Source organism: Scaptodrosophila lebanonensis, unplaced genomic scaffold (genome assembly GCF_003285725.1).
Source record: "Scaptodrosophila lebanonensis strain 11010-0011.00,11010-0021.00 unplaced genomic scaffold, SlebRS2 tig00000072-arrow-pilon, whole genome shotgun sequence".
Lineage (NCBI taxonomy): Eukaryota > Metazoa > Arthropoda > Insecta > Diptera > Drosophilidae > Scaptodrosophila > Scaptodrosophila lebanonensis.
In genome coordinates this window covers 5,231,815-5,338,485 of record NW_022060558.1, presented here as the reverse complement: position 1 = coordinate 5,338,485, position 106,671 = coordinate 5,231,815, and the positions used below count along the sequence as shown (strand labels likewise).

General features: G+C 39.0%; 13 protein-coding genes across 24 annotated transcripts; 8 read left to right on the top strand and 5 right to left on the bottom strand.

Annotated features, from left to right (window-relative positions):
- Nucleotides 1–11,586: 11,586 nt before the first annotated feature.
- Nucleotides 11,587–13,037, top strand: LOC115625461 (odorant receptor 85f-like). The gene is made up of 4 exons (XM_030520508.1): nt 11,587–12,383; nt 12,444–12,645; nt 12,711–12,866; nt 12,930–13,037. The coding sequence occupies exons 1-4, from the start codon at nt 11,587–11,589 to the stop codon at nt 13,035–13,037; spliced, it is 1,263 nt and encodes a 420-aa protein (XP_030376368.1).
- Nucleotides 13,038–16,583: 3,546 nt separating this feature from the next.
- Nucleotides 16,584–17,979, top strand: LOC115625460 (odorant receptor 85f-like). The gene is made up of 4 exons (XM_030520507.1): nt 16,584–17,380; nt 17,441–17,642; nt 17,707–17,862; nt 17,926–17,979. The coding sequence occupies exons 1-4, from the start codon at nt 16,584–16,586 to the stop codon at nt 17,977–17,979; spliced, it is 1,209 nt and encodes a 402-aa protein (XP_030376367.1).
- On the bottom strand, nt 17,880–18,546 carry LOC115625110 (protein FMC1 homolog). The gene is made up of 2 exons (XM_030520016.1): nt 18,438–18,546; nt 17,880–18,379 (listed from the first exon to the last, which is right to left on the bottom strand). Exon 2 carries the CDS (start codon nt 18,376–18,378, stop codon nt 18,073–18,075), a length of 306 nt encoding a protein of 101 aa, XP_030375876.1. The 5' UTR covers nt 18,379; nt 18,438–18,546; the 3' UTR covers nt 17,880–18,072.
- A 352-nt stretch (nt 18,547–18,898) lies between these two features.
- On the top strand, nt 18,899–20,831 carry LOC115625109 (suppressor of fused homolog). Its single transcript, XM_030520015.1, has one exon. The coding sequence runs from the start codon at nt 19,216–19,218 to the stop codon at nt 20,593–20,595; it is 1,380 nt and encodes a 459-aa protein (XP_030375875.1). The 5' UTR covers nt 18,899–19,215; the 3' UTR covers nt 20,596–20,831.
- A 215-nt stretch (nt 20,832–21,046) lies between these two features.
- LOC115625520 (omega-amidase NIT2) lies at nt 21,047–22,128 on the top strand. Its single transcript, XM_030520584.1, has 2 exons — nt 21,047–21,145; nt 21,201–22,128. The coding sequence occupies exons 1-2, from the start codon at nt 21,127–21,129 to the stop codon at nt 22,031–22,033; spliced, it is 852 nt and encodes a 283-aa protein (XP_030376444.1). The 5' UTR covers nt 21,047–21,126; the 3' UTR covers nt 22,034–22,128.
- LOC115625519 (golgin-45) lies at nt 22,034–23,731 on the bottom strand. The gene is made up of 3 exons (XM_030520583.1): nt 23,525–23,731; nt 22,388–23,446; nt 22,034–22,303 (listed from the first exon to the last, which is right to left on the bottom strand). The coding sequence occupies exons 1-3, from the start codon at nt 23,636–23,638 to the stop codon at nt 22,163–22,165; spliced, it is 1,314 nt and encodes a 437-aa protein (XP_030376443.1). The 5' UTR covers nt 23,639–23,731; the 3' UTR covers nt 22,034–22,162.
- Nucleotides 23,732–25,511: 1,780 nt separating this feature from the next.
- LOC115625521 (BBSome-interacting protein 1) lies at nt 25,512–26,064 on the top strand. Its single transcript, XM_030520586.1, has one exon. The coding sequence runs from the start codon at nt 25,775–25,777 to the stop codon at nt 26,024–26,026; it is 252 nt and encodes an 83-aa protein (XP_030376446.1). The 5' UTR covers nt 25,512–25,774; the 3' UTR covers nt 26,027–26,064.
- A 25-nt stretch (nt 26,065–26,089) lies between these two features.
- Nucleotides 26,090–28,568, top strand: LOC115625517 (LMBR1 domain-containing protein 2 homolog). The gene is made up of 3 exons (XM_030520581.1): nt 26,090–26,291; nt 26,348–27,670; nt 27,784–28,568. The coding sequence occupies exons 1-3, from the start codon at nt 26,121–26,123 to the stop codon at nt 28,393–28,395; spliced, it is 2,106 nt and encodes a 701-aa protein (XP_030376441.1). The 5' UTR covers nt 26,090–26,120; the 3' UTR covers nt 28,396–28,568.
- Nucleotides 28,569–31,317: 2,749 nt separating this feature from the next.
- Nucleotides 31,318–33,174, bottom strand: LOC115625518 (tubulin beta-2 chain). Its single transcript, XM_030520582.1, has 2 exons — nt 32,652–33,174; nt 31,318–32,582 (listed from the first exon to the last, which is right to left on the bottom strand). The coding sequence occupies exons 1-2, from the start codon at nt 33,042–33,044 to the stop codon at nt 31,635–31,637; spliced, it is 1,341 nt and encodes a 446-aa protein (XP_030376442.1). The 5' UTR covers nt 33,045–33,174; the 3' UTR covers nt 31,318–31,634.
- Nucleotides 33,175–33,426: 252 nt separating this feature from the next.
- Nucleotides 33,427–35,643, bottom strand: LOC115625285 (two pore potassium channel protein sup-9). Its single transcript, XM_030520295.1, has 4 exons — nt 35,185–35,643; nt 34,654–34,871; nt 34,192–34,592; nt 33,427–34,027 (listed from the first exon to the last, which is right to left on the bottom strand). The coding sequence occupies exons 1-4, from the start codon at nt 35,363–35,365 to the stop codon at nt 33,757–33,759; spliced, it is 1,071 nt and encodes a 356-aa protein (XP_030376155.1). The 5' UTR covers nt 35,366–35,643; the 3' UTR covers nt 33,427–33,756.
- A 429-nt stretch (nt 35,644–36,072) lies between these two features.
- Nucleotides 36,073–40,730, top strand: LOC115625356 (alpha-mannosidase 2). 2 transcript variants are annotated; one of them, XM_030520391.1, is made up of 6 exons: nt 36,073–36,270; nt 36,368–36,556; nt 36,720–37,039; nt 37,102–38,562; nt 38,633–39,692; nt 40,054–40,730. In XM_030520391.1, the coding sequence occupies exons 1-6, from the start codon at nt 36,157–36,159 to the stop codon at nt 40,222–40,224; spliced, it is 3,315 nt and encodes a 1,104-aa protein (XP_030376251.1). In that variant the 5' UTR covers nt 36,073–36,156; the 3' UTR covers nt 40,225–40,730. The 2 variants fall into 2 exon arrangements, with proteins under 2 accessions (XP_030376251.1, XP_030376250.1); XM_030520390.1 differs by having other exon boundaries at nt 36,335–36,556.
- Nucleotides 40,731–46,080: 5,350 nt separating this feature from the next.
- LOC115625216 (RNA-binding protein Nova-2) lies at nt 46,081–97,491 on the top strand. 11 transcript variants are annotated; one of them, XM_030520188.1, is made up of 8 exons: nt 46,081–46,540; nt 65,294–66,183; nt 76,944–77,426; nt 78,774–79,744; nt 85,442–85,585; nt 85,829–86,472; nt 86,995–87,535; nt 88,862–97,491. In XM_030520188.1, exons 4-8 carry the CDS (start codon nt 79,015–79,017, stop codon nt 89,080–89,082), a joined length of 2,280 nt encoding a protein of 759 aa, XP_030376048.1. In that variant the 5' UTR covers nt 46,081–46,540; nt 65,294–66,183; nt 76,944–77,426; nt 78,774–79,014; the 3' UTR covers nt 89,083–97,491. The 11 variants fall into 11 exon arrangements, with proteins under 11 accessions (XP_030376048.1, XP_030376049.1, XP_030376047.1 ...); XM_030520189.1 differs by lacking the exon at nt 46,081–46,540 and adding an exon at nt 46,800–46,892; XM_030520187.1 differs by lacking the exon at nt 46,081–46,540 and adding an exon at nt 59,946–60,117.
- Nucleotides 97,492–99,563: 2,072 nt separating this feature from the next.
- LOC115625076 (probable maleylacetoacetate isomerase 2) lies at nt 99,564–100,960 on the bottom strand. Its single transcript, XM_030519964.1, has 3 exons — nt 100,417–100,960; nt 100,026–100,356; nt 99,564–99,969 (listed from the first exon to the last, which is right to left on the bottom strand). The coding sequence occupies exons 1-3, from the start codon at nt 100,748–100,750 to the stop codon at nt 99,840–99,842; spliced, it is 795 nt and encodes a 264-aa protein (XP_030375824.1). The 5' UTR covers nt 100,751–100,960; the 3' UTR covers nt 99,564–99,839.
- Between the last annotated feature and the right edge of the window lie 5,711 nt (nt 100,961–106,671).

The following is a 106,671-nucleotide window of genomic DNA, read 5'->3' as shown; positions in this document are numbered from 1 at the left end:
TTATACGTGCGTACAGTGCTGGCCACAACTGTAGACATTACATTTATTTATCATACAAAGTTAAAACTTTGCGCCTGCGCTTTCTTGCAAATAGTATACAGTGTATACATTTGTGTATATTTTTGTACATTGTGTATATTTTTCTGGACATAGTCCAATTATACATTTATACACTTTTAGTCGTGTGCAAACATTTAAAGACTCGCTACAAACATGCCATCAAAACGCAGCAAGCAAACTTACGGCAAGCTGTCGGATGATTTGGAGTCGAGCAAGTTCGATGCATTATTGCAATCACACAACAATGTTGTCAGAGATATAGAACGCATTAAAGATTCCGTGCAAAATGCCACTAAGCCCATTGAGTCTGTTGAAATGGAGTGCCGGTTGAAAATTTTAACCAGATATATTGACAGAGCGTTCAATCTGCAGGAAGAGTTGGATCAAATCGATCCGGCCTTAGCCTCAAGAGCAGATTTAGAAAATTTGTGCGTCACGACAGAAACGCTGCTCATGAGTAAAGGTGTTCGGCCTAAGCCTCATAGGGATAGCCTGGCAAACTCTACAATGTTTGGATCAGGTTGCCATAGCAAGCAGCTGCCGTCGATGAAACTCCCAAAATTCAGTGGCGATTATTCGGAGTACAAAAATTTCATTGGTCTGTTCGAAAACTTGGTTGACCATGACGCATCTCTGACGAACATAGAGAAATTTAATCACTTGCTTTCTTGTTTGGACAAAGAAGCGCTTGGCACAGTCAAAGCTTATCAAGTGACTGATGCCAATTATCCAAAGGCGCTAGCAGCATTAAAACGAGTGTATGACAATAGTTGCCTAATCGTTTTCGACAGCGTGTCCAAGCTGTTCGACTTGCCCAAAATGCAAGGGCCGTCTGCTTCATCTTTGCGTTCCCTAATAGATAATGTAAGGGCAATTTATGAATCGCTGTTGTCATTGGGTGATGAGAAGCAAATAGCGAACGTCATTCTCATACATTTGGTTATGGGTAAAGTTGACTCCATCACTCGATCCAAATGGGAAGAGGGCCTTGACTACAGTCAACTTCCATCTTGGGAAGAATGCGAGGACACTCTTAATAAACGCTACCAGCATCTGTCTGCTGAGGAGGCATCGTCTGGCCGGCCTAAGAAGCCAAGTTCCGATGGGTCAAAAAGGAATGGTAAAACGGCGTTGGCAGTAGCACAGCCAAGTCAGCCATTGACCCCTAAGTGTCCGTTTTGTCAGTCGAATGACCACTACATACAAGTATGTCCTCAATTTTCAGCGATCGCTAGAGATGAGCGTTTTAAATTTGTGAAACGGGTCCAGTTGTGCATAAACTGTTTGCGAAAGGGTCATACGACTAAATCCTGCAAGTCTGGTTGTTGCAGAGTCTGTTCGAAGCCGCATCACACGCTCTTGCACAAGTACGAATGTAGTTCGAACATTTCGCAAGCTGCGGCTTCTAGTCACACGTTGGTAGCACAATCGGCAGTACCAACGCAAACGTCGGCGGTAAACCACGCCACGACAGTGACTGACCAAGTAATCTTAGCAACAGCAATTGTTAAGGTAATGGACCAGTCAGGTTCCTACCAATTAGCCAGGGCACTTTTAGACTCTGGTTCGCAGGTCAATTTTATGACCGAGGACTTGGCCAGAGTCCTAAAGCTTAAGAGGGAGCGCAAAGACATTTGTTTATTAGGCATAGGCAAACGAAAGTCTGAAGTACGTCATATCGTTCAAACTTCTATAGCTTCTCGAATTGACAAATTTGAGCTGACGGCAGAATTCGCAGTGTTAAATAACATTTCTTCGTACCAGCCTGAAAAACTGGTAGTAGACGTTGACGTGCCTAACGGTTGTGAATTGGCAGATCCGCAATTCCATCGGCCGCAACGCATAGATCTGCTACTTGGGGCAGATGCATTTTTTGATTTGCTACGATCAGGGCAAATAAAGGGTACCAGTGACTCGCCGGCTTTGCAATTTACGGCACTTGGCTGGATTGTAGCTGGCCGTTGCCGTTCTGCGGGGTCAACTGAGCTGCCGTCAACATCGCTCGTGAGCTTAAATCAAAGCTCTTCGTCAAATCCAGAATGTCAGGAACTAGATAGTCTCATCCGTAAATTCTGGGAGTTGGAAGAAGTTCCAAATTTGTCCGATCAGAGTTTGTACACCCCAGAACAAGTGCTTTGCGAGAAAACATTTCTCGAATCGGTCAATCGCTTACCCTCGGGCAGGCTGACTGTTTCGTTGCCATTCAAATCCAGTCCCAAAAGTCTCGGAAATTCGTATGAGACAGCCTTAAGGCGGTTTTTGGCTCTGGAAAGAAGAATGGCAAAGCAGCCTGATACACAGTCGATGTACGTTACCTTTATGAAAGAGTACATTTCGTTGGGCCATATGAGTGCCATTGAGAACAGTGTACCGAGAGAGCCGCATTATTTTATACCGTACCAATGCGTGCTCAGGCCACAAAGCACATCAACAAAGTTGAGAGTCGTTTTCGACGCGTCTAGCAAGACGTCGTCACAATTGTCTTTAAATGACATCCTGATGGTTGGTCCAACCATACAGCCATGTCTATACTCAACATTGTTGCGATTTCGACTGCATCCATTCGCCCTGTCGGCAGACATTGCAAAAATGTACCGACAAGTCGAAATCAACGAATCGCATCGCAATTTCCAACTTATTATTTGGAGAAGCAACTCCACTGAACCACTCCAATTGTATCGTTTAAACACGGTAACATACGGTACTGCTTCGGCACCTTTTTTGGCAATTCGTTGCTTAAAGTACCTGAGTGAGCTACATGCGGTTTCCCATCCATTGGCATCAAAGTCGCTGGCTAGCGATTTCTATGTAGATGATCTGCTATCTGGAGCAGACACAGTGGAAGAATTGCGAATGTTACGGAATGAGCTAGTTTCAGTGCTCGAATCATTCGGTTTCACCTTAACGAAATGGGCATCAAATTGTGAAACATTTAAAGCGTCGCCTTCTGACGAAATGGTGATCGGCCATCAGGAGGATACGAAGACGTTGGGGCTCATTTGGAGCCCGCGTGAAGACGCTTTTAAATATTCGATGTCGAACATGTCGGTAGACATTGCCCCCACCAAGCGCTCGATTTTATCGTTTATATCCAGGTTATACGACCCTCTTGGTTTACTTTGTCCGATTATCACTCGCCCAAAAATTCTGATGCAAGAAATTTGGCTTCAAAAATCCGCCTGGGATGACCAAATTCCCGACCATTTACTGTCCGACTTGCAGTCAATTGCGCAGTCATTTTATTAGATTGAAGCTATACGCATTCCCCGGTATGTCGGCGTCACCAAAGGCACAAAGTGTCAGGTTCATGGCTTTGCCGACGCATCGACAAGGGCTTATGGGTGCTGTATTTACCTGCGAATTGAGCGAGAGCACACAGTAACTGTGAATTTGCTGACTGCAAAGTCGAAGGTAGCGCCTCTGAAGACAAAGTCGGTGCCGCGCTTAGAATTGTGCGCAGCACAGTTGCTAGCAAATTTGTGGGAGAAAGCTCGGCATCTTCTCCATGTGCCTGTTGACCAAATCGTATTTTGGTCTGATTCAGAGGTAGTCCTGCATTGGTTGCAAACTCATCCTTCACATTTGAATACATTTGTCGCCAATAGAGTTGCTACCATACAGGAATTGACATCAGACGCCACTTGGCGCCATGTACCGACTGCAGAAAATCCAGCTGACTTAACTTCGCGTGGTTGTACCACTGCAGAATTGATTGATTCACATTGGTTTGGTGGTCCAAAGTTTTTACAGAATGACCAGAACCTTTGGCCAACTAATTCTCACATTAAGTTGACCAAAGAGCAATCAGTGCTGGAAAAGCGGAAGAATGCGACGGTTCTCATCGCGGCCGATAATGCTTCAAATCCAATTTTGGATTTAATTGAAAGGTCGTCGTCGTACTTAAAAATTCTCCGCATAGTGTCGTACATGTTTCGATTTATAAACGGAAAGGGGTCAGGACACATATCGCTTGTGCCAACTTCGACTGAATTGCACTTCGCCTTTTTAGCTATTGTGCACGTGATCCAGCACACTGCTCTCGCAGCCGAAATAGTCAAATTAGACAAGTCGGTGATCCTGCAACCGTCGTACCAAAAGCTTAATCCATTTCTGAGTCCGTATCAGTATGGAAAGCGTACTTTGATGTTGGTACGAGTTGGCGGCCGTTTACTCAAAGCGCCGTTGCCCCACAATGCGAGATTCCCATTACTCATGCCAAAGGGATGGCGATTTGTTAATTTATATCTGCGATACTTGCACCTTACCAATTGCCATGCAGGCCCTCGTGCGCTCTTGGCTATTCTTCGCCAGAATACTTGGCTGGTAAACGCTAAGCAAGCGTGCAACGCAGTGGTTCGGCAGTGTGTGCATTGTTTTCGATACAAGCCAATACTAGCCAACCAAATAATGGGAAATTTACCTGCTGATCGGCTACATGGATGTAGGCCGTTTGAAGTCAGCGGAGTGGACTTTTGTGGTCCAATTCCTGTCACGCTGGGGATACGTGGCAGAGCGCCAGTTAAGATGTACGTTGCCGTCTTTGTTGTTTTACGTCCAAAGCTGTGCACATTGATATCGTTTCTGACTTGACTGCTAATTCCTTTATAATGTGTTTATCCAGGTTTGTGGGTCGCCGTGGAGCAGTCAAGCGGCTATATTGCGACAATGCCACCAATTTTGTGGGTGCAGCGCGCTTGCTGGAGGAGTTTCGGGCCACTTTCATCAGCAACCAGGATGCCATCAGGTCGTATGCTGCCACCAAGGGAATAACGTTCCAGTTTATTCCCCCTCGAGCGCCGCATTTCGGCGGCCTATGGGAAGCGGCGGTAAAGTCGGCAAAGGGGCTCCTCCTCAAGGCAATAGGAAGCGCCAAGCTGCGGCAGGACGAGCTAGCAACCGTACTGGTAGAGGTGGAGGCCATCCTCAACTCGCGGCCAATCGTGGTGGACGGAGCCAATCCCAACGACGGCGAGGCGATAACTCCAGCTCACCTACTCGTAGGCGGAACGCTCGTGCCGCTTCCAACCGGGTCAGGGCAGCCCGTGAGAGACGACAGGCTGACCTACTTGCAACGCTGGCAGCTGATCTCAGGCATCAAGCAGCGGTTTTGGGCAGACTGGTCAAAAGACTACCTGCTGAGCCTGCAGCAGCGCCAAAAGTGGGCAGTGGGTCGGCCAGATCTGGAAAACGGAACGATCGTACTCGTCCACGAGGACAACGCGCCGCCTCAGCAGTGGATGCTGGGAGTCGTCCAAGAGGCGATAAAAGGCGCAGATGGAAAAGTGCGCGTGGCGATAGTACGGACGAAGGCAGGAGAATTTAAGAGGGCAATTCATCGCTTGGCGCCTCTGCCAGTCGAGCTGTTTTGAAGCGAATCGCTTCAACGCGGCCGATGTATGGGCATTTCATGCCTATATACTTAAGTATAGATTTAAGTTTGTTGAAATAATCTGAATTGTAGATATAAGTTGTTTGAATTATCATTGAATTGTAGACTTAAGCCGTAAATATAAGTCATAAATGTTAATTTGTAATAACAGCTGTTTATGTTAGTCTCTTGGTCGCTGTTAAGTTAATGTCCACATTATGTTATGCGTATGCTAAGCCTTGCATGGCTAGCAATAAAGCACTTGAAAATTGGAAGTCGATTGGTGCAGTTTACTTTCTTTCGTTTCGGTGCTCTTCAGTGTACATAAGCCAGTGCGTTCGTGCATATAAGTACAAGTGTACTTATATACATATATCTTTGAGTTGATCGTCGCGACGAGGGACCCCTTCACTTTGCCTACCGGCAACTTTGCATGATCTGAGCGATCAAACTGTTTATCATGATGTGAACGCGATTTTCCCTACTATTAATTACGAATAGGTGTACGTAGATTACTACAAGTATATTCGTACTAGTACGTGTACGTGTATATATATGTATGTATCATGCTCCTTGACAGCTGCACTTTTTTCTACCCTCAAACAAACCCTCGAAGCACCCGCAACAAAGCTTCTGAATTGTAGCCGAAACAAAACAAAGCAAAACAAAACAATGATAAATGGAATGCAGAAACCCCGGACTGCTATGCTACTGTTACCCTCCCCTGCATTAAGAAACAGTTGCACGCCCCGACTGCACCCCCTCTGCGCTGTTGACCATGGCAACGGTAAATGCATTTTCGCATCAACTGCAGCCGAGCCAATAAATTCATTAATAAATGGAAAGTGAAAAGTGCGCCCGCTTCGCAGCCATAGTCCTTTGTTATCCCTGTGCTCTGGACACAAAGCAGCGCATAATGCAAATGTTGTGCCAGCAAGCAGCAGAAAAGTTGCGCAATTGCCAATGTACCGTTTCGGACCCCATCAGCCCCATACGAGTATGAGTTCGTAATGTACTTGTATATTGAAAACTGCAATCGAATGGAGGGAAACAACCAGCCAGGATGATGCTGCTGCTTGTACGTGCCCATTAATGGTCCCATGTTGCAGCCAACTGCCGGCCATTGATTTGATTGCCATTGGACCAGTCTGGACATAAGACATGGGACAGGGACACCGGGAGACAGACAGGCAGCCTGTTGCCCAGTCAGACGGTGTCTGGACGGCCTTTGTTTTTCTATCCATTCATACATACGATTGTGTATGTTCTTTTGGGTTTTAGGATGTTTGCTATTGTCTGTAAGTCCCGTATTGTGTTTATTTTAGCTAGAACCCACACATACTGCGTCCCAGTCTCATAAACTATTTACCATTGGTTGTGCGGCGACGGCGTCAACGATGCCCCATATTTTACGGCCACCGCACCTGTGTATGTGTTTTCCTTGATCACTACACATTTTTCTTCGTTTTGCTAACTATATAGTATGTTTGTACCCTGTACATGTATTTACCCATTACTGTGACTAACTATAAAAACTTTGTTCAGGGCTTGTGAACTATAAATCCTGCTGTATATGGATGTCTCCTAACTTTTCGTTATGAAGTATTATTCACTTTTTTGCATATTTTTTACTTACTTTACAATGGACACCATTCTGGATCCTCAAACTGTTCTAATATATTTAAAAATAAAACAATATAGTGTTTCATACTCTTTCTTGTTCATGAGTATAGTATGTACATATGCTTGTATGACACCTGCGTGTATATGATACAGTGATCTGATCGATCAAATCAGATAGATAATCCAATAATCGTACTGATATAGTACACATATAACATCTGGTCTACCATTTTTCCATCTTATCAGTATCAGATCAAACGCAAAAAGGGAAATTAGCGAGACAGCAGAAAATAAGTTATGGCAGCTATAGTAATTAAGAAATGAACTCTGTAGACAAAAATACGAATAAATAATATCTTGATTTCGAATTTTGCCTGTGTTGGCTGTGTTTGCATAAACTAAGCAAAAGTCACTCAACCAACAGTTTGAAATACTTTCACTTGGTTGCACCCGGCGTGTTCTAAAATTCACGTCTAATTTTAGTGCCCAGAAATTTGTGTCGTCGCCGTTTCGCGACATAAGACTCTGAAGAAGTGCAGGGGACCTGACGTCGCTCGGTTGTTGAAAATGGATATAAGAACACGCCGATGGCGCCGTTTAGATGCACGGAATGGAGAATTGGAGAGTTATGAAGCAACTAATTGGCACACTTGTAGTGCAAAGTCTTCAGATGCTCATGAATGTAGTTTTTCTTCAATTGAAGCCAATGAATAAATTATTCTTATGGAAGTATGTGGCTTGCTGGAATTGACGAGAGAAAAGTTCAAAGCAAGCTGAACTCATTTCTTATACTGTCTCCAACCGACTGTCCCCATCCAATGATCGTACCCTCTACACAGTGGTACCCTGCCTCATTGTTTTTTTTACACTTTTGATTGATATGGTACAGTCATCGCACAATGCACACTAAGCAGAACAATAACGACAAACTGCACCCGAGCTGTGCAATAATGCTATTATTGAAATAATAATATTGAAATCAAACTAAAACTAACTAACTAAGAATTACTGAAAAATTACCTGTTACAGAGCTCATGACCGTTTTTTAAAGGGATTCAATACAGTAAATTATTTTATCTGTGGTGTCACGGAAAGCTCTAGAAATGTTAACCATAACAAAAAGTTTCAAAGTGTAATACCATCATATCCACTATTGTACTTTTCGAATTCAATAATAATTACATCCACTAAGATGAAAAAAATAAAAACTAAAAGGAAATACTTTTTTTTTTGTAAAAGTATCTTAAATCTTAAAATTATTCTTATATTCCCTATGACCATTCTATCGATAAAATGGTTCTTATTTGAAAAATGCAATGTCCTTGTGGTGTATAGACCTGAAACTTTAAAGACATACTGGAGATTTGAAATTGATAGATAGATAGATAATATAATAAAGGAAATAGGCTTAAAAGCAATAATAAAACAAATAAAATGATTATAGGCAAAATAAATAAGAATGGTATACAAGATATGCTGGAAGAATTGAATTGGTTGTTATTGTTGAATTGTAAAACAGAACCTGCAAAGATTCTAGTAAATCGACACCTCATACGCACAGATAGGCAGATGGACAGACGAACAGACGGACGGTCAGTCAGACAAGCAAGTAAATATAAAATTGTCTCCTGCATATGGATTATATGAAGATCATGCTAATGGAAATAATAAGTGAAAAGAATTTCATAAAAATATTGTTTAAGTGAACATAAGTAGTCTCCGGAAATACTTAAAGCTTATAGTGAAGGAAGCTCAGATATGGGCTGCAAGTTGAAGGCTAACAAGATGGAATATTGCAGCTGAGCACGCCCGATATTTCAATACGGTGTCCAGACTGCATAGTGACTCAGATAGTCCCTAGAAAACCCGAAAGTGCGTTTCTACAGAATTTCTTAAATACTGTCCACTGTACTATATTCTGTATTTACAAGTACTTCCCTATTTTTTACAAGTCCAAAAATTTGGAATGTTTTGGAATAAATGAGTGCTAGGCGTGGTTATTAATTTGACATCTGGTTGGCTTAATGAGGGAATGCGTTTGCACTTCATCCATAAGTGCCCCAGTTACCCAAAGCTGTTAAATCTTTTCAGATGATGTGCACGTTTGGTTACAGATCAGCAGAATTCCATTCACTTGCCTTTGCTTCGGCCACTTCAAGTTCTCCATTGAGAGGCGAGGAAATAAGGCAAACAAAAGCGCACCAAGGAGTTGGCTGCTTAGCATTCCAGTCAGATAGATCCAGCGGCCGACACCAATGCCAATTTGTTGTTGTGTGCAGGAATTTCTTTTATGTAAGCACTAGCAACAACAACTACAGCAACAATGACAAAGCCAACAAAGCAACGGTAAAAGACGCCCAAGAACACCAGAGCCAGCGGCCCAGCCACAACAAGTGCGGCGTTGCATTTATGGAAATTACGCGTAGACAGGCGTCGAGCAACTGAGTTTTGTTGTACATGTATGCTCAACTATTTTTATGAGCGTGGATGCATGTGACCCTAAGTAGTCTAGGTACAGAGGGAACCTCACATACCCACATACTATATGCATTTTAAATTAAAATGCTCGCCTCTTCTTCTTCAGAACAAGAGCATGAGCAAAACGCTGACAGTTTGTGTATCCTGTTTTGAAAGGGTAAAGGGTACTAGTTAAGTGGAATGCTTGCATGATCATTGTGCATAAGTATAAGAACTGGTATCAATAAGCTTGGTATATGCTCTCCCAAAGACTAAGCGATGTGTGCGATTTTTTTTGTAAATGCACCCCATTTGCCCGCCATTATTTTCCATAGCTCCTGTATTTCTTGGAATTAATACTCAAATCTCATGTCAAGGTCACTTTAAAAGGAAGAATCGTATTAAGGGATTTGTGCCTGCAGATGTTGTTATTGCTGCTGCGGTTAAACTTTGTATGGCCCACATAGACAAAAACTCTATGAAAATTCATTCTTTTGAAACTGTATATAACTTATGTCTTTACGTAACTATTTGCATTTAATTTGTTAGGTTAGCGGTGGACCGCCGTTGGCAGTCCTACGTAGAACGAGTTGGTCCTTATAGTCGCCAGAAATTGGAGATCACGGGCACGTACTAAACCTAGTGTCCTGTGAGTGGGCCTGTTTTGAGTCTGCATTCCTCTCTCTGGGGTTGCAGCGGGACTCTACCCCTGCTCATTGTACTATACATAAGGGTATTCCACTGCTCAATAGCTTCTAACCAAGCTACTTGCTATGCATAGGTAAAAACAATTCAAAAGTTATAATAAAGCCCTATAAGCTAAAAATCGTAATAGGACAAATCTAACCAAATTACAATTATATCTAATAAACTTCACATTTCACAGCCATGTGGGAGGCTTTTAAAGAGGAAAGTATCAGACGTGCGTGTATTAAGGATAGAAGGACGATAATTTGCATACAGAGTAGTAAAATGGGAATATAATTACGTCTATATAGGTAATTGATCAACATTCGTATCACCATACCGGGGAAGATATGCTTACAAGCGCACGCTTCGAATACTTTTAAATGTAGTCTGCCCTACATCTTCCTTCCTTTTACAAATATGTATTATGAATTTGTTATTATTATAATTTTTATCTTTAAGCCCGATTTCTGTATATGTGAAGCGTCAGTTACCCCGATTGTGTCCTTGGCAAGTGCAGTGGAATTCGAATTATAAAATAAATTTTTAATGATTGAGAGGTCCTTGATTGTTAGGAATCTAGATTTAGGTACAAGCAAGACATTGTTATTGTGAGAGCATAACTCTCATTGATTTATTAAAATACCGCTACCTGCAATGGCGTAGGGCATGGAGAATGGGCATTATTTGTGTTCCTGTTTCCTTTAGCCGTTTTGGATAAAATGTAAATAGGGACAGGAAGCACTATCTATTAAAATTTAATAAGGTTAAGTATTTAGAGAATAATTGGCTATGGAATTTCCTTTCACACCATGCGTTCCAATACACAAGTACATAATTTATATAGATATAATTAATCGTGTTACACTACGCAGAAAAGTTTTATTACTGGTTAAACCGGAAGCATAAAATGGAAGCCATTTGCGAGAAATTAGTTAATTGTCAAATTTCTTTATGCCCAGCACCCAACAATCAAACGTGCAGTCACACCCTTCACGTGAGTTTGTTTCCCAAAGATGGTATCATTGATCAAAACTTTTCATTTTTAATAGAATTTCGTTTAAAGTTTTTATTTCAGTTTTCATTTTTTTTTTTTTAATTTATATGAATATTCTACACTGGGTTCAAAGGGTTTTAATGTCGGGACGCCCGACATTAACATTTTCACTAGTGTTTCTCTGATATATGTATGATCATTTATTCGTATCGATGAATTATATTATTAGCAGCATAGACGTATACGTTACGGCATGAATGGAAATCCTGTTGTCTGGTGTATAATAATCAGACTAATTACAAAGCTGTTAGCCAGACCACATGAAAGCGCAAACCTTCCGCTACCTTGCTTAAAAGGTCATTCAACGCCTGTTCTTGGAACATATCGCTTAGGGATGGCGCCTGTGCTGTATTCCTTCGACGACTTCTTCTGGATGCCAGAGACGGCCTTTCGTCTAATGGGCTACGATGCACTGCGACGATCGAAGTCAGCTTGGCTAGAACTGCTGATGTGGGTCTTCTATATCTTCTGTGGTGTCATTCACACTTTCTTCAACTGCATTATGATTTATCGCCTCTACGAAATGGACTTCAAAGAGACTCACATATCTCTTATCATGAGATATGCAACTGAAATAACATTTGTTATTAACTCAGACACCAAATTTGTAACATATTTGTGGCATCGGTCCAGCATTCAGCGCGTACATGCAAGACTTGCGGAACTGTATCCTCAAACGACACCCATGCGCCTGCAGTACCAGGTCGAGAAATACTACTGGTCCCGTGCCTTACGGATTCTAATTGCTCTCTACTTTGGCGCCAGTGCCCTGATGGTAGAAGGTCCCTTACTGGAATCGATGTATATGTATGTGCGCGATTGGCTGCATATGGGTCGTCAGCATGCCCAGTTCAGCTATCTTCATTACTATCCGTTCATAAGCCTGGACGCGGAGAAGCCCTCACTTGTGGGATATATTGGTACTTACCTAGGAGAAAATTTACACAGTCTTGTGATGGTTAATTCCAATATGGGAATGGATTTGTGGATGGTTTGCTTTGTGGGGCAGCTTTGTATGCATTTTGATTACATCGGACGTACTCTTCAAGCATATCAGCCTGACAGGCAGCACGATGTTGCAGATTGCGAGTTCTTAGCACATTTAGTTGTAAAGCATCAAAGGCTAATGGAGTGAGTGGAGCCACAGAACACTGATTGGGTAACAATATCAACAGTTTTTTCCCATTGCAGAATACAAAAGGAGATTAACAGCATCTTTGGCGGGTCACTGATTTTAAATTTAATTACCACTGCAGGGGTGTTTTGCACTGTTGGAGTTTATATTTTATTGCAGGGTTTGGATCTGGAAGGTGTTTCATATTTGATTTTTATATTCACGGCTATTGCTCAGCTGTATTTGATCTGTTATTATGGAGAACTTATAACCTCGCTGGTAAGAAACATAGTTGTATGTTAAATTCATACATATCTTCATATGTATCCAATATTATTATTCAGAGTACCTATGTGGGTCAAGCTGCTTACAGCCATACCTGGCATAATGCCTCGCAGGCCTACAAAAAACTGCTCCTTTTGATAATGTTGCGTTCTCAACGACCTGCTGAGCTCAGCGCTATGGGATTTTTGGCCCTTTCGGTAGACACATTTAAACAGGTAAGGAACATTGTAAATAATATATAAATCGTGCATACCCATTTATTTAAATATACTTGACAGCTCATGAGTGTGTCTTATGTTTGCCTTGATGAGGACTATGATACAATAGAATACTATGTATATTACAACAAGAATGAAAAGCTCGAGTTGAGTGGGCTCGACCCTTAAATACCCTGTACCGAATCCCATATAAGCAAAAGCAAATATTTTTTAGTTGATTTTTTTAAGATTAAACTAATTAAATAAAATTAATAAAATCAAAACTACATAACACGTACATACAGTTTTAAAAGAATACATTGTGTCTATGTCTATCTATGCGTGGCAATATGTTCGTGTAAATGTTCAGTACAGATGTGTACAATTGCACAAAACTTATATACGCTTTTACTCCTTAGGTACAGGGTATAAAAAGTAAAAAAGCTAAAGTCGGGTGTCCCGATTTTGAAATACTCTGTACATATGTTTAGAATAATTATAGAAATTAAAAAAGTAAGAGAATTAAAAAAAAAAAAAATTGGATCGATTTTACCTCTTTTGGTATTCGAACTCACGTAAAGGGTGTATAATTGCACATATACAAAGCAATTGCGTCTATGTGAGTGTATGAATGTTTATGCGCATCTATTCGTGTCTGTGTAAACATGTTAGCAGTTAACCAAACAGCAACATCAACAACTGAGATCCAGCTGTTCATACGGACGGACAGACAGACAGACAGGGCTAGATCGACTCGTCTCGTCATGCTGATAAAGAATATATATACTTTGTGGGGTCTGCCACGCCTCCTTCTGCCTGTTACATTTTTCAGCTCGCGCAAACCTAATATACTTCTGAACATTTCATGTACAGAGTATAAAAAGAACATGGTTTCACTGTTGATTAGTTGGTAGCTTGAAGCCCCCCAAATGCACTCTTTAAATACGTAAGATATGTCTGGCCCAGAAAGGCGGCTACACACAATTGCAGTCAAGCTGTCTTGAACATTTTAAATTCCGTCAGAATGTAACGTGCCGCTAACGAGTCCTTAATGCATCCGTTTGCCACTGTGTAATTAATAGGTTAACAGGTTGTGCAGGAAGCAGGAGACATTAAAATTTCATAAGGTTGAATATATAGAGAATAATTGGCTTTGAATTTAAAATTCACAACATGCGTTCTAATATACATAGTTTATGTACATATGTAGATAAAAGATTTGCGCTTGATACTTATTTATTACTTAATCATATTACACTAGGCGGAACAAGATCGTTTCTGGTTTAACCGGATTAGTGGCAGTGCCACATGCAACGCAAAGTACCATGTGTTTTTTTTAATTTGACAACAAATTCATTTTAATTTACGTGCGAAAACTTCTTTTTTTTTGGGATCAGCTTTTAAAGGCCAAATAGGAACAAAGTGCATAAATGCTTACTCCAACGAAAAGTGTAGATGTATTTTCCATATATGTTCATTTATTTTTCACATTTTAAAATGAGGATGCAAAACAAGGATTAACTAGATATAATGTGGCAGATGTGCAAGACTGACAGTAAAATACCCTTTTCTTGAACAAACTTTCGTCACTGTATTAGATGCGTGCCAATCATTTATTTATTTATTTATTTAGTACATCAACAATAGTTCCGTCGAATATAATTATTAAAATAACAATTTATGTATATTAAAATAAACAAATTTAAATATATATGATACAATTAATGTAACATTATAATCTCAACTTGAAAGATAAGAAAGCCTAAGCAAAAGCTGTACAATAACGTTTATTAATGCCTCCGACACGTTGGGGGAATTTTATTTGCCAGTTGGCCAGCTATGCCCCGATTCACAGCCATATGTGGTCAGAGACATTATAGACCTAGCAAACTAAACCTAAAGTAAGTAGAGAAGGAAATTTATTCTATTGTTGGTCTACAAGGAACTGAAAGGCGACCTAAGAGGGCAGAGGAGTCAACCTCACCGATAACCAACTTGTGGAACCGTCCTACGATTTACTAAGGAAGGAAGGTTTATAAGCATCATTCTACTAAAGTACGATGGCAAGCAGAGATCGGGATCCCAGCTTAAACCACGTAGAGCAAAAATAAGGAATTGCTTCTGAACAAACTCAATACTTTCCTGATGCTTTCTATACTGCGAAGACCAAGCGCATGAGCAGTATTCAAGCACAGTGCGTACTAGAGCAGTGTAGAGAAGCTTAGTGGTATAAGGGTCATTAAATTCCTTGGACCAACGTTTAATTAATCAAAAAGAACCCCAAGGTCTTCAACAGTCGAAATACGCTCCAATGGCACATTGTCAATCGTATAAGTGACTAAATGAGGCATTTAGAGCAATTGAGATGCAAGTGGTTAGCTAACCATCAAGATTGCTTGCAGTTCAGATCATCCTGCAGGCGATGAAAATGAGAAGGTTCTTTGTAAGTCAGAATAAGTTTCACATCATCACCATATGAGAGTGTGACAAGATAGAGGTGAGGTATTAATAAATAATGTAAAAAGTAAGGGGTCCAGATGGTTACATTGAGGCACACCTGATGATGCAAACACGGGCTTAGAAATGTGCGACCTAAGCAAGATCCGTTGGGACCTGGTAAGGTAATTATTATAACTTCATGAATTAAGAAACCATAACAACAAGAGAAGAGGGAATTTGATACTGCAGTTTGTGGGCGTAATAAACATTAGGACAAAATTTGTTTCGCTCATAACTTAAGCAATTAGGGTTAAATTTGTAACAAAAATAAAAAGAAATTAAAATTCTGTAGAGGAGGAAGGGGGGGGGGAGGGGGGGCTCCTCTTTTGCCTAGGTGCTAGGAGAGTTTGATCAATGTGGGCTCACTTCTTTCCTAAATCAAAACGTTCATCCAGATAGATAGACGTACGGATTGACTAACGAACATGTTTAGATACAGACAGGCGGACATGTCTTTTTCAATCAGCAGATGCGAGTAGTGCTTGGTGAGAGATTATATAACTATAAGTTCCTTGTAAATCGGCCTATCATGATCAAACAATACGAACACATAACCACTAATTGCAGGTATTTGCCAAATTTGAGTGCAGAATTCCAATTCCGTAATACATATTTTCGGCGTATTCACATAAGCATCTAAAAACTCAAATTTGGTGTCCTCTTATAGTGTCCGAGATATAGATGATTATACGAAAGGTGTTACGGAAAACCCCCTCTATCGGAGGAGTAGGGGGCAAAATTAAACGAATGAAATTTTAATAATAGTGTTTGTGCAAAATTTGGTGTATCTACTCTTGTACATTTCATGTACTATAATCTGTATAGACAGATCTAAAACAAAGAAATTTGTGTTCTGAAATTTTTACCGATATGGAACGGTTTGAATATATGAAGCCCCGAATGCTAAAACGAGTTTGTGACAATGCGAAACTTTTCCGTTTTTATTAAATATTTAAAATTATATTCTTGAATATTCTTGAATATTTATTAATGCCATACTATACATCTTTAGTAACATAGATGACCACAGAAATCCTGTTATCTAGTGTGCGGCTTTACACATTAGTACATACACATACATATGTATGTATGTAAGATAATTTCCAAACAGACTAATTAGAAAGGTGTTAGCCAAACCACATGAAAGCGACAAATTGATCAAAACCGCAAATTTTCCGCACGGTTTATTGCTTAAAATACTATTCAACGCCTGTTCTTGGAACATATCGCTTAGGGATGGCGCCTGTGCTGTATTCCTTCGACGACTTCTTCTGGATGCCAGAGACGGCCTTTCGTCTAATGGGCTACGATGCACTGAGACGATCGAAGTCAGCTTGGCTAGAACTGCTGATGTGGGTCTTCTATATCTTCTGTGGTGTCATTCACACTTTCTTCAACTGCATTATGATTTATCGCCTCTACGAAATGGACTTCAAAGAGACTCACATATCTCTTATCATGAGATATGCAACTGAAATAACATTTGTTATTAACTCAGACACCAAATTTGTAACTTATTTGTGGCATCGGTCCAGCATTCAGCGCGTACATGCAAGACTTGCGGAACTGTATCCTCAAACGACACCCATGCGTCTGCAGTACCAGGTCGAGAAATACTACTGGTCCCGAGCCTTACGGATTCTAATTGCTCTCTACTTTGGCGCCAGTGCCCTGATGGTAGAAGGTCCCTTACTGGAATCGATGTATATGTATGTTCGCGATTGGCTGCATATGGGTCGTCAGCATGCCCAGTTCAGCTATCTTCATTACTATCCGTTCATAAGCCTGGACGCGGAGAAGCCCTCACTTGTGGGATATATTGGTACTTACCTAGGAGAAAATTTACACACTCTTGTGATGGTTAATTCCAATATGGGACTGGATTTGTGGATGGTTTGCTTTGTGGGGCAGCTTTGTATGCATTTTGATTACATCGGACGTACTCTTCAAGCATATCAGCCTGACAGGCAGCACGATGTTGCAGATTGCGAGTTCTTAGCACATTTAGTTGTAAAGCATCAAAGGCTAATGGAGTGAGTGGAGCCACAGAACACTGATTGGATAACAATATCAACAGTTTTTTTCCATTGCAGAATACAAAAGGAGATTAACAGCATCTTTGGCGAGTCACTGATTTTAAATTTAATTACCACTGCAGGGGTGTTTTGCACTGTTGGAGTTTATATTTTATTGCAGGGTTTGGATCTGGAAGGTGTTTCATATTTGATTTTTATATTCACGGCTATTGCTCAGCTGTATTTGATCTGTTATTATGGAGAACTTATAACCTCGCTGGTAAGAAACATATTTGTGCGTTCAATTTAAACATATCTTCATATGTAACTAATAATTTTTTCAGAGTACCTATGTGGGTCAAGCTGCATACAGCCATACCTGGTACAATGCCTCGCAGGCCTACAAAAAACAACTCCTTTTGATAATGTTGCGTTCTCAAAGACCCGCTGAGCTCAGCGCTATGGGTTTTTTGGCCCTTTCGGTAGACACATTTAAACAGGTAAGGAACAGTATAAATAATATATAAAACGTGCATACACATTTATTTATTTATACTTGACAGCTCATGAGTGTGTCTTATCGTGTGTTTGCCTTGATAAGGACTATGATACAATAGAATGCTGCACGTTAAACTTTACAACCATAACTATTCACCGCTAATCACTAATAAAACTATGCAAAAATATCCATATATCCATGAAACGTTGTTTCACTTTGGATCCGTTGGTAGTTTGAAGCCCACCAAATCCGCTGTTTCCTTCACCGAACGTTCGCCACGTCCATGGTATTCCTTGTGTAGCTCATTGTAATTACGAGTGCTCGTCAAATATGTAAGATATGTCTGGCCCAGAAAGACCGCTTCGTTACGGGCTTTGCACAGTTGCTGATCGGTTGTCTTAAACTTTTTAAATTGTGCTAAAATGTAACGTGCCGCTAACGAATCCTTGATGCATCCATTTGGCGCTGCCTGACGCAGCTCATGCAGCAAAGATCGAAGGACAGTGGTTGCAGACATCCTGAACACCAAAAATTACATTCATTTGCGTTTTTTCTTTATAGATTTGAAAAACTTACGTGATCAAATTATCATCAACAATGTACACCAAATGTGCACAGCTGACACTCAGCGCTGCCACTTTTTGTACCCAACGCCACGCTGCCACTCTTTATTCCAACCCGTAATTTAGGAAAGGAACCACTTTGGGATGTATATCGATATTAAGATGCAAAGCTTTATGCATCGAGTTTTACTACGATATATCGGAAAATAAATATTCTCATATTTTACCGGCTTTTATCTGGTGGAGCTTGTTTTTTTGCGTATGTTAAGCAAAAATGTATTTTGGAAAATGTATGTAGATATTTATATATTTATTGATCATTTTTCGAGCCAAGAAGAAGAATTTAGATAATTCTGCAACGTCTGTATGCATCACACCGTCCACGTACCCGCTACAGAATTTAGGAAATTAAATCCTATGGACGGAAACGATGAATGTGATCCCAGATCCCAGACCTGCCAATCCACATGCAACTCGGCCCTAGAATGCACCTATTTGTGTTGTACAGCACTTGCGATAGACAGCACTTGTCTTCTCCGATCGAGAACGAGTGCTTTTATCGGTGACCGTCCCCCTATCAAATAATACAACTTGACTATTTAAAATTGTTTACATGTTGTTTGTGTTTTCATTGCACAAAATAAAGTAAAATAAAAGGAACCGTCGGATGGACTTAAAAGGCCATGAAACAATTAATGAATAAAGGAAAATAAATAAATAATATATGTAAACAAAAAAGGCCTGGACTCAACTACAAAAAAACATACATACAAACACAAGCACCACCTGCTATGGCTTCAGCAGCCGTCAGCGATCAACAAAATGCAGTTGGAGAAGGACTGAAAGCGTTAATCCAACATCTGCAACAGTTATATCCGGACCAGCCAAATCCTCTACAAGTAACTACGCTTCTAAAGTATTGGCTCGGAGGCCAGGATCCATTGGACTACATCAGTATGTATAACAACAACGGCGACGCAGATAGAAAAGTCCCGCCCCACTGGCACTACGTAAGTTTTGGACTAAGTGACCTACATGGAGATTCACGTGTGCATGTGCGAGATGCCGGCGAACAGTCTACACGCTCCGGTATGGGCTTCGAACTCACGTTTCGGCTGCAAAAGAGCGAAACTGAGTTGCGACAGGAGTTGGAGTGCCCAGAAAAACCTGTCAGGCCTCCAACATGGCCGGCAAATCTGCTACAAGCCATTGCTTTCTACTGCTTTCAAACTGGAAACGGCCTGTGCTTCGGAGACAACATTCCTTGGCGCAAGAGCCTGGATGGTAGCGCGAACACGCTCCTACAGAATCTGCTAGTTGCACAAGACCCGCAGTTGGCATGCATCGAAACACCATTTGGCACGGTGGACTTTTGTCAAATTGTTGGTGTTACCGAGGAGGAGCTGGAGCAAGCTTCACGTTGGAATGGACGAGGAGTCCTAAACTTTTTGCGGCAAGATGTACAGACAGGCGGAGAGTGGTTAGTGACTAATATGCGACGTGCGCGGAGCGTTTTTGAATTGTTCCCAGAAACACTGCTGAACCTTCAGGACGATTTAGAGAAGCAGGGTTCTGACCTGGCAGGCGTCAATGCTGAGTTTACATTTAGGGAACGTCAGACGCAAGTTAAGCAAGAGATTGTGGACTTCCATACGCTCAACGAGCGCTATGTCACCGACGAAAATAATCGCGATTCTGTGACACTTGTGAAACGGGAAGTGACACGATTTCCACAATCGATGTCTCTAAGCAGCAACTCTCTGCACAAATCATGTCCCTTAGACTTTCAGATGCCGGCTCCAGACTGTATTTCCTTGTCGAGTATTGAGATAACATTAGCCCCTTATGCGGCAAAATATTTGCTGTTGGCTATTAAAGATCGAATACGCCATGGAAGGCACTTTACTTTTAAATCCCAGAATCTAGCGATGACATTAGTTGCGGAAACTGTTACGGGAGCGGCTGTTAGCAAAAATGATCCCTACTCAATACTCGGGTACTGGATTCAAGTGCTGATTCCTGACGATTTAGTACCGCGCATGATGGAAGCTTTTTCCAACGCGAATCTTGATGGTAATAAAGCACCGACTCAGCGGCTGGAGTTTGAATGGCCAGACAAGAATCTCAAACTGATTGTAGACCATCCCATCCAAACGCTGCCCATCAACTAAACAGTGCGTTAAATATTAAATGTTTGAAATTTTATTTAAACACTAATCTTTATAATCATTATATAAGTTAGGAATAATTTTACATATTTTGCTTGCAAATCATCAAATATTCTACATATTTAAAATAATTTGAATTCCACTTCGCGAACTACAAGATTACTAATAAACGGCCGAGTCGAATCGCATTTGTTTCGGCTGAAAAAAAAACTATATTTGGCCAAAATTTCAGTTTCCTACATTTTAAATTGGTTTTTGTCATTCCAGTTTTGACTGTGACTGTCGTACAAATATAAAATAAAAGAAGTATCAATGTTTTTCCTTCTTATTTAATATTTGTATTTTAATGGTTGTGCATACCAATGGAAGTCAAATTGTCTGTAGAATTATTTTTCATACTTCGAAGCCAGTTGGTGATGCCAGACTGTTTCAAATGGAAACACCTGTGGTTAGTTTGCTTTGTTGTTATCAAAGCGTATCCCACAAGCACGTAAACCAAAAGATAAGAGTTTTGTTTAATTGCAGTGACGTACCATGAACAAGTCAAACAGTAGTAAGTCGTTTATTTATTTGAACGTGATACAATTAAATAATTGCTTAAATGACAGTCATGCGCCTGGCTCTTCTTCAGCTTAAGGGGTCAAAGGACAAAACTGCTAATGTGCAAAATGCCATAAGTAAGATCGAGGCAGCTGTGAAAGAGCACAAGCCTCGTCTAATAACTTTACCCGAATGTTTCAACTGCCCCTATGGCACGAAATACTTTCGTGAATATTCGGAGCGTATACCAGACGGCTACACGTCGCAACAATTATCCGGAATAGCCAAGAAACATAACATTTACATCATCGGCGGCACCATACCAGAGCTGGGCGAGAACGATGCCATCTACAACACCTGTACGGTGTGGGATCCTAGTGGCCAATTGATTGGCAAACATCGCAAGATGCATTTGTTTGATATTGATGTAAAGGGCGGCGTACGATTCAAAGAGTCAGAAACTTTGTCATCGGGCGACGATTTCTGTGTAATTAATATTGATGGACGTAAAATAGGGGTTGGCATATGCTATGACATTCGATTCGAGGAGATGGCGCGATTGTATCGTAATGAAGGATGCGAAATGATTGTCTATCCAGCTGCATTTAATATGACCACAGGTCCCTTGCATTGGGAACTGCTGCAACGGTCGCGTGCCAATGACAATCAACTATTTGTTGTAACTACTTCCCCAGCACGCGATACCAGCGCTGACTACGTTGCCTACGGGCATTCCATGATTGTTGATCCATGGGCAAAGGTCTTGAAAAGTGCTGGAGTGGATGAAGAAACACTTGTAGCCGATGTGGATTTCTCGCTGGTGGAACAAGTTCGTCAACAAATTCCTATATTCACACAACGAAGGCTGGACCTTTACGGCACTCAAAGGAGAGCCAAGTGATAAAATATTTGGCTACATTTATTGCATTTCTGTCTTTTGAATTTCTTAATAGAAAAATGTAAAACATTAAAATATGCAGAACATTTACAAAGACATTTTTAATACTTAACTAATATTGCTAATGATCCCTCACTTTTCCTGTTCACTGCTGGCACTTGGATTGTCGATCTCTGCCTTGGGAAGCACAAACTGTGTGCGTTGTGCCTGACCAAATAATGCACGTATGGCATCGTCAGTTGCCATTAGCGGCTGACTAATGAATTGTAAGGCCTAGTGGTAATGAAAAGTTAATGGTTTTGTAATCGTATGTGGAGAGTGTGGAGACTTGTTAACAGTTCAGCTTTAGAAACTTACTTTTACGGCGTACTTTTCTGCTTCACACAGCGGACTTGTGCTAGCGCTGGAAAGTTTCAAATTGGCCTCAGGCATACCTACACCAGAGTGCAGCACCATTTGCTGTAGTATATTCAAGTTTTCGGCACTTAGGCTGATCACATCCGTGGCGGGCAAGTTTAAATATCGTATCTTTGCCAAGAACTTCAAATTCTTTAACATTTCCAGTTGAATTTCACGTATTTGATGGGTTGCGTTTAGAAGCTGCTTTGTTGATTCGTTAAGCATTTGATTCTTTTGCGTGAGATCAGCCTTCCAGCGCGCCAGCTCCTCCACCATAACGCTACTTGCCAAAAACTTTGAACGCCACACTTCGCATTGGCCGGCTAGAAACTCTATTTGTTCCGTGTGCGTCGTCAGATTGTTGGCTGTATCAAGTAGTGCTCTTGCCAGCTGCAGTTTGTCTTCAGTCAAAAGATTGACGCGTGTCTGCAAATCCTCGCCCACGGAAGCGACAAGTAAACTTTTAAGTTCACTGTTCACCTGAGTCTGGAATTTGTATTGGGCTAGGAAATGATCACGTTCTTCGCGAATTTTTGTCAATTCCTCCTTCAATCGCTCTAATTCCTCATTACTGTCCGCCTTCTCTTCACTGCCTTTGGCCAGTGGATCGAGTTCCTGGGTCCGCAGCGTTGACACTTGATCCACCAGCACGCCTATGTCCAGATTATTCTTGTTTACCCTTTGTGGCTTATGCCTAACTGACTGCGGATCCATCGGATTCACAGCGCCTGGATAGGGCTCGTATGGTACAAATTTCGGAGGTTTCGATTTTTTATGTTCTGGCAAAATTTCGCTGGCATGCACCAATCTTGGTTTCAGCTGTACCAGCTCGCCCTTTGGCATGGCTGGCGCAATGCTGCGGGTCACGACATCTGGTCGTCTGTACAGTGTGTGCAGTCCTGGTAAGGGCAGCCCGGACGTGCTACTTGATGAGGATTTGCGACCAACGGCCTCTTCCTGCATCACTGTGCTGTCCTTACGCGACAGTTGTGGGCGTTTGGTCTTCTTTGCATCGGGCTGTTCGATATAGTAAAAAAAAGTAACTTCGGCACAAGGAACTTATGTATATTTATACATAAACATTTATGTTAATACCTGCTGCTGTTGAGTCTGTTCTACTTTTATTGTTGCTGTCGACGTTTCTTCCATGCCGTCGCCGCTGGTGCGGCAGTCGTGCGCTTTTTCCACATCGATATGTACTGCATCCATTGCTTGACAGTTTTCTCAAACTAGGTTCCCAGATATATTTTAAATCCTTGCTAATTACTCCAATGTTGACTGCTCTGCAAAACCCAAAATGTAGTTTCACCTACTTTGTCTTTCTGCCAACAAAACAATAACAATAAGCTGCCAACTGATTGTATTTAGTGTAAGGGCGTTGCCAGACTGCTCCATCCAGAATTCTAATACTGGACCGATGGTAGATGGTACTTTTGTTTGAACTGCTGTTTACTGTACCTGCAAATTATTTATGTATATCTTTAAAATAAATATATTTAACTGCTGCAAGAGCATGGGCATTACATTTATGGCTAGAGTTGGGTGAACAGTTTCAAAAATTACAGGAGCTCTACAAAAATATCACTAAAAGGAGAGACATCTCTTCATAGACTGAAATCATGTTTAGTTTTTCGACGGAATATTTTTTAAGATCCTCCACTTGCCATACTCGTCTGCAATTAATATATGCTTTCTGAAGTAGCAGTTCCTTTTGTATATTATATATTCTGTAAGCGCAATCAGGCAAAGTTCTATAAGTGTAGAGAAAGTAGCGACAAGGAGTACATTTGCACAACTATTGCAAAGAGGAGCATGTCGCTACCCATAGTAGTTGCATAGCGAGCAGAAAGAAAAATGCTATTCAAAAATTAGACCCTGAATATGTTAGGGACAAAGCCTACGCGAAACTATTATTACGACTTAAGCGAAGAGTCGACCAAGAAAATCCACTTTCTAACACCTCTCGCTAGAATATTAAAAAACAAGTAGAATTGTAAAGTTGAAATCCTGTACACACCTCTGTCTCTCCACAACAGTCGACTAATTTAACCTTGTTGCTAAAGTTTCTATTCATCTACGCCATGATACATAGGATATACATTTGTACATTAGAACATAGTCCATTGATTTCGATGAAACTTTACAAAAATCTAATAAATGCATCATTGATTAGAAATCGAGAATATAAGAAATGCAATTGCAAACAAAGAAGAACTGAAAGAAATAATAATGGTACTTTTGGCTGTCCTACTTATATAAGAGTTTATTATAATACTTGTATAAGAGTTTATTATAATAAATGATAAGAAAATAGTGAGTAACACAAAATATACTATTGTTACTTTTAAAATATAATTAAGAATTACATTTATGGATATAAAAAATTATTCACAGTGGAACAGTGGTAGGGGCATCTGGAAAAATAGCCAAACTTATTCTGCTAATGGCTTAGGTAAATATCTAAATACAAATTTGATTATTACATCCCTTATACCTTTAAAAAAATTGCATTCAAGGTATAAGAGCAATTGCAAAGAAATACTGAATAATGCTCCGCGAATAAAAAAAACCAAAATAAAAAACCAAAAGCCCAAATTTTACAAGAATAAAAAGTAAACAAACTAACCGGCAATTATAGACGGTAGCCAAATTAAATGTTACTAACAACAGCATTTCATGTGTTGGAAAACACGTAATTTTCAGATTACTCCATTATTATTCCATTTCACCTTGGCCTATCAACATTGTCCAACTCTACATAACACATTCGTAACTTTTTCTCAATAATAACGATTAATTCATGAGTACTAAAGACTAATTGGTGATGGAAATATCATAGTCGTAATAGTAGGTGGCCAAAAAAATATTCGCACTAAACGGTGCTAAACGGCAAAAGCAAAAACATTACAATATTAAAAATCAGGCTGTTGTATTGTTTTGTATTTAGTCCAAACTACTATTAACAGCATTGCAACAGATTCCGAATTTGATGAAAGTTACACAGAATTAGCTCGTCTGACCGAGTCTTAAAAGTTCCACTCAATGGTGACTGGCTGTTTTAGTGACTGTTCAATTGTAGTTGAATAATAAAAAACCAATATTTAACTAAATAAAACAAATAAAATTTATAAGTAACTGTGTGCGTGTGTGTGTCACACTTAAACCATATCACTTGTTTTAACACACACTATAGGGAATTTGCGGCCGTTCTTTAAGGCTGCGTGGCCGCCTGCTTTTATGTTCTTTGACGAATCGATCGAAAAACACTAATTACGCGTTAACATACCTATTTGTTGAAATTGGACTGTACAGACTCTTTTTGATGAGTAGCCGGCAAATGCGAGCATGTCGGCAGTAGAGCAGGAGCTACTGGGAAAAGTGAAAGAGCGAATCGATCTTATCGAGCCAACAACAGGAAAACTCTTTTTTGAACACAAGGACGAACTTGTCTTCTGCAAACCGCACTTACTGCCATTAAAGTCGCAAGCTCTGGAACGCCTCGAGGCGATGCACCGCGAGACTGCGCGACATTTGCAAAAGAAGCGGACAACGCGAAACAGCACCGACAACACCAACAAAGCTGGTGGTTCGGAATAGGCCGCCGCTTAGGCTGCGGCCGTGACATCATTACCTGGGAGTTGAACTGCACATATAACCCCGCACACATCAACCACACAGTAGTAGCATAGGAATGGCATACTTGCTAACTTTTGGCATCATTGCCTCATTATTCCTCGCAAGCATCTCACTGTATCGATATGGCAACATACAACGTCAGCACATCTTAGTCACGATCTCTGTTCTGACAGCATGGTGTTTCTCATTTCTTATTGTTTTCACCATACCTTTAGACGTTACCTCGGTGAGTATTCATACCTAAGTTAACATATGGATGGCAAAGAACTGCTTATTCCGCAGACGCTGTACCGTCAATGCCTGGCGGAGCATTTGGTACCTAAAAATGGCAGCATAAATATATCGACATCAACACTTTCCACTGAACAAGAATGCCAGGCGCCTTGGGGCATGGTTCCCGAGACAGTGTTTCCCAATCTATGGCGCATCATATACTGGAGCTCCCAGTTCCTCACCTGGTTGATCATGCCTCTAATGCAATCTTACCTAAAGGCCGGCGACTTCAACATCAAGGGCAAGCTTAAATCGGCGCTCATCGAAAACGCCATCTACTACGGGTCCTACTTATTCATTTGTGGTGTCCTGCTCATTTACATAGCCGCCAAAGGCGTCTCGCTTGACTGGCAAAAGCTAAAGGCAATAGCCTCGTCGGCGTCTAACACATGGGGCCTATTTCTTCTCGTGCTGCTTCTTGGTTACGCGTTAGTGGAGGTGCCTCGCTCTCTCTGGAACAATGCCAAGCCGGGCTACACACTGCAATATGCCTATTTTAAGGCCGCCAAGCTGAGCACTGACAAGGCGGAAGCGGAGGAACATGTGGACGATGTACTTGAGTCGTTGCAATGCATCAGCCGCGCCGTGCCTAACAATCACGAGCTACGACCGTGCGTAGAGACCATTTTGCGCAAGGTGCCAATCGAGCTACAGGAACGTGCTAGTCGAAATTATGCGCGTAGCGGTGGTAACGGCCTCGGGGGCACCAGCTCGACTATCGTGCCTTCGGAAAAGGCGCTGGTTCGAATACACAAGCAAGTCATAAAGTCTTTGCAAACATTGCAACGCACCGAAGCGCTGTGGAGCGTGCAGGTGGAAAAAGTTATGCATTTGGAGGATGTAGCGCGTAATATCCACTCAGCGGAGCACCGCTTCAAAACCGAGTTTAGTCGTCAGCGTTCCCAGCTGGACCGTATATGCTACAGTCCCACGGTGCAATGGTATTGGGAGTGTCTGTTGAGGGCGCCTTTTCTTAAGACGCTATGTGTTCTCAGCGCTGTTATGTCGGCCATGGTCGTTTGGAGTGAACTTACGTTCTTCAGCCGTCATCCTGTCTTATCCATATTCGCAAATGTTATTAATGTGGCTAAGTCCAGCTACGACTTTTTTACCATTGAGCTGTTCTCCATGATCGTGCTTTGCTATTTCTTCTATTGCACCTATTCAACCATTTTACGCATACGGTTCCTCAACCTCTACTACCTGGCACCCCATCATCAGACGAACGAACACAGTCTGATCTTCAGCGGTATGCTTCTCTGTCGCCTAACGCCGCCTATGTGCTTGAACTTTTTGGGTCTGATACACATGGATTCGCACATAATACAAAAGGTGAGTAGCCCTTACACTTGATGAAAAGAGGTGAAATATTTGTTAGAAAACTTAAAAGCGAAAGCAAAATAAGCACCGAATAATAATTGACCAAATTTCCGACGTTCTTGCAGCGGATCATGGAAACTTATTATACCCAAATTATGGGTCACATGGACGTTATTGGAATCATTGCTAATGGCTTTAACATTTACTTTCCCATGTGTATGCTTGCATTCTGTTTGGCCACGTGGTTTAGTGTGGGAAGCCGTGCGTTGAACGCGCTGGGTTTTCAGCAGTTTTTACAGAATGAGACCCTTGCTACGGAACTGGTCCAGGAGGGCAAGGATCTTATAGCGCGTGAAAAACGCAGACGCCAAAGAGCTGAAGAGGCCATGGCCAGACGCCGTGATTTTAGCCGTGGCGGTGACCCCTTGACCAATGCCTCCAAATATCGCAGCTTGGGCGGCGCCCCCGTTGGTGTTGATCAACTATCTGGTAGTCGTACGCCAGCCGACGGATTGCTGCGAGATGGTGAGGGCTATGATTATGCCGCTGTGGCTTCCTCCTCTGCCCTGGGCGTGCCACGCTCGCTTTCCGAGGAAATTAACGAACGGTTTGGTGTAAGCACCCATGTGCAAGTAGGCTTCAAAGGCACCACTAACGAGCAGCAGCCGCTCGATGAGTACGAGCATGAGAGCCGCATTGTAGGACCTCCGCCGCGAGGACTTTTCGATGATGTTTAAGCTCAAAATTATTGTATTATTTAATTGCGCTTGTATATTTTCAGTTAGCTAATTAATATGTACACATATATGTATGTTTAAGGCTCTACTGTTCCTGTCACAAATATTCACTCAACCTATGTCAACTTAATTTCCTCTCATTAGTTCGTAAAATATATTTGCAGCTGCCCAGAGACCATTTATTTTGTCAATTTTGAGTATTAATTCATGGTGTTGCGGGAGCTTCTTGTATGCCTTATAGTACTTGAGTTCCTATTCTGCTCGGTAGATTCATCGCTATGGTACACCAATGAATCGCTATGAGTTTCACACTGCGTCTCGTCCTCCGGTATGGGTGTTTTAAAATCTGATGTCGGCTTAAGCAACTGGGCTAGCGGGTGTTGTCGAATGAGTTTTCGACTGCGCAAGCAGCTAGATCTCGAGGAACATGGCGTAATAGCTGGATACATTTCTGATTTGCCTTTTTCCTCAAGGGACTTTTTAACTGTCAAATAGAAGCATTGACAGGATTGCCATTCGTCGCATTTAAAGACTTATCGGCAGATTTTTACTTACTAAATTCAAATTGGACTAGTCGATTTTTTAATGAATAAGAATGGCTGATTGTCTGTCGACGTACATGAAATGTACAAGAGTACCTAATTCTGTTTTTAAACGGTTTTGATTAAACACGGCTAGAAAATTAAACATTTTATATGTTTACTATATGGTTGCACGACTTTATTCTATTTAGCACGATTCAGAATAACATATCAATTACTATTTTACACGACTTTTTCTGGAACCAATCTACTGTGTAACAAGTAGAGAAGCTAAAGTCGGGTGTCCGGACATTGAAATACTCTGTACATACATATGCGTACAATAATTATGCGTGTCTGTGTGTGTTTGTGATTATACGAATTATAATTTAATGACAGAAGTTGTACGCCAGTCATGAGCAAATCAATCCTTAAACTTCAAAAGAATTGTATGACGTTTTAGGCTATTGCAACACAGATATGTATTGCTGTAGGATAATTGTTTTTAGTGCTTTTAACCATTACCGAAAAACTCGCACCACAGCACATGTTCTACATCAAGAAAGATGTTCAAACTTCTAAAAGTTCGTATAGCAAGATTAGGTTAGGTTAGGTTGACCCGTTGGGCTGCCGATGGCAAGATTTTACAAATGGATAATTTGGATCCCCGTAGGGGATCTGTAGATATCCAGCTCAAACTGCGGTATCAAAACGATACAACAATATCTGAAGAAACTGTCGCCGGTCGTTTGCTTGAGGCTCGGGTCCATCGGCGAAACTTACGCATCAATCAAACGGTGACAATTACGAAAAGGCTTGGACTTTATGGTGGAAAATAAATGCGAACCAAAAAGTAGTAAAACTTAATCCAAAACGTCTTAACTCTGGTCAAGTATGGCTTAATAGATATTTGAGTGTTTCTCATAGAATGGAGTTGGCCTCATATTCCGCATCGAGAGAATTCTGACAAGGGAGAAGTAAGTGGATGTATTGATAACATAAACGAATAAAGTCGGGTGTCCCGTCTTTGAAATACTCTGTACATATGTTTACAATAATTATAGAAAATAAAAAAATTAAGAAAATAAAAAAAAAAATTTGATCGATTTTACCTCTCTCGGTATTCGAACTCACGTATAATTGCACATTTACATAGCAATTGCGTCTGTGTGAGTGTATGTATGCCTATGCGCATCAACTCGTGTATGTGTAAGCATTTTCACAGTCAACCAAACAGCAACATCAACAACAGCCGCGGGCAGCGCTGCATCAGAAAATATATTTATGGCTATAACTTCTTGTTAAATCGGTCTATCATAATGAAATTTGGCATACGGACACATAATAACCAACTGGGGGTATTTCCAAAATTTTAGTACGAAATTCCAAGAATTACGGGAGTAACGATTTGCGGGGTAGAGGGGGGAGGGAGGGGAATTCCAAAATATACATTTTCTGCGTATTCACATAAGGCATCTGGGATTAAAATTTGGTGTTCCTAGGTCTTATAGTCTCCGAGATATAGGCGATTATACGAATGGAAAATCGGGAAAACCCCCATAGGGGTGAAGTGGGGGGGAAAATCAAAAAAATAAAACAAACTCGTATAGAATACACACATAACGCATCTTTGTGCAAAATTTGGTGTCTCTATCTCTTATAGTCTCTGAGATCCAGGTGTTCATACGGACGGACAGACGGACAGACAGACAGACAGACAGGGCTAGATCGACTCGTCTCGTCATGCTGATCAAGAATATATATACTTTGTGGGGTCTGCCACGCCTCCTTCGGCCTGTTACATTTTTCAGCTCCCGCAAAACCTAATATACTCTTGTACATTTCATGTACAGAGTATAAAACAAGTTCACTCCTTGCTTGACGGAAATAATAAATATAAAAGTAACAAGAAAGGAATGCTAAAGTCGAGCAGGCTCAACTCTTAAATACCCTGTACCACCCCACAGGGTATAAAAATTATTGCTCAGCAAAACAAAAGGAATTTAGATACATTATTCGAAGAAATCAAGAAAGCATGGTTGACAGGGGTGTAGCACCTTGTTTAGTCAATTAAGTGTCGATGCAGCGCTGTTTTTAAAACAGAAAGGCTTTCCTACGAAATATTAAAGATATTTGCATTAGTAGACTTTGTTTTTTGTTAATACTGTTGGCATTTTTCCTTTTCTGTTATGTACAGGGGAGTGGGAGGGGCATCAGAAAGAAAAACACAATCTCGCCCTCTCGACCTAGGATAATCTGAATATCAAGATTGGTAATTCTAGCTCTTCTACTTTGTACCCTTTGGGTACAGGGTATAAAAATCGGAGATACTAACCTTGAAAGTCGAAAAAATAACAAAAATGTAATGTATGTAGAAAAGATATTGTGCGGAACATTCACCTCAAGTATTCACAATTTGTCCGTTTTATTACCATATCAGAGAGAACAACACCACATGTGTTGAGTGTATGATTGTGTAGAAATATGTACAATCGGCAGGAGTCTTAAATATAATAATTAGCTTAGATAACAACGTATAAGCGCTTGTGTAGTTTTAAGTTGGTCTGTCGGTCGTTTGCTTCTTCATTGGTTTCTTTGTGACGGTTATGTTAGGTGGCAATGTTATTGGCTTAAGTGGCTTGTAATGTGTTAAAGAGAGAGGACAATATGTAGGACAATCGCTCAAAGTCTGTGTTAGGGTAATGTAGTAGAATCAACCTATTCGTCGCCACCACCTTCTTCATCTTCATCGAACTCTCCTTCCTCGTCAGCAGTAGCCTCCTGGTACTGCTGATACTCTGAGACCAGATCGTTCATGTTGCTCTCCGCCTCGGTGAACTCCATTTCATCCATGCCTTCGCCCGTATACCAATGCAAAAACGCCTTGCGCCGGAACATGGCAGTAAATTGCTCGGAGACACGCTTAAAGAGCTCCTGGATAGCAGTGGAGTTCCCAATGAACGTGGCTGACATCTTAAGACCACGTGGCGGAATATCGCAAACAGCGGTCTTGCAATTGTTCGGTATCCACTCCACAAAGAAGCTACTGTTCTTATTCTGTATATTCAGCATCTGTTCGTCGACCTCTTTCATTGACATGCGGCCTCGGAATATCGCTGCAACGGTCAGATAGCGACCATGGCGCGGATCACAAGCAGCCATCATGTTCTTGGCATCGAACATCTGCTGAGTTAACTCCGGCACGGTAAGGGCCCTGTATTGTTGCGAGCCACGTGATGTCAATGGCGCAAATCCTGGCATGAAGAAGTGCAGACGTGGGAACGGAACCATGTTGACTGCAAGTTTGCGCAGATCAGCATTTAGTTGACCGGGAAAGCGCAAGCAAGTGGTCACTCCCGACATGGTAGCAGAGACCAGATGGTTTAGATCACCGTACGTTGGTGTTGTTAGCTTCAGTGTACGGAAGCAAATGTCGTAAAGTGCCTCGTTGTCGATGCAGTACGTCTCATCCGTGTTCTCTACCAACTGATGTACGCTGAGTGTTGCGTTGTAGGGCTCCACCACTGTGTCTGACACCTTGGGTGAGGGCACCACAGAAAATGTGTTCATAATGCGGTCCGGATACTCTTCACGGATCTTGGATATTAGCAATGTGCCCATGCCTGATCCTGTACCACCACCCAGTGAGTGCGTCAACTGAAATCCCTGTAGAAGGCCAAAGATTTAATTCAGTCTGCCTTTAAAGCAGCTTCCCTAGCGTCTCCTGTCACTTACTTGAAGGCAATCACAGCCTTCAGACTCTTTGCGCACCACATCCAGCACCGAGTCTACCAGCTCCGCGCCTTCTGTGTAGTGTCCTTTCGCCCAGTTATTGCCCGCTCCAGACTGACCGAAGACAAAATTGTCCGGTCGAAAGATCTGGCCAAAGGCACCTGAGCGCACAGAGTCCATAGTTCCGGGCTCTAGGTCAACGAGTATGGCTCGTGGCACATACTTGGCACCGGTGGCCTCGTTGTAGTACACATTAATGCGCTCCAGCTGCAAGTCACTATCGCCATAATACGTCCCCGTCGCATCGATGCAGTGCTCGTCCGAAATGACCTCCCAAAATTTTCCACCTATCTGGTTGCCGCATTGGCCCGCTTGAATGTGGACGATCTCACGCATAGTCACTCGCGACTTCCAAAGACCGCGAGCTTCGACAGATGCGAGAAATGATTGGGATTATTTTGTCGAAACTACGAAAAAACTGATCGAGCAGGGGCACACGTTCAATTTTTTTTTTTTTCAGAATATTTTTCTTTACTTTTTAGGCGATGTGTGTATACTAGCTGATTCGGATGCGGAATGAGTACAGCATACTAAAAAGCTGTGAAGTCTCCACCACAGCAACTGTGATAAATACTTTTTATACAAAAATCTAAGCAAAACATTGCTATTTCGTTACATACCCTATATGTACAAGTATGGACATACTAATACATATTACTATACAAATGAGCAGACAGTTTTAATTTAATACATTTGAAACCTTACTATAAAATGGTTATTTTTCTATATTCAAGCGCCACTTCCTTTATGTGTCCATTAAAAGACTTTCTTGGTGTGTCTACTATTTAAGTTTTGGAAACTTGAGTAATTAAGTTTCAATTTGATTTGTATGACTATTTACAAAACATTATTTGTAGATTTGATTATATGTAAATGGGAAGTCCAGCTAACAACCGACGAGTAGAGCTAATGGTTGGGTTTTCTATGTGGGTACATTTGCCTCAATTGGGCGGCAGCAGCAATCTCTCTGCTTAATCACTTGCACTGTAATGTTTTATGGATAAGGCTTTTAGTCCAGATCATCTGACGATGTCCGCAACCGACTATATCAGACAGACGCCCGCTTCAATGACAAAGTGCTCTCAATGATGTCCGTTGGCTGAAAGTCGGGATCCATAAACTGCTCGTGGTTCAAGCAGCGTGTTCCTCCTATGCAAGTGCATGAGCACAAGGATGCCGTTTCGTCGTATTCGGTCATGTAGTTGGCGTGGTCCAATAGCTTACCATTCATATTGTACTCGTCCTCGAAGGTAACTGGCTGGTTTACGGCAGCCAAGTTCTGTGCATCCTGCTCGTCCCGCTTAGCGTCCTCAGCTTGCCTAAAGGATGAAAATTCAATTATGAATGTATTGTCAGGCAATATTTTTAAAATCCCACCAGAAATTTTGGTGAACTGTACTCATTTAAAATTAGTTATTTAAATGAGAAAAATAGATGTGCAGAGCAATTTTAAAGAATCTTTGGTATTCTCGATTGTACTCACATGGTCATGAAACGCAGCACCAATAAATTAATGCTAGCAGCTACCACAGCTAGTCCAAACAATATAAAGACGAGACTGAGCGCCACGTAGCCTGGCTTATTGGTTAATGCCTGGTCGTTCTGAAGCGCCACATAGTCTCCAAATCCTATAGTCGTTAGCGTGACGAAGCAGTAGTAAAAGCTATCAAAATAACTCCAGCCCTCGTATCGAGAGAAGACTGCAGCGCCGGTTGTAATGATGATAGAGGATAGCATGCCCGTTGCCAGCATAAGATTCATCTCAGTGGCCTCCGTGTGGGAGCAGTTCATATATCTCTTGGCACGTCGAATGATTACCGAGGCGAATTTGTTTAGACGCTCACCGATAGACTGGAACATGACTAGCCCGAGTGGGATTCCAACCTGAAAATAGTTGCTTCATTCAATGAATATTGATTATATTGAAAGTTCGGGGTTTTCATACCATTGCATATCCCATGCAAAATGCCTTTCCTCCTATAGTTACTGGCGTAGAATGTCCATAACCAATCATAGCCAGAACCACGGTAGCAAAATAAAAGGCACCGGCGAACTTCCACTGAGGACCGGCCTTGTGTGGCCGATTCTCAATTATGACTATTTCGAGCATCCGATAATCTTCTGCTGTGACATTATATTTCTTCAAAAAGTTCGACTTAACAGCTGAAAGAGTTAATATGATAAGAAATCATTGTAAGTAGTAGCGTACTATTGGATTTTGAAATGCTAGTTCATTGCTTTAAGGACATTTTATTTGAAAGCTACGCTTTCATCTTCTACATTTCCGTAAGGGATGAATGGAACGAATATGTATGTACATACATATATAGTAAAAATATGTATGCATCCTTGAATATAATTGATGCACAAATGCATACTAGTTTAAAACTACATTTACATTTACATTATTGTTGACTATTCACTAATATAACTTTTTATTTGCGTGACTTTTCAATATAATTATACAAACACCTACACTGTAGGAACTCCCAACGTTTCGCCTCTGTATGTGATTCCAGCGAATCAAAGACTGCTGCACCGATCAACAAATACGTAAATGTGCAGACTACGAGCGAAAGTGTACGCACATTCTGACGCTTCATGGTGCAGTGGACAAAAAACTCTAAAACTGTTTCGCGATAAGATTCAATTAGCATCTATGTATGTATGTGTGTGTTTTGTAGGACCGCAATAATTCTAATTAGTTCCTTCTATGTTGCGTGGGTGGCGATGGTGCGTTGCTCTCTGAAGAAATCGATTGAGCTATGAAAAACAAACACAGCATCCAAAGGACTCGGAACCACACGGTTTCTCACTCGACGCCTTATGTTACTGCAATGGCGCACAAGAAATTGTAGCTACACATGTCAAAACATTATCCCATCTTTAAATGGAATAATGGAATATAAATTTTGTAAATCGTATTTGATTTTCGTTACAACAGCGGCTGTTATCAATTGGAAGAAGACCAATATTTACGCGCCAGTGATTTAGTCCCGAATATTACTTTTAACACATAAGAGCTGAGCAAAAATATCAAAGTATAAAAATAAAATTGCCGGACTTATCAAATACGCAGCTGTGACATTGAAAATCCAATTATTGAAAATTAATTTATCTATAACCAATATAATTTGGTAAACATAAATGTTAGAGATTTTCATAAGAAAAATATTCTTCTTTACAAAAATAAAATCCCAGTGTCGTTCAACCCTCTTATCAGTCACTATGCTTTGATAGCGTTGCCACTGCAATTATTCGTACTGAATCAATATGGTATTGTTATGCTGCTATTGCCGTATCGATGGAATAAGTTTCGAGAATTGTTTATGCAAAAAAAACCACGCAAGTAGTCAGAAAAAGTTGTAACTTAACCGTTTTGCTTAGTTTTCGTCGTTTATTGACTGTTGGCTATTGGTATCCATGTTCATTTAAATTATACGCTGCAATGCTGCGCATTCGCCGAAGATTTGCGCTGGTTATTTCATGCGGCTGTCTATTCGTTTTTCTGAGTCTTTATGTTTTGCTGAACTACGCTGCGCCGGCTGCAAACGCAAAAAAGGTACATTTGATTCAAATTAGTGCTATCAGATCAGATGTTTTGCTAATTCCGTGCACATTCCCAGCCAAATTTTGTTGCAATCGAAAGCAAATTGCAGAAGCTGGAGAATGGATTGAACGAACATGGCGAGGAAATGCGAAATCTACGGGCACGTCTGACCAATAACCATAATCTTCCAAGAAATGAACCGATGCAGCCACAGCCACAGGCTGAAGCCATGGCTGTTGAGGCTATAGGCGGGGATTGCGCCGATGTAATGCAGCAGGTGCCCGACGTGGATGTACAGGTAAGTGAAAATATTTGTCGATCTTTCTTGTATTTCGTAGATACTAACATATAGCTATATTCAAATGCAGATCATTTATAAACATAAAATATCTACAAAAATAATTGAACGCACGTTCTAATGTGAACTTCTACTAAAACATTTCAAATGTAATTCTTTGTAGATGCTAGAGCTGTATGAACAAATGGACTTTGCTGACATTGATGGAGGGGCTTGGAAGCAGGGCTGGAATATCAAATATGACCCTTTACGATACAACAGCCATCACAAATTAAAGGTGTTCGTCGTTCCGCACTCGCACAATGACCCTGGTTGGCTGGAAACGTTTGAGGAATACTATCAGCGTGAAACGAAACATATTCTTTCAAATGCGTTGAGGCATTTGGATGAGAATCCTGACATGAAATTTATTTGGGCTGAGATTTCATACTTTGCGCGATTCTTCGATGAATTGGGCGAAAACAAAAAACAATTGATGAAAAAGTAAGCACAAAAATGATAATATTAATTCAGCTTAGGCTTATATGTAAAATTTGTACTTAAAGAATCATTCAGAACCGTCAACTGGAATTCGTCACGGGCGGCTGGGTAATGCCTGACGAAGCGAATTCACACTGGCGTAATGTGTTGCTGCAGCTAACCGAAGGGCAGACGTGGCTTAAAACTCACGTTAACGTAACTCCCACATCTTCCTGGTCCATTGATCCGTTTGGGCACAGCCCCACTTTGCCGTATATATTGCAGAAGAGTGGATTCCAAAATCTGCTGATACAGCGCACGCATTATTCGGTGAAGAAGGAGCTAGCCATGCATCGCAATCTCGAGTTCTTTTGGCGTCAATTGTGGGATCTTGAAGGCGACACGGGTCTCTTTACACACATGATGCCCTTCTACTCGTACGACATACCACATACTTGTGGACCGGATCCAAAAATATGCTGCCAATTCGATTTTAAAAGGCTGGCTCAATTTGGACTGAGCTGTCCATGGCATGTGCCACCAAAACAAATTGATGAGAACAATGTTGCCGCACGGTCTGCGATGATCGTTGATCAATGGAAGAAAAAGGCCGAACTTTACCGCACAAATGCACTACTCGTGCCTTTAGGCGATGATTTTCGTTACAAACAGTCCACCGAGTGGGATGTGCAGCGCATCAATTACGAAAAACTCTTTGAGCACATCAACAGCGAGTCGCACTTTAATGTGGAAGCCAAGTTTGGTACGCTGCAGGAGTATTTTGATGAAGTGCATCGGGAGCCGACTCAAAAGTTTCCCTCGCTTAGTGGCGACTTCTTTACGTATGCCGATCGCGTCGATCATTATTGGAGTGGCTATTACACGTCGCGTCCGTATCACAAGCGCATGGACCGTGTACTGATGCACTACGTGCGGGCAGCCGAGATGCTATATGCCTGGAACGAATGGGAAGATGCAGCTGGCCTCGCCCGCAAGTTGGAACAGGCACGTCGTGATCTTTCGCTTTTTCAGCATCATGACGGCATTACCGGCACTGAAAAAACCCATGTAGTGCTGGACTACGAGAAGAGACTGTTTGAGGCGATCAGAGCTTGTCAATTTGTCATGCAGCAGGCAGTTTACCGACTGCTAACTAAACCATCCATATATAGCCCGGACTTTAAATTTCATTATTTCACACTCGATGATTCACGTTGGCCGGGGTCTGGTGTAAACGATAGTCGTACCACAATCATACTGGGCGAGGAGCTGCCAACCAAGCACGTAGTCATACACAATACGTTACCACGGTGGCGCAAGCAGTTGGTTGATTTCTACGTTTCTACACCTTTTGTGAGTGTCAGCGACTTGGCAGGCAATTCTGTGCAGGCGCAAGTTTCACCTGTATGGAGCTGGTATCGAGATAGGATTACCCAAACCATACATCCTCAGGGTTCGACCACAAAGTACCGCGTTATTTTTAAAGCGCGGGTGCCACCAATGGGACTTTCTACATATGTTTTGACACTCACTGCTTCAAAATCTCCGTAAGTTTTAATATTCCCCAAATCTACTCCAAATTATAATAATTATATCATACTTATTTGATTCTTGCAGAGACACTTCCTATGCCTCAAATCTCTTGCTAAGAAGCAAGCCCATTTCCGTTAACCTGGGTGATTATCCAGAGGCCGTAAAATTCGGAGATCATAGAGAACTTTCACTACGAGTTGGCAACGGTCCCAAAGTTGCCTTCAGCGATCGCGGCCTACTTAAGTCAATACAAATCTCTCCAGATACTGAACACGTGCCTGTACATTTAAAATTTGTGAAATATGGCACCAGAAGTCATGGTGATCGATCTGGAGCCTATCTATTTCTGCCTGACGGACCCGCCTCCACTATTTCGACAATGTCGCCGGTGGTGTTGGTCACCGAGGGTCAGTTGGAGTCCTCCGTCAGCGTAGGACTGCCTTTTGTAGTGCATCAGACAATACTCGGCGGTGATGCTCCCGAAATACGTAATCTCGTGGACATTGGGGACGCTGACAATACTGAGATTGTCATGCGTTTGCAGACCCGCATCAATAGCGGTGATGTCTTCTACACTGATCTAAATGGTTTGCAGCACATTAAGCGCAGACGTTTCAGCAAGCTGCCGCTTCAGGCGAACTACTACCCCGTACCATCAGCCATTTTTATAGAAGATGCTAACACACGTTTAACATTCCTCACGGCCCAGCCATTGGGCGGCTCTTCATTAGCCGTAGGCGAGATTGAAATTATGCAGGATCGTCGCTTGGCCAGCGATGACGATCGCGGTTTAGGCCAGGGAGTGCTGGACAACAAACCAGTGATGCATATATTCCGTTTGGTCGTTGAGGAAATCAGTAGATGTGCTCGACCCTCAGAGGCACATGCTGCTGGATATCTTACTAGTGCATCATTGAAGGCATCGCAAGCTTTGCTGGATCCTCTGGATAAATTCATATTCGCCGAGAATGGCTGGACGGGCGCTTTGCCGCAATTCGGTAGCAGTCATCCGTCCGCTAATGAGGATCTGGATGTTGTTGTAATGAGACGCCTGAGCAAAGCCACAGCAAAATCACAGCGCATAGGCTTTGTCCTACATCGTACACAGGTGCAGCAATGTGGAGTCGAGCCCAAAGCAAAGAAGGTAACAAAGAAAACCACTAAAGTTGTCTGGGGAATATGAAAGGGTACACTAAAGACTAAACAATTTAGCTAAGTCTGGCCATCCGTCCGTATGAAATCTGTATCTCAGAGAGCTATGTTATTTATATCATTACAAAATTTGGTCTTTATATAATTTTTGCAACACCCAACTACTGAAGTTGCATGTTTTAATGCAACGATTGGTAGAATCGACATGTCTTATCAGGGAAAAAGTTTCTCTCATGGATTGCTTAGAATATATATACTATATTCTAAATTATGTATAAATTATTTTACCTCAAAATGTATAATTACACTAAATTCCAATTCCTAATAATGTTTTCAAATTCATTTGCTTGCAGTTTGATGTTTGCAGTTTGCTGGAAACCGGGGATCAGCGCATTATAAGCTGTGACCGTAGCACTCTTACTTTTTTGCAGAAACTGCAGCAGTATGAGCCGAAGAAAGCGCCTGCATTGTGTCCTATGGAAACTGCAGCTTATGTAGTTACGTACCCAAGCAATGAGAGTTGACTTGCTTCCTTCAAAAAGGACCAACAGCAATGGCCACAACACTAACTAATGAATCTCTGCTGGGTGCCCCAGGCACGCTAATTCTTTGAATTTTATTTAGACGCATATTTATTAAGCCATTCTACAAAAGCACTGACACAACATAAAACTTTACGTAAACGAACAATTACGTATTTAAAATATATTATATGAAGTAGAAATCTCAACTCACTAAAAGGCACAGGCATCAGATTTGTGTTCGATTCAGGTCTATTCACTTATTTTAATTGTACACTTGTATACTTTAAATTTGGTTTTCTGTGTGATATTTTTAAAACGTGTTGCGTTTTAAAACAAACAATATCTAACTTAACACTACAGCATAATTAACAACAATAATTACTGTTACATAAAGGAAGTGTAGTCAGGGAAGACGTAATCGCAATATATTTATAATACATTTAATACTGTATCACTGTACACGACGTCACCAAATTGGTTTTTAACTCGAATTAAATGAATCTCAATAGAGGTTAGAAACAATAAAATGTACGTTTCAGTTAATTACGTTAATTATGAACCTCAATAATTTAATTAACAAGGCATCGAATCTATACATTTATTTTACATATTTAGCGACACAATTAAGTTGGCGCTAGATTTATAAAAGTAACGGTGCATCAACAAATTGTAAAGCAAACTTTCTTCATGACTCGATTTATTGTTTGAATATTAAGTTTAACGGATAAATCGATTAGCTTAGGTAATAAATGAGAATCTTATATTTAAAATAAGATCTGCATGTTTTTTGTATTTATTTTGATAAGTCGTATAGCGAAAGCAACATGAGCTGCAAAGAATAATCTTGATATATGTACATTATGTGTGCAAGAAATATGGCTTGGCTTCCCGATTTCATGTCAAACTAACAGACTTGTAATTTATAAACAACTGAAGCAAATAATTAAAATTAGGAGTTAATGTTGAACATCTCGTTATACTAAGCGGAGTCGACCTACATTCTCGTTTCTCTACATTAGTACTTAAATGACGATAGTCCAACCAACAACAAAGGTGAGTTATAATCGGTAATACCGTTTACTCACGCTTGGTATATATTTCCAGCAACAATAGTTATATTGACAGTTTTTCGTTTACGACCTAATAAAAAGATAAATATGATTATAGGTGGGGTTTGTATCCAAAATGAAAACGAAAAATAAGTGGAGAAGCTAAAGTCGGGTTTCCCGACATTGAAAAACTCTATACATATGTTTAGCATAATTATAGAAATTAAAATAATTAAGAAAATTTTTGATAAAATTTACCTCCGTTGGTATTCGAACTCGAAGCGGTATAAATGCATACTAACATACGATTTGCAAATATGCGTGTCTATGCATGTTTCAATGAAAAATTACAAAAAATACAGGAGTTACGAAAAATCAGTTCCAAAATATACGTTTTCTGCGTATTCAATTAAGGCATCTGGGATTTGTGTCCCTAGGTCTTATAGTCTCCGAGATATAAGTGGTTATGAGAACGGAAATACGGAAAACCCCCTTTTAAGAGGATGTGGGGGGGGGGGGGGGGTGTCAAAAAAACAAACTTGCACGCGTGCACACATAAGGCATCTTTGTGCAAAGTTTGGTGTCTCTAGCTCTTATAGATCCAGGTGTTCATACGGACGGACGGACAGACAACAGACATAGATCGACTCGTCTTTTCATGCTGATCAAGCATATTTATACTTTGTGAGGTTTGCCACGCTTCTTTCTGCCTGTTACATTTTTCAGCTCGCGCAAATATAATATACTCTTGTACATTTCATGTACTTACTAGTTTAGAGAGTGCGTATATGAACATGCTTATATTGTAAAATCACCACATACTGAATTTGATCAAAAACCAGGAAAGTATTGGAAAATAGTGCTATCATTTATATGGCAGCTACATACATATATGATATATTAGTGTAATGTATAAATTCGACTATATTTTGTAAAATTATATAAAGCAGCCACATATAAAATTCAGTTGATAGTCGCTGTGGAGGTTTATGACTGCCAATATTGCAATTTTTTTTTTGGAAAATAATCGGTAATAATTGAGATTTAAGCCAAATTAAGTGTGCCTGTAAATAAATAATTATACATCGAAGAGTTAATACACCCTATATTAGGTAAAACAAGCCTGGTCCGATTTCCCCTTATTAGTGCTTTTTTCACACTTAGTGAATCCAAATTTTTAATCACACCCAACTCTATTCGTATAGTACTTAAGATTTATGTATTGATTATTTCGAATTATTAAATTATTGCTATTTGAGATATTTATCTTCTATTTATTATATTCAATTATTAAATTCTCGCCAATTGTAAAGAGTCAACAAGAGGAAACATTTAGCAAACGGCCAGGAAGGCATTTTGAACCGATGCGCTTCCTCGCGCAATCTGCCAGCTTCTACGGTATGACCTATTCGAGTTTTCACAGTCATACTCGTGTAGGATATGCGACAGTGGGACAAGGCACGAACACGAGTACGAGCGCGTGTTTTGTGTGCGCTTGGAAAATCATATTGAATCCAAATTGAGCGTAAAGTGGTTGTTTTCAAAAAAAGGCAGAGAGAGCGCGTGAGAGAGAGAGAGAGAGAGAGGGAGGGGGAATTTAAAAAGAGAGCGTCCACTAATCTGAGAGTGGGCATGTGCTCTTCCAATTGGAAGTGGAAAACGAAAGCAAAACTGAATCTGAATCGGTGAGTGAGCAGCACGCTCACCAACACATGGACGACCCATAGACACATAGATACAAGACACTCGTTCTCGTGGTCTCAAATGTGTGCAACCACTGACTAACCCACCATCGGAATTTTGAATTCTGTACAGAAATCGTAGCATCGACGAGAGAGGAGAGTGCCTAGTCCATGAAACGAGCGAACGAAGCGGAGCCAACGCGCTTGCTTCAGATTTTCAGTTCGGCCTCAGTTCAGTGTTCAATTCAGAGTTGATTCAGACAGTCCAGAGTGCCAGTGAGTTTTGTTTATATGGTACTTATATATGTAATTCATACATAACTATATAAGCACAGTGCTCTATAAAATAGTTCTGAGTACTGCGGTTGCAGCACAGAAACGAGAACAAAAACAAAAGAAACTACATACATATGTATGCATATCAGAAATGCGAATTGGATTGGACTAATAACCATACATATAACTGAATTATAGCCATTGGTGGCAGCGTAAATAACTTCGAAGCTCATTATAAGACGCCTCTAATGGCTTAGAAAGAGAAGTCGCATCTGAGACTGAGAGCCAGTCCCAAGTATAATGAAATACGAAAATATCAATGTGGCTATTGTTTTTGTTGTTGGATTTAATTCTAATGAACAATATTAAATTAAATGAACACGCGTACGCTATTCACATGTGTATGGATGCTTGGATGTGTGGTTCGGTGGTTGTGCTTATGTACATGTGAGTGTATGTATCTCTCTAAGCTTATTTGTATCTGTGAGTGTGTGAGTTTGTTCGTGTTTATGCGTCGCACGTTAGTTTCTTCGACGTTCTTTGCGCCGTCTTCTAAGTTTTGTCGCTCGTGCGTCTGTATTTGTGCTTGCATGAGCGCGTGTGTGTAAATGTGCGTGTATGTAGTGTGTGCTTTTTTGAACTACGTTTTGTTTCAATGCCAAAAAGTATCTGTATCTATGTCTCGGTATGTGCGCGCCTCTGCTCGCTCACTTGCCATGCTGGTTACATAAATACTCACAAACACAGATACAGACACACACACACACACACACATAGGGACAGAGTAAAAAGAAAAAAAAACAGAAATTGTAACGCGCTACATTTGAAGTGCTGAAACAAAATCTAATTAACACTTAAAATCTAATCGCTGGAACTGTCTGAGGTAGAGAAATAACAATAAAGCATTCCAATACGGACCAGCAGATGGCTTATTGGAAGCGTGCAATAACAAAGACTGAATCAACAGCAATAACAACAATAACAGCTAGTTTTGTATTAATTACAATTTACTGATGCTGTTGCCACTGCTTTTTATCTGATGAGGCATCAAGCAAACATAATCTAAAAATCCAGCAACGAATAGTATGTTAAATAATAAGGAACCCCTCATTCCAATGGTCAAATGTCATGCAGAGTAACACAGAAACGAAAAAAGGGAACGCAAAAGCATAAACGAGCAATCGAAAGAACGAACAAACGGGAGACCGCATACAAAAAACACGCGCCAAATCTGATTAGGGACACCGAAGACATTATTCTCTACAATGTCAGTCATACATACATACATAGATCGCCCAATCAGCTGTAAGGACTGAACTATCAAGCAACTGGGCTTTTGAATGCAAGCGCAACTAATGTACATATATGTGCGTTAAGAAACTCAATTCTGGCTAGAACATGTTTCTGATGTGAATTATAATTACATTAGTCAGGTAGATTCTTATTGGCCCCATTCTCTTCAGGGTATCAGAAAAAATGAGCGAACCAACGAAATTAAAATCAACGACGTCATATAAAAGTGTGTCAAATCGACACCAGAAAAGAGCGAACACTCACCACGGCACACAAGGCTGTACGACCGCGCGAGAGTATGTGTGAGCGCCTTTGCAAAGCTTTTTAACAGTTTTCCTCTCACGCTGATAGCAAAACGCTTGGCTGATAAAACACAGTGGGCTTCAAACTGCTGCTTGCGCCCACAGCGCGTATACATAATATGCATATTTTAATCGAATTTTGTAACAAGTTTTTCTTGTTATTGTCGAGAGCGTCTTGAATGCACCGACTCCAGTATGTGTATAACAGCCTTGTCTCTTAATTGGTTGGTGTGACTCGAACTGATCGATGTCTCTCTTCGCCTTTTCGTCTCTTTATTTTATTATGTCATAAACAATTTGGTCTGCAATGCAATTAACATTCAGCTCAAGGCGAGATTAGGCACATTGCTCATACGCAACGTGTTTCAACTGCAATTCATTGAACAGTCGTTGCAACGGGAGAAGAGGAAGAAGCACTACTAGCCTCACAGGAAATGCAAAATGTTGTCCTAACACTGCTCTCTTCCGCTTCTTTCTAGCATATACATATGTATGGATATTCATATATATATGTGTGTGTCTGTGTGTGGGTTTGTGCAGCACTTTTCTTTGCAAGAAAACCTAGTGCCCTAATAAGCGGCACAGCCACAACATAATAACACTTAGGCACGCACTCTCGATACCTTCGGAGCTCTCAGTCGCGACTCGCGACGTTGCCAAGCACTGAGAGTCTGCGTGAGAACATTAGAAGAGCACCAAGTGGCCGCGAAAGCTCCAGAGAGCAAAGTCAGAGAGTGAGTTGCGACAAAATGAATCGCAAAATGTAATTGAAAAATACATTTTAAAACAAACAGCTGGCACGAAGCGATTCGATGCTAAATTTGAGTGTGCAGGCGACAAAGCGTTAACTGTATGTACATATTCATATACATACATACATATATCTATGTGTGTATGTAAACACATACATATGTATGTATGTACACTTATAAAAATCAATGTACAAAATGTACCACACAAATGCAAACAAAGTAAACAGCAGTGGCACGTGTACGTGGCACACAGATACAAATAAGAAAGCAATGCTGGAAGAGACCATAAACACGCGAGAGAGAGAGAGGGAGAGAGAGAGGGAAAGAGAGAATGAAGAGAGTAAGCTGCCGGAGCACGTCAGAAACTTTTCGATAGCTTGAGCTTTGCTGCTGTTTGCTTTTCCCAGCTGCTGCGACTGCGGCACTTTTTCTGCTGTCCGAGTTAGAATTAAACGAGAGACGAGCACGCAAACACGTAAAGTAGAAGACGCAACGCGTACGTGAAAAGCAACGGCAAAGGCATATTGCACAAACATATGTACATATGTGTATATATACAAACATACATACACACATACAGTGTGTTCATATATTCAACAGCAGTTCGAGATAACGTTGCTGCTGATATAGTTTCAAAAAATTTGTGCAAGTTGATGAATACGGACTGGATAGCTGGCAAGCCAAATTTCTTACATACAAACAAATAAACATTTACTTATACTCGTACATACACACATATGCATATGTTGAGAAGTTTGTTTGCGCGTTGGAATTAGCGGGAATTTGCGTCGGTGTACTTGTGTGTGCGTGTGTATGTACATTTGTATGTATGTATGTATGTATGTATGCGAGTGCGCTTTACATAACCAATGAAAAAGGTTGAGTTTGAATTCGTTAAATTAATTTCGTTAATCGTGCGCACGCAACAAGAATAATAACAACAATAACGACTGAAACTAACTGTAAGTTGAACTTCAAATAAAAACAAAAGTTATACTAAACGAAAAGAAGAAGAAGAATATCAAGAATCAATCTACTCGCAACTGATATGCATATGTATATGTATGTTTTCGTTGGAAAAATCCTATAATTAATTATATAGTTTCAATAAAGCAAGCAATAGCAACGCCAGCAATATAGTCCTATATACCTGCATATGTACGTTCATATATGAAGTATATACATACGTATATATATGTATATACCAAATAGTATATGTGTATATGTGTGTATATAGTATTCAGCAAAAAGTAGCCCTTTCATATATAGGCCACTGAAATAATTGCAGTTCTATGCACGACTCCTTGCAAAAAGGTGAATATATCTAGTTATAATATCGCTTAGAATTTAACATTTTCTTAAATAGCTTAGTGTATTTATTTTCCTTTTTAGTGATAACTATAGTTGCTGTTATTCATGTACAGTGAAAACTCTACAAATGGGCAGCTCCAATATTACGGAATCGATATTGTTACACTATATTATCGATACCCATGTATGTGTGAATTGATGCCAACAATTCCTATTATTGCTGGATTGTCCGTCGCAAACAGTTTTCACTGTACTATAATCTTACTATTTTTCTATATCTTCCATATGCGCAGCATTTCAGGCTCCGCTTCATTTTCTCTCTTGCTCTTCCTCTATTTTTCTGATTCTCTGCGATTCAGCAGCTGTTAAAATATGTTACTTATATTTACATATGTATGTATTTACATACATAGTGACACTATGTATGTGTGTATGTATGTATGTATGTTCTGGTAGTTTTTCCCCATTTTGTACGTTTTCAACATTTTTGTACAATTTAATGAAATTATATGCCAACCAGTCCCAATTCCCCATTCCAGCCCCTGTTGAGCCATCTCTAATCAAAGTTAGTTGCGGCCCGCGATGCAAACTAATCTCGCTATAATAATCTCCTCAGCCAGCTGTTTAAGTTGTGGACTATCCTGCCCGCCCCCTCTGCCATGGCCCTTGTTTGGGTATCTTCTCATAAATTCTCTCGTCTCTCCTCTCTCACTAGCCTCGTTCTCTCATCGTTGCCGCATTTTCTAGTTTGTTGTAAAATGCAAATAGGCATTAAATTGTCTCTTGTCGCTTTACATGCACATGCTGCTCTTCACCCTCCCTCATCCCGCCCACTCCCTAGCACCCGTTGCGCAATTTACAGGTCGACTTTGTCAGCAGAGACATACATTCATATGTACATGTCTGTATGTCTGTTCAAACATACATATGTATGTATGTACGAGTACAAGTACATAGATGGCTGTTGGGTGCGATCGCAAACAAAACATGCCAAGGTTTATGCAAACACCAGAAACGAAAACAACTTTTTGTGCAAAAGGCACGAAATGGCTGTTAACCTATTTGGCATAATGGGCAGCGACAGTTTTTTATTTTTTTATTGTTATTTTAGTTGGTATGAAGTTCTCAGTTTATTAGGCAAAAGGTGTGCTGCTTTGTGAGGAAAATTACTAAAACGACAGGATATGTCTATACATACTATATGTACATACAAGTAGGTATTTATAGTAGCCCATCTAATTCAATTCGTTGGTTTTGACAAAAAAAAAACTCAGAAATACCCTTCAATATAAAAGCTGAGCCAAACCATCACCATAGAATTTCGCCATCGTGCTTACTTGTGTGTTGGTACTCTATTGAGCATTCAATCAAAATATAATAATTGTAAAGATAGTAAATTAACCTATGTATATACATAGTCGTAGAATTGAATCAGGAATCAGTTTTTGCAGTTGCCAACTATCTAGTGTTGCGAGGAATCCTCTATTTAATAATTGCAGAAGTCTTTATACTTTTGTTGACAGACAATAACATTAAGTGAGGAAGCCATTATAAATTCTTGGCTCTGCTATCGTACGTTATTTATTTGTAATCGAATCAGTGGTGCAGGTTATTTTTTGAATAATTCGAGTCCTTCGTGCTTTAACTACAGCAATACCTGCGAAGTCCCTCTTTCAAAACTTTTCAAGTTCAAAGTCTTTAAGTAAGGAACACATTATGTTGCTATATGTACGCACATGTATGTATGTATACATATGTACATCCATACAAACATATGTACTGACATTAGTATGTACATATGTATGTACAGCAAACTAAATGAATTGCATTTTAGTTATTTCATAGATAGAACATGCATACTGACTGGCATATGTATGTATATGTACTATATGTGTATTGTTTTTATTAATTTATTAACTTTGCTGTTTTGCTCATTTTGTTGTCGTAAGCATTGTTGTTGTATCTACATATGTACTTGTCATCGTCGTTGATTCAATTGAAGCGCCGTTAATGAATTGAAATGCCTGCGACTATGACGTAACAATGAACACAGTCAGCAACGGGCGACAAATAAAATGGGAATATTTAATAAGCAGCAACAGCAACAAGAAAAATGACAACAAAGCAAAGTCAAAAGCGCGCTAAAGCAAAAAACAATAAGCATTAAAAAAGGCATAAGAACTGACGGCATACAAAATAATAACAATAATGAGAGCGGTCGCGGGGCTGGCATTCGCGCTATGTGATCATGGCGCCTCTGGTGGTTGAGGAGGGGGTTGCAACTTGCAAGCTGCAACTGCGGTTGCGACTGCGGCTGTGCGGCAAGTACGTTGTGCATACCTCGAAGCGAAAAAACAGTTGCTGGCTGCCACAGTGGTAGCAACGAAAATAGTTGCATAGAGGGGGAAGAGGAAACGAAAAAAGTGCAGCCAACGACGTGCCAAAAATGAAATGGTAATGGTGCCTTGGGGGCTCGAAAACACATTCTTACATATGTACATACATGTGAAGAATACACATGCTTACATACATATGTACTTCTATGAACAAGTATATACCTACATATGTATGTATCTATGTACATACTATGTACATTTGTATACAATGTGAATGTCGCCGCTGGCGCTGCCAATGGCAGTCGCTGCCAGCATTGATTCTCAAAAATTGGGTCTCCTCTCTCACACACGCTCTCGGCTTGATGCCCAATCTCACTTGTCCCGCACACTTATCGCACGGCCCAGCCGACAAGTGGCATATTGGCGACTGTCCCCGGTTGAATGGTGCGGAGTGGCGGGAGTGGTGGGAGTGGAGGGGGAAGCAGAAACTGGGGCAAATTTTAATTAAAATGCCAAAAATATGGTCGCACATATAAAAACTATTTGTTTCATTGTCGCGACCGACGGCTTTATTTTTAATTATTATACCAGTGTCATTTAATTTATTCACTTAATTACTCTCGCAAGTATCTAGTTGGTGCAGCAATGTTGCTGAAACATGTTGCCTTCTGGCTGCTCCATAATGTTGCAATACTCGTACAGGCATAAACTTTTCGATTAGAATAAGAAAGGCCGCTTCTGCCCACGCTATCTGTGTGCCTAATTATGCGGAGTTCCTAATGCTGCCAGACAACAAAAAGTCAGTGGGTCGAGCATTGTGTCCAAAGTGGAATACGGAATTGAAGCTTGCGTTTTAAAATCTAGTTTGCTGTTTCTAACTCCTTAGACAACCCATGAAGACGCCAAATATAGACATCACCACCATATTTCTATACATATGTATGTATTTTCCATACTTCGTAGATTTACATGTCTTTTTTTGTCCATTTGAATTTGAAATATAGGGACCAGTCTTTCTGAAAATTGCTATTAAATTAGTGGAAATTAAACTGTATGGAGAATTGAGTGCAAGTAAGAAGCAATCAGTTCCGCAACTGCATTAACACCAATTTCGATCCCATAATAGAACATATTATCTTTCGATGCAAGTTGCAAGGCTCAAACCCAACTGAAAGTTTTTTAAAATATTAAAAATACTGAAAAATACTAATAAAAATATAAATTATATAAAATGTCTAAACATAATAAAACTTAAAATTTATTAAAGCCACGTAGATTCATGTTTAAATAACAATTGCGTACATATTTTCGAAATAAATCTATGGATACTTTTGATTTTTTTATTGATCCTTGTACTCGATTAACTACAAGTATGTACATTTGTTGTATATGACTATCGTTCACCTAATCAACACTATTTATTGAATTTTTGTTGGCATGCAAATCTGCCATCACTTTTGGGCATATTGCTCAATACAATTACAGTTTGTTCGATTAGGGGGCAACTGCTGTAGCGGCCCAACCGTTAACTGTTTACTTTGACTTGGAGAATCCATGTCTTCCCCGTTTTTCTTCGTTTCGTTTCTTGTGCTTTGTTGCTATTTTGTTGGGGTTTTTTGTTTATGGGTAATTCATAGACGCACCTTTTCTATTTTCCCCATTGGACTGGGCAGTTGAGCACCTCAGCACCTGTGATTGGACGCCCACTCTGCAACAACAACAATAACAACAGAAGGCGCGCACACGAGTAACAGAAACCCAGCGACATAGTTTTGCAATTCGTGTGTGTGTGCTTCGTGAGCTCGCCCGCAACTTGCCACAGTAATTTGCATAAAACACACATTGCTACATGCACACACACACACAAACAAACATAGAAATACACATGCATAGGCATACATACGTATCTGCACATATGTATGCATGTCTGGTCGACCTGTTTGTTTGTATGTACGTGCACTATACTGTACAGTGCTGTTCTCTTCTCTTCTCCGTTCTCTTCTGTTCTGTTATTTGCCGTCTCTGTGCTCGTTTGGCCTAATTGTGCGCTTTTGATTTTGTTTTCATGATGCCCAGCAAAGCCCCATCGTTGCATCCCCCTTTATGAACAACAACGTGCCCAACTGTAGGTGTCAGCAAGCACCTCTCTCACACTCACGCTCTCGCTCTCCCTCTTTGACCCCCCTCTGTCGGTGTCACGATGTCTCTTTCGTTCGCATTATTCTGTTTAGTTCAGCGCATTTGTTCTTTTTGCTTGGCGACTGCATATTTTCTTGTACCTTGAAAATATTTAAACCATGTGCGCCCCACTGGCCACTCTTGATAATGGCCAGCAACGTTCAATTTAGTTGGCCATAAAGTTGCGTTGCTCTTTTTTGGCTTTAATACATACTGTTGTTGTTGTTGTTGTTGTTCTCGTTGTTGCTTACATAGTTGTAGTCGTCGTTCGTTTCTTGTATTTATTTTTGGCATATTACGTCGGCAACCTTCACCCATAAACGAACATTTTTATGCACACACCAACGAAACTAAAAAACAAAAACAAAATATAAAAACTTTGACTTCGACAGTTTTTCAATGCACACACACATGTCTACATACTTACATGTGTGATGTGAAAAACGCAGTGTCTAAATTTGTACATACTTATGTACCTTTGCGTGAATGTGCCTGTGTGTGCGCATACATATGTTTCTCCATATTTTTAGCCGCCCATTAACGAGCACATTACGTATACGCCAGGTGGTGGGCCGATGTTGTTTTTTACACACACGGTCCATATTTGCTTTTTTTATTATGCAACACATAATCAGCTAAGCTAATGAGAATTTCTAATTTAATTTCATGTAATTTTTGACTCATTAATAATTAGAATTTGTGACGGCAATGACGCTTTTCACTCACATCGCATCCTACCCAGTCATAACGCGCCACCTTTTGTGCACACACATCCTATACGTACGATATGCTTATGCATGTATTTGTGTATATATGTATAGTCGTCTGTGTGCGTGTTTCTGTGTCCTTTTTAGTGGGGCTCTTTGTCGACTCGGCACAAATAGGCGCCATAAGGAAGCGGCTGAAATACATATTATATTTATAATAAACGCATACCCACATGCACACACATGCATGTTTGTCTGCCTCTGTTTGTGTGTGTGACTGCGTGTTTATAATTTGGCGCATTAAGTCACGCTGCCTACCGCCAGCGTGCCACCATGACTGCCACATTTGAAACAAAAGACATGAGACGAGTCAACGAAATCTAAAGCTAAAATCTACACACACATGTGAAAATCAGGAGACGTAAAGCAGCTTACTTCAGTGGTTATTTTTGTGTTGCCAGCAGCGGCAGCAAAAAATAAAATAGAACATAAAGAATGAAAAAGAAACAAACAACAGACGAAATATGACAAACAGTCAGTCAGCCCGTCCGTCCGACTTTGTCGTTGAAGGCTTCATGCCGGGGATCGTGGTTGAGGGGGCGTTAGGTGTCCCACTGAAACGAGCATAAATTATGCGCATAAAAGCATGCCCAAGTTACATGTTTCCACACTTATGGCACACACGTTGCTCTTCGTGCCAGCCCACTCCAGGCAATGAGGAGTAGCGATGAAAGGGGTACCTGGAAGATCCTGCAGATCCGAAAGCCCCACGACCGGCATTCGTTTTCGTTGCTCACATCCTCAGGCAAACACTCGAGCACTTATCTTGCTTAAATAGACGCGCTGATGCTTTTTCAACTCTCGTGCAAATATTTGCTAGACATAGCAGAACCCTTCCTGCTGCCACAGAAGCAGCCACAGTTGCCAAGCAGAAGACTTAGAGAGGAGTGCGTGATGTGCTGCTACTTAGCATCAAGACAAATGACTACATCACATCATCATCATAAATATGATGCTCAATCGTAAAAAATTATACTTACTATGTACATATATGGAGTTTGTCCAAACTGTAGTACCCACTGTGGGCAGGCGCCACACGTAACAATTACAGTTGAGCTACCGTCAAAGAACAAAAAGGCACTTTAAAGCTGGACTATAAAATTATAGCTAACATAATCACTTCAATAGGCCTAGAAATGCAAATGGATTCAGCAACTATTAGCTTTTGAAATTAGCTGAGATGCTACTTACATCTGCAAAACGCACAACTGTGAGGCAGCTGTTTTGAAGAGTATGTATGATTAGGCATTACTGTTCACAATCATTTGAGATATTTTATTTTTCCTACTTCTACTATGATTAAAACTACGATTAACAAAATAGTTAACAAACTATTGTTTTAACAAACAGCAACGAAAATTACCTGTTGTTAAAGGTCCAATGACTTACCGCCCATTTGTCAAGTTTGAGGCTCTTAAATATGTTGTATATTTTTCCTCGATATATCAGTCTTCATAATTCTACTGTCAATTCTTCCTGCAAAAGATACTATATATGTACTTAAATAATATTTTTTATTAGGTATAGTATATTAACAAGCAAATCATAAAGAAATGACAACAAATTCAAGTATAACAATTTAAAAGAAATGTTCCAAAATTTCATTAATTCGTTTTAAATTTTAGTATAGTAGAGTTTCATTTGTTGGGGTCTTATTTGCGCCAATTGATTCAATAATAATAATACGTCTAATAGTCAAAAAACTCAAATTAGAGCTTTCTAATTAATATTAGTATTTTGTAGCAAAACCTGCAACACATCGCTTTGGCATGGACAAGATTTTGACATCTTTGGGGAGGAATGGAACTCCAAGAATGTCTAACTGCTTCCCAAAGTTGTTCAAAATTGGTTGGTTGACCATTCTAGTACATTGATTCTGTTCCCTTAGAACCATTGTTTGGCAACATTACTTGTGTGCTTCGCGACATCGTCCTGCAGAAATACCCAAATCAGTTGAATTTCATCACTGGCATATGGCAGTGATTATGGCATAGTCTGCTGCATTTTATGCACAGACAGGTGCCGATGTATACTCGTGTATGTAATAAGAATTAGTGACAATCCAACAATATTAATAAACAGAGTTGCCTTTGAAAAGTTATTAGTATCTAAATTATGAAATTTTCAAATATTTCACTTTCGGTCGTAATTCGAAAATGTAGGACGAGTATTTTTAGCCTATTAGTAGTATGTACATAGAAATATTGTGAGCAAAAAAATCAAATAGAGGCAGTTGATGTAAACGATTCTGACCACGCCCTGAATTCTCAAAACAAAGTTTTCTGGATTTCTGTTATTCGTAAGTTCATCAAATCCTCAGCTTCTATAGGAGGATTGCAATACAAAAAATCTTCCACGAACATTATAAAATCGAATCCCAAATATTAAGCAATCAACATGATTTCATATAAACAATTTTCTTTTATTTTAACATTTTGAAATATTCATATTTTTGTACATTTCAAAACGTATGTATATGCCAAAAAAAAAAAGAGCTGCCGGTTTCTGTCTAATTGATATCCAAGAGTATTGTGATTTAATTTTTAGGCCAGCTAGTAATTCATTTATTTGTGATGTCTTTTTATTGTATATGACACATAGGCTCAGCACTACTATGTTTGTGCTCTTAGGACTCCTTTCGCACTTTTAATTCCCGGTAATTTACTAAAGTACGCATAAAATGTAGAACATGGGAAGGTCCCGAAATAAATACCAATAGAAATTCGAATAAATAATTGATTATTGTGTGGATAACTGAGGTGACAAACAAAAAAGGTGATCTCTGGATTACAGACTCGACAATGCGAATGGAAGACAAATTGTAATAACTACTGAGATTGTACTGTGTATATTTAGGTACTCTGCAGTACGTGAAAGGGAAAGTGTTTGTTTCCAACGTACATCCCCACTCCTCCCTAATAAATCGATAGCTTATTGTTTTTTCTTTTCGTATTCAGCACAAAAGGGCTTAGCTATAGTGTTCGGAAGATATTTGTACTCGAGAAAGTGTCGGAGTTGACAAAGTTCACTAGTTTTTTGTTGTTCGAAGAGTGTTTACCCACCCATCATCGGTAGGAGTCGCAGCTGGTTCTCCATATATTTATATACATATGTATGTACGTATTTATTTTGGTGGGGAACCAACCCTGCAAAAAAATGACTTTGGGTCAGTGGGTGGCAATTTCGCATCGCGTGCTTCCGTTTATTGATTTTTGCTTTAATTTTTCATGTAACATGCGAGGTAAGAGGAACAAAATAAACGGCACCCAATATGACTGTCATTCTTACTTATGGCCCAGCCAGAGGACTGTCTAGTAAACATGTGAGACACTCAAACAAAATTATATACATATGTATGTACATATGTACATACAAACGTTCATACATATCTACATTCATAAGTATGTATGTATGTATATAAATCATAGTGCTGTCTATGCAAAAATTTTCATTTGCCAGCCACAAGAATCTCAGGTCTGGGCACACAAGACGACAAGCTGCTGGCATTGCCGAAAGCCGAGGAGCATGTAGGGAACGAGTGAGAGAGGAATTGGGAATGGGAAACGAGAAACGTGCCGCCAAAGTCAACGAGGTCGCTCGGTTTTCGTTTCGCATTAACTTTAGCTCATTCATATTTGCGACTTTCCTACATACACACACATATATACATATGTATGTACATATATATACATACATATGTACCTATGTAAGAACATATTTACTTTAGCTGCTTGCCTAAACACACGAAAGTTCACACCAAAGTCCTAACTGCAGGCTCAAGAGGCCTTTCCTTACTTTGCTCTTTAAAGCTCGGAGGCATAAAAAACAAAAAACATGGCCGCATGCTAAACACTTATAAAATATAAAGCTAAAGCGGCACAAGATATCCTGCGGATTAGTTGGTTGAAGGGAGCTGCGCAGGTTAGGTCATGAAACCGCATGACATTTGCGCCATTGTTGTGTAAGAATGTTTGTGCATGCCGACTATACATAAGTACTCGTATGTATGTATGTGTGTGTGTATTTGCATTCGTGTCGATGTCGCCGTTATCGTGTTTATTTTACTGCTCCATGCGGCCTTTTGTTAACTTCCGCTAATGACTCCCTCACTACCTCTCGACACACCCCTCATCCCACTCAGTCGGCAGGCAGACAAAGCTCAGTGATTTCGCTACTGCTGCCAGCTATCAACTGCTGACCATAGAGGGTTCCCCCAATTGCGGTGCCCCTCGTTTGATTCTGTCTTAATTCAACTACGTTGATTTTTTGCCCCATTTTCAGATGTTTTTGTTGTTATTATTACTATGTATATGCCTGGCTTTTGTTATTGTTATTGTTGTTGTTGCTGCTGTTGTTTTTGTGTTTGTAGCATTTGCCATGCTGCAATTATGAATTTAGGGCAATTGTTTGGAGTCTGGTTTGCTGAGCATTTATGGGGTCTTTGAAATTGTCGGCCCACAGTGCGAATGACTTTCAGTTCTGTTTGAATGGGAAGCGGATGGCAGGAGGTTGTGGAGGACATAATGGAGGAGGATAGCTTTGAATGAAGTATGATGATAGCCGAGTTGGAAACGAGTAGAATGTTAACGTAGCGCTCGCCCGACCTTTGCATATCCTTCTCTCCTCACAGTCATCAAACATAAACTTAAATGTTATAAGAAATCAAAATATACTTCGGTCCACAATTTACTTGAAATAACGATGATTACAGTAATTGCAGAGTTGCATTGGGAAACAAGCAAATAAGCAAGTGGTCAGTTCTAGTTCGTTTTTATTTTGTAGCCCTGGAAGTTTTTCGATTTGCAGTATTATCTGATAGTGCTATGAAGAAAAGATAAATATTTGTTTTTCTTGTCTTATTATATAATTGCATATGGAAAGAATCAAGTGACTTTCAACGATTAATAAAATAAAAAAACCTCTACAAATTAATATTATTCTCATATAATTTTGTACATATTTATAGTTACTTATATTTCGGGATGCATTCATGCACAGCATTATTACTACTGTTACGACGTTCAGATAGTTAGGGAAAAATTATACAAATTTGTATGTATTTGTATTTCTCTATATATTTGAGTATACTTGGAATTAAATCGTCTGTTTTATTGACTTTCAATGCATTAGTCATATTTTGGTTGGGATGTGAGTGTCTTTGTTGCCTTTTATAAAGACAGTTAATGCTATTGACAAGAAAAAACCATTACAAAAGCGTTTTTCAGATTAGCGTCGTCGGTACTTGGGTGATAAATTGCCAGCAGGCAGCGCTCAGTAGCAGCCAGCCTGTCTATCTACACGTCTGTCAAGCGTCCGTATTTGAAGATGTGCTCATATGTACATACATACATACATATGTACATATGTATGGATGTGGTCGAGATACACCCACACACAGGCACATATATGCATGTACGTACACCGCACACAAGCCTGTGTGCCTGAGCGTCCTTTATTAAAATGTTTGCGATATGACAAACAAAAAGGCAAGGAAATCTATCGTACATGATATTTGTCAAAATGTAAAGATAATGCGGCCTTCTCAAAGATACACACACTCATTGATAGATACGACAATTGTCAGCAGATTTCGTCGAGCATATGAAAAGGCGATAAATGATACCAAATGGGCAAACAAAGGCAGACGGCTAATAAATGAGCAGAGAGTGTTGAGTTTCTAGTGTGAGATTGTTTGGCTTTAATCTGCTTTTAATGTGACAATTTCAAGATACATGACTTGTCGAAGTATTCCGACCCATTTGTCTTCACTAAGGTAATGCTATTGTAGTAGACAGAAATAATACATATACATATGTTGTATGTATGTCCAAACAAACATACGCGTATAGTAATATTTCTTAGTATTTGTATATTTGTGACGTACTTTACTGCCAAAGGAATGCAACTTTTAATATAGTTTAAGATGTTAAGATATCAAATCTTTGATATGCTTTTAGTACAGACATTACAGAATTGATCTAATACAAAAATTATGAATAACAAATACCAAATACATTTTCACAAATGTTAGAATTCCAAATGATGAAGAAGGCAATAGATCATAGGGATTCATAATAGCAATTCACAAGTTTTAAGCTTAACTCTAATAAACTTGTTATGCATGCAAGGACTTGCACTTAACTGTATTGAATATCCTATAAATGACTCAATAGAAATAGCATATGCGCAATATTCTACTACAGCAACTTGTCTTTTAATTGGTGATATCCGATATCCAAATAAAAAGCCTAAAACGCAATTTATTTATATGTATATAAAGAAATACGGCTATAACAGTAAAAAGTAAAACGTCTAAATAATAATCTATTGACACAGATACAGGTCCAACATATTAAAGCTAACAATAAAACATTTAAGATGTAAATAAGAATTTAAAAAAAAGGATATAAAGCAAGGCAAATAGAAAGTGTTTGAACAATTTGGTGTTTCTCAGAATCGTCGATCATCATTTTTAGATAGTGATCAGATATGTGCATAGTTGGCAATCGCAATAAAACCATACTATAGTTATGTGAATGAAATTTATGCGGTGTTAAAGCTTCTATCATCGAAGCATACAGTGATATTTAGAAAGAATAATAGTTTATTTTTACGCATATAATCTATCAAGTGATTCTATCACAACGTAAAAGAATTCTATGTATTGTCATGATACACATATGTACATATGTATGTATATATAAACATATGTATGTATATCGCAAGGTTTCCTGTGTCACATGATTGTTTTGTCTGGGCTCTGCTCAGATTGTGACTTCTTCTATTTACGTCTTATAATTTCAGTCAGTAGGCCTCTTACTGGTAGCTCCTCACTGTTTGCCAAAATCTTGGCTAATATCATATATTTGTGCTCGGTTTATCACCACGACAAAACGTCTGCAACCAAATGGCAACGAAAAACATGAAAAACAAACCCAAAACCGTGCCAATAAAGAACTAGGTGGTTCTGTCTGTCAGCCGGCCAGGCAAAGTGCAGTGGACGCCCCCAAACATACTCGTACATATGTATGTATGTACATATGTAAGTATTTACGCGTACATGCGGTCATAAATCATACGTGCACATGCAAAGAATATACGTAAAAGTCAAAGGTTTATATATATATATATATATATATATATATATATATATATATATATATATATATAGCATAAACTATCTGTTTACTGATAAGAAAGTCAATACTTACACACAGCTACACACACTGACATATTCAGGCTGTAGTGAGGGCTGTGGGCTGTGTGTTGCTCGTTGGTGGCGCGGGCTCCTTGAAAGAGAGAGTTCCGCAGAGGGAGAGAGAGGAAGAGTGCAAAACGGCTGAGCAAACTCCCGCAGCAAACCTCGTCAGTCAGTCAGTGGGCTAGCAACAGTCGCGTCTCGCTGGCAGATAAGTTATCTACCAGATACTCTGGGTACACTGCTAGTTTGCTCTCATGCTAGTTGTTCTCTCGCTAGTCGCGCTCTCGCCTCTCTTTCTCTCTCTTGCTTTTTCACACTGCTGCTAGTGCTGCCAGTACTGCAGGCGCGGGATAACAAGTGCTTCAAACTCATACACATATACTGTTCATATCCGCTTGTGTGTGTGCGGCCTCTGCCTTCGACTCTGCAGGCTGCGTCGCTGACGCTGTTGCCGCTGTCGGCGTCTACGTTAACGTCGCCACTCAAATTCATTTCGTTTTTAATTGTTTTGAGTTTTCGATTTTAGTTGTATTTGATTTTCACGTACTCGCGCACTGTCTGCCGTCTCGACGCTATCGCACATCATTCGTGGATCGTTTAAGATTTGAGGTTCGAGATTCCGTCATTAGCAGTGCGTTTGCTCGTTCTGTTTGATTTGCGCCCAACTCCGTCATCGGCAGAGAATCTTGCAGGAAGTGCTGCTTAAAGAATACCTCATCAAAAAAGCAAAAAAACCAATTCATTATGTGAGTGTTGTGTTAAAAAATCATTTCCTGCTCATTTCGGTTGCTGCACTTGAATATTTTCATTGCCTATTTATGCTATTAGAACGAGATGTTAGGCAAAACAAAAACAATAACAACAACAACAACAAGAATCTCGTTAATTGAAATACTTAATAGATTGCAACAATAACAAAAAATATGTACAGAATATGGTGTGTGTGTGTGTGTGCATATGGGACGAACTTTAACTTTAAGTACTGAAATCGATGCCATGTCTGCGGGCTGTCAAATTCCAATTGGATGTGGAAAATTGTGTCGCATGTCAACCGAACCCGCACTTGCAACGTAGGTCTCTGCTCCCCAGCCCCAAACTCAGGCCGCTCGATTGCAAAGCTACAATTTCTGAAATTTGTTTTGTAAATACACATATTCTCGTACTATACATAACGAACAGAATTGTATTTTGAGGCGCCTTTCGTTTCTCATTGCTTAGTTGCTGCCTTATCGCCAATGCCTTATCGTCTCCGCTCGAGTGATAAGGGCGCCGACGAGATAAGTCATTCCGACATACATACATATACAGTATATGTATGCTTGAGCAAGAAGCATACATATGTATGTACATACACATGAGTTTTGTACTCATAAGTACTTGGGTGGATGTGTACAACACAAATATATGGACATGTTTGTACGCTGATTGTTGCCTTGTGATATCAACAAAATATGCCGGACAAAAATAATGCCTATCATTTTGTTATTTGCACAGACAGGCAGAACTATTGGTAACTTGAAAACTTGCTGTGAAAATCAGCTTTCTTATGGACGGTATTTTTATTGCCGATCGTGTTCTAATGATATTTCTATAAGTATATATTACTGTGCACCTTTTATATTAGTTTTTCTATATATTTGTATACAAGTTTAGTTCATCGAAGCCTTGATTCGCTTGTCCACTCGGAACAAATATTTTTGATGTCAAAAAGCAAACCGTTTTGATATCAAATGTAACTTGTTCTATTGCGACCACCACACCTTCATTATTTATTATTCTAATAGTTGTTGTTCTCTTTTATATTTTCAAACATCTTAAAATATACTTATTTAGAGAGACTTAAGGAAATTAACAAAATTATTGTAAATGATCACTTGAACATAGAAAAATATCAAGCACTGATATTTAAACCAGTTAACTTATTTCTCTAGTAATGTGCTTACTAATGTGGAAGTAAAAAGTGCTTGGTCTAGTATAAATGGAATTTTCCTACATTGGTAAATATGTATGTTTTATATTTATTAATAGATATATGTAAATATGTCTGACAACATATGCGATACATTCCCAGAAAAATAAATAGTTCTAGAAGTTTCCGATGAAGAGCGAATCATAGCTGGGATGGGGTATATAGTAGAATTTTTTTTTGTTCGTGTGTTTAATAGTTGCTTATAAAAAGGCAATATCGTTTTGTACATGATAAATGAAATTTTGAAACGCCTTAATGTTGGTAAGATGTTCTCAATTCTTTTTTATTCCTCTTTAAAATTTAAATATACATACTTATATGTGTAAAAATGGTGTATTTTGTGTATTTTGTAAAAATGGGTTTTGAACCACTTTGAAAAAAAAAAAAATTATACAGTGGTATTTATTATTCACGACTAATACTGAGATTGTACATCTGTATATTACCAACTAGGTCAAAGTTTTGGTTTCGAAAAAGTGATATAAGAAGCAAATTGTTGTAAAGCAAATTCAAGGCAAATGGAACGCTTTGAAGATTTAGGTCGTGATCGCAATTGATCAATAATGCGAAATTCAACGGCGCTTTTCGTTTGCTTGCCATTCTTGACTGTCGACGCGTAAAAGTCCTCGTGCTGATTGAAAAGTGCATTTAGTTCGTTTGTTATGCAAAGCCTCCGTCCACAGCTGCTTCAGATTCATCATCATTAACACATTTTCGGCTTGAATGCACCAATGACGACGACTGCAGCAGCAGCAGCAACAGCAACGTTAACGTCAACGTCAGAGTCTCGCGTTCATCTAATCAAGCTGCCAGCCTGCTTGCCCACATAGCGCAATATTCTCAGCTGCTGTTCTCTTACTTATGTATTATTTCTGTTGTTGTTTGAGTACATACTATGTACAATATGTACATATGTAATAATATATTCTTCTATTATTTCTGTGCATACATTTCAAGGACACATCAAACACGTACATATGTACATACATACATATGTATTTACATATACATTTACAAAGGCTAAGCACTTTGCGTGCTTTAGAAGCGGCAGCTAAGAGAGAAAAAGAAAAAGGAGAAGGCGGCACGAAAAGCAAAATGCAGGCCCAGGCCCAAATCGGGCGCTGCAAGTTTTAGGGGCCAGTCCAGCCATTCACACACACACACACAAAACACATACACACTCACTCACCTTAAAAATATAAATTCGTTGCATGTGGCAAGTATTTTCACATTTTTTTCTTTATTATTTGGCCTGGCGAATGTGGCAGTTGCAGTTTTATTGCCAAGTTTGCATTGCTGGCTGGCTTTATATCGAACGTTGTGCGCCATTTTGCTTCTGGCCCCTAGACAATGGTGATGATAAGGGGCTGGGCGGGGATTTTCCCCTTCGTTGAGAAATTAATTAATCGAAATAATGAAATTCTAAGCGCGCAAAACTGACTGGTTCTGAAACAGAAAACCCGTTCTGAGGCATCTGCTAAAATTGATTTTAGTTTTCTTCTTATTGTTGTTCATATTGTTGTTGTCGTTGCTTACTAAATATTTTTAAGTAAATGCAAATTTGTGCGGTTTACCTGTTTTTTTGTTTTGTTCTTGCTTTTGGTTTTTCGTGACAGGTGCCATAAAATATATATAAATACATACACAAATATAGATACACGTATGTACATATGTATGTTCGAATACTCATGCCGGGGGGAGATACTTGAAAAACGTATCTTATGGGACAGTAGTATAGTATACTATGTATGGTAGATGCGGAGAAGACTGCGTTAAAGTGTTAGCATTGAATTATGTCTTCTTTGGTGCTTCTGTTGTCGTTGTTGCCTTTGTTGCTATTGCTTTTTGATATTTTCGCTGCTTCTTCCATTTATTGCTCATTTTGCTTTACACTCGCCGCCGCTGCCGCTGCTGCTTTCGAAAAAATTTGTTTAATGGTCAAGGTCGCTTGCAGTCGAATCAAACACAGACACACACACACACACACACACACACAATCACAAACACATTCGAGTGCATATATAGCGGGCTATAATCAAGTGTATGCCAACCACTACAGCGACAGCAACAACGACCAAAATATTTGTATAATTAAACGCCATTTTAAACAAATAAATGCGCGACGCTATCGTAGCCGTCGCCGTCGTCTTTGCTATTGTTTTTGTTGTTGTTGCTACTGTTGCTGCTGCTGCACTGCTGTTGTTGTTTTCTGTCTTGACGCATTTTTAATTAGCAATGAAATCATAATAAAAATTAAAAAAAAACCAGCTCGTGCATAAATGAAATGCAAGTTATAATTTTGATTTTCATTGCCGCGTGCACTGAACAAAACATACTTACAAGTGTATCTATTATGGATCTCTCACCTCTTCAAATACTTAGAGGATTGTGGGGTTTTTAAGCTCTTTCGAGAAATATCGGGAACATATTCTGTAATAAAGCTTTAGTATCAATTCGTCTTCCATTTTAACAAGTTATGCCATAAATGTACAACTTTTATGAATAAATGATTAATTTTAGTTACCGACTAGTATGAATTCAATTATAGTAAATATATTTTCCTCTGAATGATGCCCACATATCCACTAGAAGTCAGAACTAATTAGAACAACACAAGGTATACAACAATTTTTAATCTCTGTTTACGTCTGTCTTGTCTGTCATTAGATCCCATCCAGAAATGGATGCCTTTGGAACAAATACACAAACGGAATATACAGTCCTATTTCCGTTCTCGCACAATCCGAAATAGTGATTTTTTGCAATTATTGCGTTCACAGCGGATTGGTGCTTTGGTCAATAAAATTAATAGGAATGCTTTGATTTAAACATCTTTACAAATTACTATAATGTCGAATAGCATGGGATTTAACATATTTAAAAGTGAAGGAATCTCTTTAAAATCAAATTACTCTCTAAAATGGGACTGAAACATTTTGAAAACTTGTCTTTCTTATTCTGTTTTTCAATTCCGTTAAATTAATAAGGAATTGGAAACAGGTTGAACAAAACACATGAAAAATGTATATAATACAATTATTATTCCATTGGAAAAAAATTGAGAATATTTTATTTAATGATATAATTATTTCTTATATAAAATTAAGAGAATCGATTTGGTTCTGTCTGTCTGGTCGGAACGATCTTTGAAGCACATTTAAGCATAACTCTGAAACTTGTTTGGTTCAATTGTTTTCGGAATTCTGTTAGTGTTGAATGATTTCAGGATGTCTTAATCTTAATTAGATATGTTAATTAGATGTGGACAAGAGTACGGATGCCTATCGAATATCGGCATTTGTACGGCTTTCACTGTGAAACTTCTAAGGCTATTGACTATATCAGCCTTCATGAAGCTATTCGCATTGGGGAGGGGCTACATTTTCCACATATGTATGTTTTGCTTACCCCCCGCTTTGCTTCTCATATTTCAATTGCTATGTGTACATAAAAATGTGCCCTCTTGTAAAGTCTCCCTTGTTGTTATGTTTCATCTGCTGCACTGATAGCTTTTTGAGAATGACTAAGTATTGCTGCCCCTCCCCCTCCTTCTTCACATCCACCACGCCAAACACCAACAGTCCAAGCAATGTATAGCGCTATTTGAAATCTCTCATCTTGTATATATGTACATGTGTAGTATTTAATATTTTGCATACTAGTATCTATATAATGTAAATACAATTTAATACTTGAAATGCATTTCAATAATATACGAAATATATAATTATACATATATATTGTATTCCTAAATGTTTACTGTATGTATTTATTATTGCTGCATAATTCACTCATAAATATTTTTTTCCTTTTCTTTTTTTCATACAAACAAAAAATCGCACATTCCACCACAAAACCACCAACAACAAAAAATAAACTAAATAAATAAATGAAAATAAAAAACAAACGTAATCTAAAATCCAAATCCAAAAACCGTATGCCAAATTACGTAGAAGGACTAATACGAAGAGCCAATACCTAGCTTTAGCCTAGGGGAACGTTGCGTGTGTGTTTCATTTTGTAAAGCCTGAAGCGAAACAGAGAGATCACAGATTACAGAATTCAGATCACAGATCATAAATAAATTAGTGTCTCTGTGTGCAAAAACGCATAAACCATAAAACAAGCCAGCTTAAGCTTGAGCGACAAATCAAATCAGCAGCAGCAGCTACTCATCCACTCATTACTACTGACACTCGCAGGACGACGAGACCGGCTCCGCTTCATCACCAAGTAGCCCAAAGTACGCGCACTCCAACTCATCCAACAATCAATACAATCAATTTTTCAGATGCGATTTGAAGAACTCTGAAACATAGACATAATTAAAAGCATATGCCAAACTCTGCGCCGTATCAGATCGTTCGTTCTGTCTCGCTCACTAGCTCGTCTCGCACCATTCTAAGAAACCAAAAACAACCAATACAGCCGCCTCATTATTACAACACACGAGCGTTTCGTTTTGCAAAAGACTTGCCAAAAGGAACCAAAACCCAAACAAACCTAAACTACAAAACAATTCAGCTACAACAACTAAATCGCATGATAGATCAACAACAATAGTAACAGCAACAACGACAACAACCAATTTAGATCATAACAATTTGATCGAATTGAAAGACCCAAACAAAACAAAAACAAAAACAAAATACCAAAAAGCCAAGGCAGCTAAATCTAAATCTAATTCAATTCAATCCATCAAAAACCAGCAACATTCACTTAAAAATGGCCGAAGACGCTGCTATGGAGACATGCCCGAGCCCTGAAATGGGGGACTCACGCAAAAGGCCCCTCGATTCCGATCCGGAAAATGAACAATCTAAACGCTCACATTTCAGTTCCGGTAAGTTTTGCAAATCAAATCCAAAGCCCATTCAAGATATCATCACAAAAAAAAAAAACAGCAAAAAGAAAAATGAAATTAAACCAAAAGAAATTTAAACAATATTCGTCACTCTTACATGCATTTTTCGTGCTCTCTCTCTCTCTCTCTCTCTCTATCGAACTGTCTCGCTCTCCTCCTCTGTCGCTCTCTCCCAGTCTCTCTTTTTATCTTAATGGTGCGTAAAAATAACTCATTGAATTTGTGTTCTGCCTAACTAATCGTGCCAATCGTGTTGCATATTTTCTAGTTATGTTTTCGACTCTGTACAAGCCACAGACACCCCTCAACTTCATTCACCCCCTCCCCTAACACTTGTCGCCTAATTCTAGCTTCCCATTGCTGTACGCCAAAGCTCCCGATGAACATTTTCAAGTTTTTTTTGTTTGAGCTCTTCATTTTCTTTCTGTGTTCGGTTTCAATTAACAAAAAAAAAAAAAAAAATACAAAACGTCAGCTCAATGTACGAATTCTTTCGCAAACATACATACATACATACATACACACACACATACACACAGTTGCCATTCACAGTAATTAAGTGCAAAAGGCAATCAGATTGCGCATACGCCCCATGAGCCCTCAAAAACATGAGCCCAGTGCTGGGCAACGTCAAAAGTGCATAAGTAGTAAATAGTGCACATGTTCGAAATTGTGACAGTCCGACATCCTTCCCTTGTCCTCTCCTCTCCACTCCATTGCCATCATGTATACATCTACTAGATACACATGCCCCAACTAACAGACAGAACGTGAGGCAGGCAGGCAGGCAGGCAGACGAACAGACAAACGCCGCACTAATTGTTTCACCCTACACTTCCTGGCCTAGTTCGACCCATTTTCCGTATGACCTCAGCCCCGGCGTTAGCCTGGGCAAGCATTTCAATTTCGTTTACAAACATTCGCCGCCATTATCTGCGCAATTAGTAAGTAAGTTGCAGCAGCTGCAATTAAAAGCGCGCCAAACGCAATTTGCACTTCCATTTCGCACATGCATACAAAGTGTACTTGGCCACTAATGTCGTTGCTGCTCCTGCTACTGTTGCTGTTGTTGTTTTTGCTGCTGCTGCCATCACTATTAGCGCAGCAAAGATATACATATATTGAAGGGGGCTACTTACTATACAGAAACTAAGTAGAATCTTTAGAGTATATTTCAAGCACTAGATCCGCATTCGTCAATAAGGATTGTCGAGCATTATACTTAATTGTCGTTTAGTGTCTAACACACTAAATAAATAAGTATCCGATTAGTAATTATATACGCAAAGTTAATGTGCATCCCACAGTTGAGAAAATTGTAGTATTTTATTCCTTATTTAATGTGCTATTATTGAGCACAATAATCGGCGTTGATTATCAAATTCGAAAACAACAACAATTTTAGTTTATGATGTGAGTTTATATGTGTAACCGATGATCTGTTTTATGAAACAGACTACACATGTACATGTCTATACTTAATGACAGATTTTCTCAATCCTTAATGTTGGCATGTTCCCCTAAATTCTATCATTTTGTTGCGGCTAAATAAACATATTTTTTTGAGAATCTATGCCTTATCAAATATTTTCATGAGTGCCTACACACTAACCCCCCGCTTATGTCACTGATTGCTAATGTTGGCCGTGAACTGTGCGATGCGCCATATTGTTGTATACTCGAGAGGCTGAAAAGCGCATAATGAGGGGGGCATTCGAATCCAAGCAGCCAAGATGCTGGGCAGTATCGCTCTCTGGGTCACTCATTCATCCATTCATATGCAAAGTCCAAGATTAGCACGCTTTGTGTGTTAGCTATGGGGCTCCCATTACCAAACTATACACAATAGTGTTTGACCACGACTTGGACACGCACACAGCTGTAGATATCTACCAATCACCCCTCCCCCTCTCCCCCCAACCATCTTAGCCAACCCTGGACGACTATTAACTAATACAGAAACTTTTCATGATTTGTGAGCCGCTGACGCTGCCATCGACTCGAAACCAGCTGCCTTCAAGGTGAGCTGGCGACGCGTTGCGTTGCCGCTGAGTTAAGTCGAACTATCGGACTAAAGCGTAAACGGCTATAGCTCGTCCGACGAAGCTTTGTGTAAAGTACCTGTCGTGGTGTGTTGTCGCGTCTCATCATAGTCATAAAAATAGCAAATGTGGAAATATTAGAAAAATGTTTCTCTGTTTTGTGCCGCTGCTCGCCCCCGCTTGGACAAATGCGATATATTAATCTCATGATATTCAGAAAGATACTTTGAAACAACGTCTGTGCCGTTGTTGCTGTCATGTTTGTACACTGGCTCGTGAACAAACGTGTTTTGTTTTGGCTTAACACTTGTGGAATGTCTTAATTGTATAACGTCGTCTTCTGGTTTTGGTGTGACGATTATTTTATTTATATATATTAAATAATACGTTGCATAATTAGAAGAAACAAGCTAAAATGAAGAAACGCCATATGAGATCCAGGCGAACTGTTTGAACTTTTTGTATATGAGGTTTGCATGTGCACTTTTGAAATCTTTTAACTTCACAAGTTAGGCTTGAATTTTCCAGAAACTTTTAGGAATATCAATAATTCTTAATATCATATTAAGTTTAAGATTAACTATAGCATTCCTATTATACTCGTATTCTCTGTGCTTTAAGCTTTTTAGATGGTCTTGATGTACTCCTATTCTAAGAGTTTTTAAAGACACAGAAAGTAATTCAAAGTTAAGGGATGACACTCCAATAGAAACTATAGTTCAAGCTGAATTATTTAAATGCATACAAATATAAAGCTGTTGGAAAACAAATTTGTGGCTCTGGCTCTCAAGCTTTTGTTTATTGTTCGGTCAAGTATTTAATTGGGTGAGAATCACGGTTTAGAAACGGGCTTCATACTTGTAGTTACATTGTTATTGGATTGGGTTGGCTTAGTACTAATCAAGACAAAGATTTACGTGAGAGTATACCTCGAACTGAAAAGGGAAAACAATACATAGTTCTAGTGTTCAAGAAACAACTGTTTCGTTTTATTCAATAGCTTACCTGGTGTGTATTTTTAGTTAACTGCATATTGTTTTTCTTTTCAATTTTAAATAAATATAACTGGTTAGAAATGAGCTAGGATTGAACACACAATAGGAACAGAAGTAAACAAATATACATATAAGTATGTATGTGCTTGTCATCGTTGTTGGCATTGCTATTAATTAACTTACTATTGATATTGCTTTTTGTTATTGATGTTGTTGTTGTCATTGGGCCCATAGAGAACAGGTCCAGAGCGTACATACATACTATACATACGTACATGTACATGTATATGAGTATAATACATATGCATGTAAGTTTCTTTCTCAAAAGTAGTCACACACGCACATGCGGCCATTTTGTTGTACACACATGCATAACTTCTAAAGTACATATGTGTGTACATACAAGTAGTTGTTTATTAGTTTTCAAACAATTTATTTGTGTAGCTGTCTTGATTGTCGTCTGCGCTATTTACTTACTCGTGTATTTATTTATTCGCTATTTATTGTTATTTTCGATGGGCTGCCGATACGATTGAAGGCGCTCGATGTGACATGCGATAGTTTTGGGTAACATGATGAAGAGGTCGCTTTAAAGAGTGCCAACATTGCGCGGTTGGGGCAGGTGGACGAAATGCGTCAATGGCTGCTGCTCTTGGATGTTGTTGTCGTCGTCTGCAAGGAAATGCAGTAAAAAGTATAAAGCGAGCAGCTGCTGCTGTTGCTGCCGCAGAACAGCGAGCAGCGTTCCCCGAAAAAAGGGGGCGGGTCAATGTGTCGAGCTTATATAATCAACATTCTGACAGCGCTCGCGACACGACGACGATGACGACGGCAACACACACAGCTGCAAATATCGCCCTGGAAGTTTCTGTGACAACCCCTACTGTGTGTGTTTTTTTTTTTTTTGTGGGTGGCGAGGGCAACACTGAATGCTGTCTGCAAACAGCAGCCGCGAGCGAGAGGGAGAGAGCAAGAGACAGAGAGACGAAGTGAGTGACGCGTGAGCGTGCTGCGTGCGATTTAGTCGCTATGCTGTCGTTGCAGGCCCATCGGCGTCCAGTGCTGTTGACCTAGTTTGCTTTTGCTTTGTGTGAGTGTGTCTCTAGCTTGTGTGAATGTATCTGTGAGCAGCCATGGAGTCCTGCGCAGGAGCCGAGCCAGGCAAGCTGTACTTCGGTTTTCACTGCAGTAATGGGCGCCATTGCAGCTGCAGCAGCAGCATCAGCCTTTAAACCATGAAACGTCCTTCAGCCAATGCACACACACACACACACACACACAAACGCACACATGCAACTGCATAGATGTGTAGCAAATAAAATAGGTTGCGCCTTGGCCAGTCGGTGCTGTACAGACTGGCGACTTGAAGTGCGTTTCTTGCCTTCGGGCAGGCTGAAATCGCAGCTTTATATACTCGCACGAGTATATGCTGCTATGTACAGTGCGTTTTGAGTGAGTGAGTGTGTTTGTGTGTTTTTAGGTTACCTTATTCTTATGCACATTCCTTTGTTGTTGCTCAAGTGGCCAAGCGAGCTACCGTTGTCGTGTCGTTGGCGCCATGCACTTGTAGAGCATCTCCGCACGCCCTCAAGTGGCCTACTAATAACTCAAGAGGTGGCTCAGTTGTGTTGTTTAGTGGGTTTGTCCGTACTGTGCCCTGGCTCTGGCTGACTTTTGTCGCACGAACTGAATGCCTGAATGCGCTCGCTGCAGGACCGCCCTTATGCATTTTACTTTCTGCCTATTACTTTGGCCGCAGCGTTCGCTCTGTTGACCTCAAAACGCGCTTGCCAACTTGGCCGATTCGGGTCTATCAGGCAGACAGGGCATACCTACATACATACGTGCATGTACAGTGTGCAGTCAGAATAACGAAACCATTCGATATTTTTCAAATGTTTCAACCGGTAATATTAGATGATTCATTAAAAAAGCATCCTACGAAAAAAAATGTAGTCCATTTTTTGATTAAAATTCCACAATCTTTTAACAAAAAAATCGTGCAGTGATATGTGTGAGATATTTAAATGATTATATTTAAGGTGGCATCAATATTCACAAGATATTTTATAACTTTGATTAAGTATCAACCCTGAACATTATATTTTCTTTGATGATAGCGAAAATGACATCGTGAGTATGTTTTTGGCTATTCCGGTTGCCAGGTTGCCAAAGGATGTTGTTCTGAACGGGTAGTTAGGTATTCATTAAAGATAATGAGTGGGATAGCTGTTTAAATAACTGTCGGCTTTTGCCCCTTGGGCCTGTACTTATGTGGAGCTACTTTCATTTTCAACTAAGTATTGTCGTGTGGAGAATTAGGTCACTCAATAGATTTGAAGGGTTCGTCCGTCATTCATTTTTTCCAGTCTGTCACAATCAGCTCAGCAATTGTGGCAACAAAAACAGCTTCAGCACGAAATTAGGGTGGCTCGACTTATTGTTTTGAATTTACAACTGTACATAAATCAAATTTATGATGACATTTGTGTGTGTGTGTAAGTGCTGGTGGAACCACGTGCATGTGGCGTATGAGGAATGTGCGGCAGCTTGTTTGATTAATTGCGCATACGCAGCGGGTTCAGTTGGGGCTATTTTTAGTAGTGCAGTTTTAATTGAGACAGACTGTCGGCTTGCCGTTTTGTCAGCATGACAGCATGACAGCCTGGCAGCTTGTCAGTGTCTCATTTTGCCATTTTGTCAGGTGGCTGGCCAAATTGCTCAACGTAATTATAGGGTGGCGTTCTAGTGTGTCATCGAATCGGCCCAATGCTCTCGCACTAAAGAAGTTTTCTATGTGTGGAATTGAGGACTTGCCACGTCCACGTTGCCGGGCTTATCTGTATGCTGCAATCGAACAAGTGTTGCCACATACCTTCTATTTTTGTCGCACGCACGCCACCATTTCCCGCACTTGCTGATAAAGACTGAGCCATTGCTCTAAAATTCAACAACAACAACAATTATTGGTTATGAGATCATAAAAACACGCTCTCGCTCTCTTTTTTACGCATACGCATGTTGTTTCCATTTCTAATAGTTTGCTTTGTGATTGTGTGCGTGCATGATCAGTGAGTCATTAACCGCTCTCTCGCTCTTTTTCTCCTACTCTTCGCCTCTCCTGCTTACTCTCTGTTGTTTTTTATCTATGTCTCTCGCTCACTTGCCAACTCTACGCTTGAAGCTCGCTTGACTCAGTCTCCGTGTTGTTTCTTTTTTGTTGGTTTGTTAATTTTTTCGTTATTATTATTTTTTTTCGTTTATCCGCCACACTCTACGGCCGAAAAATTCTTCGCAGCTTTTAGCGTGTGCTTCAGTGCGGTTTCAGTGCGCGTCGTTGTCGTTCGTGCGCTCGTTGCTCATCGTCGCCATTTTGCAGCCATTTTGTTAGTGAAATAAAAGTTTGCCGCTGCTGATTAAACAACAGCGCCAAAATGTTATTTGCCAGAACTCAACAACAGCAGCAACAGGAACATCTTCACCTTCTATGTACGTGTTAAGTGAGATTCAATATCTGATTCAAATTCTTGAAAACTCGTACTCGCTTTGTCATTTATTGTAATTGTCAAGAAAGTTTTTGCCAATTTCTCTTCAACTTCTCTCAGAGCTAAGTACACACATCGACCTTGACAATTAGCGTGCTCGTGGGCCGTGGCTGCAATTTTTCACAATGACACAACACACATACAGACATATAAACACATACACACACACGCATGTGAAACTGTATCAGCAAATATGTGTTTATCTCGTTTTTAGGCAGTGTATAGTGAAGCGCCCCCACCCCGTATACGTGTTGTTTTTTTCTATTTGTGTTGATTTGTTTTTGCATCACATGAGCCACATCACCATCCAACCCCCACCTCTACAATAACAATATGTCCAATAATTATTGTACATTTGGTTGCGTGCACTTTTCACAAATTATGGCAAGTTTCGGCAACACTGCGTATACGTATTGTGTTGAGGCATGTAATTACCAACTTGTTTGGTATTTGTTTCTTACTGCGAAGGTCATGACGTGCCAGATAAAAGTTTCTCGCATTTCTCGCCTTTCGTAAGCTATTTCGGCAAATACTTCTAACTGTATTTATCTCAAATATGCTTTGTTCAGTTTGTTCTTCTGTTCATTCAGCGTTTTAGCATCCGAAATTTGTTTTGGCCCGCAGAATTGTGTAAAACTGGCGAGCCGTGCTCGAACTGTTCTTCGTGCTCTCCCAGCCAAAAATATCGTCAATGTGCTTTCCATCCAGGTGCCTAAAAATGCCATGAGCTCACCTCGCTTTTGGCCCTAAGCGTAACGCTGTGTGTTTGTCTGTCCCAGGCACACGTAATACACACATCCATACGTACATAAAACAACAATTAGAAACGTTGACAGGCGACTAGCGAAACGAGTATGTGAAATAAATTTATAAAAACTTACACATATGTATACATACATATGTACATATGTAAAAAAGAAACGTCGAGGCAAACGAATGGGCAAACCAAATGAGCAACAACAAATTCAGTTCAATGTCAACAAAATGATTATACAAAAAGCTACAGCAGCGACACAAACGAATCCACAAATATACAAAATAGACGTACCTATTGTACATGTGTTTCATGAACTGATCGGCCCGACTAACCAAACGAACGGCCACCGTTTAGCACTTGGGCGCACTATCAGAAGATACTTATTTGGAAACCAATTCCAAATCAAAAACCCAACGGAACGTCGTAATTCATTCAAGAGTCACGCATTTCGCGTTAATAGATTTCAGCAGCCGACTTTAATTGAGGAATGAGCCGTCATAATAGAAGCACTTGGACTTGGCTACTTCACAAAAATGCGGGAAGCAAACGGCAGCAACTTAACCTTGAAAAGCTATTGATTGTGTGTGGGCATACTTACCTCACCTGTATATACGAGTATCTACATACATACATACATACATATGTATATACATGTACCTGTATATCTGCACACATCAATGAGTTGTGAATAAGCCAAAAATAAAAATCATGCTCGTACTCATACCCATGCCAGAGGCATCAAGGCAGACGTCAGACAGTCACAAACCGCGCAAATACTTGTACGTGTGGGCATTTTACTTTTCTTTTCAAAGACAGTAAGCCCCCGATAAAAACAGAGACTTCACGTGCGGAGGTTAATATATAAATGTGGTTGCTCCTAATCTGAAAACAGAATTTAAAAGCAGTTTTCGACTATTCATAAATATTCACATAAATCAAGTTTTAATTCACTCATTATTCTTAATATGTAGAGGTTTCTAAAAAGAGAGGCTGTTTTGCTACTACCTTTAATTGTATCGTATTAGATTTCAAGGATTTGTAAGCATAGATAACTATGTATATTACAGATTTTTTACGGATACATTAACATGGATGTTATCTATGTTTATTGATCTATACCATGGGAATCGTTTACCTTATCCGGTAAATGTCTGTATACTGTCTATGGCTGTTTATAATATTTGCTTATTAGGTTTCGATTCTTGTCGTTAATCTTGTTGTGCGTTTCATTTGAATAAAGTGAAATCTCACACATGCCCATCCTCTCAACTACCGACAAAGTGAAGCTAGCTGGACAGAAGACAGACGGAAGAGCGAATTTGTCAACTGAATATCTTGTTCGACTTAGGCTGATTGTGTAATCTGAGAGGCTCAGCCTAATGCCGAGTATTGCCAACAAGTTGTAAATTTTTGTGTGTGGCAACCCCAAACGACTTCGAGCAGTTGAATCGGATAAGCATTGAGCGGACCCAACGTCATCTGATAGTCATATCTTCGTACTCAGTTGGTCGTTTTCGGGGGTGTTGGCATGAGAGCCGTGCCAGTTAGTCAATTTTTGTGATAAAACATTTTTAGGAACAAAACGAGAGACAGAGCGAGAGAGAAAGAGAGAGAAAGATAAAGGGCTGACAAACCACAATACAACAAAAAACCACACATCATATCACAGCAGCAACAAAATCAACTAGATGATCTCACACATGGCCAGCGGCACAACCGACATAGACGCCCACTTTTTTGTACCCTTGCACTTTGTAGCGAACAGCGCTTTGCATTTTAAGACCGTACACATACACACACAACACATGCTCTCATACATTCATACACTCATGTGTATGTTAATTTATTTACACTCGTGTCGTGTTTTTCTATTTGTTTTTTTGTGCGCTGGCCACTTTGGTTTACGGCAACAGATTGAGCGCCGTCGCTTTTTGTTTAATGGGGTTAGTTGTCTGTTTTAATCGTCGCAGTCGCAGTCGCATCAGTCGGCCACGCGGTTCAGTTGGGCAGGGGCAGCCTTAATCATCCAGCGGGTTAAAGTGCGTCGCTCAGCGACCACGTGAGCGAGCAGAAGGTTATTTAGTCAGTGTGTTTATGTGTCGAGGCATTTAAATACATTTTCATTTTACATATTGCTTATATAACTATTAAATCATATTCGTTCATTATTTTCACGTTATTTGTGCACGTCGTTTGATCAGATTTAAATGCATTGAAATATATATATATATATAGACGTATAAGTATGGTTTTTTTTCTCGTCCAGTTGCACAGTCATTTAGTATTTGGTCATTAAAATTATCAGCAGTAATTTAGCTTGTGTTCAAATGTAAGTTAATTTACAGGAAAATTACCGGAGGTTTTTGTGATAAAAATAGAATTTCTACATATCGTTTTCGTTGAGGCAAAACTAATTGGGCAACAGGGCTTAGTTTTTCACGCTCAGCGCTGTCCAGCTACACTCAGAACATTTTTATAGATTCAAAAACCACTCTTATGCATTATACATAGATCTGGAAGATCTAGAACAAAGTAAACCGAACCCATTATTTCCGTACTTTTCTTAAACCGAACGTAATCAATAAATAGTGGGAAAAGAAACGAAATACTTGTACAACAAAATAATAACGAAATATAGTAAATGGTGTTTTTATTATCAAGATCCATGAGTGTCTTTATTGACTTTTTCTAAATATTGACTTCGTGCCACTAACAAGTCAGTGAAATAATCATCAATCGTATTATATAGGTTACATGACAAGGCTCTGGGCTAGTTAAGCGATAAGGTGGTATTCGGGAATTATGTATTACTAGTAATTATTTGCGTATACTATGTATATTATATACATATAAAGAAACTTACCATTTTTTCGGCATTATCATTCAACATCATTTATGCATTAGCAAATCAGTCATAGAAATAAAAATTTCGATTGCTTTACTTCATACATTTTGTTCACAGCTCAAGTTACCCTTGGTTTTACATTTTATATTGTATTTGTCATCGAAATCCATAAACATATTGCATACTTACATAAATACCATATGTGTACATAAATGTGCTTGTAATTGCCAAGAACCATAGCGCAGCAATAATTCCAGATGTACTTATAAATGAATGGAAAAGGTAACAAATAGACACAAAAACATATGTAATGCGTAATGAAATGGCTTTTGCCGCATAATGAAACCAAATGAAAAAAACACACAAAGCTCGGTTTCAAATTCGTCATATCAGAAGTAGTTGTTGTTGTAACATTGCAAGCGTGCGATTAGCTATAACTATACAAGTATTAAATCAAATAACGAAAATAGTAATAATGTTGCGAAGCGATAAACATAAATCATGGCAAATTATATTTAACTCCCGAATTCTTCTACTCTCAAACGAAACGTGTAGCAGCATTCGCCCAAATGCAATAAATAACTCGATGAAATGAAATGTGATAAGCAGCAAAGAGAGCTCTAAAAACTACATATAACCAACCACGAAAAACACTTAAAGTAATGTTGTGATAAAGAAAAACAAAAAATGCAAAAAGAACTCTAACAAATCAAGCAAAAAACTCACAAAAAAAACAATCACATGCCATAAAACGACTGAAACGACTTAGTCGTCAATCAACGCAGCTCAGCACAATCTTCATAGCTCCAGCTCGCAAAATCTTTTCACAATTCTCCAGCAAGGCAGCTACATCGCTATCGCAGTATTAGAAACTCAACGCCACTCTGAACTAAACTCTGAACTCAACTCTGCGCTACGGCACTCAACTCAATAATCCTTGGATCGACTCCACTTTATTCCACTCGACACAACTCTATTTAACTCTGATCGACAGCACTCCCCTCGACCCCCGCAGCTTGGAGAGGATACAAGTGAATGGTAAAATACTTGGAATTGTTTTCTAAATGTAAACGCCTTCCATTACATTTTTGGATGTTGTGTAACTATCGTCATTAACAACTACTATATCTTATACTATATACATGGACATACTCTCTATAGCACCAAAAGCCTACTGCAAACATGCATACTACTATATAAATATATATATTTATATATATATTCATATACGTAATCGTATATTTGTCATCAATCAAATGCCATCAATTGAGGAGCAAGAACGTAAAATGTAGTAACATTATTCATCAGCCAAGACCAACAAATACTACTACTACTACTACCTGTACTATTGTTTTCTACAATAAAATCATTAACTGTGGTCAATGCGCAACACATACGGCAATCGATCAAGCCTATCAACCAATCAATCAAGCACTTCAATCAACAACAATACTACTCTTTCGACTACGCCACCAGATCGACATGCTGCTGCTGTTGCCGCTGCTTCATAAATCGATGTAATCTATACTCTCCCTTTTATCTCCTTTTTTCTCTCTTCTATAAATATACTATCACTCTATACGAATTTTCGGTCGTTATTGTTGTTGTTGTCGATGTAATCGTTGTTGCCTACTTCTTAATTACTATAAACCATAAAAAACGCGCAGTAATAGAACACCCACCTTCAAATACTACATTGCCACGCCCACCATGCGAACACACCACGTACTCCCACACTCTCCACGTACCAACAACGCCCATAAAACAACAAGAACTAAGTCATGAAGCGTGCTGCAACAGATTAACAACTTTTTTCCTATCAATCAAAACAATCCCAAAAATACTAAACCAAATGGCGCTCTCTCTATCTACATATACTTGTATAACTAAAACAAATAATATCGCTCTATCTGAACTGTAAAAATTGTCAAATACTTACTAAGCACGCCCATCAAAATGAACAGTCAAGTCAGCACAGCCTACAACTGCATTCAATCTAACAAGCTCAATCAAGCGTACACATTCAAAGAGAGAGAAAATGTACACAAATACTAAACAAGTCGGCAGCACTCTATACTCGTACTCGTACATCGCAAGATCAGTTCAATCGTAAGTGTGGTGCCTAACTATGCTTCTTTAATCAACCAGCAGGCCTGCCAACTCGTACGTGTTTTCGCTCTCTTTGAATTTGTGAAAAACCCTCTTAAGCTTCTTCACGTGCCCAGTCACAATCAACGTGTTTTGTGTGTGTAATGCAGCCGCTTAAAAGCCATCAATAATTCGAAACTATATTGAAATGAGCTTAATTGAAAACGATTTCTATTTCTTTTCTTTTCGTTACGTTTCGTTATATATACGACATTTTGAATTGGAAATTCGCTACAGCCTTACGAGTAGAAGTAGATTAGAGAGCAGCAGCAACAAAGATCACTCTGATATTTAAATAATTGAATTCAAAAGAACTAAACAAACAATCAACTGCAACAATAATTCCGTCGTCGCATGGACAGCTCTGTGCGGATAAGAAGAAGACTGAACCATAACTGCAGCAGCAGCATCTCATCAAAACTTCAGCAACATCAGACAAAATTTACGAAAAGAAATAAACACAGACAGAAAGGGTGCAATGCACACAATGGAAAGTATTGTAAATGCCATTGATACGGCAGCGCAACAGCTCCTGCAATTGCAACATATTGACTTGTATGCATCGGCAACAGGAATCAGCACATCGACAACAACAACAACATCACCGACACTGCAACATCTCGCATACGAGTACCAGCAACATGTCCCAACAAATTCGTCCTCCTACATGTCGCCACTAGCTTTTAACTATCTGCAGCAACAGCAACAATCGCAACGACAGCATTCCACAACAGCACCAATAACAGGCACAACAGCGACATCATCGTCGCCCTCATCAATACATTCACTGACCAGCGGTAACAGCAACAGCAGCAGTATTAGCATCAGTAGTGGCAGCAGCAATAACAACAATAGCATTGCATACTCATTAGCTGTTCTTAACTATAAACAGCAGCAGCAGCAGCAACAGCTGCAACTTGCACAAAGCAGTGCTAATCTAGACAATACTCAACCTCATCATCCATACAACAATCACATACAGATGGAACTGCAACAGCCAGCACTGAGTAGCCACAATGCCTCGCCCACATCGGCCAATGTCACGCCCGATGCCAGCACTCCTCCCCTGACGGTCGCAGCAACTGCAATTGTAGCAGGCACGCCTCAACAGCAGCAACATCATCACCAGCAACATTTGCCGCAGCTTGGCAACAATGTTGCAGCTTCGGCTGCAGCCAACTACAAAAACTCCTCCTGTTGGTGCTATGGTGAGTCAGACACAAATCGAAACAAATTCCAATTCAGAAATCAGAAATCAGAAAAACAGTTGCGCACAAACAACCTCTATATATATACACGAATCATTACGAACACCACCAACTCGAACCCTAATCGTATAACCTCGCGCCTCGCTATTCTCTCCACAAGAATCAGCAACAACAACAGCAAAAACAACTGCATCAATCACCACGTCATCATCTTCAGTGTCTCTGGTAGCTGCCGTCGCCTCAGCCTCAGCCTCATTCATTTGCAACATGCGCGTGTTGCTGCAAAACATAAAAACCGATTTTAATTTAAAATTCACAAATAATATATTACCAAAAAAACAGAGAAAAATTAGATATACTATATATACGTACATGTATATATATATAGTATGAAAATAAATAAATTAAGCTGCCAACAATTTAAAGACGAGCGTGCGCTCAACTAAATAAAAAGACAAAGACTGTTGTATTAATACATGGCTAAAAATACTGAAACATTAATTCAAAATAATAAAATACGAGTATTATCAAGCATACCTTAACTCGGCCATCACACTATCACACACACTCACGGCTACACTCACGCAAATCAAGTGTAAATTATAAAATATAAAAAGAAATCAAAATCAATAGAAAAATCATATGCTAATCGCACGCTCTACTTTTATGTGGGTGTGAATGTGTGTGCGTGCGTGTGTGTGTCACATTTGTGCACATTTGTTAAACATTTTGCTTCAATCAATTTTACATGCAGACACCAATACATACGCACCCGAGAAACACATCCTCACATAAAGAGACCATTTGATTTATGTTCAAATACCACAGTCCGCTTAAAAATTGTGGATATGTTTTTGACTTGGTAATTTTATAATGTAGGTAGATATATGCATACATATTTACATACATACATACATATGTATAAGTATGTACAATGGGTGTGTGGTGATTTGCTTAAGCAAGCCATCGAAATTATTACACACACCCAACGAATGTTTACGCAAGCCGAATATTACGCATACGACACAGTGGCAGCAGAAACAGCACGAACAGCTGTTGACTCTGCGCTGCCCCCCGTTGGGCCGTCTCTTTGTGCACTTGTCCGTTTAGAGCACCATTTCAAATTTTTCAAATTGGGCATGCATTTGCACATTACGCATACGCCATGTGGCAGTACGTGCTAACGAATACGTGACTAAGCCAGCCAGTCAGCCGGCCACTTAGCTTTGCTTTCCAGTACAACATACAACTAACTCGCGTGCTGTGCAGATTGCCCCACGGAGGGCCGGTGCTTTCGAATCTGTATAGGTGAGCATGCGATATGCAAAAGAGGCACTTAGGGCACAGTGGCTTCGGTCCCCAGCAAATTGAATGCTCCTCGTATCCAGCACTGCTGGTAAATGTCATGAAGCACAGATATTGATTAGGTTTTTTAAGCATATCCTTTTCTTTGTTCGGATCTGTAATCATATATAGGTAAACAAATTCGCAGACAAATGAGTAATTAAGTAATTACGATTGGCTTGCAAACAAAAAATTTATTTTTTTAATATGTCAAACAATCGGAGAATTCTGGCATGTATTTTGTGCATTCTTTCCCCAACATGGACATGGTGTCTGGCAAAAGTTGTATTGTATAGTTAGTGCATATGTGTCGATTTATCAAAACGTTCGATGCTCACATATTTTTTGGGGTCACCAAAACTGCGATTGCTGAGCCCAGATTTCTTTATTTTAATATTTCATTCGGAATGAAACAGGGAATAAAAAATGTGGTGCAAACGATTACTGGAATTGTTTCACAGTCTGTCTGCCTAACAGAAATGTTAAGTGGGGGGAGGTTGTGTGCAGTGTCACGCGACTATTTAGTGCGCCAACATCGCAGATACCGCCGGAGCCCGAGTCTGCGCTCTTGGTTGTGTCGTTAGCCTAGATTCCCGGCTGCATGGTACTGCACAATGCATACGAAATTAGCGTAAACACGCCCACCGAACGCCCATTTAAGTGGTGTTTTGTCATAAGTACTTGCAGCAGATACAACAATAACAGCACCAACATCAACAACAACAGTTCAGCTCAATGGATATAGGGATATATAGTATGTACATATGTATGTATGCATGAATGTAAGGCAAAAACTGCCGGAGCGCGCTCAAGTGTTATTTATGACAACGATATAATTCAAATCGCTGCCGGCGATCCTGCTGCGGCTCAGTGTCAACAACAGCAGTAGCTATGGTAGTAGCAACAACAACATCAACAATAAGAAGACAGCTGCTTGCTGCGAAAGCTGCGGTGGCCATCGCTCTTGGCCCTTTGTGGCTCATAAAAGGCGAGCGTTTTGTTTTAGAAATTCATTTTGGGTTTTCGTAGTGTAGCTTGCAGTTTTTCCCCGCAAGTCATTTATTCTGGCCATTAGCTTTGTTGCACGCTCTGCGTCAAATTTATTGTGTGTGTGGAAAATTTGAATTTGTGTGTTTTTGTTGCATAATTTTCTGAAATTTCTTCCTTCACAACAAAGTTCTCCCTTCTCTAAGATAAACCGATAACAGACGCCTCTGTTCCGCCAGTGCCGTGATTTTTCAGTCTGACCAAAAATGAACGAATTTCAATTAAATATTGCCAGCAGTGGCGGAAACCAGCAGCAGATTGTAGCTACATTTTTATGACTACACCTTTTTGTTCAGTTGTCAGAGGCTGTGCATTTCGCATTTTCATGCTTCGGCATTCTTAGCAAATCGCATTTCCACACATGCATGCAAATTAGGGCGACTGCCAATATGTACATCGAAATACACAAATACAGTGAGCTCGTGAATACTCGATTTGGCTCAAATATTTAGTAGAAGAGTGCATCTCGTTTTAAATACACTATATATAAATATTTTTATTGAATTATATGAATACACTTATTATTTTATATTTGTTTCTTTTTTCCGGTCCTATTTTCATCTCACTCGCTAATTATGTTTCTCGATGCGGGGATAATTATATCCTTTAAAGTAGTACGCTTTCGGTATTCAGTAATCTGCTTCAAATATAAATGATTTAAATACATAGATTATAATAAACGAAAATAAAAAGTGAAAACCACTTGCTTTACTTTTCCGAGTGAGAACCGGAATTTTAAAATGAAATTGGCGCAGTTTTGCTTTTCGAATAAATACATATTTTAAATGCCAAGTAAGTGCGAGTCTACTGTAAATGGTACTTACGTATAAAGTCCATATGAATAATATACTACTTACACATACGTGTATGTATGTACGAGTGTCTGTGCAATGTCAGACTGGACAGATGACACATCTGTGAGCTTTGTGTGTCGCTTCAGTTTGCCGCTGTATCTAATTAGAGAAATACTTTTGAAGGACACTTTGTTTGAGTGGCAAGTGGCAATAAGACGCCGTCAACGACGTCAACGCCTTGCATACATTCAACATTTCGAGAAACGTGCGACTTGGCAGGGCACCTAAAAATAAACGCAACAAAGTCGAGCGCTCCAAGCAGGGAGCGCGGGGGGGATGTATTTGACTAGTGTGGCATGCGGATAGTTGAACAGCCAGTCAGGTGCAACGAGCTTGTGCCTCCACTCTTTGTGTTGTCACTTTTACGGTCGTTTGTGTAATAGAGCTTCTCCGCTTGACACATTTTATTAATTGAAATTTGTTTGTTTGCTCACCAGCCGGGGCAAGAGGCAATTCTTGACTCTACAGTGGGGTCTACGTACAATAAACATCAAGTTAGAGCACCGAAATTTATAAAACTTTCCAACAGCCCTCGAAATAAATTGCTGAGCTTAGGCTTACTTCCTCCCTACTCTTGATTTTTAACAAGATGGGCTTACATGTTTTCTATACAGTTTAATGGCAACCTATACTTTTCTTAGCTTAGAGTGTCCAATTTGAAAATAAAATTAGTCTGTGAAAAGTTCATCTGGTTCGTGCACCTCAGACGACTGTCGTTTAAGTTTGTAACATGAGAAATGTTGGTTTGCGTTGGTGTTTTCTTAAATATGTAGAACTGTTTAATTTGATTCAATTATTTCAATTATTCCTCTCAACTAAAAGTATATGAAGGGTCCCTTACAAAGATTAATACATACAAATTCAATTTATCCTACACACACATACATACTTAGTATTGGTATTACATACTTCATTACCTGGTGTGGTCCATAAAAAATAATTATATTACTTCAGACAACTTTGAAATGTAGCTGAAACCTTGTTGTTTTGTATAAAGTAAGGCTATCAGTATTTATTTCAAATAAAAGTTTCAATACCATGTGAAGGCATATAAACCGGTCATAAATAGTTTTGCTATTTCAAGGTCGTTCTATTATAAAGAAGACTGACATTAATTGTATATGTATTTATATTTTATAATTGGGGGACTTGGATAATCAATATTTGATATCAAAGACCCAAGTGTGTTGAACAAAAAGAATCAATTGATAATTGCTTAACCATTTGCATCTCCATTTCTACAATCAATATGTGCCTTTTCTCATTAATACCTACCTCATTTATATCATACGCGTATGTGTGTAGCTACATATGTATGTATGTAGAGACTATATTTAACTACATTATCCAAGCATTACCAATTATATAATATATGTGCAAATTTTCTTATTGAATTCTAACAACCAATTCTTCTGCTTCTCTCTTCTCGTTTTAGGTGAGTCAGTTTGTTCTGGAATTGAGGTTGAAATTGAAAATAATAACAATAATCATTTTCATCATGGTAAGCTTTGTCATACTTTCATTAAATACCATTCAAGTTCATCTTTTGAAATCGAAAATGAAACTCATACTCTTGCGTTAATAACAGTTCTTCTTGCTGAATGTTTTCCCCTTAACCGTTTTACGTTTTACTTATGTACTTACATATGTATGTTTTGTTTCTGTCTTTATTTCCCATTCTCCTACTCGACCTCTTAACTTAAAGCAAGTCGCTTTAGCTTGACATACAATTGAAAACATTTCGCAACCTTACAAAACAAAACAAAAAAGAAGAAAAACGATTCAATAAACAAACAAGCGGACGAACTAATGTCAATTAACCTTTGACCAAAATTGTTGACTTACATTTTTGCTACGAATGCCATCGAATGAAAATAAATGGTTTTGGTATTTTGTGTCCCAAGCATTTTTGTCTATTCTCCATTTTAATCTCATCCATAAATATGTTTGTGGCTTCATGGACAACAGCCGAATCGAATCGAATGTAGAACACACAGTCAACGTGTAAGTCAGTCAGTCAGTCAGTCAGTAAATCAATCAACCAGTCAAACATAACAAACCAGCATGCATTACGCCCATAACTCCCACTATCCACTATTCATACTCGTTACAACAAATGGCAAGGTTAAACAACAATTGAAACAACTAATCGCTATCGTAATCGTTATCGTTATCGCTGCACATTCATCGTCTCGTTGCGAGCGCTGAGCCGAACAAACGAACGATCACGGCGAACGCTGCCGCCGTCGTCAAAGCTGTTATTATTTTTAATTTGAAGCCTGCTAATCAATCCAAACTATGTTTAAGCCAAACGATAAAAAAACAGTGAACAACTCTAACAATATGAACGATATAAACAACAACGAACAACAAAGACAACAACAAAGATAACGATTGTTTTCCAGTCCTTACTAATTATCCTTTGCTCTATGAACTATTCTAAATTTTCCAGGCGATTCTTCGTATCACATGAAGATTCTGGTGCCTGCCGTGGCCTCTGGCGCCATTATCGGCAAAGGTGGCGAGACAATCGCCTCGTTGCAGAAGGATACGGGTGCTAGGGTCAAGATGTCCAAGTCGCATGATTTCTATCCCGGTGAGTAGTCAAATCATACATATGTTGAAGAATTGCATACTCATATTTTAGAATGGAAAAATATATGTACATAATGAACATTTATTATACGAATACGCTTTGGTAGCAATTGTGGCCTTTTGACAAGATTACTTCGACATATAAATTACTGATCGAATTAATCGGTTCCGAAAATGTTTTCATTCTGACCATAGGTCCTATTTTGCATTGTTTTTGAACTAATTGAATTCTTCCATACCACAGGCACCAATGAGCGCGTCTGCCTCATTACCGGCTCCATTGATGGAATCATGACGGTGCTGGACTTCATCATGGACAAAATACGCGAGAAGCCAGACCTGACCACAAAGATCATCATTGATGCCGAGTCCAAGCAGGCCCAGGAGCGCGATAAGCAGGTTAAGATATTGGTGCCGAACTCCACGGCGGGCATGATCATTGGCAAGGGCGGCGCCTTTATCAAACAGATTAAGGAGGAGAGCGGCTCCTATGTCCAGATCTCGCAGAAGCCCAAGGATGTCTCTCTGCAGGAACGCTGCATCACCATTATTGGTGACAAGGAGAACAACAAAAATGCCTGCAAGATGATACTATCAAAGATCGTCGAGGATCCACAGTCGGGCACCTGTCTAAATGTCTCCTACGCTGATGTGAACGGGCCGGTAGCTAATTTTAATCCCACCGGCTCGCCATATGCCACCAACCAGAATGCCATCAACTCCAGCACGGCGTCGCTAAACACCACTCTGGGCAGTTCAATCGGCGGTGCGGCCACTGCGGCCAGTTTGCTAGTCAATGGCACGGGTATCAACTTGTCTATTAATCTAGGTGCACCGAACCCAGCTCCAAATCTAGCAGTTGCTACACAGCTGCTGGAGCACATTAAGGTTTGTGCCCAATCATAAACAGAACTTTTAGAGCTAAATTGCTTATGTTGTAGAGTAAAGCCAACAAAATGTAAAACTGCCTCCATTTTCAAAATTAAGTAATTATAAAAAAGAAGGAGTTTCCCGCTTCATACCCCCTAGTGTGTCAGGATGTACTTAATTTTACCCAACAATGCTTTCCGAAACAAAGATTACATTTTTAGCAGTTTCGACTTTTCGATCTTATCACAACTTCTCAAGTTATCGGATCGTGCATTCCTTCGATTATAAGTTGCAATGGTTTATTTGAAAATCTTTTAAAGAGGAGGAGGACTAGCCTTTAATGAAACGTTACCTGAACGTCGTCTCTAAAGTGTACTTCATGTTCCATGGTTATATCAATTCTTGAAGACATCCTTCAGTAGAGCAGTTATTTTTGATGGATTTACTCGTAATTCCGCAACATAAGCTGGATATTAGTCTAAAGGCTTATAAATATTTTCCAATATTTGGCATTGTATCAAGAGCTTCCTTACATTTCAGGTTGCCATGCGCGGATCGGGCTACACTGAGACCGCCACCTCAGAGGTATGCGCAGCATTAGGGGTGCTGGCCAAATACGGCGTACTGACAATGGGCGTGGGCGTGCCCCATGCCAACGGAGCCCACACCACACTGGGCAACTATCTGGGCGTAACAACACTCGATCAGCAGACAGCAGCTGCTGCTTCAGCGGCCTCTACGGGCAATGTATTCGGATCCGTCGGACAGGTTAATCTGGAGCAGTATGCCGCTGCAGCCGTTGCTGCTGCCGCTGCCAGCCGGCCGACACAGACTCAGCTGGAGGCTGCGGTGCAATTCGATCCATTCCGCCACCTGGGCTCGGCTACGGCACCTGCCTCTACGCCCGTGTCGCTGAACAATAATAGCTTTGGTCTGACCGCGGCCACGGGCACGGCCACCACGGCCCAGTTGAGCGCCGCCTCGCTGAGCGGTCTAAGCAAGAGCCCCACTCCAGGCGATCTGGGGGCCAAGGACTCAAAGAATGTCGAGGTTCCCGAAGTGATTATCGGCGCTGTTCTAGGTGGGCGACCTTACTATTACCCCTACTAAAACAACAAGAACGACACTGCAACTTTCTTTCAAGCACCCTATACAACCTTCAAGCTAAAGCTATGATTCCATATTTCCATTTATGTTATCTTTTTGCGTTTCTTTATAATCTGCCTGCATCACTTGTGCCCGCTTTTTATTTTTTTGCAAGCCCCTGTTATAGATAGTTATAGGCAATAGCATTCCACTCAATCATAGGCATTTCAAGTGACTCATTAATTGCGATGTGTGATGAGCTCTAGCCAGATAATCAAAATGAAGTCGTAGCGATTAGCTGATTATTCAATAGATCAAGTGATCCCTAATCTACAGATTCAGAGACAGACATACGTAGGTGCAGATGAGCAGCCAACTGTTCTGTCCCTTCTACGATCGTATTGGGGGTGTATTCGCGACACAATTTTGATCAATCAATTCTGTAGCGGGAAGATATTGTGTATAGTAATCATTGATCCCCAATCAATTATCTAAATCTGTACTGCAATTTCAGATTATCTCTTTGCTCGCACATATGCTTTATACGTACGAGTATGTATATATCTCACATATCTAAACATTCCGCTAGCACCACTCATGAGCATTTTGTACGATTTCTTAAAATCAATAAAATCCTTAAATATATATATACATATAGCGAAATTTCTAGTCAAGTTCTTGCCCACTAAAACACCCCACGCCACGTCTTTCATAAAATACCACTCCATGCACACCCACAGTACAGAGTCGTGAACCCGTTGCTCAAGACAAGACGAAAGTTCGCTTTGCTCAGCCGATATTCGCAGCTAGTTGATAGGAGTTATTAATTAATAGACATTTCATTCTTAGCCCATAGATTCGACCCTCACGATACTACTGTTCTGACGAATTTTCCTTAAAGCGGCATAGCTGCTGGGCTGTAGTTTTGGGTCCCTAAGTAGGCAGCCTTATTTGATTTGGGGGGCAGTACAAGTATAGCTAAGTGTCGACACGTGTCTGCACAGTTTGATTTTGATAAGGTCGCTGTTAGGATTACTAAACGCTTTCTATACACTATTTGTTGTTGGCACCTGAACCTTACTTTAATGGCTTTTTTAAACCGACCTCTATATAAGTTGCCCAGCTGTAACGCAACCTCGTGTTGTTGTTGTTTCTTAATACATACTTACGTTTAAACCACAAACACGTATTTGTAACACTTGATATTACCAACACACCCACTTATATACATACACAAATACCATACACACAAACATGCACACATATATCCATATATCCATATATACCTTATACTTAACTCACTTTGATGCAAATATTCCAGGTCCTAACGGTCGTAGTTTAGTTGAAATTCAACATGCCTCTGGCGCAAATGTGCAAATTTCCAAAAAGGGCATATTCGCACCTGGCACTAGAAATCGCATTGTAACCATTACTGGTCAGCAGAGTGCCATTGCCAAAGCGCAATATCTAATTGAACAGAAAATCAACGAGGAGGAGTCAAAGAGGGCGCGACAAATTCCATTAACCACTGTTGTGAATTAAAAAGCGAAAGCAAAAACAAATGCAAACACAACAACCACAACCACAACAACACTAATTACCCCCCCACATAATGCGTTTTTCGTATAAAATGTTCATTTAAAGAAAAGAAAAGTAAAGAGAAAACAATATTTAACAATTTTAACAAAAAGCATACCAAGCAAGAGGAAAATGTTGAAAACGAAGCAAAAACAAAACATCATACACCATGAGAGAAGCAATCGAAAAAGAAAACAATAACAAACAACAATTAATTCAAATCAAACACTTGTTGAATTGGTAATTATTATTGCAAATTTATATACATACATAAATATTTAGTTCAGATGAAGTTCCGGGCTTCTATAACCGGCGATTAGCCGAAACTAGTCGACCATTATAGAAACGGACTACAGAGAAACTACTCTAATATTTGATTTGATAGTTGATTGTTCATTTGGTTTGCTCATATGCCATGCTTCTTATTCGATACTTTTGGGCCTGGCTAACTCCAAGAAATCGGCCCATAGACCCACACATAGTTATATATATATATACACCAGTATGATGAATACAGATACATAATTGTTTGATGGTTTTGTTTTTGTTGTGCATTTCGACAAAGCTACATAAATATAAATATATTTATATGTGTGTCAACCATACATGCATATTTGTATGTACAATTAAATTGTTGAGTCTCGTTTTTATTACACACATACACACACACACATATATATATATATGTATATATATATATACTATATATAAACATATTTACATCAATTAGCATTATGTTGAGAACTTTTGTATAATGAGCGAGCGTTTTCAGTGAAAACTTCAGGTGATTTTCTAAAACAAAATACTTACAATGGTGTCAAAATAAGGTAAATATTTTACTACACTCACACACACAAACACACAAATAAATAAATACACAACATATAAATAACTAGAACTAGAGAGTAACTAAAGTTGAAACACGTGAGTTTCGCAATTGATTTGCCCAAAGGTGCAGAACAACTTGCGAAGGACAGGCTAGTGAAATATGAAACACGTGTCTCCCCTCCGCAAACCTATCTCTTTATAGTTTAAAGTTTACAAAACACGTTTTCTGTTTTTGTTTCCGTTTCCGTTTCTGTTTTCTATTTCCTTTTGTTGATGACCCCACAGTGTGCTTTTTCAAAATTCATATGTATGTATATATGTATGTATATGAATGAAATGGATTTATGAAACGCTTTTACACAATACTTATTGTTGATGTTGACCATGATAATGTTATTATTATTATTTTTGAATCCAATACGATATGACAAATGAAGGATAGTTATAAGATGTGGTGTTAATGTGTTGCGCGCGCACGTGAGTCTCCTTTTTGTGTTTGATTTGTGCTCCTTATTTGTTTTACTCCTTTGTTTGTTATAACTCTTCTTCACAACAACAAAAATTGCGATTTGTTAGCTGCCAGTTCGAATACTGCTCCTTTGATTATTTTTATGATTATTCATTTTGTTAACAAGCTGTTTTCCCAGCACATAGTATGTTTTCAATCATTTTGTTTCTTACATTCTAAGTTTAAGCTCTACACTCGTTTTTCTGTTTTTTCACGGTAATGCATCACATTATGTTATAATGAAATACAAAGTAAAAATGAAAAAAAAAAACAACTCTTTGTAAATTAAACACATATACACAGACACACACACACACACCCAAACACGCGTACATTTAGGAATTTTTCATGCGCCATCAACCTTCCAGGGTCTGTTTAATTTTAAGATTTGTGCAATTATTACACATAACCTTCGATACATTTGAACTACTTTTGTAAATAAAACGCAGTATAAAAACAAAAAGACAAAGCCTTGCTTGAGTTTGGCAAACTGTTCGCTAAAAGTTTGCCGGTCACACCAGCACACATCGATGGAAAATCAATGAAAATACATATTTGTTGAGCATCACATTTGAGTTTCCTATTTCACAAACATACTATACATACACACAAACACATAGAGAAATACCCTACTTGTATAATAAAAAAAACATTTCTTGTTTTATTTTATGCTTTACACGTAATTTAGTTTAACATTTCTTTTGATAAATAGTTTAAATGAAACAAAATTTCAATAAAAACTTGATTATTACAAAAAAACAAACAAAAAAAAAACAAAAACAATCCAGGCCATGTTGTTTACTGTGTTTAATTTTGAGTCGAGCTCCGCAACCTCACCTTCTCACCAAGGCACTACCAACCAACCACAACCAAGAACCACAAGCACAAACACCACCCATTACAACAACCACAGCACCACTAACCGTTAATATTCGTCAAACATTGCAAGCGTCTCCTAAAAATCGAATAAAATAAAATACAACATTATCATGTCAAATCAGCAATCAGTCAGTCAATCAATCAACCAACCAATCAGTCAGCCAGTCAGTAAATCAACCAACTTTACGTTCAATTTCAATTTCAATTCAATCACTGAAAACGCTCATCACTTTCTCAAAGCTTAGTGGTAAACACGATCCTATGCTAAGTTATTGCTAAGTTCAAAAGTTGTTCTTATTATTTACTTGATTTTTTTTAATTTGTTCGCTATTATTGTTATGAATGATGACCTACATTTGTTCTTAATTGTGCAATATTTATAAAATATACCATAAATTAAAAAAAAATATATATATATACTATATACATAAACAGGAAGATATGCATAATTTCTGAAGTCTTGTGACGAAATTGTTTCGGAAAGCGTCAGAAGCAAAACACAAAAAGATAAATTGAAAGTACAGCCGTAAATGCTAGTGTGCCTTGTAATATGCATTAACATACAAAAAAGTAAATGAATGGAGGAGTTGTTGTTTTAATTACAACCATTATTTTATCTAATTATACAAATAATAAAGTAAAACACGACACGTGTAACAATTGTTAATGAATATGAATCGTAGTCGTAGTCGTAATCGAAGCGATACACAAATGTTAAAAGAAAAGAAAGCAGGGCGTGCAAAGAAGAGAGAAGCACCACAGCACAGCTAAGAACTCTCCATAGACCGTCGACTACCTACGGACCGAGGCTAATAGCTATAAGCTAAAAGCTTATAGCCCAGCTGGGTCTTGGTCGTGAAAATACACCAAAATAATAAAAGAAACCATAACAAAAAACACCAATGAATCGCAATTATAAAATCAATAAGCAATACTACCAACAAGAACTTCATCTCTAACTACAACAACTGCAGTAAAACGTAGCTTCAAGCAATCAACAAAAATCACAACAAGCATAATACACAAACCTGTGCCCGCCCCCTCGCAACTACAAATGTTCATTCTATCGTCTGTTTTATCATGAGACAGGGCTGTTCTCGACTCAAAACAAAAAGAACAAAAGCCAAATAAAAAGTCCATTGTATCGAAATCAGCCGTATTATCATCAACTATATTCACACGCACACACGCACACAGACACGCATTCACATACACTAATGCATCCATAGATTCGTACTAAATACCAGTATCAATCATTCAGTCAACCCATCAATCACATACATCCACATGCTCATGAGTTATACATACATCTTAATGTATGAGTTTTATGAAAATATATAAACTTGTAGTAGATGAAAATAAACAAATATAGTGTACATATTTGTACTGGATCTGTGATATGTATTTAAAAAGAAAACAAAGCAAAAGTATATATAGAAGGAAAAAAACATTAAATTAATTATGAAATAATTAATTTTTTAAATGCATTAAACGAAAAGCTTTACTTTCAAAGCAAAACCAAATCAACTTCTCAATTCAATTTCCCCCCCTCCATCATTAACGTGTGTCCAAGCGTGGCAGCTTTCCTTCTATCGATTCAACCAGCGCTCAGTAGATTCACGAAAAATCAACAACAAATCGTTCAGTCAGTCGGTCTTTTTTATGTAACATAATGTAACTGCCATTGTCCGTTCCAACTCCCTAAGTGTTGGGCAGGTTTTGTTTTTCAATCTGTGGGCAAAGGGATCTTGCACGGATAGGTATCGAAAAGTATCGTGCTAGCATGAGTAAATGAGCGCCAAATGTACTCGTAGGTACGATACTTGAAACCAAATCCACCCCAATTCGAACCAGGAAATGGAAATATTTATTAAAATCGTGGCAACTATACAGATTTTTGTGTTAAGATCTAATGTCTGACTTCCGAGTTCCGAGCTCTGAATCTTGTTGGAAATCTCAAGAGTAGTGAGATTTAGGAGTTGAAATCGTAACACCGTGAACAGGTCCCTAGCGATAAGAAAGCCGACCAAATGATGGACCCCGGGATGGGCAGTGAATGGCGTGGTCGCGACACGTCATGTAAAGTTGTGTTATGCTTGTTTGGATTTTATTGTTTTGCGTTTGTTATTTGCTGTAAGAAACGGGAAGTAAGGCTTCACTGCTAAGTATCCTCGCCGACATGCTTTGAAAATTTATTGAAGAAGGCGCCCCTTCGAGTCTTACAAATGCCCAAACCCAACCTTCTGCAGAGTTCTGGTGATCGTGTAAAACGGTGCTAGGCTTCGAATCTAACCCCACTCGCTTCAATGTGTATCAACATTTTATCATTACAACAACAAAAACAGCAACAACAACCACGATTCATACTAAACTATACCCTCTAGCCCCCTGCTTCCTTTCATCACCCCATTGGCTACATGCAGGATATCATGAGCGAAGAACCCTTTAGAAAAGACGTATGCATATTTTTCATAGCTGCGCAAATCCACAACATAATTCGCATGTTTTCTTTTAAAATTGAATAAAAACCATATATGTATAACAAAGATGATAAAAAAAAGTAAAGAGAAAACATAAAAAGCTGTTATTTCAACGACGGAGTCTATTAGTGTTAAAGTAGAAAAGGCAAACATTTTTAATAACTAACTACATACATACGAGTATATACTTAAATTTGACACTACTTTAAAAAAGTACTATAAACCAATAACAAAAAACAAAGAAAATCTTGCAGCGTGTATCTAGAATAAATCAGTTGCAACATTTTGCTCTTTAAAACAACAACAACAACAAAATACAAAAATTAAACTTAACAACAAAATGCAAATTTGTAAAGAAAAGTTCAATTTATCAATCAAATCATTTATCAATACGAGTATATGAAAGCGAACTATACATGCATAACTGCATAAAACTACATACATATGTACCTACTACATCCATGTTATATTTAAAGAAGGAATTTGTTTATAATATTTGTTATGCTTTGCCCCACACTGTTATTAGGACAATTAAACATTAAACATTAACGAGTAAACGAAGAACATAATTACATTATTGAATCATGCATTAATGCAAGTAATTACATAATACACACATACTATACATACGTACATACGTAGTTACATATATAGTATAGAAGTCAGTAACAATTTTAGCCTAGCCACTAAACCAAACCTATGGAGACACAAAGCCGTGTTCAGGCGTCGAATGCAAACCACACACATCTACACATATAAAGTATGCATATTTAAATATATGTACATACATATGCGAGTATATGTGTGTATGTATTATTGGCAAGGAAAAATGAAAAAAAAAAACAAAAAACACAAACAAACTAATTAATAATAATAATAATAAAATGGAAAATCAAGTCAGCTACAGCAGTTCATTCTATGCATTACTTGTATTAACGGCAAAACAAAACAAAACAAACCCAAACAAGATCTTAAGAAATAGTAAAATATTGAAAATACACGTATATACAATAAAACATTAAATTAGTTGTTAGTGTGATACATACAGTTAATATTAATTAATCAATTCATATAAATAAAAGGTTTAACGATGGAAAAGAATATATTCTGTTCAGTTTTACTCTCGTCGTCGAAACACGCCTGTAAGGTTCCCTTGCTTCGCATCCTTCTTCGACTAGGTTTGGGCCCCAAGATCCCAATTCAACAAGAGAAAACTAGTATACCCTTTACCCTTTGGGTACAGGGTATAAAAATCGGATTGATAGAATTGCAATCGCAATATGTTTGTATAATTTGTGCGAACCTTACACATTACTATACTATATATGTATGTATAGAGGGATGATGAAATGATAATTTAAAACGACAGCCTAAGTTTAAGCCATAATTCACTGAATTGAAAAGAAAAAACATCACAGTCATGCTATTGAAAGAAAAACTTAAAATTCAAACTATCCAACAATGTACAAAACAGTTGAAATAACTTTGGATTCGACCTGCAAACTCTTGTGGGCATAAGTCTTTATTTAAGTTTCTTCTCTTACATCGTAGTCTTTTACAAATTAATGACAACAGCCTATGTAGTTGCATACATGAGTACCTTAGAAAAAAATCGAAAAAAAAAACAAAACAAAAACAACAAAAATGGTAAAAGTTAATAGTATGTTTTGTCTACACGTCGAATCGACACTAGAAATCTGTCAACGATGAAAAGTATTGCATCTAGAATCAATGCCAGCAATAGTTTTCAAAGTCCAGCGACGACGCTCAACGTGTAACCACAATAAAATGATATTTATAATAAAAATATTATATAATTATACTTATGTAGAAGAACAAATTTGTCATTAAACACTTTTCAAATTCTCAGCAATTCTTAGGCGAGGTCAAGGGTGGAGGTCAACAAATTGATTACAAGCACTTCAATGTAGAAACTGCAACAACAAACAAAACCTACTTTTCGAACTCAACTCTTCATACACCTAAGCTGCGAGTCCACGGACCCAAGAACTTAGTATAAAAACTGAAACCGGGTCTTGGTAGTACGATTAGGTCGGACTCGTGAGTTCAGAGCATTCAGCAACTGAAAATCATTGAAAAACTCATTCAAAAGTAAAAGTACTAAATCTTTTATGATTTGACTGTGATAATAATAATGACAAAAAGAAGTAACGATTATGGTGGAGGTGTAACAAAAAAAAAAAAAAAAAAAAAAAAAAAAAAAACCAAAAATAATAGAGTATATATTAATGATGTATGTACATATACGAGTATACCTTGACGCGTATATATGTATGTAGTAGACGAAGCAAGCTAATATTAATGTAGGAGCGATATATGAGAATTATTATTGTATTTGGAGACCGCAGCCCCCGTGGCATGGTTATGGGCCCATAGTGGAACACCCTGTACGAACTAGCGTATGATACAATATTTACGGATAATGAATGAAGAAAAGAATAAAACAAATACTTTACTTATACAAGTTATTAGCAAAATATTTAAATGAAATTTTAGCAAAATAAAAAACAAAAACCATTTGAGTGCAAATAACGAGTTGGAGGCGAGAACTCAGCAACAAAAATTATGCATTAACTGAATGCAATAAAATAATATTAATAATAATAATGATAATAACATTGATAATAAAGAACATATAAAAAAATTCAACAAATTTTTGAAGCAAAACTAACTCTCAACGATATTTAGTTATGATGCTCTATTTAAAATTTATATTTAATTGAAGTTTTTTAAAATTCAGAAATCGAAGAATCAAGTAGCGAAGCAAAACGTTTTATAAACATTATTCATATAGCATTGAGATCACATACTCGTTATTCACACGGAGGACACGATTACAGATTTACAAATTTAGGTACAGTTTTGTTTCTCCCGTTCGATATCCCGATTCGAATAAACTAACGAACGCCAGAAACTGAAAATTAAGTACATTCATAGTCTAGTGAAGCAACGTTACAAAATGAATGGCAATGGTAATGGTACCCTTAACCAAGTTTATCTTAAAGTAGCTCATTCAAATTTTAAAAAAAATTCATCATTTTTTGCAACTTAAAATACCGAAAGTAAGAAGAATACCAAAAATCAAGATTAACTTGTATAATTAAGCAAGTGTAAGCAGAACGACTGGCACGCCCAGTCACAGTTACTCCTCTCAACATACATATATATATATATATTTATATACATACACACACATAGCTATATAACCAGATGAAATGTCATACTCGAAAACTCTTTATGGTCTTTGCAGTTAAGGAAATCGGCCGACATCGGCAACAATAAAATGAAAGCTAAGCTAGGTAGGTGGTACCGATGTAGACAGTACGAGTATATCGATTGTAATATTATGTAATGTGTCCCCCGCGGCACGCATGTATGTATTGATATTTATATACATAGAGAAATTTGAAGAATATATATATGTATACACCAGAACACCAACATACCAACACACACACACAGACATTATTACGTTGAGCATGAATAGTTCAGATACATGTGTAAGTGAAGGGAAACAGAATGCAAAGCTGGCAGGTGAATAAAGAGTAAAAACCAAAATAAATGAACAAAATTAATTACACCTTACACATTTAAGAATGATTATATAAAACAAAACAACAACAAAAAAGCTAATAAAAATTATATTATAAATTCAAAGGCGATCCAGTGTTTCATTGTTGCCCCCTTTGGCAGACCGAAATGGGTCATTTATGCATAATTGTTTACACTCGTATCAGTATTTCGACGCCATCAACAAACTCAAAAAGGATATTTACGCTACACATACAGCATAGCTCAAAAGAAAAGATGCGAAATACGCTAAAAGGACCCTCGATTGATTCGGACGGTGATGGAAAAAGTATACAATACTCGAAGTAATACTGTGGTTTTTCATGACTGACATTTTTAGATGATATGTTCACCCAAATAACATATGAAGAGTTTACTTTATGAGAATTTAGAATTAGATCTACATACAAAATATGATCGGCTTGGGCTCATCCATTCTCTAAATTCAGTCGTTCGTCCAGACATATGGATTATGGATTAAATGCTTCATTTAGTGGGAGATGATTTCTTCTGCCTGTTACTTACTTTTCACAAACCTAATATAGCCTCTTTACCCTTCGGGTAGAGTTTAAGTTAAGAGGAGCCGTAGAAAAAGTGCTTATTAAATGAATGAACGTAGGAATATAGGTTGGCTAATTAATGACGAGTGTTAGTTTCTGGGTTAACATTATGAAGACCTATTTGCAGAATGGGGAAATTGTATTATTAGAGACTCGTGCATCACATTTGAGCTTCATTTGAAGAGTGATTAGGTCCCAAAACAGCTCTTGTAGTTCATGATAGGCCTCTGTGTTCGTTTCATCAGAATTGGTCATAAATAACGAAAATAGCGTGTTGGTGAGTTGTTCTACGAATTCACTAAAAAAAACCAACTTAATGGTATGGTTAGATATTTTCTGAACAACAAGAGCATATTGTTCCATTCTCTTTACCAGATATACTTTATAATATCTCTGACACAATGAGGGCGGAGACTATGAAGACTACTACTTAGCTGCAGGCTTTGAACTTTATGGAAAATCAATTTTTTTTCGCATTTAGTGATATGTGGTTGTTTTAGAGAATTTATCCAAAAGTTTGCGAGCTTCCTTTTGCTTTCTTCTCCATTTTTCATATACCGAAGGGGAAGTAAGTTAATTTAGATTATATAGGGATCTTCTCTTCGTCGACGCTGTAATGGTAAAAGAATGAGATTTTCATTGTTCGGTTTGCTTAGTTTGAAGTTTATTTTTAAATAATTAATTCTTGGAACTGTTACAATGTTACGAAAATGTTGCATGTTGTTCGTGATGATTTGTATGTGAAAACAGATGCTAGTTCTTATACAAGTCTGCAATAATGCCTCTTGTATAGTTAAGTATAATATTCAATTCGATTTGTTCTTGTACTTTTATATAGCAAGCTTACGACTACGAGAGTTTACGAGTACTTTGGGGATGTCAAGCCAATCCGGATCTGCCTTGCTGCTTCGATTACAAATCGGTGCACAAATTTGTTTGTTTTTTACATTAAACTATGTGCATGTACAGGGAAAATATGTTTATTAATCTATACTATACGCCATCGTAGGTAAGTTTTTTAAATGTACTCGCATATTTTGGTTTTTTTTTTTTGTGTAATGAAGAACACACATAGTATAATTTAGCGACGTAAATGTGTGTGGCTACTCAATGCAAATTTTAATTTTTGTAAGTTCTTTGTATTTGGTTTCTCTTTGTATATTTTGCATATGTTTGCATAAATTTTACTTTAATTCTACGTTACATTGTTTTTTTGTTTTACATTTACTCTGCCTGCTGGGTAAGTTTTGTTGACTGATCTTTTGTACTTTTCGAAAATTATCTTTGTTTCACTGCACGCTCAACTCTGACATCCAGTTTTTTTTATATATTATAATATTATTTTATATACTAAAAATAGTTGTGTTAAATCCCTGAAGTGAATTTTGCTTTTCGTCGTGAGTTTCAGCTTATTTTGTTTTCTTTTTTGTGTTTGTTAGCCTAAATAAAATGCATAAAAATAATCATTTTTTTTAACATGAGTTCATCTTTTAGATCATTTTCACATTGAGAACCGAGGAAAATTGAAAAATTTTCATGAGACTTTTTTTCGCTTTGTTTCATTCATATATGTTTATGTTTTATGCTTTTTGTCTAGCATTCCAATCAAAAGTTTTTATTTTTATTCAAATACATATTTTTATGCATTTATGCATAGATTACAAAATATTTTTAAATGCTGTTAGCAATTCTTTTTAAATCACATCCGACTGTTGCTGCGCAGAGTTTTCTGTTTACCCGGCCAGAATTAGGCCACAGAATCTGTTTCGTCATCCTTCCCTAGTTCACAATTTACTTTGCTCCTTGTTTGTTGGTTGTACGAACTGCAATTCACTTTTTCGTTTTTCGGCGCTTTGCAGTTGTCGACGGAAAATTCTATTTGTTTGGCAGCTCCGGCGGACAGTCCGGCTGATTGGAGGGATGGGCAGCTCGGAAGGCCGGATTGCTCTCGAGCTCGCGATCGATGCGCAAAATGATGGGATAGGGGCGCAAATCCACGTGGAATCTGTATCATATTATTGATTAGTGGCGATAAAGCAGAGCGGAAAATGTTGAGTATACCTTCTGGCATTAAAAACCTGCGGTACTAGGCAGCAGTCGGCCATAGAAATCTCGTCGCCGACGCAGTACTTGCCGGCAGAGGTGGACAGTGCCTTTTCTACGGCACGGAAGCCGCGAGTGATCCAATGCTGTGCCCACTCTTTTTTCTTTTCCTCACCTACATGTATGAGCACAATAAGGTTCTGGAGCGGCTGTATGCCCGAGCAAATGATCTCGACGATCTCGCGCACCTTCGCCCGTTTGTGCACATCCTGCGGCAAGAGCGGACGCTGCGGGCGTGTCTCCTCCAGATAGTGCATTATGGCCACCGACTCGATCAACGTATGCCCATCTGTAGACCGAACGAGATAATATACACTACTTATGTCAAGCTGAAACTGGGGCCACTTACCGATTTGCAACGCCGGCACCTGCTCCATTGGATTGACCTCGCGGTACTCATTACAATGCTGTTCGCCCCCCGACTTGATCAAACTGATCGGCTTGATATCGTAGGGTATCTCCTTCAGATTCATCGCAATGCGCACGCGCCAGGAGCACGAGCTGCGCCAATACGAGTAAAGTATTGGCTGTTTGGCATCATGGGAAGGGGCAACAGAAACATTCGCATTAGTGGACATTTTATAAATTGAGGGTAGCAAGCGATTGCAAGTTGGCTGCCAAATCTGTTTAGCAGTGCCACTGAACTGGATGCTTCTGTCGACTAGATTTCGCAGTAGACCCATTTTGTAGTGAATTCTAAGTGTTGACTTAATTTATGCAGCTTTAGAAAACAGGTTGCGCTGATAACGAGCTTGCGGTGCTGTAGCCCACATAAACAAACAACAACTAACACAAAACTGAAATAAAACAAGTCAAACTTGTTCTGCAATTATTTTGCTCATTTTAAGGGCTTAAACGTTCGATTTCAGTTGTTAATTAATTAGATTATAGAACAAGTCCCCCTCCGTTTGAGAAAAAAACAAAACGACAGGGCTGCATAAGTTCCCGATAACAGCAACATTCTGTATGTATAAGCTATCGATGATGTTGCTCTAAATAGTTTCAGCACCCAAAAGTATGCAATCCTTCTACAGTTTATCATCTTCGCGTTCATTAGATGATAAACTAATATACAAAAAATTAAACTAAAACATAATTGTGTATCTACTCAGGTTAGAAATTAATGTTTTTGTGTGAGGTCCGATGGATATATTTGGACTTTCTGTTGCGTTTTGATATAAGATATATTACTTTATGTATTACTTTTTGCAATTTGGTTCTTTATTCGAGACATTTTGGGAAAGAACTGTCGTTAAAAAAAAAAAAAAAAATCAACTAGATGGGCAAGGTGCATTTTTAAACAATTCTTCAATATATTCCAAAATAATAATAGATGCTGTTATGATATTTGGTTTCTTTTGTCACTCAAGGTATATTATAAGCTGATACATAGAATTGAATGCTAAATAGTAACAGGTGAGTTTTTACCTATGAATTTATTCCTCAAATGAAGACCTTTGTCTTTTTATTCTTTATATGATTATTATTGAAGGCATTGTTCGCTATAGCTTCCTTTAATTTGTGGCCTATATCAAGTGAACAATTTTGAATGAAATATGTATGCATTCTTTTACACCCACTTGATTCATGGCCCCACAAGTAGGATATACTTGACCCCTTACTAATAATGATAATTAATAAACGGAGATACTGAAGTGAAATAAAACCAAAAATAGCGCCCAACAACAGCTGCCTCCAAAGAGTACAGGAACAGAGATATACACACATACATTCGTAATTTCTACGCTGGACTACATTGCCGGAACCTAGCGACGCCTAACGCCCACCCAGGCCCAAATACACGTACACATAAATTATGTATATATATATATATATATATATATATATAAAAACAATGGGAGAGTTCAATGAACCTATGAGAAAGTTCAGTTTTTGGTCTAAAGCATCCGAGTCGGCTAACAGCGGTGGCAGCAACAAACGCGCAGTAGGCCGGTGCCGAAGTATCCCGAAGTATGTCGCACATCAAGGTCGGCTAGGGGCATTAACCTTAACCAAGTTGTCGTTATCGTGGCCGCTGTCGCTGTCGCTTCCACTGCCACTGCCGTTGCCGATGGGAGCGAGAGTCAGAAGCGCGCCAAGGACATTTACAGGCGCTCAAAGGAAGCGCGCGCTTAGCACGGAAATAGCTCAAAAGTTTGTTGTGTTGTATGCAGCAGCTTTGAGCAGCTTTCCTGTTTTCAAGCAGCAAACATTGCTTGGGGTGCCAATTTAGGGGTTGTTGTTGAAAGAGCAGTTTGAGTTCTAAGCGCTGGCCAGGGTTGTCGACAGCCCGACGCAATTTTAACTGTGCTATGTGCTCTTAAATTTAAGCTTTCAATTTACTAATGAAACTTATCTTTGAGTTATTTTTTACAAAAAGTCCCTCAGAAGAACTCCCTTGTGACCTCCAATATCTATCACTTAAAAGGTCCTCCTGCTAAACAGTGATTGGGAAAGCAAAAAGTAACCTAGGCTGGAAGGAATCGAAGAGGCGAGAAATACAAATACACAGAATAACCGAGGCATATTTAAGACAACTAGTCGAACTGAAAACAGGAAATACTAGAGCTTACGGAGCTCTAATAATTTGACACCCACTGCTGCCCTTTTTCAATCCTATTTGAATACATTTGTGTGCTATAGAGATTAGTGTATGTTAAGCTGAATCCTGGCAACCCTGGCATTCTTATTCGCAGTGTGTACGCCAGCGAAAAAAGCTTTGGACAGCCGCATGTAATCGGCACATGCGCAGAGCCATCGTACACATCCACATGGCGGTATGAGTGGAACTCAAACCAGTGGTCGGAGCACATCAGATGGGTATGAGTGATTTTTCGGCAATGATTTTTTTCTTGGCTGCGCTGGCAAGGCGCTAAATGTTGCAGAAAACGACTGAGCGGCCGCGTCAATGGCACTTGCATTGGTCTAGGCTGCAGCTGGTGTTAAAGAAAAACTTACCTTGGCTATGGCCGAAAGGGACATAGCGTTGTGATGGTACTTTGAGTAGTTAATTTTGAAGCCGTTTGGTACCGGATAGAGAAAAAACGATAACTCGCAGGCCGGCCTGTGACTTTTGTTCTGGCGCGGCACACACCACAGCGAAACGGTTGAGCGACGTAAGACAATGCAGGGACGACGGCAACTGAACTGAACCACCACGACTATATTTGTGTATCCTAAAGCCGCAATGTCAAGCGTTCATCAACTTCAATATCGTTGAAGGTCTGGATGCACTTTGACAGCCTAATAGCTGCTTACTTAATTGGAACAGCTAAGAAGCGAAGCAAACGACACAAAACACTTTCCAGTTTTGTATTTAATTCGGCTGCATTCGCCAAATGCACTCTGGTTTTCTGCTCAGGTAGACGCGAGGTGCGACAGCGAACAAGGCCAATAACAGGATATGATGCCACAACGTAACTGAACACACTGAACTATATAAAAGAGTGCGAAAGCGAAATGAAAGGACATTACCGACAGAGCTAGTGTGCGTGCCAAAGCGTCGTTCTTGCCGTGAGAGCGAAAGAGCGTGCGCTCTCATTATTTTAAGCAAAACGTAAAGCTTGACTGGTTCGTCTCTTCGCTAAAGACGCGCAGCGGGGTCACAAACCCAACTAGCCGCTAGAACATTAAGTATACGCATAGCCTAACTGGACTTGTTTTCTCTATACGTATAGTGTAATTGCAAAAACGGCGTATGCGCAAATTCAAATTTACTGTAGAACGCTTTTACCACTTTATAAAAAGATTATACTTAGTATGAACTACAGGGGAGGGCTCGACTGTAGCGTCCTCTCTTGCTTTTATGTCTTCTTTGAAAATGTTTGATGGTTCGAGTCATCTCTTTAAAGTGATTGCGAATATACGGGCATGTACTGCACCGGGTCCGTCACGCTTCCATTTGTGAGATTCTCTTTCGGTACAGCATATAAAAATTGTAGACATAACATGACTACTCTTTTGTGCAATACATAAACGTCTCCGTCAAGAAGCCATCAATTTTTGAATTATTATTAAATTGTATTGCTGTATTTCAAAATTGTCTATATTAATATTATAAAGAGGAAAGATTTGATTGTTGAATTGAATTGATTTGAATTGAAAATGCTCCGATACTACTGGACTGGCTTAAAGGACTCTTTCTCTGTTGGGAAGCTGCTCTATCCCCGGTTAGCATAGGCTATATTATATTTGCAAAAAAGAATGGAATCCTTACTAAAACGCCAATAATGTAACCAAATGTGTAAAAAATTACCTTAAAAAACTCCTGTTAGTTCATAATCATCCTCGAAACATTGTCACTTTAAATATTAAGGCAATATTATTCAAAAGTCCCCAGCCAAATACAAAATTACAAATCGATCGACACCGCGAATAATATCGAAGACACATTCCATTACCCACAGGAATTTTTAAAATCACTAAACCCTTCTGGACAGCCGTCACATGAATTGAAGCTGCAAATCGGAATTCCAATCATGCTTTTGAGAAATTAAAGCCCTCCGATCATGCAAAATAAACGATGACGCTGCTTATTAAGGAATTGCAGGACAATTTAAGAGTAGCAAACATTATCAACGACCCAGCAGCTGATCAACTAGCTTGTACACCGAGAATACCGATGATCAATTTGATCATCCCATTTAATTTCCAGTAAAAACAGTTTTCGCGTTAACTAAGTATTAAAAATTCCTTAGGCCAAACCTTCGAATTTGTAGGGAACGACCTGCGAAAGGAATGTTTTACTCATGGCCAACTGTATGTTGACCGATCATGGGTCGGAGCTCCTGTAAATCAATGTCACAAAATAAAAAACATCAAGTATCGTTTACAGAGAAGCTCTGACTCAAAAAATATATCAAAAAGAACGAAAAACGAAAGGTAAAATACTATCCAAACTATGTTTATCATTTTACTCTTTTTCAGTCACTCATAGCGAAAAGGAGGGTGTATGTGCGTGTGTTATAAAATTTATAAAATTTAAATTTTTGTAAAATACCCGTGCGAAGCAGGGGCAGGACGCTAGTACTCAATAAAATAACACATTTGCTTTTTTTTGTTACGACCACCACTTTATTTGTGTTTCCTTTTTTGCTTTGTAAGTTTACTCCATTTTTTAAGGTTGCTCAAATGATTTGCGATTAAATTACAAAGTGCTTAACCTAAAAGTATGTAACATATGGACTAAAATAGTTAACAAAGTTTTATAGTTAGTATAAAACCATACACATTTATGTATATGTATAAAAACCATTGCGTACAACTAAAACAACAACAGGAAATTGAAGTTGAACTCATTACTTCTGTTTATTTCGTTTCGTTACGTTTCGTTTCGTTTCGTTTAGTATATTGTATTAAGTTGAAATGCAACAATGTTTAAAACGGTGTAAAACCCACCGCACAACCAATAGAATATCACACCAAAAATGGTAAAGTACAACAAATAGACAAACTATAACTACAGGGTGTACAAATCAGGGGTCTAACATAGACTGACTGTGTGAGAGTAAGAGTGTAAGTGTGTTAGTAAGGAGAGCTTGAGGGACGCGGACCTAACTAACCAGGTAGGCAGGTGACTCGGTGACCTCTGTCGGTTGAGTGAGAGTCGTGAGGCAGGGTTTGTCTGGCGACCCTCGGGATGTGGGCGTGGGTACAACATTCATAAAGTTTAACTACCTCAGCGCTACCTACATTTGTAAGTTGTCGTTGTCGTTTTGCTAGCTAACAAAAGTAACCGTGTATATATATGTATGTATATGTAAATACCATATATATATATGTATGTATATATATATGTATAAAATTACCAACAAATTAATAAATTATTGTTGTAATTGTAATATGTTTAGAAAATAGTGTCCATATATCATCATCTCCATCATCATCATTATCGTTTTTACGGTACAGTTTCTTTTTTCAATTTACTTTACTTTTTTTGTGTTTTTATTTATTTTTTTTTTTTTTTTTGTCACCCTTAGTCTAATGCATTTGAAGAATTGACTACAATTTAATGGCAAGAATGTGCCACAGCTTTGTTGTTGATGTCGCTTTTAGAGCTTACATGTACATACGTTACACATACACATTCAATACACACAATAGAGAATAATCATAATTATGTTTAATATACATAACTGGTAACATCATGCTAAATCGCAACTGTCCTCATTGTCAGAGTGACAGCTAAGAATGCTAAGAATGTTTATTCCGTTTGTGGCTGAATGTCGTTCTTAGAGACGTGGCCAATCGCTTGTCTCCACGTCCGACATCCATATCTGGTTTCCTTTAAATTACAATACATAATTTTTAAAATTATTTGGAGGGAATATTCATGATTTATAAATATCTTCGCATTGATTTTTCGTTTTTTGTATTTTTGGTTTTGTTATAAAATTTAAGTGTACCTAAAGAATTAATTGCATGTGTGAGTGGAAAAGGAGATAAAACAAGGTGTGTATCAATCGCTTTGATTTCATTCTAAAGTTGCTCAAACTGACAATGAATCGTAACAGCAACATAAGGAGCTATTCTATTAAAAAATATGTGCTTTAAATACTAATATGTATGTATCTGAAGTTGTTGTCTCAACAAGGTAATTTATACA

Excerpts from the sequence above, each read along its gene's own strand:
- LOC115625521 (XM_030520586.1), top strand. The coding sequence starts at position 25,775 with ATGTCGGCAGTAGAGCAGGAGCTACTGGGAAAAGTGAAAGAGCGAATC.
- LOC115625460 (XM_030520507.1), top strand. The coding sequence starts at position 16,584 with ATGGCGCCTGTGCTGTATTCCTTCGACGACTTCTTCTGGATGCCAGAG. Across the intron at positions 17,381-17,440 it reads AAGCATCAAAGGCTAATGGA|AATACAAAAGGAGATTAACA; the intron begins GTGAGTGGAGCC and ends TTTCCATTGCAG. Across the intron at positions 17,863-17,925 it reads CGGTAGACACATTTAAACAG|CTCATGAGTGTGTCTTATCG; the intron begins GTAAGGAACAGT and ends TATACTTGACAG.
- LOC115625461 (XM_030520508.1), top strand. The coding sequence starts at position 11,587 with ATGGCGCCTGTGCTGTATTCCTTCGACGACTTCTTCTGGATGCCAGAG. Across the intron at positions 12,384-12,443 it reads AAGCATCAAAGGCTAATGGA|AATACAAAAGGAGATTAACA; the intron begins GTGAGTGGAGCC and ends TTCCCATTGCAG. Across the intron at positions 12,867-12,929 it reads CGGTAGACACATTTAAACAG|CTCATGAGTGTGTCTTATGT; the intron begins GTAAGGAACATT and ends TATACTTGACAG.
- LOC115625519 (XM_030520583.1), bottom strand. The coding sequence starts at position 23,638 with ATGGATGCAGTACATATCGATGTGGAAAAAGCGCACGACTGCCGCACC. Across the intron at positions 23,447-23,524 it reads AACAGACTCAACAGCAGCAG|CCCGATGCAAAGAAGACCAA; the intron begins GTATTAACATAA and ends TATATCGAACAG. Across the intron at positions 22,304-22,387 it reads CAGAAAAGTACGCCGTAAAA|GCCTTACAATTCATTAGTCA; the intron begins GTAAGTTTCTAA and ends CATTACCACTAG.
- LOC115625109 (XM_030520015.1), top strand. The coding sequence starts at position 19,216 with ATGGCTTCAGCAGCCGTCAGCGATCAACAAAATGCAGTTGGAGAAGGA.
- LOC115625285 (XM_030520295.1), bottom strand. The coding sequence starts at position 35,365 with ATGCTAATTGAATCTTATCGCGAAACAGTTTTAGAGTTTTTTGTCCAC. Across the intron at positions 34,872-35,184 it reads ACGTTGGGAGTTCCTACAGT|CTGTTAAGTCGAACTTTTTG; the intron begins GTAGGTGTTTGT and ends TAACTCTTTCAG. Across the intron at positions 34,593-34,653 it reads TTTGCATGGGATATGCAATG|GTTGGAATCCCACTCGGGCT; the intron begins GTATGAAAACCC and ends AACTATTTTCAG.
- LOC115625076 (XM_030519964.1), bottom strand. The coding sequence starts at position 100,750 with ATGGGTCTACTGCGAAATCTAGTCGACAGAAGCATCCAGTTCAGTGGC. Across the intron at positions 100,357-100,416 it reads GGTGCCGGCGTTGCAAATCG|ATGGGCATACGTTGATCGAG; the intron begins GTAAGTGGCCCC and ends TTCGGTCTACAG. Across the intron at positions 99,970-100,025 it reads CAGGTTTTTAATGCCAGAAG|ATTCCACGTGGATTTGCGCC; the intron begins GTATACTCAACA and ends AATATGATACAG.
- LOC115625517 (XM_030520581.1), top strand. The coding sequence starts at position 26,121 with ATGGCATACTTGCTAACTTTTGGCATCATTGCCTCATTATTCCTCGCA. Across the intron at positions 26,292-26,347 it reads TACCTTTAGACGTTACCTCG|ACGCTGTACCGTCAATGCCT; the intron begins GTGAGTATTCAT and ends CTTATTCCGCAG. Across the intron at positions 27,671-27,783 it reads ATTCGCACATAATACAAAAG|CGGATCATGGAAACTTATTA; the intron begins GTGAGTAGCCCT and ends ACGTTCTTGCAG.
- LOC115625356 (XM_030520390.1), top strand. The coding sequence starts at position 36,157 with ATGCTGCGCATTCGCCGAAGATTTGCGCTGGTTATTTCATGCGGCTGT. Across the intron at positions 36,271-36,334 it reads CGGCTGCAAACGCAAAAAAG|CCAAATTTTGTTGCAATCGA; the intron begins GTACATTTGATT and ends GCACATTCCCAG. Across the intron at positions 36,557-36,719 it reads TGCCCGACGTGGATGTACAG|ATGCTAGAGCTGTATGAACA; the intron begins GTAAGTGAAAAT and ends AATTCTTTGTAG.
- LOC115625110 (XM_030520016.1), bottom strand. The coding sequence starts at position 18,378 with ATGTCTGCAACCACTGTCCTTCGATCTTTGCTGCATGAGCTGCGTCAG.
- LOC115625216 (XM_030520188.1), top strand. The coding sequence starts at position 79,015 with ATGCACACAATGGAAAGTATTGTAAATGCCATTGATACGGCAGCGCAA. Across the intron at positions 79,745-85,441 it reads CTCCTCCTGTTGGTGCTATG|GCGATTCTTCGTATCACATG; the intron begins GTGAGTCAGACA and ends TAAATTTTCCAG. Across the intron at positions 86,473-86,994 it reads AGCTGCTGGAGCACATTAAG|GTTGCCATGCGCGGATCGGG; the intron begins GTTTGTGCCCAA and ends CTTACATTTCAG.
- LOC115625518 (XM_030520582.1), bottom strand. The coding sequence starts at position 33,044 with ATGCGTGAGATCGTCCACATTCAAGCGGGCCAATGCGGCAACCAGATA. Across the intron at positions 32,583-32,651 it reads AAGGCTGTGATTGCCTTCAA|GGATTTCAGTTGACGCACTC; the intron begins GTAAGTGACAGG and ends GGCCTTCTACAG.